Raw genomic sequence first — 104,879 nt, forward strand, 5'->3', positions numbered from 1 at the left:
GAGAAAATATAGGATTTGGTTATTATATTTAGCCTAATTAATAGGAGATAAAATATAGGATTTGGTTATTATATTTAGCCTAATTAATAGGAGATAAATAAATAATTTCTCTTATTTATTTAATACTTTATCACTCAGTATTCAGAATTCTCGGTAATTAAAGAAATACAAAGAATTTCTCAGAGTATTCAGTTCGCTTCCGGTTTTTTTTAATATATATATATATATATTAAAACTATTTATTTATATATTATATAATATAGGACTATTTATTTTATTTATATAATAATTTCTTTTATTAAATAATTTTTCAAATTTAATACACATAATTTTTTTTATCGTTCAATAATTTAAAATATTAAAATTTTGTTTTTAAAACATAACTACTAAAACTATATTAGGTTAAAATTAGTTAAATAAAAAAAAATTAAAAATTGGGTCCGGTTCGGGTCTGGTACCCATCGGTTCCAAACTGATATTTCGGGTAATTTGAGAACCCAATTTTTTCAGGCCAAATTTGGGTCCGGTTCGGTTCGAATCCCCAAAACCTGGAAATTTGTTACGCCTAATTTACGACGATACAATAAATCATGGTCCTTCTTCAATGGTAACATCAGATTTCTCTTCTTATAAAAGACTCTACTATCATTTGAATAAACCCTTTGATCAAGCTCGATTCAGGGTTCGACTTGATGAAAAGCGAGGAAGCTAGGAAGAAAGAAATTGCAGACAAGAGCAAGATCAGGCAGGAAATTCTCTATTGGATATATATACACGATCACAACTAGAATGCTGTCATGGAATATACCAACTTGGTACATTTCCATGGCACCAGTTTTCTCAGAGGTTTGTGCATCTTGAAACCGATCTGTACAGCAGATCGGATACCACCAGCTCCAATTGATATGAACAAGAACGAAAAGAATAAGAAGATATGTTGAAAGATCTTGGAAGCTGCTGACTGAATCAACACATTGAACTTGAAGGCCTTGTTTATGGAATCATGGCGATTAGCCAAAGAATTATTGTTCACTGTCATATATACCAATAATTAATTCGCAATTCTTTTGAATTCGTTATGTATCAGGAAGCCTTTTCTCCTTTCTAATTGTTCCTATTTACATACTAGTTCAACACTCAAGATCTACAGTACCTAGGTTAATTATGGAATTTGTGTATTAATGATTCTACACACAGATAATCATATCAAATTTCAGAGTTGTTAAGAGAGAAAGTGAAATATACAAACGCATATTCAGACATACAATTAAACAAACGGAAGCTAGCTAGGTATTAGTTACGTACCAGGAAGCTGTAAATGGAGCCATATGATTGATATTAAAGTTCACATTAAAAGAGTATTTGATTCCATTCGATGTGATGTTATTCAAGACTTTTTGATTGTGTCTGTTTTTTCTAATGTTTTTGTGGAGTGGACTATGTCATGCGTGACATCCACCCATTTCATTGTAAGTGTAAGTGGTGTCCATGAAGGATTTTTCAAAGGCGAAAACAGTGTTAGGCAAGGGAACCTTATCCTCATACATATTTGTTTTAATTGAAATCTTCAACTGTATCTTTAAGGAGATATTGAAGAGTAAGCCATATATCTATCACTCATTTTTTTTTTTGAGGAATAAATTACCCATATTTGTTTTGCAGATGATCAATTTATTATAGCGCATGCGGATGTGGACTCCATGAATACCATAAAGGAAGTTCTAAATCAATTATCTAGTGTTAGAGGCTATACATCAATGAAGAAATGAGCCTTGTGTTTTATGGTGGTGTTGATGAGGTGACAAAGGAAAACATCTTCGATTTTCTCGGAATTAAAGAAGGTGAACTGCCTGTCCGGTATTTGAGAATTTCTTTTTCTCCAAATAGCTCAGAATCACACATTGTCGAATGCTCATAGAGAAGGTCAAAAACACAATCAATGGTTGGGCTTCAAAAAGATTGTCTTATGCGGGCAGAATTGAACTTATTACGAAGGTTATAATGGCAGCATAAGTTTCTGGGCGCAATAGATGGTTATCCCTAAGAAAGTGTTGAAGGACTTTGATTAGAGACTTCATATGGGGTAGTGAAGGGGGTGGGAAGAAAGAAAGTTAAATGGGAAGATGTATGTAAACCCCAAAAGGAAGGAGGCCTCAGAATTAAAGATTGCACAGAATGGAACAAGGCTTTTACTTATAAACATTTCTGGACAATTGCAAAAAAGTAAGAATCATTGTGGGTTCGTTGGGTCCATTCATGAAAGTGGAAAGAAGCATATGGGCTTGTAGGATTAAAGAGGATATCTCTAGATCTCTAAAGAAGGTGCTGAAATTGAAGAAAAATGCGGGAACGATGTACCAAGTTTGTTTTGGGGATGGTAGAGGCGCACTGTTTTAGTACGATCCGTGGTTTGAGGGAGTTTTCTTTCTCACGAGATATGAAACCGCAAACATAAGAGTAAGAAGAGAATAGATGATGGCTAATGTTCGTACGGTCAAAGAAGGTCAATGTAATGATACTTTAAGGCTACTTCCTGATAGGTAAGAATTCTGGATGCTGTAAATTATATATCCTTTCATAATAGGCAGATGTGCATGAATGAAAGATTGAGACTAACAATAAGTTCAATTCTAGTCTAGCATGAGATTGTATACGTTCTAAATGACAGATTGTAGTGTGTGGTCTTCTAGGATCATTCCTCGACATTAGATTATGCTTTGGCTAGTTTATAGAGGACGAATATGACTGGAGATCGAATTAGCAAGTTCATGACAATACCAAATACAAGTTGTGTTCTTTATAATATTTCTGAATCAATGATTCCTCCTCTATTTGGTGATTTTGCATTCACTAGTGCACTTTGGAGGAAAATTGTAAATAATTTCATATTATAAAGCTTCTTGCTTGATTGGAGTAACATCAAAAGCCTAGTGCTCACAATTAGACTAGATACAACTCTTTTAAATCCAATATCTTGAAATGATTCTATGTATCATGTTTGGATAGAGAAGAATGCTAGGATATTCACAAGAGTATGGAAAGATGAGGATCAAATATGAAGTGATAATGTTTTTGACGGTCTCTCTTATTCATACGTGGAGAAGGGCTCTTATTACCTCATAAAATTTGGAGTTATGCCAAATATAGGGAATCATGTTTGAGGAAGTCGCAAAGGTTTTAATGTTCAAAGGCGAGATGATGTAATTTTATTATGTTTGTCTGTATTCATTTGGTTTAATGGTTGTTTGTATTCATGTTTATTGTTTAAAAAAATTAGGACAAAGGTTTGTTTTGTCATAACTTCAAAACTCTTTGTACCTTTTTTTTTTCTTTTTTGGGATTTAATTAATGGCAATAAGTTATTTTTTTAAAAATAATTAAAAAAAATATATATAAAGACTTGTATTTGATCAGAAGGAGATTAATCTCAGTTTTCGGCTCATCAAATTTTGCTCTCTAGTCTTTAGCTTGGGTATTTGACCCGGATGGTAAGTGGGATGTGAGGTTAGTTCTCGTTAATATAAAAAATATATCATTTAAATTATTGTAAATAAAAATTAAAAGAAACATTATTATTATTATATTAATTTAGAAGTTACTTTAGCTCTTTCTAACCACTTATTTATATATTACAACATCTTCTTCCATGATCTCTTTCCTCTGTAAACAAATATGAAGAACTCAGAAGTGGAGGAGCCTCTTCTAGGTTCAAAAAAAGGAGGATTTCGAACCATTCCTTTCATCATAGGTACTAAATTATTCCTCCTCATTCTCCTAATTTCTCACATATATATATATATATATATATATATATATATATATATATATATATATTAATTGATCTTATATTTAATTTTTACAGCAAATGAAGCATTTGAGAAAGTTGCAAGCTTTGGACTAACAGCAAACATGATAATGTATTTAATGAATGAATATCATATGGATATGGCCACCGGTTCAAATCTCCTCTTCATTTGGTCGTCCTTTTCCAACTTACTTCCCGTCGTCGGAGCCTATTTCGCCGATTCCTTCGTCGGTCGGTTTCGAATGATTGCTTATGGTTCCATTTTCAGCTTCTTGGTAATTATATTTCATCTATCTCTATTTTATTTTTATTAATTATAAATATGGGTATTGCAAAGCTACTTGTCACAAATTTGTGGAATTTTTTCCAAATATTTTTATTTTATAAATTTTCAAGCTAAGTTTAAGAAGAATGAAATTGAGATATTTTATCAATTTAACCAATAAATTCTATTTGAGTTATAAGGTGAGAAGTATAAGAAAAATAAACACATTCTAATTTAAGTTGAAAGTAATAAATAGTATAATGTCTCTCAATCCTAGATATAGTTAGGACGGTGAAAAAAAAAATAACCGAATTATCAATTTCATTTTACCAGTTTATCGGTTCTAATGATTCTGGTTAACCGGTTTTTTAACAGTCAAACGGTTCTATCTACTGTTAACCAGTCCATGACTTAACATCAGTAAAATGCTACCTCCAATTCCCTGTATGTTCAGACTAAACATACCAATAGTCACCAGATTCATATGAGCTACTGAGAGTAAGCAATGATCTTCTTAAGATCGATCTGTCTTAAAGTAGTCAAGGAAGTATATATTATAGCAATCGCGCTTAAAGTACGTAATAATTTTATTAGTTATTTTATAAATATTAGATATATTATAAATAATAGATATATTATAAATATTAAATTTTAAATTACAATTAGTATATAGAATTATTTTTAAAAATTAAAAATTTATATAAATATTAATTTATAAACAAAGATTCTTAAAATATATTATATTATTACATTAATATAATATATTGTAATATATTTTTAAATATATCTAAAAAATATATATTATATTATAATAATATAATATAATATAATATTATATTATATTATATTATATTATTAAATATATTATATTATAATAATAAAATAATATAATATATTATATTATATTATATTATAACAATAATATAATATAAAAGGATAAAGAAAGGTTCAAATAAAAAATTAAATAAAAATTATTTAATAAATTTAATTTTTAATTAAAAAATTTGAACTTTAAACTTTAAATAAGTAAAATGAGAACTAATATCAATACTAGTCGATAAACTCATTTATAAAATAAGAGATAGAACCTGACTTAATAGGAACCGATTAACCCGGTTGAACACTCTAGAAAGAACTCGTCATTGCTGTAGGATTTTAAAAACAAACTAGAAATTTACTATTTTTTTATAAATTATCTCTGATCATATTAATATCTTTTTAACCATTAATAATTTATTTTACTGACTAAATATAAAATTATTTTATTTTATTTATTTATAAATTTTAAATATAAATAAATATTATAGTAATTTAGTAAACTAAAAGTCAAATAACTTTTTTCACAAACCCTCCAATAACAAATATGGAAGTAGTTCTAACAAGATGAGATTACAAAAATCCATAAAATTATTATTTTTGATTTTATAATAAAAATCAGAAAACTTTATATATTTTACTATTTTATTTATTAAATCTTACTTAATTTATTAATTAAAATATTTTGATAATTTATTAATTAAAATATTTTAATAATTTATTATTATACATTAATATATTTTAGGTTTTACCAAAATTTAATTATATATAAATGAGTTTATGAGTTCTATTAAAGAGCTTCCACATAATAATATTATTATTATTATTATTATTTCTAAAGTTATAATAATAAATATTGAATAATGTAAGAAAATGTATTGATAAAATAAATAAAAAAAAATTCACTTAAAGGTACTTCAGTTTTCAGGACCACTAATGAAATAAAACTAAGTCACAAAAAATAAATAAATATTTATTAAAAGTTACCTACATTTCTCAAATAAAGTATGGGCAAATAAAAGTCTAGCGATATAAGTTATTTAAATAACTTATACCCAAAAATATTATATCACCCTCTTTTTTTTTTCCTTTAATTACTTAAAATATTAAAATATTTATATTTTAAATTATTATTTTTTATTTTATCATTATATATTATATAACATTTAAATATTTTTACCGAAAATATATCAACCTAATTCGAACAAGACCACATTAAAAACTAAAATAAAAATAATAACATTCAAACTAACAAATGGCTAATTAGATATTCATATCGTTTGTGATTCAGGGTACACTTCTTTTATGGCTAACGACTATGATACCACAAGCAAAGCCACCTCCGTGTGTCGAAAGTCATTGTTTAGGGCCGACATTCTACCAACTTGTCTTACTATGTTCGTCGTTCCTATTAATGTCGGCTGGGGCCGGGGGAATTCGATCGGCTTCGGTTGCTTACGGTGCGGAACAGCTCGAGGATTCTGACACCTTAAAGCAAGCCGGAGCGATGGAAACGTACCTAGGTTGGTACAACGCGATGACCGCCTTGTCGGTTGTCATCGCTATCACTTTCATAGTTTATATTCAAGAGAAGTTCGGTTGGCGAGTAGGGTTTGGAGTACCAGCAGTTCTTATGCTTGTTTCCGCGATTTCGTTCTTCATGGCTTCGTCACTTTATCGGAATTCAAATACGAGTAAGTCGAGTTTGATGACTGGTTTAGTTCAAGTGGTTGTCGCGGCTTGTCGTAGGAGGAGTGTTGTGTCGACGGTTTCTGATGGGAATAAGGCTAATTCGTTGTATTATCATAGGAAGGAATCGACGATATTGGTTCCAAGTGACAAACTAAGGTGTGTTTTATATTTTCCTTCCTATTTTACCCCTATTTATTTCTTTTTATTCTCCTATAGAACAAGTCATCGTGAGTGTTACTTTTGTCTAGGGTAGTAAATTATTGGTGGGTAGAATTGTCTAAAAATATATAAAAGCTTATAAACAAAAACTCAAACAAATATAGCAACAAAAAAAAAACATGAAATGAATCCATTAAATTTTTAAAAGGCCTATGTCAATTCAATTACTTCTTTAGTAACACATTTCCTCTTAAAAATATCTTAAAGTTGAGATGAATTGTCACATGTACAATTTCTAATAATGTCATTTTTTACTAAAACTCTTTAGGCCTTGTTTATTATATATATAACCATCTTATCAATTCAAAAATAATAATCAATGCATTGAATTTATCATGCAGTTTTTTTAACAAAGCTTGTATAATTGAAGATGCTGAAAATGACCTAACCACAGATGGAAAACCTTCCAATCCATGGAGACTTTGCACAATTGATCAAGTTGAGGATTTAAAGGGACTAATTAAGCTTATCCCAATATGGTCAACAGGAATTCTAATGACAGTCAACTCAAGCCAAAACACATTTCCCATCCTACAAGCTAACTCCATGGACCGCCACATTACACCAACTTTCCAAATCCCAGCAGCCTCATTCACCGTCTTCATGATCCTCTCAACGGTCGCATGGATCATAATCTACGGCCGCATTCTAATCCCGACTGCATCCAAGATCATGGGAAAGCCAGCTAACCTTAGCCCCATCACAAGGATAGGGCTAGGGCTATGCTTTGCTTTCCTCTCAATGGTAGTTCAAGCCTGCGTAGAAACTAATCGACGATCCCTAGCACATGAATTAGGGATCGTCGACGACCCTACATTTGTCGTGCCGATGTCGGCTATGTGGTTGCTGCCTCAAAACATCTTGATGGGAGTGGCAATGGCGTTGAATGTGGTGGGACAGACTGAGTTGTATATGTCTGAGTTGCCGAGGGGCATGTCTAGCTTGTCGAGTTGTCTTTCGGGGATTGGGGGTGGAATCGGAGGACTAGTGGCGGGCTTCATAATGAATGCAATTGATTTGGTTAGCAAGAGAGGAGGGAATGAGAGTTGGATATCTAGTAATATTAATAAGGGACGTTATGATTATTATTGTAGGGTTCTTGTTGGGGTTAGTTTAGTTAATTTGGGTTATTTTATTATTTGTAGTAGGGCGTATGAGAATACTAATGGAAGGGATAGGGTAGAGAAGAGTGAGGAAGAAAATGTGTCAAAGTGTGAAGAAGTTGCTAATTAGTTCGAGAATAATTTTGTTTTTTGGTGTGTTAGCGACCTTATAATATATGTTAGCTAACTTATTAAAGCTTAGTTTGAATTATAAAGTTACATCACCATGCATTATATTCAATTACATCTTGTTTTCATATATCCAATATATACTAAAAAAAAGTAATATCTCCTCCTAGCAAATCAACTATTCCACTTTACAACAAAATAAAATAAGATAAAAGAAAAACAAAAGATAGAAGATACCAGAATCGATAATCACTAATCCATAAGTAGTAAATGGGAAGTTTGGACTGAAATAAATAATGTGCTTGGTTGGTTTGAGGCGATAATATTCCTATATACCGATCATCTTATGATTATTTATTCGTGGAACTGTCCAAAAAAACCGAAAAATCGATAGTTTACCTATTTCATTTTGCTGGTTTATTGGTTAACCGGTTCTAACGGTTCTGAAATCGGTTCGATTTTCAGTTGAACTATTTTTTTAATAGTTTAACTAATAAACCAGTAATAATTTAATATATAAATATATTAGTTATTTTTATAAATATTAGATATATTATAAATAATATTTAATAATATATATATTAATTATTTTTAAATTTTAAATTATAATTTATTTAAAATTATTTTAAAAAAAATCTAATTTATATAGTTAATAGTATAAAAATGAAAAACTTTTAAAATATATTATATTGTTACATCTATAAAGTATTAATATAATATTATTATAATATATTATATTATAATAATAATATAATATAATATATTATAACGATTTTGAAAAAAAATTAATAAGTTTAATACTTAATTTAAAAAATTGAATTATCGGTGCCGACCGGAATCCGTAGAACCAAAACCGATAAAATCGATACAAATATTGGTTGGTTAACCAGTTTAAAAAAGAAGAGATAAATCTGACTTAACCAGACTTAATCGGAACCATTTAACCGGTTGAACAACTTGTGGGCCCTTTTGCCACATTTATGCTTACAAAGGATCCAAGCATATGAATCTTACTATCATCTGCAATCACAATTCTAGTCTTAATTAGTGCCATCTGTATGAGTCAAGCATATGAATCTTACTATCATCTGGAATTCACCCTCTTAACCCTTCTAAAAATTGTTCAAAAAACCATCTATATGCGTCAAGCCATTTCAAATGTCATGTCACACACCAATTAGCAAATGTTTTTTTATCACTTGATTGCTCCCAACATATTGGCACCATCAAGCTTTGCACCTTCTAAACGCTGAATCAAAGCAAAATTCCCCATAATCAAGCAAATCATAAGACTCCGGACTAAATACAATTAATAATATATTCTGAACTTAAACCATGCACATAATTTCTGTTTAAATTATGTTTACAACAACTTCAATTGCATATCAAAATCCCAGAAAGAGAGTCTTGGTTTTTTTTTATGGGATTATTTGAAAAGGTAGGTTTTATGGAATTATTTGGATTGAATTACTAAAATGTCTTTTGATAGAAGAATTAAGTGATTAGATGGTTGAAAAGATGAGTATAGATTTTTTTTTATGAAAAAAACGCATCAAACCAGCTCTTGAAAAAATTAAGCTTGTTTGATGTGGGGTTAATTTGAAAAATATCTAGGTTATGAAATCAAAATCTTGTTTGATGAAGTGTGGGTTTTTTGGGTTAAATTACTAAAATTTTCATTTGTATTTAAGATTTATAAAAAGATAAAATAAAAGGTATTTTAGTTGATGGTCGAAGATTTCATAGTTGAATGTATAGGTGATGAGATCAATATTTTTTTTTTAAAATAACCCAAGATCAAACAAGCTATAGAAAGCAGCAGCAAGTAAGCAAATATGTCAAAATCTAGAATGCAATTTAATATGGTAAGAGAATAATTTTACTATTTATAATCGACATTTTAGATTTAGACCACCAAACTTAATAACTCGTGTAGAAATCCAAACATAACCTTTGTGGAAGGAGCAGGAGAAATAATGGAATTTGCATGATGTAAACTACATGTACTGATCTAAAAGAGATCCAACAGAATGAGCAATGATAGAAGAAAAAGGAAATCTGATTTTTCCAACAGTTTGTCAAACTTACTGTATCACGAAGGTTAACATGACGAAGATAAGCCCGCTGAAGGTTAGCTCCCCTAAAGTTGGCATTATTCAACTTTGCACCCTGAATAAAAGCAAACACAAAAAACCCACCAACAAAGACAAATGTTTTGAAATTATGGGATTGAGAAAACAGATAAAACTATTACTATTGAGGGTACAAGAGAAGTTCTACTTTATTAGGGATATGATATATCACCCAAATCCTAAAGATAATTAGAAAGAAAAGGTCAATCTAAGGAGATAGAAGCATATCAATACTATATTTTAGGAACTGATATTATCTATAAGTCAAGATGAACTCAAACCCCATTATCAACAGATAGTTTGATGCTAACTGCCGTTAGCTGGACCATAGAAGATCTTAGAAGAGAATTATTGTCCAGTTATTTATGCATTTGATGATATCTATCCTAGTCAATTCACTAACCAACTCTTCATCTTCCTTTCTCTTATTCAAAGTAGCATTAATTCCATCTGCTAGTACCTGTTCCAATGAGTATGAAAGTAACTAACGCCACTTGAACAAAGGAAACCATAATCCATTTTCTAACCTTAATAATAAGAAATAAATAAAAGGATAATTGAACAGAAAATCATTTTGACATGCAAACAGACATCCAAAATAAGTGAACGAATTATGCATAATTGCAAATAGAATTTAGAGCAAAGTCCAAATAATTGTAAGGAATACCACTCTATAAGTAGTTCACGGGAAATATGTCATATTCCACGAAGAATAAGAAATGAGGATTATACCAAGGTCATTTTGCATGCCATCTCCTTATCCAGTTATCAAACTTAATGGAACCCAAGGATCAAGCTTATTCTGGTCCAAAACAAATCCTACAATGATATGGAGAGCATTTTCATCTATCATCTAGATGCCTCACTACCAATCAGCATCACATGGCTATATTACATGTATTTTGTTTCCAATCTCTAACATTTTATCTATCTTATTATCTATTGATTATGAACTCATAAAAGACAGTAGAAGTGTGAACTCGGGATCTGTTTAAATTAAAACTGCAGCAAACACTGCAGAATAACCTTGTAGCTTATTGATTATATACAATCCCTAAGGAAATAAACAAGCCTAGATAAACTCAATTGGAGGACAAATGGGGGTAAATATCAACTTCAATTGCTGAACAAACTATGAACAGGTAGTTAACAGAGCAGGAGAACTCATAAATCCATGGATTCAACATGGTATATCTACCATAGGGAAATAGTGCAAGAAAATAATTGGAGGATAATATATATATAAGAAGGGCAATTATTTAGACTGGCAGTGGATTGGCTTACAAGAAGCTGATAATACTCTGCCTCCCTCAAAAGCTCCGCCTATTCAGAATCTTCTAGTGAAGGAATAACACCATCTCAACCAATTCAGAATGTGACGAAAATGTTTCCCATCTCTATCAACAAACACATACCCCTGATAAAAAAAAAAAACCAAGCATTTGAAGCAGATAACAGCTTCCTTATAAGACAAGTCAATACATTCTCTTCCATACAAACTAATGAGAAATAAACAGTCTCTTGACATATTCCAGACCAAAACACAACCACCTATTGTCAGAGACTTCATATTAAAGAATTTACACTTTTAGTTCATTTTCATTTTTATAATCATAAGACTTTTATTCAGCATCATTTAATTGATTTTACTATAGAAAGTGTCATTTATGGCCAAAAAGTTGAAAAAAAAAAAAAACATGGCCAACATGTATTTTAAATACCTTAGCAGATTCCTCAGAGACAGTATGACGGCCACTGAACAAAACCTTACCAATTTTTTAAAATTTGAGTACACTATGTTCTATACCCAAAACATTGATAATTATTCTTCCTCCTATTCTCATAACCATTATGATTATAAACTTTAATTTAAAACGTTTTAATGAAAATTAAATTCGAAACTTAATATATTAAACAAAACTAATAATATATCTTTCATGAAGTTATATCATAGTATCATCCATATACTTCATCAATACCATAATCTCTTGCATACATTCTTAGAAACATACATCTCAAAATGAAGAACACCGGTTGTTTCATAAACCTAAATAAACTATGCATGCATAACAAACTGATAAAACACCATTAGGATCAAACAAAACAAGTCTTAAACCATTCTTAATACAACAAAAACTTCCATCAATCTCAAAAGAAAACACCCACTTTTCCTTAAACCAAATCCCCCAACACATGCACTCGAATTTCATGTTGGGAGAGAATCTCGAAAGCACACATATCATCCACCTTTAGACCATTTTCATGGGCAAAACGTCCCCAACCTCCAGAAAGTGTTGATCTGTTTTTCTTTGGAATATAACTCACTTCCCATGATCTTCCCTCTGCATTTAGTAGAACTATATTTTCTCTTTCACTTGGCAAGTACTGTTCTAAAACAGAGGATTTGGAGAAATTCTGCAATTCCATTCCAAAACAATCAAACAAAAGAAAACCAAATCAATAATTGCTTTCAAAAAAGTTCAAACAAACTCACCATCACGAAAATCTTCTCAACATGGTAACTGGTTAAACGCTTTAAGATATAAGGGAATTTGATTCCAGCTTTCTCCAACATCTCATCATAAAGATGATAATTATCATTATTGTTAGAGCCTTCTGGATGAACTTGTTTCAATGGAATTGCAGGAACTGCTAGTTCTTCACTCAATGACATGGAATCACAGCTTAAAACAACAATAAATCAACTGTTAGAGCATTCTTTCATCTCTGAAATTTCACATGAACTGAAAGAGAGTCAGAATACATACCTTCCCATCAATGGCATTCTTTCCAATCCACTCATATCGAAAATCCTCACTTCAAAGTGTGAGTATGGTTCATTATAAGTGAAAACTGTGAATTCCCCACCTTGAAAACCCGACTCTTTGAAAAATGAATCCCACCCATCTTCTTTAAATGAGAAACCAGCTGAATCTTTCCTTAGTTGAAGTGGGTAAATCTTGCCATTAGGACCTTTCAGGGTCACATATTTGGGTAAGTTTCTTGTATAGTTCTTGGTGAAGTTTGGAGGGATTCTCTGTAATTTATTATTATGTTCTAAGTTAGTGAATCAACACAATGGAGAAATAGAAAGAAAAAAAGAAAACAAGTTAGATAGTTATGTACCATTGTTTCCAAAGATGTTTGGCCAGGTTGAATGATCTTGTAGAAGCTGAATTTTTCATCACTGCCCATTTTTGAAGAGAAAGGAAGATGAAAGAAGAAGATGATCAATTGTAAAGACTAAAGTGTAAAGATTTAGGGTTTTAGAAAGGAGATTGAAACAGGATGATGAAGGAACGTGACACTTGCAGAGAGATTGGCTGAAAATGGAAATATCAGACAGAAATGGTGGGAACAAGAGAAAGGAAGAAGAAAGACAGAAAACGGAAAAAGACAATGTTGGTCTATTCATAATTTTATTTTATAAATATATATTTAATTAAACTAAAAATATTGAGTCGGATTGTGGGTTGACCCGCCCATAAATTTAAAACGGTTAAAAATAAAATAAAAAATGTTATAGGTATGTTTCGAATTTGCAATCTAAAAAAAGTATAACCCTTTAACCAATTAAGCTAATAAGATTTTTATTTTTAATTCAACACCAAATTTGATTAACTCAGAAACATTTTAACAATATACGTATAACTTTTTAATTAAATTAATATTTTAACTAACTAATATATATATATATATATATATATTATAATATAATATAATATGATGCTTAATTTTGAAAAGTGTTCGGATTGCCGAGTCGAGAGTTGTAATTAAATTAGATATATATGAAAGTAAATGGATATTTGGGTCGGATTGTGGGTTCACCCGACTATAAATTTAGAATGGTTAAAAATAAAATAAAATAAAAAATATTATCATATTTTTACCGTAATATTTTTTCACGGTTTTTTATATCATTACCCGTGCAAATGCACATGTTACATGCTAGTTTCATTTAAAATAATTTGAGAGAGAATCGAAAAGAAATGACGTGATATAATCTGATTCGTTAAAAAATTATCTTCTTTTTCTCTCATCACCCTTTATTACTCTCTTCCTCATTTCCTAAACCAAATTTCATCTTCCTATCCCGCTATCCCCACATCTTTTAAATGGCTTGGCATCAATTTAAAAAAATAAAAAATTCTTTCACTCCCTATATTTTTTTTTACCTAAAATTTAGACGATTTCACTTATATAAGATTTTTCTAATTTCTTTTTTACTGAAAATAGTTTTTATACAAAATTAATATTTATATACTATTTTTTTTTTATCTAATACTATACTATTTGAAAAGAAGAAAAATATGACAGGGACAGCTACTAACACAGCATAAAGACAGCAAATTCGGTTAAAATTTCAAGTAAAAAGGGTTTAATTAGTTGAATAAATGTCGAGATAATAAATGTTGAATAAATGATGGTAGTTGGAGTTAAGCTCTCATGATAGAACTGATTCAATAAGTGAAACGCATCACTCTTTGGTTGTACAGTAAATGTCAAATAAAATAATTTGGTTTGTAATTATTAGTTGAATAAAAAAATCAGTTTTTAATTAGGGAAATTTGAGCAAATTACCCTAAAAAGAGGTCTAAATGCATCTGGTGAGGGTGACTAATTTAAATAGCGTTGGTGATCCTCTTTTTTTTTTTTCTGACGAAAATGTCCCTATTGCGTTACGTGACGCAATTTTTTATTTTTCAAAAAAATTTAATTATGAAATTTTTTGGACGAAAATGCCCCCGTTGCGTTACGCAATCGTGTCACGCAACTCCAGTTGCGTCACGCAACCCCAGGTGCGTCACGCAACCGCGAGACGGAAAAAAAAAATTTGAAAAAAAAATTAAAAAAAAAATTCGGTTGCGTCACGCAACTGGAGTTGCGTTACGCAAGGATATAATTGTCATTAAAAAAAGAGGTCATCAGCGCTATTTAAATTAGTCACTCTCACTTCCCTCAATTCAGCATATTTTTAGGGTCACATTCTCAAATTCCTCTTTAATTATATATTAAAATATTATATAATATTAAATAAAATAATATCTAAAATAGAAAAATATATAGAACTTTAGTTTTTACATAGAAACAAACAACAAATTAAAATTATAAACAACAAATAAAATTACAAAAACAAAAACTGCTTAAAACGTGTTGAAACTTATTATGGGTTGTATTTATTCAGCTGCGTTTACGTAATAATTTGATAAAATAATTTTAACTCAAAAATTATAATTAAATATATTTTACATTTAAATGTAATTTTCTCTTTATCTTCATTCAGCATTTAAACTTACAGGGTTAAACTTATAATTAAATAACATTTGTTATGGTAATTCAAGTGGTTGCTAAGTGGCCAAATATACATAAAGTTCACATATATATATATTTGACATCAGACCACTTAATTAAATTGAATGAAGATATATTACTATTCATTAGATTTTAATCATATATATAATATAAACATATATACATCAAATATTACGGGTGTGTAAGACACTATACATGAAAGTGTAAATTGTTGTAAGTAGTTACATTAATATTTGTTATATATATTTCAGTTTTCAATGCATTATAATTGCATTATAAGTCGTATTTTCTGTAAAACTAACATTTAATTATCAATTTGAGGTCTAAAAAAGTGCATTATTATTTTTTTTTTATTTAATAGAGGGGAGATAAAGAAAACTGTCTTTTTCTGCCTCCACTCATTATCTCATTTTAATTGTATGCATGTCAGTCATTTTTTTTATTTACTCTCATCTTGTCAAACAACATATTGTATGCCAGATTTTTTTGTAGTCTTTCAACATCATATCATTAATCCTCTATATATATTAAACAACTTATTGATTTTCCATTGTCATATGTTTTTAGTACATGAGTTTAATTATGCTCTTGTCAACCTTTGAATAGATTATAGGTGTCCCAACTCAATTGAACTCTTTCCTGTTATTTGGTTATTCTTTCTGATTGTGAATAGATTTTATAACAAATGTGATATTTTCACTAACAGTAACAGACAATTTGTAATACACACTTTGAGGAGGAGGAGGAATGGGAGCTGTTTCCATTGATGGAAGCTACGGAATTGAGTAGGCAGTAACAGGAAAGAGCAGTGGATTGAGGAGAGCTTGAAAACCATGCTGGGGGGACTCATTCAAACTTATTCATGGAAGGATTATCGATCTCCTCTTGATGCAACATGATCGTACCGAATGAAAGATAGCGAGCTACGAGTGTTTGGTTTTTAAAGATAGATCAGTTGCTTTAAGATCACTATAATATGGAATGATTCTCATCTTTCTTTGAAGAATCATTTGAACCTGATTCTCATATGTATTAATAATATGCAATTTGAATAATAATTTGTTAACAAATAGAAAAGGATTCAGAATTTGAGAAACTAAATATACTCAGAATACTATGATACCTTAGTTTCCATTCAAAAAACACACACAAAACAATCATCAAAGAACAAAACCATCAACCATATAAATCAATCAATCTTAGTTTACCATAACATAGTGTAACTAATGGAAATGAATCAGATTGTTTCCAACCCTTTCAACAAAAAACGATTTTCAAATGCATAATAAAGAAGATAAACAAACATATGATCAATCAAAACCTCTCAACCATGCGAGCAGTAACAGCTCTAAGCTTAGAAGAAACATTCACAGTAGAAGACCCAAGAATGAGACTACAAAGTGAATGCCTAGCCACCTTCATGTTAGAAACCGATCCAAGCATATGAATCTTCTTATCTGCAATCACAATTCTAGTCTTAGTAGAATTTTCAATCTCAGTCTTTGTCCTCCCACCCTTCCCAATAAGTCTTGCAATTGCCCTAGATATATGTTCCCCACGTAGAGTTTTCACATCCTTTATTTCAAACGAATCCAAATATAATTCATCCATACGCAAAAGAGCCAAGGCATCGATTACATTAAAACCTAGCATGAAAGCACGGACGAAATCAGCACACTTTTGTAAGTTACTGACATCTGGGGTATCGGCCAGTGTCTTCAACACAATCTTTCGAGCTTTCATATTCATACAGACGTCGATATGCATCTGATCGTACACAGGCGTATAGATATCCATCCAGGCATTCTTCATCGGCGTGTAACGATGACGCGGAACTGCAACCTCTCTGAACTGGGTTTTGCCTTCAGATATCTCGTGAGCCTTTAGGGGTTCGAAGATTGGCTTAGATGGAATACATGCACGAACCGAGTTAACCACCTCCATTGAAGTAGTTCCTTCGTTTGATCCCATCACAATGATGAATTAGGGTTTTCAAATAGATGAATTAGATGTAATTAGGTAGGGTTTTCAATTATATCTCAATATAATATTTATATACTATATTTAAGGAAACTTTTTTTTTTAATAAATATTATATTTCTTTCATTTATATATCAATATATATATATATATTTTATTTTATTTTATTTTCTTTGTAAACACTAAAATATACCTCCATTTATAATATTAAATATTAAAATAATAATGTTTAAATAAATAAAATTAGAAAAATTAATTCTGTGATTAAAAACTTTTTTATAATAATTAATTATAATTAATTAATGTGTTAATTTATTAAATTAATTAAGAATTAAAGTCAAAATAAAAAATAAATTATTTGGAATAAATGTACTATTCATTTTATTTTAAAATAATTTTAGAAAAAATTAAATTATTATAAAAATAAATAATTTATTGTGAATTTTGTATCTAACTCACCTAAAATATTTATTTATTTAAATTCTACAAATATACAAATAAATAAAATAAATTGGTAAAATATTTACCATATTTTATTTTGAAATTTTGTATATTTGAAAAAATCAAAAATAAAACAAAAATGATGAAAAAAAATTAATTTCAAATAAATTTTTAAAGTTTTAAAATAAAAATAAATTCATAATCTGCCTAAAATATAATTATAACGAAAAAAACCAGAAACGAAAAAAGATTAGTTAAACATAATTAATTTTAAAATATTATTTACTTGAAGAAAGATTCACAAATTAATTTTTAAAAAAATAAATAAAAGGTGTATATTTATAATTTTTTTAAATAGTTTAAATCAAAAGTATAAACTTGAATTTTAAATAACGCTTATATCACATACTTAATTTAATAGACACATCCCAAAAAATATAACAACTTAACTGTCTAATTTAACGTGAAAAATTAATTATAAAAATGCTAATAATTGTTAATTTTACTCAAATCTTTTATATATTATTTTTAATAAAATAAATATTCAAATTGCATTCCATAACATTAAATTAAAATAATATAAAATCTTTTGCATATATCCATTACAATTGGTACCATACTAATTATATAAATATACGTGTGTAAATTTATAAATGGTAAGAAAATATTAATATATATAAAAAATATATATAAATTATATAAGTTTTATTATTTTATATTTGATTAGTGGTATAAAAAAGTTGTACAAAAATTAAAAATTATTTTATTTTTATATTTATATAAATTATTTTTTATTTTTATTTTAATATTTATCTTTCATTAATTTGAATTATTAATTATATTAAAATTAATAAAAAATAAAAATATATAATTATCAAATAAATGTTTTTTTAATATAAATAATACTATTATATAATTTGAATTATTTTATATATAAATTTTTATAATTTAACTTATATAATTAAATAGATAAAAGTTATTTATATATAAATTAATATTTAATAATTATTTTTAAATTTTATGTATTATTATAAATACTAGTGTGTCCGTGCATTTACACGAGTAATAATATAAAAAATCGTGAAAAAAATATTACAATAAAAATGTGATAGCATTTTTTATTTTATTTTTAACCGTTTTAAGTTTATGAATGGGTCCACAATCTGACTCAAGTATCCATTTACTCTCACATTGGACCTCTAAAACAATTGATAAAGTTGATTCCTCAACTCAATTAGTTTGACCTCTAGAGTCTACTTCTACGAGTAAAAGATAAAATGTAAAAATTACCATTAAAGTAGCTCAGACGAGACTTATTATATCCATATGAATTATATCCCCTATCTCTATAAATATGACAGAATTATTCCATTATTGCTAACTAATAATAGTGAAATCTATAGCAGAGTCAATAGATAATGATTAAAAACTATTAATGAATTACCGCGTTCATCAAATTTGGTGTTAAATTTAAAATATAAAGTATTATTAGCATAGTTGGTTAAAGGTTGTATTTGTTTTTGGTAGGTTTTAAGTTCGAGTCATACCTATAACATTTTTTATTTTATTTTTAATAGTATTAAGTTTATGGGCGGGTTAACCTACAATGACCCAAATATTCATTTATTTTTACATATATATTCAAATTAACCACAACTCAACTTTGACCCGACAAATCTGACACTTTAAAAATTGAACATTATTATTATTATATATATATATATATATTTATTTGTATATAAAAAAATATTAATTATTTGTATAAAATAAATATTAATATTAATAATTTTATATATAACTATTATTTTTTAATTAACAATATTAGTTTTTAAAATAATTATTATATTTAACTATAAGTAAATTTTTCACATTTAATTTTTTATATTTAATAAATATAATTTCTTAATTACGTAGTTAAATAAATATTTAAAAAATTGAAAAATAAAATAAAAATAACAATTTGTATTTATTATTGTTTAAATTATAAAATTAAACATAGTTAATATAAATAAGTTTTTAATTATAATTTTATAATATTATTATTATTATTATATTTTAAAATATAATAAATAAATTAAAATAGTTACTAATATTATACTTTTTTAAGATACAAATTATATCTAAATAATCATGTAGATATAAATAATAATCAACAAAACAACAATTTTAATTTAAACAATTGAATGTATAGCAATGAATCAAAAACAAAATAAACAATTTCAGAAATGACAATATATTCTCAAAAAAGCTAAAATTGCAATAAGAAAAAAGCTTGAATTCGAAATTGTAAAAACAATTGTTTGAATTAAATGTATAACAATGAATAAAAAACATAGGATAATATATTATCCAAATACAAGAACAACAACCATGACAAGAACAACAACCATTTCAAGGAATAACAACAATTCTAAATCATCACTATAAATCCTACTCTTAAAAGAAAGAGACACAAGACAAAAATTAATGAATCCTCATTGATGCTTCAAACAAAGACCAATACCTAAAATCTTTTGCAAAAGGTCACCAAAACAAATATATACAATGATAATCAAACCAGATGCAATAACATTACCATCATTGGATTTGGAGGATATCCATTCCCTTCTACCGAATTGTGACAAACTTGTTGGTACCATGTTTCGCCCAATGTGTCCTCAGATCAATCGGGTTACCAAAACTGTAACCTTCCAAAGCCATTTTCTCTAGAACCTTCTTAAACGCGCCTTGACTCATCTTCCTTCCAGCAATCCTAGCCCCTCTTCTTTTAGTACTCATTGGCAAAGGATAAGTAGATATTGTTGTAGTACAACAAGCCGATTGCCAACCACCACATCCCCATCGATAACACTGCTGCGCAGAACCGGTGCAAGAACAAACTGGTATGGGTATTGCAGAAATATCCATATTAACTCCATTAATAACCAAATCCATACTCTTCTTCACAGGTTTCCCTCGTTGAACAGAAGAACTACCATTCTCTTTTGGAACTGAAGATCCCTTCTTACTCTTCTTAGGCTTTGGAGCTTTTGGAGTTGTATTACTGTTTCTTTTCTTGGACCTTCCAATACCAACAACTTCCTTTCCAATGTTTGCATCTTCCAAACCAACACCAATCCTAGGATCTTTCAATGTCTCAGGTTGTTGCTGTTGCTGCTGCTGCTGATGCTGTATCATTTGCATTGGATGAGTTATGGAAGGTTCAGGAAGTAATGAGAAATTGTGATTGTGATTTCCTGGTAGCATGTTAAGAAATTTCTCTCTTTGACTCATCCAACTATCTCTTACATAATCCATATGTACAGGAGGAGCTTCTGAAACAACACAATCTCTTGGATGAAACCCGCCATTGTTAGCTACCATAACTGTATGTTCACGACCTGTTAAGAAAGGTTTCGAATTTCGCTCACCCACAGACGTAGCTGACATTAACTGCAAACCTAAATGACCTTTAATTGAAGAAGGTTCATAATATCCCCAATTTCGCATGTTCAATCCATCATCATCCATATCTAAGAATCAAAACCACCACAATAAGAATAAGAATAAAAAACAGAGATCATTAAACAATTTCCATCCTTTAAATCTCCAATTAGAACGGATTCGATTGAGGAAAGAACTAGTATAATCATCAAATTGATTTGCTAATCTCATGATTGCAATTAGAAAACCTGCAAACAATGGCGGAAAACGCCCAAAATGACAAAACAGATCTGGACAAATGCAGATATTTAAATTTCGAAAAGTAAACATCCGATCCACCAACTATGCGAGATTTAGCCGCAACCCAGATCCGTATAAACTAGGTTTTCAAAATTTAAGATCCAGATACACGTAAAATGAGGAAAAAAATACAATAAATTCATTGTTTAGGCTCAAGAGATGTCAAAATACAGATAAAAGTAATGAGAATGCAGAAGGAGATGCAGAGTATAGTGATTATATAGAGAGAGAACGAGAAAAGTCCGCATTTGTAAGAGAGAGAGATTGAGATGTAAAGAGAGAGATAGGATGAGAGAGAGAAAAACTTACTTGTGGGTAAACAGCTAGGGTTTTTTTTTTTTTGCCTTTCTGGAGAGAGGAGAGAGAACCCAGATGGAGGAGAGGGTGAGAGAGAAAGACAGAAAGAAGAAAGAGAGAGATTTTGAATACTTTTTCTCTTTCCTCTTTTAGGGTTTTTTATTTTCTTTATTTATCAAATTTTTAAATATAATTCTAATTTTATATTAAATTTCCGAAATGGTGATATTTCATTATTATTATTTATTAATTCTCTTTCCCATGTTTAATGTCTAACAAATTAGGATCTAAAATATTATTTAGTCAATATATTTAAATATGTTAAAAAAACAAAAAAAATAGTTTTATTTTATTTATAGATTAGAGTTTATTTTTTTGAAATAATTAAACCATTTTTATTTGGAATTTGGATTGCTGTCCTAAAAGACTGTTTCACTTGTTGTATATTGAGACAGCAACTCCTCGTTCTTTCATTTGATGTTGGAATTTTAGTAGTTTTATCATAGTAATTAGACATTTTTTTTTAAATAAACAAAAATGTTTGTGATATTATTTTATTGTATTATTTTTGTTTTTTAATTAATTTATTACATTTTAAATGAAATGATATTGAGAGACTTTTTGAAGGCATCTTTTAAGAATTGCATATTATTTTTTAGAACTAAATTTTTTAATTATTCAAATTTGGTTTGGGATTAAAATAGTATATAAGAAAGTATTTCAAAAAATTTAAATAAAAATAAAAATATATTTATTTTAAAAAAAAGATTGTAACTACATAAGTATGGTTTATCAAATATATTTTTATTTTAAATTAACATCTTTTTTCTATATATACTCTTTAAAACTGCTTAATAAAGTTTGAATATTTTAAAAAGTGTGATGGGTGGAAAATATAGAAAAATCAAAATAGTTATTAATTTTTTTTTTTTTTTTACCAATGTGATAAATTAATTATAAAAAATACTATATCAAAGCTTATTTTTGTATGAATAAACCTCAAATTAACTAAACTTTTATAATTGGAACCATATAAAACAATTCAAACTTTTGAGTCTTATTTAATAAAAATAGCATAAGTCTTCTAATAGTATTTGGATTTTGGACCATTAAATAATATAATCACCTTATCTCAATTTATAGTGTTCACAATCTTATTAAAAAAATTTATGGCCCATCCTAAATATATCATAGTCTGAAAATTTGAATCCAAATCCTGCTATATTTTTTTATTTTATTTGAGTAGAAATAGAATAAAATAATTCGTCTCGATAATACGGTTAGATCTGAACCGTCTGCCTGGTTACAGTATTTCATTCAGTTTCTCTTAGACTGGCTGGCTAGAGAGAGAGAGAAAGTCTAATGGAGAAGACGGAAGTGCAAGAAGCTCTTCTTCCCGCCGACAGCTCTAAGAATGGAGCTATTCCGATTCATTATAGGTATTTCGATCATTACTCAACATCTTACATTGATCAGTTGCTCCTTTTGTTCTTTCTGATTACAATTTTTGATGATTGGATTCAATTTATATTCCAGCGAATGAGGCCTGATTTGATTTGAGAATGTGACTAGTTTTGGACTTACATCGAACATGATAATGAACATCGTGTATCTCTGTCATTCGCTACCAATTTATTTATATCAGTCATTGATGCCTACTTTGCCGATTCGTTTGTTCGATCGCTACTGGATGATCGCATATGGCTCCATTTGCAGTTTCCTGGTACGTAACTAACACCTAGCTAGCTTTCCGTTCGTTTAATTGTATGTCTGAATCTGCGTTTGTATATTTCACTTTCTCTCTTGACAACTCTGAAATCTGATATGATTATCTGTGTGTAGAATCATTAATACACAAATTCCATAATTAACCTAGGTACTGTAGATCTTGAGTGTTGAAATAGTGTGTAAATAGGAGCAAAGGCTTCTGATATATAACGAATTCAAAAGAATTGCGAATTAATTATTGGTATATATGACAGTGAACACTAATTCTGTGGCTAATTGCCATGATTCCATAAACAAGGTCTTCAGTTCCATGTGTTGATTCAGTCAGCAGCTACTGTATATCTCAAAGATCTTTCAACTCATCTTCTTATTCTCTTCCGTTCTTGTTCATGTCAATTGGAGCTGGTGGTATCCAGTCTGCTTCAGCTTCAGGTGCAGATCAGCTTCAAGATGCACAATCTTTGGAGAAAACTGGCTCCATGGAAACGTACCAAAGTTAGTTGGTACAATTCCATGACAGCATTCTCAGTTGTGATCATGCTCTTGTCTGCCCTTTCTTTCTTCCTAACAAGTAGAAACCAAAATCGAGCTCAGGGTTTATTCAAATGATAGTGGTGACTTACAAGAAGAGAAATCTGATGTTACCATGGAAGGACAATGATTTGTTGTATTATCACACAACAAACATACTGGAAACAAAACAAAGAATAATCAATAGAGAAAATAATAGAGAGAAATAAATTAATGAGTAGTTAGGTTCTCGTTAAGATCAATAAGTTAGGCAACTCTCCTGCTGACTTTTTAGCTGAATTGATAGGGGAATTGATGAAAACAATCATCATCTGATTTCTTTCTATTAATTAATTACACTACACTATGTTGATAGTTTTGTTCTTTGATGATGATTTTTATGTGATTGTGACAAAATAACAGTTGTTAATATATAGGTTGAATATATCTACTTCTAAAATTAACCCAACAACTAACTAAATATACAATAATGAAGTTGTGGGAGCAAGAAAATGTCTATCTATCTATTATAGTGACAAGAGCAAGAAGAAGAGATCAAGGATCGATCGATCTTCAAATACTAACTAATATATCTATTTCAGAAACTAAGGGGATAATAATTTTGAAATGTTCTTAAATCTCAACAACAAGTCAACTCTACCAATCATTCATTATGTAAGTAAGTAATAAACCACATATACCCAAAACAAACATTTCCCCCTATGCATGAATTATATTCTTACTACTTTACCCCATTTATTTATTTCTATTCCTCCCCCTGCTTCCTCTTCCTCTGGTCCCAACAATCTGCATTACCCCACCCTGGCATATACACTTCCTCATCAAAATCCTCATCTTCTTTTTTCTCCTTTTCCTCCTCCTCCTTACTCCCTTCGTCTGTCAAAAGAAAATATTACATAAATCTCGACTTCATACTCAAATACATAATCAAAATATTCAGTAGAATCATATTCTAAAATGAAGTTATAAAGAAACAACCCGGCATCATATCTTCTTTTTACCATCTTCTACTATTGCTGCTGTAACATTTACTAGACTTTCCCAACAGCATTGTACTTCAAAGTAAGGTAGAGTACCATGAACCAAATCATGAACCGCAATAGGCTCTACTGACTCATTTTTTATGTTGTACCAAACCAATGAAGCTTTTGAAACATAATTCATCCATATCAGTACTTTCTTACCAGTTTTTGAATAAGCAACAGATTTTAAAGTTCGAAGTTGTAAGTCCTCAGTAGGTTCTGTTGACAATGAAATCATTTTCGACCAATGTTCATTATTCCCACCGTGGTCCTCTAACAGCCAAATATCAACGATACCTGATTCGTGGCGGCAAGACAGGGATAAGAATCCCTCAAAACTGTCCAAATTTGTTTGCTTGATCTTTGGTTAAACCCTAGATACTAGCCTAGGTACGTACGTAGTTCGTACGTAGTTACTATTGACTGACTGACTAGAAATCCTAATTAGAAATTCCAACAGAAAATTGATTTGTTAAATTCAATGAACTTTTCCGTGGTGTTTTCTAATGATCGAACGACCGACGATAGAAATATGTATGGACGAAGAAGAGGAAATGAATAAGTCCATTGATATAAAATTTGAATCCCAATTCAATCGATCAAAATCTAGGCCAAACATTGATCAACAATAACTAAAAATATGTAAAAACTTATGCATGTCAGGTGTTTCGTAAAATTTGTGTAGCAGAGAAGAAGGTTGTAAGCCCTCTCAAGTCCACTCACTAAACTCAGTTTGTGAATTTGATTTCATTGTTTGTTATCGCTCTCATTGCATACCTATTTCATAATTTTATCGTTTTATGCCTTTTAATTGGCTGATTGATCGATCTCGATCGATCCTCTGTTGTTATTCATATATCTGACTGACTGACTGGTAGGAATAGGATAGAGACCTAAGTTTAGGTATGATCATGTAAATAAACTGTATTTCAATCTATGTGGCTTAATACAATCTTGCATTGTCTGTTTTTTTTGTAGATGTCTGAGATTTCCTCATTGCCGGATGATATTTTAGGAGAAATTCTTTGCCGATTCAATGTTAAGGATCTGCTATGTTTAAAATGCGTATCTAATCTTTGGAGTGACCTCATCAGTAGCCCGTATTTCGTCAAAATACATGGGAACAGATCGGTCCAAAGGAAGACCAACCTCAACCTTTTCGTGAGTCACGCGCGAACCAACATTTTACACGAGGTGATGGAAGAACAATACTTTTAGGTTGATTTTTATTCCCTCGGCAACGATCTTCACCAAGTAGCAATTGACCACCCACCATTGACCCGCGGTGTATTCTGTAAGAGCCATAACGGTTTAATCTGCATGGCAAGCGATATGAACGATGTTTTGTATGCAATCCCTCTACAAGAAAGTGTATGCAACTGCCTCAGCCGCCGCCACCACCACTACAAAAGAACGAGCTGTCTGAATATTACACAACTGGTGACTTTTATTTTGATTATGATGGGATAAACGACGAATACAAAGTGGTGAAAATGGATATATTGGGAAAGCATCCAATAGATCGCCTCCACTTCGATTATGATATTCATGTTTTTGATTTGAAATCAAATTTGTGGCACCACGTAGAGAGGTGTCCTCATTTGCCAAACTTTAAGGGAAGAACTGCCCTATGTAATCGATCTCTGTTCTGGATGTCAGGAGAATTGGAATATAATGTGGAGAGTTTTATCGTGACACTTGATCTTGTTACTGAGAATTTTCGAGTTGTTTTAAATCCCCAGTACACTGATTCTCGAATCTCGACAGATTTGGACAGTTTTGAGGGATTCTTATCCCTGTCTTGCCACTACGAATCAGGTATCGTTGATATTTGGCTGTTAGAGGACCACAGTGAGAATAATGAACATTGGTCGAAAATGATTTCATTGTCAACAGAACCTATTGAGGACTTACAACTTTGAACTTTAAAACCTGTTGCTTATTCAAAATCTGGTAAGAAAGTATTGATGTGAATGGATTATGTTTCAAAAACTTCATTGGTTTGGTACAACATAGAAAATGAGTCAGTAGAGCCTATTGCGGTTCATGATTTGGTTCATGGTACTCTACCTTACTTTGAAGTACAATGCTGTTGGGAAAGTCTAGTAATGTTACAGCAGCAATAGCAGAAGATGGTAAAAAGAAGATATGATGTCGGGTTGTTTCTTTATAACTAATTTTAGAATATGATTCATACTGAATATTTTGATTATGTGTTTGAGTATGAAGTCGAGATTTATGTAATATTTCTTTTGACAGACGAAGGGAGGGAGTAAGGAGGAGGAGGAAAAGGAGAAAGAAGAAGATGAGGAAGTGTATATGCCAGGGTTGGGTAATGCAGATTGTTGGGGACCAGAGGAAGAGTAGAGAGAGGAATAGAAATAAATAAATGGGGTAAAGTAGTAAGAATATAATTCATGCATAAGGGGGAAATGTTTGTTTTGGGTATATGTGATTTATTACTTACTTACATAATGAATGATTGGTAGAGTTGGCTTGTTGTTGAGATTTAAGAACATTTCAAAATCATCATCCCCTTAGTTTCTGAAATAGATATATTAGTTAGTATTTGAAGATCGATCGATCATTGATCTCTTCTTCTTGCTCTTGTCACTATAGATAGATAGACATTTCCTTGCTCCCACAACTTCATTATTGCATATTTAGTTAGTTGTATTTGTTTTGTTGTTGGGTTCATTTTAGAAGTAGATATATTCAACCTATATATTAACAACTGTTATTTTGTCACAATCACATAAAAATCATCATCAAAGAACAAAACTATCAACATAGTGTAATTAATTAATGGAAAGAAATCAGATGATGATTGCTTCCAACCCTTTTGCCACCTTTGTGTTTACAAAGGATCCAAGCATATAAGCATATGAATCTTACTATCATCTGGAATTCACCCTTCCAAAAATTGTTCAAAAAGCCATCTATATGCGTCAAGCCATTTCAGCCATGGTTTTAAAGTTAATAAATTTATCTATATATTGTCCAATTTCATTAAAAACAAGAGATTAGGTAGAAAGAGTTTTATTTTACTAAGTAAAAAGTCGAAATTATATGGAGAAAAAAGAAAAGGCCATTTAAATGATAAGCAAACTAAAGATAAATAAGAATGATGTATACATTTACAAAATATGATTTTTTCTAATATTCTCCAAAATAATAGTAGTCTCTTTTATAAAATACAGAACTTATAAAGCTTTTTTTATTTGTATAATCACGCTTGATTATACAACCAAGGATTATATCCAACTCGAATTCTCACATCTAACTGTTGAACTAATTTAGGCCAAATGTAAATATTTTCCAATGAATCCCAAAATTCTTAAGACCTTAACTTAAACCATCATCTATCAACAACCAAGTACAACAAAACAATCTTTGAGAATTAGTATAACTAATTTCCAAACTTACACAAACCTCACCTCGGAATCCTGCGAAACAAACAAATGTCATGTCACAAACCAATTAGCAAATGTTTTTTTATCACCTGATTGCTCCCAACATATTGGCACCATCAAGCTTTGCACCTTCTAAACGCTGAATCAAAGCAAAATTCCCCATAATCAAGCAAATCATAAGACTCCAGACTAAATACAATTAATAATATATTCTGAACTTAAACCATGCACATAATTTCTGTTTAAATTAGGTTTACAACAACTTCAATTGCATATCAAAATCCCAGAAAGAGAGTCTTGGGTTTTTTTATGGGATTATTTGAAAAGGTAGGTTTTATGGAATTATTTGGATTGAATGACTAATATGTCCTTTTGATAGAAGAATTAAGTGATTAGATGGTTGAAAAGATGAGTATAGATTTTTTTTTTATGAAAAAAACGCATCAAACCAGCTCTTGAAAAAATTAAGCTTGTTTGATGTGGGGTTAATTTGAAAAATATCTAGGTTATGAAATCAAAATCTTGAAGGAGACAAACAATTGAATTGATTAAAGAGACCCAACCTGAAGATGTGCAGAACGCAAGTCAGCTCCACAGAAGCTACAGTCTATCAAACAGGCATATGCAAAATAAGAGAAGAAATCATGTGAAGCAGCATTCACATAGTTATAGTTCACCAAAAAACAATGACTACATAAAGTTGAATGTACTTCATAGATGGGGGATTGTCATCAAAAAGAAGGGGGAATTGATAAAGAAAATCAAATAGCCTTAATGATAGACCTCACATCAGCCTACCTACACATCTGACAATTGCCTAGTTTGAAAATAAAATAATATGACATAACCATTCAACAAAATTACAAAGTGCATTGTACTGAATGTTTTTCCTTTTGAGATTCAATGTGTTTATGTTGCTAGATAATCCCATAATTTTTTTAAAATTTCTCATATTTGACATTTATATATAAATTACCAATTGTCAAAAAAAGTTTACAATACAAGGTTTTACCTTGCAAATTTGCACTTTGAAGATTTGCTCCAGCTAACAAAGCTCCACGGAGGTTTGCCAAACTCACATCTTCCCTAGGCAAAGACAAAAATAATTAGCACGGGCTTCTTCCTAAATTCAAACAAGATCTAGAATCGATATTAAGAAAGTGTATTTCATAGTTCATAATATTTTGCCCACACCCCCAACCCGGGCCTCAAAAAAAGCAAAAAATAATAGGAAGTTCTTAATCTTATTCCTCGTTTTCTCATTTTCTATATGGAAGCAATATTTAGGAAATTAGAGCATGCCTGACTTACTCACGCAATGTTGCATTATGGAATATAGAACCTTCAGCATCTGCATCCTGTGATTTATAATAAGGAGTGATATTTTACATCATTAAAACTTGTCCCAATAATAACTGAGATTAATCAGAATTTCAGTAATCACTTAAATAAATAAGAAGATTTTAATCGTATGATGATAGAAGTGTAAAAAGGGAGCATATTAGGATCCTTACCATAACTAGCTACAAGCTAAAATCTTATTACTTAGCAGTTCATATAAAGATTTCCAAGGCAAACCATAGCATAGCTTACGCGAAACTTTGCGCATTGAAGGTTTGCCCTGGAGAAGAATACATTCTTGAGACATGAATAACTGAAATCCACACATGACAAATCCTGCATATAAAGCACAAAAAATGAATGAGAGATAATAATAATACTAGTGGAAGAAAGAGATTTTAACACAACAATAAAGCTGTAAGCCAAATATAAAGAAGCTAGACAGTTTCATGAATATGTTGCACACTAATTAACACAAGTTAATTATGCTGCTATGTGATATTGACAATTCTTCCTATTTTATGTTCTTATTTTGTTTGTGAAGCAACAAATGCAAAGTCTTCCCAGAAAGATTAAAATCATCAAGAGCAAATGTCAATATGGAGTTTTCCCAGGTTATTAGCATTAGAAATCTCCAGGAGACAGCAAAGCAAGCATGCAGTTTGGAAAATTACCAGCTTTGAAAGATCAAGGCCAGAAAGATTCAATCCTCGAAATCTGACTCGTTCTGACTGTATGCATTTGATGATATCTATCCTAGTCAATTCACTAACCAACTCTTCATCTTCCTTTCTCTTATTCAAAGTAGCATTAATTCCATCTGCTAGTACCTGTTCCAATGAGTATAAAAGTAACTAACACCACTTGAACAAAGGAAACCATAATCCATTTTCTAACCTTAATAATAAGAAATAAATAAAAGGATAATTGAACAGAAAATCATTTTGACATGCAAACATGTCACGCCCCGAACCAAGGCATGAGGCGTGCAGACACCGCATGTCATTAGCCAAATATAACATGCTAGGCTAAACAAAAAACTTCTTCTAACCATTATTCCTAAAAACTTTCCTTTCATATTACATACCTTCTATACATCCATACTAACACAAAAAGAGAGTAACTCTTTACCGGCTAATCTATACTACTATAGTCTTCTCACTCTTAATTCCCTTGACTAGTCGTTGTTCTTATCTGAAAAGAATCCATTTAAAAAAGATGAGCTAAACAAGCTCAGTAAGAAAATCAACCCTTCTACAGCTGGATCAAGAAGCCAAATATAAGTTAACCAACTATTAAGTAATTAAGATACTCATTAGACAGAAAATAATATACTTTAATAATAACTCTGAGATCAAGATAAAGTCTGTATTATCATAATAATTTAATAAGCCATCTATCAAGACTTTTAAGTCTTGCATAGACGCATTAGCCATCAACCAAGACATAAGCGTCTTGCGTTGACGCGCTATCAATCAAGACATAGGTCTTGCATTGACGCATGGGCCATCAACCAAGACATAAGTGTCTTGCGTTGACGCATATAACCGGTGTAAGCGGAACTCGAGGCACAAATAGTTCATTATTAGACAAACATTACAAAATCAAGTCCAGAATAATAAAAATAGTTCAATCGACATAATTATGTAAAACTTCATTCTCAAGTCCAAATCTATCGTAATCCATCTCATTGTCGAAATAATACACTCAATCTGTTTAGAAACCCATTTCTCATAAACCATTCTTTTATCAAAAACCATTTCAAAATCATCAATCATAAATCCTCGTTTCATCAAAACCCATTTCAGAATCAACTATTATAAACATATCCTTTTATCAAAACAATTTCAGAATCATCTATCTTAAACTATCATTTTATCAAATTCATTATCAAAATACACATGCATTCTTGATCCATACATTTATAAACCCATTTAACAATAAATCTGTAACCCTAAAATCTGTTTGATGAAAACCAACCTCTTATACCCAAAATACTTATACATATATATATTTTAAAAACTAAAACTGTAGAAGAATAGATTTCCTTACCTAATTTCCTATAAACTCTTAATTCTCTTTATTCCCTTCAACCAAACTCAAATCTACAAACCCTGATTCTCTCTCTATGTAACTAAAGAGTAAAAATACAAATGATCTTCAAGTTTAGGACTACATGCATTGAAAGGTTATTAGATAATGACATTTGTCATTTACCTAATATCATAACCCATCTGCCCATTATCTCTCTCATAGAATAGTCCAAGTGTCATTCATGCCTTATTTCACTTATTTTTTCTTTAAAGCAAAACAGGTGTGACCACATGTTAAGCCACTATCATTAAAATATGAAGTCTTTTATTTTTTTAAATCTGGATATTACAAAACAGACATCCAAAATAAGTGAACCAATTATGCATAATTGCAAATAGAATTTAGAGCAAAGTCCAAATAATTGTAAGGAATACCACTCTATAAGTAGTTCACGGGAAATATGTCATATTCCACGAAGAATAAGAAATGAGGATTATATCAAGATCATATTGCATGCCATCTCCTTATCCAGTTATCAAACTTTACGGAACCCAAGGATATCAAGCTTATTCTAGTCCAAAACAAATCCTACAATGATATGGAGAGCATTTTCATCTATCATCTAGATGCCTCACTACCAATCAGCATCACATGGCTATATTACATGTATTTTGTTTCCAATCTGTAACATTTTATCTATCTTATTATCTATTGATTATGAACTCATAGAAGACAGTAGAAGTGTGAACTCGGGATCTGTTTAAATTAGAACTGCAGCAAACACTGCAGAATAACCTTATAGCTTATAGGTTTATAGCTTATTGATTATATACAACCCCTAAGAAAATAAACAATCCTACATAAACTCGCAGTTGCAAAGTAAAAAAAGGGAAATACCAAAGGAAAAATGGGGTAAAAATACCAATTTCAATTGCTTCATAATGCTTCACAAACTCTGAACAGAACTCATAAATCCATGGATTCAACATGGTATATCTACTTACTACAGAAAAATAGTGCAAGAAAATAATTGGAGGATAATATATAAGAAGAACAATTATTTAGACTGGCAGTGGATTGGCTTACAAGAAGCTGATAATACTCTGCCTCCCTCAAAAGCTCCGCATATTCAGAATCTTTTAGTGAAGGAATAACACCATCTCTCAACCAATTCAGAATGTGACGAAAATGTTTTCCATCTCTATCAACAAACACATACCCCTGATAAAAAAAACCAAGCATTTGAAGCAGATAACAGCTGCCTTATAAGACAAGTCAATACATTCTCTTCCATACAAACTAATGAGAAATAAACAGCCTCTTGACATATTCCAGACAAAACACAACCACCTATTGTCAGAGACTTCATATTAAAGAATTTACCTTTTTAGTTCATTTTCATTTATCATCATTTAATTGACCAAAATGAAAAAAAAACATGGCCAATTTTAAACTTATAAACTTCAGTATCAGAAAACAAGACATCTGAAGATTGCAAAAGTATTACTAATAAATACAACAATAAAATTCCCCTGAACATACCTTTGCAGATTCCTCACAGACAGTATGACGGCCACTGAACATAGCAGCAAGCATCAAATCTCGTTCACGCATAGTCAAAGTATCAATTGTGGTGGAAAACTTCTTGCCTCCTTCAAATTATAAACAAAACCCAACGAAAAATAATCACTACAATATTGTGCAATAGAAGCTGGGAATACCATTTGATGCGAACTGAAATAAATTGAAGGTCGATTTCATATTGTTCCATGATTGAAAGTATTAGAGACCTGATAGATGCCTTCAGATATCTCGTGAGCCTTTCTTTAGGGGTTCAGAATATATTATTAATTGTATTTAGTCTGGAGTCTTATGATTTGCTTGATTATGGGGAATTTTTCTTTGATTCAGCGTTTAGAAGGTGCAAAGCTTGATGGTGCCAATATGTTGGGAGTAATCAGGTGATAAAAAAACATTTGCTAATTGGTTTGTGACATGACATTTGAAATGGCTTGACGCATATAGATGGCTTTTTGAACAATTTTTGGAAGGGTTAAGAGGGTGAATTCTAGATGATAGTAAGATTCATATGCTTGACTCATACAGATGACACTAATTAAGACTAGAATTGTGATTGCAGATGATAGTAAGATTCATATGCTTGTATCCTTTGTAAACATAAAGGTGGCAAAAGGGTTGGAAGCAATCATCATCTGATTTCTTTCCATTAATTAATTACACTATGTTGATAGTTTTGTTCTTTGATGATGATTTTTATGTGATTGTGACAAAATAACAGTTGTTAATATATAGGTTGAATATATCTACTTCTAAAATGAACCCAACAACAAAACAAATACAACTAACTAAATATGCAATAATGAAGTTGTGGGAGCAAGGAAATGTCTATCTATCTATTATAGTGACAAGAGCAAGAAGAAGAGATCAATGATCGATCGATCTTCAAATACTAACTAATATATCTATTTCAAAAACTAAGGGGATGATGATTTTGAAATGTTCTTAAATCTCAACAAGCAAGTCAACTCTATCAATCATTCATTATGTAAGCAAGTAATAAACCACATATACCCAAAACAATTATTTCCCCCCTATGCATGAATTATATTCTTACTACTTTACCCCCATTTATTTATATTCCTCCCCCTGCTCTTCCTCTGGTCCCCAATCTCCCTATGCATGTCCCCACCCTGGATATCCCAAACACACTTTCTCATCAAAATCCTCATCTTTCTCCTTCTCCTTCTCCTCCTCCTTACTCCCTTCGTCTTTGTCTTTCAAAAGAAATACTACATAAATCTCGACTTCATACTCAAACACATAATCAAAATATTAAGTATGAATCATATTCTAAAATGAAGTTATAAAGAAACAAACCGGCATCATATCTTCTTCTTACCATCTTCTGTTATTGCTGCTGTAACATTTACTAGACTTTCCCAACAGCATTGTACTTGAAAGTAAGGTAGAGTACCATGAACCAAATCATGAACCGCAATAGGCTCTACTGACTCATATTCTATATTGTACCAAACCAATGAAGCTTTTGAAACATAATCCATCCACATCAGTACTTTCTTACCAGTTTTTGAATAAGCAACATGTTTTAAAGTTCGAAGTTGTAAGTACTCGGTATGTTCTAATGACAATGAAATCATTTTCGACCAATGTTCATTATTCCCACCGTAGTCCTCTAACAGCCAAATATCAACGATACCTGATTCTTCGTAGTGGCAAGACAGGGATAAGAATCCCTCAAAACTGTCCAAATCTGTTTGGATTCGAGAATCAGTGTACTCGGGATTTGAAACAATTCGGAATTTCTCTGTAACAAGATCAAGTGCCACGATAAAACTCTCCACAAAATCTAAGAATTTTCCTGACATCCAGAACAGAGACCCATTACATAGGGCATTTCTTCCCTCAAAGTTTGGCAAATGACGACACCTCTCTACGTGGTGCCACAAATTTGATTTTAAATCATAAGCATGAATATCATAATCGAGGCCGTCTCTTGGATCCTTTCTAAATTTGTCCATTTTCACCACTTTGTATTCGTCGTTTATTCCATTATAACCAAAATAATAGTGAGGAGTGTAATATGTAGGCACCTTTTGTCGTCCTTCTTCTGTGGTGGTGGTGGAGGCGTCTGAGGCAGTTGTTTAGACTCTCTTGTAGAGGGATTGCATACAAAAACATCGTTGATATGGCTTGCCATGCAGATTAAACCGTTATGGCTCCCACAAAATACACCGCGGGTCAATGGTGGGTGGTCAATTGCTACATGGTAAAGATCGTTGCCGAGGGAATAAAAATCAACCTGGAAGTATTGTTCTTGCATCACCTCTTGTAAACGGTTGATTTGCGCGTGCGGTTGAGGTTGGTCTTTCTTTGGACCGATCTGTTCATATGTATTTTGACGAAATCCGGGCTACTGATGAGGTCACTCCAAAGATTAGATACGCATTTTAAACATAGCAGATCCTTAACATTGAATCGGCAAAGAATTTCTCCTAAAATATCATCCGGCAATGAGGAAATCTCAGACATCTACAAAAAAAAACAGACAATGCAAGATTGTATTAAGCCACATAGATTGAAATACAGTTTATTTATATGATCATCCTTAAACTTAGGTCTCAGACATCTTATTCCTATCAGTCAGTCAGATAGAATTAGGTATGCAATGAGAGCAATATGAATAACAATAGAGGATCTATCGAGAGAGATCGATCAATCACCCAATTAAAAGGCATACAAACGATAGAATTATGAAATAGGTATGCAATGAGAGCGATAACAAGAAGAAGAAGAGAATCGATAACAAACAATGAAATCAAATTCACAAACTGAGTTTAGTGAGTGGACTTGAGAGAGCTTACAACCTTCTTCTCTGCTACACAAATTTTACGAAACACCTGACATGCATAAGTTTTTACATATTTTTAGTTATTATTCAATGTTCATTGAAGATCAATCAGTTGAATTGGGATTCAAATTTTATATCAATGAACTTATTCATTTCCTCTTCTTCGTCCATACATATTCCTATCGTCGGTCGTTCGATCATTAGAAAACCACCACGGAAAAGTTCATTGAATTTAACAAATCAATTTTCTGTTGGAAATTCCAATTAGGATTTCTAGTCAGTCAGTCAATAGGAACTACGTACGTACCTAGGCTAGTATATAGGGTTAAACCAAAGATCAAGCAAGCAATCAGATAACATTAATATGATCATCATAACATGAATAAAACGATATGAACATTAATATCTTAACAAACTGCTTGAGTTTGGTTTGGAATTTGATGTTAAAACGATCAAGAAAGAGACCTTACAAATTTCTACAAGTACCTCAATCAAAATAGAAGACAGACAAACTGTAATGTAATGGAAGCAGATGTAGTAGTAGCGTTAGGAGCTCCAACGAACATTTTCTACCCTTGAAGATGACGATGACGGTGGTTACAAAGAGCGGTTTTCACTCTCTTCTCCTTGGGAGCAGTTGTAGTTGATCTCAAGTTGTAGTCATTATATATGTAGTCAAATCTAGTGAGAGATTGAAGATTAGAAGTTGTATCAAAGATAGAGGCAGCTCTTGATTGATCGGATAAATGAGCTCCGGTCGGCGAGGCAGTTTCTTCAAATTTGTGTAGCAGTTCTGGGAGGAGAGAAGAAGTTATAGTTCTGGGAGAGCGCGCGCGCCTTTTTTCATAATTAGTTTTTAATATTTTGATTATTGTTTATCATTTCTTAATTGAATGATTGTTTATAAACAAAACAAGAAAAAAAATATAGCATTTCAAACCCCTTAGTTCAGGTCGTGGCGTCGGGTTGCTAAAATGGGAAATTTGATAACACGACCCTTAAAAGACCCCAATTCTCATATTTAACTTCCAAAAAAACCTTTATGATTTCTAACATTTTTTATAAAAAATTTCCCCTTTTCCCCTTACTAACCTCTTCCCTTTTTTTTCGTTTTCTTTTCCTTCCTTTCCCTCTCATTCACGGGTTGGTCCCCACATTTCCCATTTCCCAAACCCAATCACCTTCTCTTCTTCTCCATTTCCTTTCCACCGCGACCCCACCACCCTCCCTTCCCCCAACTGCCAGCCACCGAACTCCGAGGGAGACCCAACTATCACCGCCGCCACCGCCAACGACACAGCTTCGCTGAGACCCAGCGACGATACCCGAGACCCAACTAAGACCCCGCGACGAGACCAACCGACCAACATCTAAATAGGTACGTTCATTTATATCATTCTCATTTCATTCACGTTGTCCGATGAAATGACTACATATGAAGAATTAACTGAAATCGTTTATGATGCTATTCGTGTGGACAAAGTGAAATATGATTTAGTGTTGAAAGTGAAGTATAATTGTCTTTTTAAAAGAATTTCTCCTGCTGTTATCTGATGTGATAAAGATGTGATGTTCTATGTGCAACATATTTTGACTTCACCCCAAGAGAAAAGCACTCCTCTTTGTGTATCTTTAGTAGAGAAGTCACAACCTTCACACCCAACAGATGAAATCCAAAGAGAGGAGGTTCCTGAATTTGAGCATGATGATTCACTCCCCCAAAATGATATACACAATGCAGAAAATGAAGAACAACAAGTCTCATTTCTTCATCCGAGTGAATTGGCTGCTAGTACCCCCCTTTTGAACCCAGGTCAGCCACTTCCCTTATGAGGAAAACATCCATCCATGTTGAGGAACCAATCTCGGTTGAAACACATGCTCAATTAACCCTTGAAAACGGATTGGAAGTGGGTACGTTTTATGAGAACAAAAAAGAACTTCAATTGAGGGTGCATAGATATGCGATGGCTAATCATTTTGAATTCAAAATCGAAAAGTCAACAAAAGTTCTTTGGTTTGTGAAATGTGTGAATGAGAATTGCAAATGGAGGTTGCGTGCCGTGAAAGGGAAATTTTAAGAGATGTTTGAGATTCGAAAATTATTAAATGAACACACATGCTCAATTTTGGCGAGGTAAGCACCATCATGGGTAATTGCGGAGTGCATCAAACGTAAGTACATGGACCATCACCATGACCACATGCCTAAGAAAATAATGGAAGACATGCAGACAATTTATGGGTTTAAGCTGAAATATAATAAGGCTTGGAGGTCTAGGGAACAAGCCTTAATGGCAGTGCGAGGAACAGTGGAGGAATCATATGGAAAATTGTCATCATACCTGTTCGTGTTGGCGAAGAATAACCCAGGTACCATAACTGACATTCAGACGGATGAGCATGGCCATTTCAGATATATGTTCATGTCCATAGGCTGCTCAATTAGAGGTTTCAGGTATTGTCGTCCAGTATTGTGCGTCGATGCCAGTTTTTTAAACACAAGATTGGAAGTCAATTATTGATTGCGATTGCATTGGATGCGAATGAACAACTATTTCTCGTTGCTTTTGGCGTCGTTGATTCGGAGAATAATAACTCTTGGACATATTTCATGCAACAATTCAGAGTGGCAATTGGATTAGTCCCAGATCTCGTCTTAGGATATTCCAGAAAATATCAAGGAACGAGTTTGTCTAAAACCCCCCATCAAAGTTAAGAAGGGTCGACCAACAACAAAGCGTAGGCCATCACAAGGTGAGCCTCGTAAGGAATAGAGACAGTGCAACTCATGTGGCGGTCGAGGCCATAATAGGGCAACATGCAAAGAAGTGATGTCTGCACCATCTACCTCAAGACAACAAGTGTCACAACCTTCACAACCGTCACAGTTGGCCCAACCTTCACCATTTTCATCTTTGCCACATTCTCTAGACAATATTTCTTTTGGTTAAATTGTATCTTTTTGTTAAATTGTATGTTTTTGTACCAACTGAATCAGTTACTATTCAACATGATGTTTTATATATATATATATGTAGGTGGTGGTTTTGTTCATGTGTTAGTTTTTTAATATATGTCATGTATGTGCAGGTGGAAACATTTGTGCAGGTATTGGGCGTGGGGCGTGGGTCTTGGGCGTGGGGCGTGGGTCTTGGACGAGGGGCGTGAGACTTGGGCGTGGGGCTTGGGCATGGGGTTGGGGCTTGGGCCATGGGCGTGGGGCGTGGGCCTTGGGCGTGAGGCTTAGACGTGAGGCTTGGGCGTGGGGATTGGGTGTGGGGATCAAGTGTGGGGCTTGGGCGTGGTGCTTGGGCGTGGAGCGTGGGCGTGGGGCGTGGGGCGTGGGGCATTGGGCGTGGGGCGTGGGGCTTTACATATTATTACTTGAATAAATTTAAGGTTTTGTTATACTTGGAAAATCTCAGTCATTTAAATCTAACAAAGACAGCAATAATTAACTAATTTTAGAATGAAATTTGAAGCAAACAAATTAACTATTTATATTCAATTTAGATCAGGGGTCTACAATTTGATGGAATAATCTTACTGCCCATTTGTTTCTCCAAAAATTCATATTTTTAGTGATCACATTTGATACAACCAATGAGGTAGTAAGGTATTCCAAATGCATAATAGTAAAACCCCACAGTCCCCACTTTTGGTTGTCTTTGGGACTGTTGGGTGTGGTATTATAGAATATGACATCCTATCCAATTTGATATGTGGAAACCTTTCCTTATCGCCCGTGGTGAACCCCTGTTCAAGCAAGTACGGAACAATTACACACATTGGTTTCAAGAAGTCGTCATATTCATCTTTTGGGAACATATTCTGTTCGTAGTCATATACATATATGCACCAATCTTGTAGATGAATTTTGCACAGGACCCAGTGCTTCTACTTTAGTTTCAAGGGTACATATATCATATCAACAATATTCCAAGGATTACTTCCTTCACCAAATACGTATTCCATGAGATCGTCGAATTTGTAGCCTGCAGGATTCGGGGTAAACATATCATAGCGATTGTTCATCTTCTGAGAGAATTTAGAGTCAGCAATTGAGAAATTTCTTGGATATGTCTTAGGGAACTCTGCAACCCTTCGTTTTATTAGATGACAGATTTCATCTATCTCCTGCGAAAAAAATTATTGATTAAGCAAAATTATTGGGCGTAGAACGTGGGCGTGGGGTTGAGCGTGGGGCTTGGGCGTGAGGCGTGTGGCTTGGGCATGGAGATTGGGCGTGGGGCGTGGGGCTTGGGCGTGGGGCATGGGCCTTGGGCATGGGGTGTGAGGCTTGGGCATGAGGCTTGGGCGTGGGGATTGAGTGTGGGGTGTGGGACTTGGGCGTGCAGCGTGGGCCTTGGGCGTGAGGCTTGGGCGTGGGGATCAAGTGTGGGGCTTGGGCGTGGAGCGTGGGAGTGGGCGTGGGGCGTGGGCCTTGGGCCTTGGGCGTGGGGCGTGGGGCGTGGGCCTTGGGCGTGGGGGTTGGGCATGGGGCGTGGGGCGTGAGGGTTGGGCGTGAGGCGTGGGGGTTGAGCGTGGGGCGTGGGGCTTACAAAAATAAAGAATAAAAATACTTACCGTATCATGTAACCATTCTTGAGGCTTGAGCAATCTGTTGAAAAAAGAACGATCTGCAGAGCAAACCGTCGACTCCTTGAAATCCTCTCCATCACTCTTTAACCATTTCTTCAACTCCTTCATCTTTTCCTCGTCAATTCGTAACAAAGGATTAACCTTAACCGGATCATTTAGTTTAAACTCTTTCCCACCAAGGTTGGTGTAGTCCCCCAATTGTTTCGACTTCTTCTTTCTCCGAAAATTTTTACCAACAAATTGTGATGGAGTCAATTGTTTCACATCATTCACCTCCTTCTCCTTCCCCTTATTCTTCTCCTTCTTCTTCTCCTCAGTCTCCACAATCACCTCCTTCACAATTTCCTTATTCACCTCTCATCTTTCTTCTCCTTTGGAACATGGGGCAAATCTTCTTTCTGCACAATCAAAAAATTAGATTAATCTACATTGTGGAACGTAGGGCGTGTGACTTGGTGCAATACTTTGTCATTCTTAGTCTCCTCCTCCACCTCCTCTTTCTTCTCCTTATTCTTCTCAGCTTCCACCTCCACTTCCTTCTCCTTATTTTCCTCCACCTCCACCTCCTTCTCCTTATTCTCCTCCACCTCCACCTCCTTCTCCTCTACCTCCACCTCCTTCTCCTTATTCTCCTCTACCTCCACCTTCTTCTCCTCCTCCTATACCTCCTCATTATTGTCATGCACATCATCATTCTTCTCTTTATTGTCATGCACATCATCATTCTTCTCCTCATGCACATCATCATTCTTCTCCTCTGGGCCATCAAAACTTAATTTGCGAGACTTTTGGCGTGGGGCGCGAATCATCATTCTGCACAATGAAAAAATTAGAATAATATACATTGTGGAACGTGGGGATTCGCACGTTCTATACCATATCTTGTCATTCTCCTCAGTCTTCTCGTCATTCTCCTCAGTCTCCTCGTCCTCCTCCCCAGTCTCCTCGTCCTCCTCCCCAGTCTCCTCGTCCTCCTCCCCAATCTCCTCGTCATCCTCCTCAGTCTCCTCGTCCTCGTACTCGTCATCCTCCTCATCGTTCTGCAAAATCAAAAATGAAATGAGATTAATTTACATTTTGAGGTCTTGGGCGTGGGGCTTGGGCGTGGGGCGTGGGGCGTGGAGCTAGGGCGTGGGGCATGGGGGTGGGTGTGGGGCTTGGGCGTTGGGAGTGGGGGTTGGGCGTGGGGGTTGGGCGTAGGGCGTGGGGCGTGAGGCTTGGGCGTGTGGGTGTGCAATTATATACTTTTTTTTGAATTCCTCTTCTTGTCCAACTTATCAGCATTCCTCTTCTTGGCCAACTCATCAGCAATCCTCTTCTTGGACAAAATCGCCAGCCTCTCTCGCCTCTCCTTTCTTTCATTCATCTTTCTTGTAATCTCATCATCATCCTCCTTAGTCTTCTTCATCTTCTCGTCATTCTTCCTCTTAGAGTTCATCAACTCATCATTCTTCCTCTTCGTCCTATTCTCATTATCAACATCATCATTCTTCCTCTTCGTCCTATTCTCAACATGTGCAAGATCATTATTCTTCCTCTTTGTCGTCCTCTTCTCAGTATCAATTGCAGCAGTACCTGCCTCTTCTTTTTCTTCTCCTCCACCATTCTTTTGTTCATTTCTTTGCCCCAATAATGTGATTAGAAGTTGTTGATTCTCCTTCATGAGCTTGATTTCACTTTTAATCTCATTCACATCCTTTTTAATCTCATTCACAACATTTGTTAGCACATCAAGTTTGTCAATTATGTCTTGAGACACTCGATTTGGTGCACAAGATGTAGATTTGTCTTCAGTTGGAATAGGAGTCGTCGCAGAAGGGATTGAATGAGAGGAGCTTTCTTGGCTAGTTTCATCATTAACTTCAGGGACCTTGGGACTAATATGTCTACTCTTCTTGATCGGCGGTTTGGGAGTCCTTTCATGTTTTTCTTTTTCTTCAAAAACATCAATATTTCTCTTCCTCGTATCACATCCAAATAATTCATCATAAATGTTATCAATCTTTCATGTTTTTTTTTTTTTAGGTTGTAAGTTCAAAACATACCTATAACATTTTTAATTTTATTTTTAACCGTTTTAAGTTTATGGACGGGTCAACCCACAATCCGACTCAAGTATCTATTTACTCTCGTATATATATTCAAATTAACTACATATTTCGACTCTACAAACCATACATTTTTAAAATTAAGCATCATTATTTATATATATATATATATATATAAAAGTATAATTTTTATTACTTCTTTAAAATTTTATTGTATAGAAACATTCTAGAGCTTATTTGAAAACTCTTAAATTTTTTAAAAAATATTATTTAATTATTTTAAATTAATTTTAATTTTATCAAAATAAAGACATTATTGGAGTCTAAATTTATTTAAAATTTTTACTTGTTTCAAATATTTTATTCAAATATTAATTTAAATAAAATAATTTTCTATTTTAATTATAATTATATATAGATATATATATTTTAAAAATCCGTTCAACTAATTTATAAGTGTTTCTAGAAATGCATAATATTTTAAAATATAGTTTAATTAAATATATATTTATAAAATAAAATTATGAATAGACCAACATTATGTCTTTTTCCATTTTCTGTCTTTCTTCTTCCTTTCTCTTGTTCCCACCATTTCTCTCTGATATTTCCATTTTCAGCCAAGCTCTCTGCAAGTCACGTGCCTTCATCATCCTGTTTCAATCTCCTTTCTAAAACCCTAAATCTTTACACTTTAGTCTTTACAATTGATCATCTTCTTCTTTCATCTTCCTTTCTCTTCAAAAATGGGCAGTGATGAAAAATTCAGCTTCTACAAGTTCATTCAACCTGGCCAAACATCTTTGGAAACAATGGTACATAACTATCTAACTTGTTTTCTTTCTTTCTTTCTGTTTCTCCATTGCGTTGATTCACTAACTTAGAACATAATAATAAATTACAGAGAATCCCCCCAAACTTCACCAAGAACTATACAAGAAACTTACCCAAATATGTGACCTTGAGAGGTCCTAATGGCAAGATTTACCCACTTCAACTAAGGAAAGATTCAGCTGGTTTCTCCTTTAAAGAAGATGGGTGGGATTCATTTTTCAAAGACTCGGGTTTTCAAGGTGGGGAATTCACAGTTTTCACTTATGATGAACCATACTCACACTTTGAAGTGAGGATTTTCGATATGAGTGGATTGGAAAGAATGCCATTGATGGGAAGGTATGTATTCTGACTCTCTTTCAGTTCATGTGAAATTTCAGAGATGAAAGAATGCTCTAACAGTTGATTTATTGTTGTTTTAAGCTGTGATTCCATGTCATTGAGTGAAGAACTAGCAGTTCCTGCAATTCCATTGAAACAAGTTCATCCAGAAGGCTCTAACAATAATGATAATTATCATCTTTATGATGAGATGTTGGAGAAAGCTGGAATCAAATTCCCTTATATCTTAAAGCGTTTAACCAGTTACCATGTTGAGAAGATTTTCGTGATGGTGAGTTTGTTTGAACTTTTTTGAAAGCAATTATTGATTTGGTTTTCTTTTGTTTGATTGTTTTGGAATGGAATTGCAGAATTTCTTATATATATTATCCTCCAATTATTTTCTTGCACTATTTTTCTGTAGTAAGTAGATATACCATGTTGAATCCATGGATTTATGAGTTCTGTTCCGTTAACTATATCTGTTCAGAGTTTGTGAAGCAATTGAAATTGGTATTTTTACCCCATTTGTCCTTTGGTATTTCCCTTTTTTTACTTTGCAACTGCGAGTTTATGTAGGATTGTTTATTTTCTTAGGGGTTGTATATAATCAATAAGCTATAAACCTATAAGCTATAAGGTTATTCTGCAGTGTTTGCTGCTGTTCTAATTTAAACAGATCCCGAGTTTAGACTTCTACTGTCTTTTATGAGTTCATAATCAATAGATAATAAGATAGATAAAATGTTAGAGATTGGAAACAAAATACATGTAATATAGCCATGTGATGCTGATTGGTAGTGAGGCATCTAGATGATAGATGAAAAAGCTCTCCATATCATTGTAGGATTTGTTTTGGACCAGAACTTGATCCTTGGGTTCCGTAAAGTTTGATAACTGGATAAGGAGATGGCATGAAAAATGACCTTGATATAATCCTCATTTCATATTCTTCGTGAAATCTGACATATTTTCCGTGAACTACTTATAGAGTGGTATTCCTTACAATTATTTGGACTTTGCTCTAAATTCTATTTGCAATTATGCGCAATTTGTTCACTTATTTTGGATGTCTGTTTGAATCAAAATGATTTTCTGTTGAATTATGCTTTTATTTCTTTCTTATTATTAAGGTTAGAAAATGGATTATGGTTTCCTTTGTTCAAGTGGCGTTAGTTACTTTCATACTCATTGGAACAGGTACTAGCAGATGGAATTAATGCTACTTTGAATAAGAGAAAGGAAGATGAAGAGTTGGTTAGTGAATTGACTAGGATAGATATCATCAAATGCTGACTAGTCAGATTTCGAGGATTGAATCTTTCTGGCCTTGATCTTTCAAAGCTGGTAATTTTCCAAACTGCATGCTTGCTTTGCTGTCTCCTGGAGATTTCTAATGCTAATAACTTGGGAAAACTCCATATTGACATTTGCTCTTGATGATTTTAATCTTTCTGGGAAGACTTTGCATTTGTTGCTTCACAAACAAAATAAGAACATAAAATAGGAAGAATTGTCAATATCACATAGCAGCATAATTAACTTGTGTTAATTAGTGTGCAACATATTCATCAAACTGTCTAGCTTCTTTATATTTGGCTTACTGCTTTATTGTTGTGTTAAAATCTCTTTCTTCCACTAGTATTATTATCTCTCATTCATCTTTTGTGCTTTATATGCAGGATTTGTCATGTGTGGATTTCAGTTATTCATGTCTCAAGAATGTATTCTTCTCCAGGGCAAACCTTCAATGCGCAAAGTTTCGCGTAAGCTATGCTATGGTTTGCCTTTGAAATCTTTATATGAACTGCTAAGTAATAAGATTTTAGCTTGTAGCTAGTTATGGTAAGGATCCTAATATGCTCCCTTTTTACACTTCTATCATCATACGTTAAAATCTTCTTATTTATTTAAGTGATTACTGAAATTCTGATTAATCTCAGTTATTATTGGGACAAGTTTTAATGATGTAAAATATCACTCCTTATTATAAATCACAGGATGCAGATGCTGAAGGTTCTATATTCCATAATGCAACATTGCGTGAGTAAGTCAGGCATGCTCTAATTTCCTAAATATTGCTTCCATATAGAAAATGAGAAAACGAGGAATAAGATTAGGAACTTCCTATTATTTTTTGCTTTTTTTGAGGCCCGGGTTGGGGGTGTGGGCAAAATATTATGAACTATGAAATACACTTTCTTAATATCGATTCTAGATCTTGTTTGAATTCAGGAAGAAGCCCGTGCTAATTATTTTTGTCTTTGCCTAGGGAAGATGTGAGTTTACAGGGGCAAACCTCCGTGGAGCTTTGTTAGCTGGAGCAAATCTTCAAAGTGCAAATTTGCAAGGTAAAACCTTGTATTGTAAACTCTTTTTTGACAATTGGTAATCTATATATAAATGTCAAATATGAGAAATTTTAAAAAAATTTTGGGATTATCTAGCAACATAAACACATTGAATCTCAAAAGGAAAAACATTCAGTACAATGCACTTTGTAATTTTGTTGAATGGTTATGTCATATTATTTTATTTTCAAACTAGGCAATTGTCAGATGTGTAGGTAGGCTGATGTGAGGTCTATCATTAAGGCTGTTTGATTTTCTTTATCTATTCCCCCCTTCTTTTTTATGACAATCCCCCATCTATGAAGTACATTCAACTTTCTGTAGTCATTGTTTTTTGGTGAACTATAACTATGTGAATGCTGCTTCACATGATTTCTTCTCTTATTTTGCAGATGCCTGTTTGATAGACTGTAGCTTCTGTGGAGCTGACTTGCGTTCTGCACATCTTCAGGTTGGGTCTCTTTAATCAATTCAATTGTTTGTCTCCTTCAAGATAGGGTATTTTATTCCATTTTAGTAACTACAGTAGACCGGTCATCCATAGCAACACAAAAACAAAAGATCAAAGGCATAACCATATGAATATATGACGGATGCCAAATCACAACCTGCTTGATCATCTTGAACATCCAAGTATACCAACCATAATACGCTTGCAAAACACACGAACATCCATCATATATGGAAAATATAGAAAACATTCATGCAAATACCCGCTGGTTTACACACATCTCTTGTAATCTAACCTTGACTGGTTTCCGGGACATGGATCACATGTTTCATTTATTTTGCTATTGTTTTACGAATCTGTCTATTTGATTTTCTTTTCTTTGCACCTATTAATTCTGACAGTGAGAAGTTTTGTGTATAAATCTTTTTACCAATAACTATTCTGACTGGGAATATTTTTTATCAATTTTTTTGTGAAACTTATAGCCTGCCGATCTAAATATTGCCAATTTGGAGGGAGCCAATCTGGAAGGCGCCAATCTAAAGGTACTAACATAAATGCTATGCTGATAGATTAATGGTTGAATGGTAATGAAAGTAGCTGCTGATACTAGGTTTGGGTTCATGCAACTCTTTGTTTCTTCCAATATGGTTTGAATGTAGATCCCGCCGTGTTAATAGTTCGCTTCATAAATAACTGGACAATAATTCTCTTCTAACATCTTCTATGGTCCAGCTAACTGCAGTTAGCATCAAACTATCTGTTGATAATGGGGTTTGAGTTCATCTTGGCTTATAGATAATATCAGTTCCTAAAATATAGTATTGATATGCTTCTATCTCCTTAGATTGACCTTTTCTTTCTAATTATCTTTAGGATTTGGGTGATATATCATATCCCTAATAAAGTAGAACTTCTCTTGTACCCTCAATAATAATAGTTTTATCTGTTTTCTCAATCCCATAATTTCAAAACATTTGTCTTTGTTGGTGGGTTTTTTGTGTTTGCTTTTATTCAGGGTGCAAAGTAGAATAATGCCAACTTTAGGGGAGCTAACCTTCAGCGGGCTTATCTTCGTCATGTTAACCTTCGTGATACAGTAAGTTTGACAAACTGTTGGAAAAATCAGATTTCCTTTTTCTTCTATCATTGCTCATTCTGTTGGATCTCTTTTAGATCAGTACATGTAGTTTACATCATGCAAATTCCATTATTTCTCCTGCTCCTTCCACAAAGGTTATGTTTAGATTTCTACACGAGTTATTAAGTTTGGTGGTCTAAATCTAAAATGTCGATTATAAATAGTAAAATTATTCTCTTACCATATTAAATTGCATTCTAGATTTTGACATATTTGCTTACTTGCTGCTGCTTTCTATAGCTTGTTTGATCTTGGGTTATTTAAAAAAAAAACATTGATCTCATCACCTATACTTTCAACCATGAAATCTTCAACCATCAACTAAAATACCCTTTATTTTATCTTTTTATAAATTTTAAATACAAATGGAAATTTTAGTAATTTAACCCAAAAAATCCACCCTTCATCAAACAAGATTTTGATTTCATAACTTAGATATTTTTCAAATTAACCCCACATCAAACAAGCTTAATTTTTTCAAGAGCTGGTTTGATGCGTTTTTTTCATAAAACAAAATCTATACTCATCTTTTCAACCATCTAATCACTTAATTCTTCTATCAAAAGGACATTTTAGTAATTCAATCCAAATAATTCCATAAAACCTACCTTTTCAAATAATCTCATAAAAAAACTCAAAACTCTCTTTCTGAGATTTTGATATGCAATTGAAGTTGTTGTAAACCTAATTTAAACAGAAATTATGTGCATGGTTTAAGTTCAGAATATATTATTAATTGTATTTAGTCTGGAGTCTTATGATTTGCTTGATTATGGGGAATTTTGCTTTGATTCAGCGTTTAGAAGGTGCAAACTTGATGGTGCCAATATGTTGGGAGCAATTAGGTGATAAAAAAACATTTGTTAATTGGTTTGTGACATGATATTTGAAATGGCTTGACGCATATAGATGACTTTTTGAACAATTTTTGGAAGGGTTAAGAGGGTGAATTCCAGATGATAGTAAGATTAATATGCTTGACTCATACAGATGGCACTAATTAAGACTAGAATTGTGATTGCAGATGATAGTAAGATTCATATGCTTAGATCCTTTATAAACATAAATGTGGTAAAAGGGTTGGAAGCAATCATCATCTGATTTCTTTCCATTAATTAATTACACTATGTTGATAGTTTTGTTCTTTGATGATGATTTTTATGTGATTGTGACAAAATAACAGTTGTTAATATATAGGTTGAATATATCTACTTCTAAAATGAACCCAACAACTAACTAAATATGCAATGAAGTTGTGGGAGCAAGGAAATGTCTATCTATTATAGTGACAAGAGCAAGAAGAAAAGATCAAGGATCGATCGATCTTCAAATACTAACTAATATATCTATTTCAGAAACTAAGGGGATGATGATTTTGAAATGTTCTTAAATCTCAACAAGTCAACTCTACCAATCATTCATTATGTAAATAAGTAATAAACCATATATACCCAAAACAAACATTTCCCCCCTATGCATGAATTATATTCTTACTATTTTACCCCATTTATTTATTTATATTCCTTCCCTGCTCTTCCTCTGGTCCCCAACAATCTGCATTACCCCACCCTTGCATATACACTTCCTCATCAAAATCCTCATCTTCCTCTTTCTTCTTTTCCTCCTCCTCCTTACTCTGTCAAAAGAAATATTACATAAATCTCGACTTTATACTCAAACACATAATCAAAATATTCAGTAGAATCATATTCTAAAATGAAGTTATAAAGAAACAACCCGACATCATATCTTCTCCTTACCATCTTCTGCTATTGCTGTTGTAACATTTACTAGACTTTCCCAACAACATTGTACTTCAAAGTAAGGTAGAGTATCATGAACCAAATCATGAACCGCAATAGGCTCTACTGACTCATTTTCTATGTTGTACCAAACAAATGAAGCTTTTGAAACATAATCCATCCACATCAGTACTTTCTTACCAGTTTTTGAATAAGCAACAGATTTTAAAGTTCGAAGTTGTAAGTCCTCAGTAGGTTCTATTGACAATGAAATCATTTTCGACCAATGTTCATTATTCCCACCGTGGTTCTCTAACAGCCAAATATCAACGATACCTAATTCGTAGCGGCAAGACAGGGATAAGAATCCCTCAAAACTGTCCAAATCTGTCGAGATTCGAGAATCAGTGTACTAAGGATTTGAAATAACTCGGAAATTCTCAGTAACAAGATCAAGTGCCACGATAAAACTCTCCACATTATATTCCAATTCTCCTGACATCCAGAACAGAGATCGATTACATAGGGCAGTTCTTCCCTTAAAGTTTGGCAAATGAGGACACCTCTCTACGTGGTGCCACAAATTTAATTTCAAATCAAAAACGTGAATATCATAATTGAGGCAGAGGCGGTCTATTGGATGCTTTCCAAATATATCCATTTTCACCACTTTGTATTCGTCGTTTATCCCATCATAATCAAAATAAAAGTCACCAGTTGTGTTATATTCAGACAGCTCGTCCTTTTGTAGTGGTGATGGCGGCGGCTGAGGCAGTTGCATACACTTTCATGTAGAGAGATTGCATACAAAAACATCGTTCATATCGCTTGCCATGCAGATTAAACCGTTATGGCTCCCACAGAATACACCGCGGGTCAATGGTGGGTGGTCAATTGCTACTTGGTGAAGATCGTTGCCGAGGGAATAAAAATCAACCTGAAAGTATTGTTCTTCCATCACCTCGTGTAAAATGTTGGTTCGCGCGTGCCTCACGAAAAGGTTGAGGTTGGTCTTCCTTTTGACCAATCTGTTCATATGTATTTTGACGAAATACGGGCTACTGATGAGGTCATTCCAAAGATTAGATACGCATTTTAAACATAGCAGATCCTTAACATTGAATCGGCAAAGAATTTCTCCTAAAATATCATCCGGCAATGAGGAAATCTCAGACATCTACAAAAAAAACAGACAATGCAAGATTGTATTAAGCCACATAGATTGAAATACAGTTTATTTACATGATCATCCCTAAACTTAGGTCTCTATCCTATTCCTACCAGTCAGTCAGATATATGAATAACAACAGAGGATCCATCGAGATCGATCAATCAGCCAATTAAAAGGCATACAAACGATAGAATTATGAAATAGGTATGCAATGAGAGCGATAACAAACAATGAAATCAAATTCACAAACTGAGTTTAGTGAGTGGACTTTAGAGAGCTTACAACCTTCTTCTCTGCTACACAAATTTTACGAAACACCTGACATGCATAAGCTTTTACATATTTTTAGTTATTGTTGATCAATGTTTGGCCTAGGTTTTGATCGATTGAATTGGGATTCAAATTTTATATCAATGGACTTATTCATTTCCTCTTCTTCGTCCATACATATTCCTATCGTCGGTATGGACGAAGAAGAGAGGAAATGAATAAGTCCATTGATATAAAATTTGAATCCCAATTCAATCGATCAAAAACCTAGGCCAAACATTGATCAACAATAACTAAAAATATGTAAAAGCTTATGCATGTCAGGTGTTTCGTAAAATTTGTGTAGCAGAGAAGAAGGTTGTAAGCTCTCTAAAGTCCACTCACTAAACTCAGTTTGTGAATTTTATTTCATTGTTTGTTATCGCTCTCATTGCATACTTATTTCATAATTCTATCGTTTGTATGCTTTTTAATTGGTTGATTGATCGATCTCGATCGATCCTCTGTTGTTATTCATATATCTGACTGACTGGTAGGAATATGATAGAGACCTAAGTTTAGGGATGATCATGTAAATAAACTGTATTTCAATCTATGTGGCTTAATACAATCTTGCATTATCTTTTTTTTTTGTAGATGTCTGATATTTCCTCATTGTCGGATGATATTTTAGGAGAAATTCTTTGCCGATTCAATGTTAAGGATCTGCTATGTTTAAAATGCGTATCTAATCTTTGGAGTGACCTCATCAGTAGCCCGGATTTCGTCAAAATACATATGAACAGATCGGTCCAAAGAAAGACCAACCTCAACCTTTTCGTGAGGCACGCGCAAATCAACCGTTTACAAGAGGTGATGCAAGAACAATACTTTCAGGTTGATTTTTATTCCCTCGGCAACGATCTTCAACATGTAGCAATTGACCACCCACCATTGACCCGCGGTGTATTCTGTGGGAGCCATAACGGTTTAATCTGCATGGCAAGCCATATCAACGATGTTTTTGTATGCAATACCTCTACAAGAGAGTCTAAACAACTGCCTCAGACGCCTCCACCACCACCACAGAAGAAGGACGACAAAAGGTGCCTACATATTACACTCCTCACTATTATTTTGGTTATGATGGAATAAACGACGAATACAAAGTGGTGAAAATGGACAAATTTAGAAAGGATCCAAGAGACGGCCTTGATTATGATATTCATGCTTATGATTTAAAATCAAATTTGTGGCACCACGTAGAGAGGTGTCGTCATTTGCCAAACTTTGAGGGAAGAAATGCCCTATGTAATGGGTCTCTATTCTGGATGTCAGGAAAATTTTTAGATTTTGTGGAGAGTTTTATCGTGGCACTTAATCTTGTTACAGAGAAATTCCGAATTGTTTCAAATCCCGAGTACACTAATTCTCGAATCCAGACAGATTTGGACAGTTTTGAGGGATTCTTATCCCTGTCTTGCCACTACGAAGAATCAGGTATCGTTGATATTTGACTGTTAGAGGACCACAGTGGGAATAATGAACATTGGTCGAAAATGATTTCATTGTCAACAGAAACTGAGGACTTACAACTTCGAACTTTAAAACTTGTTGCTTATTCAAAAACTGGTAAGAAAGTACTGATGTGAATGAATTATGTTTCAAAACTTCATTGGTTTGGTACAACATAGAAAATGAGTCAGTAGAGCCTATTGCAGTTCATGATTTGGTTCATGGTACTCTACCTTACTTTGAACTACAATGTTGTTGGGAAAGTCTAGTAAATGTTACAACAGCAATAGAAGAAGATGGTAAGAAGAATATATGATGTCGGGTTGTTTCTTTATAACTTTATTTTAGAATATGATTCATACTGAATATTTTGATTATGTGTTTGAATATGAAGTCGAGATTTATGTAATATTTCTTTTGACAGACTAATGGAGTAAGGAGGAAAAGGAGAAAGAGGAAGATGAGGATTTTGATGAGGAAGTGTATATGCCAGGGTGGGGTAATGCAGATTGTTGAAATAAATAAATGGGGATAAAGTAGTAAGAATATAATTCATGCATAAGGGGAAGTGTTTGTTTTGGGTATATGTGGTTTATTACTTACTTACATAATGAATGATTGGTAGAGTTAATAACATTTCAAAATCATCCCCTTAGTTTCTGAAATAGATATATTAGTTAGTATTTGAAGATCGATCCTTGATCTCTTATTCTTGCTCTTGTCACTATAACAGATAGATAGACATTTCCTTGCTCCCACAACTTCATTATTGCATATTTAGTTAGTTGTTGGGTTCATTTTAGAAGTAGATATATTCAACCTATATATTAAGAACTGTTATTTTGTCACAATCACATAAAAATCATCATCAAAGAACAAAACTATCAACATAGTGTAATTAATTAATGAAAAAAAATCAGATGATGATTGATTCCAACCCTTTTGCCACCTTTATGTTTACAAAGGATCCAGGCATATGAATCTTACTATCATCTGGAATTCACCCTTCTAAAAATTGTTCAAAAAGCCATCTATATGCGTCAAACCATTTCAGCCATGGTTTTAAAGTTAATAAATTTATCTATATATTGTCAGATTTCATTAAAAACAAGAGATTAGATAGAAAGAGTTTTATTTTACTAAGTAAAAAGTAGAAATTATATGGAGAAAAAAGAAAAGGCCACTTAAATGATAAGCAAACTAAAGATAAATAAGAATGATGTATACATTTACAAAATATGATTTTTTCTATTATTCTCCAAAATAAAAGTAGTCTCTTTTATAAAATACTGAACTTATAACGCTTTTTTATTTGTATAATCACGCTTGATTATACAACCAAGGATTATACCCAACTCGAATTCTCACATCTAACTGTTGAACTAATTTAGGCCAAGTGTAAATATTTTGCAATGAATCCCAAAATTCTTAAGACCTTAACTTAAACCATTATCTATCAACAACCAAGTACAACAAAATAATCTTTGAGAAATAGTATAACTAATTTCCAAACTTACACAAACCTCGCCTCGAAATCCTGCGAAACAAACAAATGTCATGTCACAAACCAATTAGCAAATGTTTTTTTATCACCTGATTGCTCCCAACATATTGGCACCATCAAGCTTTGCACCTTCTAAATGCTGAATCAAAGCAAAATTCCCCATAATCAAGCAAATCATAAGACTCCAGACTAAATACAATTAATAATATATTCTGAACTTAAACCATGCACATAATTTCTGTTTAAATTAGGTTTACAACAACTTTAATTGCATATCAAAATCCCAGAAAGAGAGTCTTGGGTTTTTTTATGGGATTATTTGAAAAGGTAGGTTTTATGAAATTATTTGGATTGAATTACTAATATGTCCTTTTGATAGAAGAATTAAGTGATTAGATGGTTGAAAAGATGAGTATAGATTTTTTTTTTTATGAAAAAAACGCATCAAACCAGCTCTTGAAAAAATTAAGCTTGTTTGATGTGGGATTAATTTGAAAAATATCTAGGTTATGAAATCAAAATCTTGAAGGAGACAAACAATTGAATTGATTAAAGAGACCCAACCTGAAGATGTGCAGAAGGCAAGTCAGCTCCACAGAAGCTACAGTCTATCAAACAGGCATATGCAAAATAAGAGAAGAAATCATGTGAAGTAGCATTCACATAGTTATAGTTCACCAAAAAACAATGACTACAGAAAGTTGAATGTACTTTATAGATGGGGGATTGTCATCAAAAAGAAGGGGGGAATTGATAAAGAAAATCAAATAGCCTTAATGATAGACCTCACATCAGCCTACCTACACATCTGACAATTGCCTAGTTTGAAAATAAAATAATATGACATAACCATTCAACAAAATTACAAAGTGCATTGTACTGAATGTTTTTCCTTTTGAGATTCAATGTGTTTATGTTGCTAGATAATCCCATAATTTTTTTAAAATTTCTCATATTTGACATTTATATATAGATTACCAATTGTCAAAAAAGAGTTTACAATACAAGATTTTACCTTGCAAATTTGCACTTTGAAGATTTGCTCCAGCTAACAAAGCTCCACGGAGGTTTGTCCCTGTAAACTCACATCTTCCCTAGGCAAAGACAAAAATAATTAGCACGGGCTTCTTCCTGAATTCAAACAAGATCTAGAATCGATATTAAGAAAGTGTATTTCATAGTTCATAATATTTTGCCCACACCCCCAACCCGGGCCTCAAAAAAAGCAAAAAATAATAGGAAGTTCCTAATCTTATTCCTCGTTTTCTCATTTTCTATATGGAAGCAATATTTTGGAAATTAGAGCATGCCTGACTTACTCACGCAATGTTGCATTATGGAATATAGAACCTTCAGCATCTGCATCCTGTGATTTATAATAAGGAGTGATATTTTACATCATTAAAACTTGTCCCAATAATAACTGAGATTAATCAGAATTTCAGTAATCACTTAAATAAATAAGAAGATTTTAACGTATGATGATAGAAGTGTAAAAAGGGAGCATATTAGGATCCTTACCATAACTAGCTACAAGCTAAAATCTTATTACTTAGCAGTTCATATAAAGATTTCCAAGGCAAACCATAAAATAGCTTACGCGAAACTTTGCGCATTGAAGGTTTGCCCTGGAGAAGAATACATTCTTGAGACATGAATAACTGAAATCCACACATGACAAATCCTGCACATAAAGCACAAAAAATGAATGAGAGATAATAATAATACTAGTGGAAGAAAGAGATTTGAACACAACAATAAAGCTGTAAGCCAAATATAAAGAAGATAGACAGTTTCATGAATATGTTGCACACTAATTAACACAAGTTAATTATGCTGTTATGTGATATTGACAATTCTTCCTATTTTATGTTCTTATTTTGTTTGTGAAGCAACAAATGCAAAGTCTTCCCAAAAAGATTAAAATCATCAAGAGCAAATGTCAATATGGAGTTTTCCCAAGTTATTAGCATTAGAAATCTTCAGGAGACAGCAAAGCAAGCATGCAGTTTGGAAAATTACCAGCTTTGAAAGATCAAGGCCAGAAAGATTCAATCCTCGAAATCTGACTCGTTCTGACTGTATGCATTTGATGATATCTATCCTAGTCAATTCACTAACCAACTCTTCATCTTCCTTTCTCTTATTCAAAGTAGCATTAATTCCATCTGCTAGTACCTGTTCCAATGAGTATAAAAGTAACTAACACCACTTGAACAAAGGAAACCATAATCCATTTTCTAACCTTAATAATAAGAAATAAATAAAAGGATAATTGAACAGAAAATCATTTTGACATGCAAACATGTCACGCCCCGAACCAAGGCATGAGGCGTGCAGACACCGCATGTCATTAGCCAAATATAACATGCTAGGCTAAACAAAAAACTTCTTCTAACCATTATTCCTAAAAACTTTCCTTTCATATTACATACCTTCTATACATCCATACTAACACAAAAAGAGAGTAACTCTCTACCGGCTAATCTATACTACTATAGTCTTCTCACTCTTAATCCCCTTGACTAGTCGTTGTTCTTATCTGAAAAGAATCCATTTAAAAAAGATGAGCTAAACAAGCTCAGTAAGAAAATCAACCCTTCTACAGCTGGATTAAGAAGCCAAATATAAGTTAACCAACTATTAAGTAATTAAGATACTCATTAGACAGAAAATAATATACTTTAATAATAACTCTGGGATCAAGATAAAGTCTGTATTATCATAATAATTTAATAAGCCATCTATCAAGACTTTTAAGTCTTGCATAGACGCATTAGCCATCAACCAAGACATAAGCGTCTTGCGTTGACGCGCTATCAATCAAGACATAGGTCTTGCATTGACGCATGGGCCATCAACCAAGACATAAGTGTCTTGCGTTGACGCATATAACCGGTGTAAGCGGCACTCGAGGCACAAATAGTTCATTATTAGCCAAACATTACAAAATCAAGTCCAGAATAATAAAAATAGTCCAATCGACATAATTATGTAAAACTTCATTCTCAAGTCCAAATCTATCGTAATCCATTTCATTGTCGAAATAATACACTCAATCTGTTTAGAAACTTATTTCTCATAAACCATTCTTTTATCAAAACCCATTTCAAAATCATCAATCATAAACCCTCGTTTCATCAAAACCCATTTCAGAATCAACTATTATAAACCTATCCTTTTATCAAAACAATTTCAGAATCATCTATCTTAAACTATCATTTTATCAAATTCATTATCAAAATACACATGCATTCTTGATCCATACATTTATAAACCCATTTAACAATAAATCTGTAACCCTAAAATCTGTTTGATGAAAACCAACCTCTTATACCCAAAATACTTATACATATATATATTTTAAAAACTAAAACTGTAGAAGAATAGATTTCCTTACCTAATTTCCTATAAACTCTTAATTCTCTTTATTCCCTTCAACCAAACTCAAATCTACAAACCCTGATTCTCTCTCTATGTAACTAAAGAGTAAAAATACAAATGATCTTCAAGTTTAGGACTACATGCATTGAAAGGTTATTAGATAATGACATTTGTCATTTACCTAATATCATAACCCATCTGCCCATTATCTCTCTCATAGAATAGTCTAAATGTCATTCATGCCTTATTTCAATTATTTTCTTTAAAGCAAAACATGTGTGACCTACATGTTAAGCCACTATCATTAAAATATGAAGTCTTTTATTTTTTTAAATCTGGATATTACAAAACAGACATCCAAAATAAGTGAACCAATTATGCATAATTGCAAATAGAATTTAGAGCAAAGTCCAAATAATTGTAAGGAATACCACTCTATAAGTAGTTCGCGGGAAATATGTCATATTCCACGAAAAATAAGAAATGAGGATTATATCAAGATCATATTGCATGCCATCTCCTTATCCAGTTATCAAACTTTACGGAACCCAAGGATATCAAGCTTATTCTGGTCCAAAACAAATCCTACAATGATATGGAGAGCATTTTCATCTATCATCTAGATGCCTCACTACCAATCAGCATCACATGGCTATATTACATGTATTTTGTTTCCAATCTGTAACATTTTATCTATCTTATTATCTATTGATTATGAACTCATAGAAGACAGTAGAAGTGTGAACTCGGGATCTGTTTAAATTAGAACTGCAGCAAACACTGCAGAATAACCTTATAGCTTATAGGTTTATAGCTTATTGATTATATACAACCCCTAAGAAAATAAACAATCCTACATAAACTCGCAGTTGCAAAGTAAAAAAAGGGAAATACCAAAGGACAAATGGGGTAAAAATACCAATTTCAATTGCTTCACAAACTCTGAACAGAACTCATAAATCCATGGATTCAACATGGTATATCTACTTACTACAGAAAAATAGTGCAAGAAAATAATTGGAGGATAATATATATAAGAAGGGCAATTATTTAGACTGGCAGTGGATTGGCTTACAAGAAGCTGATAATACTCTGCCTCCCTCAAAAGCTCCGCATATTCAGAATCTTCTAGTGAAGGAATAACACCATCTCTCAACCAATTCAGAATGTGACGAAAATGTTTTCCATCTCTATCAACAAACACATACCCCTGATAAAAAAAACCAAGCATTTGAAGCAGATAACAACTGCCTTATAAGACAAGTCAATACATTCTCTTCCATACAAACTAATGAGAAATAAACAGCCTCTTGACATATTCCAGATAAAATACAACCTCCTATTGTCAGAGACTTCATATTAAAGAATTTACCTTTTTAGTTCATTTTCATTTATCATCATTTAATTGACCAAAATGAAAAAAAAAACATGGCCAATTTTAAACTTATAAACTTCAGTATCAGAAAACAAGACATCTGAAGATTGCAAAAATATTACTAATACAACAATAAAATTCCCCAGAACATACCTTTGCAGATTCCTCACAGACAGTATGACGGCCACTGAACATAGCAGCAAGCATCGAATCTCGTTCACGCATAGTCAAAGTATCAATTGTGGTGGAAAACTTCTTGCCTCCTTCAAATTATAAACAAAACCCAACGAAAAATAATCACTACAATAATGTGCAATAGGAGCTGGGAATACCATTTGATGCGAACTGAAATAAATTGAAGGTCGATTTCATATTGTTCCATGATTGAAAGTATTAGAGACCTAATAGATGCCTCAGATATCTCGTGAGCCTTTCTTTAGGGGTTCAAAATATATTATTAATTGTATTTAGTCTGGAGTCTTATGATTTGCTTGATTATGGGGATTTTGTTTTGATTCAGCGTTTAGAAGGTGCAAAGCTTGATGGTGCCAATATGTTGGGAGCAATCAGGTGATAAAAAAACATTTGCTAATTGGTTTGTGACATGACATTTGAAATGGCTTGACGCATATAGATGACTTTTTGAACAATTTTTGGAAGGGTTAAGAGGGTGAATTCTATATGATAGTAAGATTCATATGCTTGACTCATACAGATGACACTAATTAAGACTAGAATTGTGATTGCAGATGATAGTAAGATTCATATGCTTGGATCTTTTGTAAACATAAAGGTGGCAAAAGGGTTGGAAGCAATCATCGTCTGATTTCTTTCCATTAATTAATTATACTATGTTGATAGTTTTGTTCTTTGATGATGATTTTTATATGATTGTGACAAAATAACAGTTGTTAATATATAGGTTGAATATATCTACTTCTAAAATGAACCCAACAACAAAACAAATACAACTAACTAAATATGCAATAATGAAGTTGTGGGAGCAAGGAAATGTCTATCTATCTATTATAGTGACAAGAGCAAGAAAAGAGATCAAGGATCGATCGATCTTCAAATACTAACTAATATATCTATTTCAAAAACTAAGGGGATGATGATTTTGAAATGTTCTTAAATCTCAACAAGCAAGTCAACTCTACCAATCATTCATTATGTAAGCAAGTAATAAACCACATATACCCAAAACAATTATTTCCCCCCTATGCATGAATTATATTCTTACTACTTTACCCCCATTTATTTCTATTCCTCCCCCTGCTCTTCCTCTGGTCCCCAATCTCCCTATGCATGTCCCCATCCTGGATATCCCAAACACACTTCCTCATCAAAATCCTCATCTTTCTCCTTCTCCTCCTCCTCCTCCTTACTCCCTTCGTCTTTGTCTGTCAAAAGAAATACTACATAAATCTCGACTTCATACTCAAACACATAATCAAAATATTCAGTATGAATCATATTCTAAAATGAAGTTATAAAAAAACAACCCGACATCATATCTTCTTCTTACCATCTTCTGTTATTGCTGCTGTAACATTTACTAGACTTTCCCAACAGCATTGTACTTCAAAGTAAGGTAGAGTACCATGAACCAAATCATGAACCGCAATAGGCTCTACTGACTCATTTTCTATATTGTACCAAACCAATGAAGCTTTTGAAACATAATCCATCCACATCAGTACTTTCTTACCAGTTTTTGAATAAGCAACATGTTTTAAAGTTCGAAGTTGTAAGTACTCGGTATCTTCTAATGACAATGAAATCATTTTCGACCAATGTTCATTATTACCACCGTAGTCCTCTAACAGCCAAATATCAACGATACCTGATTCTTCGTAGTGGCAAGACAGGGATAAGAATCCCTCAAAACTGTCCAAATCTGTCTGGATTCGAGAATCAGTGTACTCGGGATTTGAAACAATTCGGAATTTCTCTGTAACAAGATTAAGTGCCACGATAAAACTCTCCACAAAATCTAAAAATTTTCCTGACATCCAGAATAGAGACCCATTACATAGGGCATTTCTTCCCTCAAAGTTTGGCAAATGACGACACCTCTCTACGTGGTGCCACAAATTTGATTTTAAATCATAAGCATGAATATCATAATCGAGGCCGTCTCTTGGATCCTTTCTAAATTTGTCCATTTTCACCACTTTGTATTCGTCGTTTATTCCATCATAACCAAAATAATAGTGAGGAGTGTAATATGTAGGCACCTTTTGTCGTCCTTCTTTTGTGGTGGTGGTGGAGGCGTCTGAGGCAGTTGTTTAGACTCTCTTGTAGAGGGATTGCATACAAAAACATCGTTGATATGGCTTGCCATGCAGATTAAACCGTTATGGCTCCCACAGAATACACCGCGGGTCAATGGTGGGTGGTCAATTGCTACATGGTGAAGATCGTTGCCGAGGGAATAAAAATCAACCTGAAAGTATTGTTCTTGCATCACCTCTTGTAAACGGTTGATTTGCGCGTGCCTCACGAAAAGGTTGAGGTTGGTCTTTCTTTGGACCGATCTGTTCATATGTATTTTGACGAAATCCGGGCTACTGATGAGGTCACTCCAAAGATTAGATACGCATTTTAAACATAGCAGATCCTTAACATTGAATCGGCAAAGAATTTCTCCTAAAATATCATCCGGCAATGAGGAAATCTCAGACATCTACAAAAAAAAAACAGACAATGCAAGATTGTATTAAGCCACATAGATTGAAATACAGTTTATTTACATGATCATCCCTAAACTTAGGTCTCAGACATCTTATTCCTACCAGTCAGTCAGATAGAATTAGGTATGCAATGAGAGCAATATGAATAACAATAGAGGATCTATCGAGAGAGATCGATCAATCACCCAATTAAAAGGCATACAAACGATAGAATTATGAAATATGTATGCAATGAGAGCGATAACAAGAAGAAGAAGAGAATCGATAACAAACAATGAAATCAAATTCACAAACTGAGTTTAGTGAGTGGACTTGAGAGAGCTTACAACCTTCTTCTCTGCTACACAAATTTTACGAAACACCTGACATGCATAAGCTTTTACATATATTTAGTTATTGTTATTGTTCAATGTTCATTGAAGATCAATCAGTTGAATTGGGATTCAAATTTTATATCAATGGACTTATTCATTTCCTCTTCTTCGTCCATACATATTCCTATCGTCGGTCGTTCGATCATTAGAAAACCACCACGGAAAAGTTCATTGAATTTAATAAATCAATTTTCTGTTGGAATTTCCAATTAGGATTTCTAGTCAGTCAGTCAATAGGAACTACGTACGTACCTAGGCTAGTATATAGGGTTTAACCAAAGATCAAGCAAGCAATCATATAACATTAATATGATCATCATAACATGAATAAAACGATATGAACATTAATATCTTAACAAACTGATTGAGTTTGGTTTGGAATTTGATGTTACAACGATCAAGAAAGAGACCTTACAAATTTCTACAAGTACCTCAATCAAAATAGAAGACAGGCAAACTGTAATGTAATGGAAGCAGATGTAGTAGTAGCGTTAGGAGCTCCAATGAACATTTTCTACCCTTGAAGATGACGATGACGGTGGTTACAAAGAGCGGTTTTCACTCTCTTCTCCTTGGGAGCAGTTGTAGTTGATCTCAAGTTGTAGTCATTATATATGTAGTCAAATCTAGTGAGAGATTGAAGATTAGAAGTTGTATCAAAGATAGAGGCATCTCTTGATTGATCGGATAAATGAGCTCCGGCCGGCGAGGCAGTTTCTTCAAATTTGTGTAGCAGTTCTGGGAGGAGAGAAGAAGTTATAGTTCTGGGAGAGCGCGCGCGCCTTTTTTCATAATTAGTTTTTAATATTTTGATTATTGTTTATCATTTCTTAATTGAATGATTGTTTATAAACAAAACAAGAAAAAAAATATAGCATTTCAAACCCCTTAGTTCAGGTCGTGGCGTCGGGTTGCTGAAATGGGAAATTTGATAACACGACCCTTAAAAGACCCCAATTCTCATATTTAACTTCCAAAAAAACCATTTTTGATTTTTAACATTTTTTATAAAAAATTTCCCCTTTTCCCCTTACTAACCTCTTCCCATTTTTTTTCGTTTTCTTTTCCTTCCTTTCCCTCTCATTCACGGGTTGGTCCCCACATTCCCCATTTCCCAAACCCAATCACCTTCTCTTCTTCCCCATTTCCTTTCCACCGCGACCCCACCACCCTCCCTTCCCCCAACTGCCAGCCACCGAACTCCGAGGGAGACCCAACTGTCACCGCCGCCACCGCCAATGACACAGCTCCGCTGAGACCCAGCGACGATACCCGAGACCCAACTAAGACCCCGCGACGAGACCAACCGACCAACATCTAAATAGGTACGTTCATTTATATCATTCTCAAAATGTTACAGTTGAAATGATGAGAAATGCTACGTTTGAAATGCTGTCAAAATGGGTCCCCACGACCCACGCCTAAGCCCAACGCCCCATGCCCACGCCACACGCCCCACGTCCCACGCCCAACCCCCACGTCCAACCCCCACACCCAAGCACCACTCCCCACGCCCAAGGCCCACGCCCAGCCCCACGCCCTACCTCCACGCCCTACCTCCACGCCCTACGCCCAAGACCACGCCCCACGCCCAACCCCCACGCCCAAGCCCCACGATCCATTTATGGTAGATTTTGTTACTACACTAACATTTAAGTTTCTATCAATGCAGATTCCAATTTATATGTTAGCTATTTTGTCCTATATGATGGTGAGTGGCTGAAAGATTATGACGGTGTTAGTTCTTTTGAGTCAAGTTCTTTAGTAGGTGTGCATCTATCCCGAAATACTACATATGAAGAATTAACTGAAATCGTTTATGATGCTATTCGTGTGGATAAAGTGAAATATGATTTAGTGTTGAAAGTGAAGTATAATTGTCTTTTTAAAAGAATTTCTCCTGCTGTTATCCGATGTGATAAAGATGTGATGTTCTATGTGCAACATATTTTGACTTCACCCCAAGAGCAAAGCACTCCTCTTTGTGTATCTTTAGTAGAGAAGTCACAACCTTCACACCCAACGGATGAAATCCAAAGAGAGGAGGTTCCTGAATTTGAGCATGATGATTCACTCCCCCAAAATGATATACACAATGCAGAAAATGAAGAACAACAAGTCGCATTTCTTCATCCGAGTGAATTGGCTGCTAGTACCCCCCTTTTGAACCCAGGCCAGCCACTTCCCTTATGAGGAAAACATCCATCCATGTTGAGGAACCAATCTCGGTTGAAACACATGCTCAATTAACCCTTGAAAACGGATTGGAAGTGGGTACGTTTTATGAGAACAAAAAAGAACTTCAATTGAGGGTGCATAGATATGCGATGGCTAATCATTTTGAATTCAAAATCGAAAAGTCAACAAAAGTTCTTTGGTTTGTGAAATGTGTGAATGAGAATTGCAAATGGAGGTTGCGTGCCGTGAAAGGGAAATTTTAAGAGATGTTTGAGATTCGAAAATTATTAAATGAACACACATGCTCAATTTTGGCGAGGCAAGCACCATCATGGGTAATTGCGGAGTGCATCAAACGTAAGTACATGGACCATCACCATGACCACATGCCTAAGAAAATAATGGAAGACATGCAGACAATTTATGGGTTTAAGTTGAAATATAATAAGGCTTGGAGGTCTAGGGAACAAGCCTTAATGGCAGTGCGAGGAACAGTGGAGGAATCATATGGAAAATTGTCATCATACCTGTTCATGTTGGCGAAGAATAACCCAGGTACCATAACTGACATTCAGACGGATGAGCATGGCCATTTCAGATATATGTTCATGTCCATAGGCTGCTCAATCAGAGGTTTCAGGTATTGTCGTCCAGTATTGTGCGTCGATGCCAGTTTTTTAAACACAAGATTAGAAGTCAATTATTGATTGCGATTGCATTGGATGCGAATGAACAACTATTTCCCGTTGCTTTTGGTGTCGTTGATTCGGAGAATAATAACTCTTGGACATATTTCATGCAACAATTCAAAGTGGCAATTGGATTAGTCTCGGATCTCGTCTTCGTATCTGATAGACACTCAAGTATTGTCAATGCTTTGTCCGCTGTTTTTCCAGAAGCACATCATGCGACATGCACATACCATATCAAAATGAATATTGTGGCCAAATTTAAAACCGATAACTGCCACGATGAGTTTGATATGGCTTCACGCGCATACACAGTGCCAAAGTTTCATCAACATTTTAACAAGATCAAGACCAAGGACTCTCGTATTGTTGCCTATCTTGAAGAGATAGGAATGGAGAGATGGAGTCGTGCATTTTTTCCTGGTTTTCGATACAATTAAATGACAAGCAATTACACTGAGAGCTTTAATAGTCAGTGCATAAATGCTAGGAAATATCTCATATCAACATTGGCTGAGTATTTACGAATAACACTACAAGAATGGTTTCGTGATAGAAGAGAAAAAACTTCTAACCACACAGAACATTTATCTCAATATTATGAAAAGTTCTTACGTGAACAAGCCGAGAAGGCCATATTCTACAACGTTAATCCGCTTAACAAATTCGAGTTTCATGTGAATGACGGTGAACATGATTTTCAAGTTGATCTCCAAACTCGAACTTGTACTTGTAGTCCGCTTAACAAATTCGAGTTTCATGTGAATGATGGTGAACATGATTTTTAAGTTGATCTCCAAACTCGAACTTGTACTTATAGGGTATTTAAATTATCGGGTCTTCCTTGTAAACATTCCCTTGCTGCTGCCCGTTCTCGGAAAACTATTCCATATGAGTACTGCTCAAGGTTAGAGAATGATTGCATTGTTCCCTTTAATTCTAAGATTGAATTTATATAACTTAAATATTTTTTTCAGGTTTTTCACAACTGAAGCGTGGTGCATGGAATATGTATACATGTTATCCAGTTTGCAATGAAGGTTCTTGGGATATTCTAGAAAATATCAAGGAACGAGTTTGTCTAAAACCCCCCGTCAAAGTTAAGAAGGGTTGACCAACAACAAAGCGTAGGCCATCACAAGGTGAGCCTCGTAAGGAATAGAGACGGTGCAACTCATGTGGCGGTCGAGGCCATAATAGGGCAACATGCAAAGAAGTGATGCCTGCACCATCTACCTCAAGACAACAAGTGTCACAACCTTCACAACCGTCACAGTTGGCCCAACCTTCACCATCTTCATCTTTGCCACATTCTCTAGACAATATTTCTTTTGGTTAAATTGTATCTTTTTGTTAAATTGTATGTTTTTGTACCAACTGAATCAGTTACTATTCCACATGATGTTTTATATATATATATATATATATATATATATATATATATATATATATATATATATATATATATGTAGGTGGTGGTTTTGTTCAGGTGTTAGTTTTTTAATATATGTCATGTATGTGCAGGTGGAAACATTTGTGCAGGTATTGGGCATGGGGCGTGGGTCTTGGGCGTGGGGCGTGGGTCTTGGACGAGGGGCGTGAGACTTGGGCGTGGGGCTTGGGCGTGGGGTTGGGGCTTGGGCCATGGGCGTGGGGCGTGGGCCTTGGGCGTGAGGCTTGGGCGTGGGGCGTGAGGCTTGGGCGTGGGGATTGGGTGTGGGGATCAAGTGTGGGGCTTGGGCGTGGTGCTTGGGCGTGGAGCATGGGCGTGGGGCATTGGGCGTGGGGCGTGGGGCTTTACATATTATTACTTGAATAAATTTAAGGTTTTGTTATACTTGGAAAATCTCAGTCATTTAAATCTAACAAAGACAGCAATAATTAACTAATTTTAGAATGAAATTTGAAGCAAACAAATTAACTATTTATATTCAATTTAGATCAGGGGTCTACAATTTGATGGAATAATCTTACTGCCCATTTGTTTCTCCAAAAATTCATATTTTTAGTGACCACATTTGATACAACCAATGAGGTAGTAAGGTATTCCAAATGCATAATAGTAAAACCCCACAGTCCCCACTTTTGGTTGTCTTTGGGACTGTTGGGTGTGGTATTATGGAATATGACATCCTATCCAATTTGATCTGTGGAAACCTTTCCTTATCGCCCGTGGTGAACCCCAGTTCAAGCAAGTACGGCACAATTACACACATTGGTTTCAAGAAGTCGTCATATTCATCTTTTGGGAACATATTCTGTTCGTAGTCATATACATATATGCACCAATCTTGTAGATGAATTTTGCATAGGACCCAGTGCTTCTGCTTTAGGTTCAAGGGTACATATATCATATCAACAATATTCCAAGGATTACTTCCTTCACCAAATACGTATTCCATGAGATCGTCGAATTTGTAGCCTGCAGGATTCGGGGTAAACATATCATAGCGATTGTTCGTCTTCTGAGAGAATTTAGAGTCAGCAATTGAGAAATTTTTTGGATATGTCTTAGGGAACTCCGCAACCCTTCGTTTCATTAGATGACAGATTTCATCTATCTCCTGCGAAAAAAAATTATTGATTAAGCAAAATTATTGGGCGTAGAACGTGGGCGTGGGGTTGAGCGTGGGGCTTGGGCGTGGAGATTGGGCGTGGGGCGTGGGGCTTGGGCGTGGGGCATGGGCCTTGGGCATGGGGTGTGAGGCTTGGGCATGAGGCTTGGGCGTGGGGATTGAGTGTGGGGTGTGGGACTTGGGCGTGGGGCGTGGGCCTTGGGCGTGAGGCTTGGACGTGGGGATCAAGTGTGGGGCTTGGGCGTGGAGCGTGGGCGTGGGGCGTGGGCCTTGGGCCTTGGGCGTGGGGCGTGGGCCTTGGGCGTGGGGGTTGGGCATGGGGCGTGGGGCGTGAGAGTTGGGCGTGAGGCGTGGGGTTGAGCGTGGGGCGTGGGGGTTGGGCGTGGGGCTTACAAAAATAAAGAATAAAAATACTTACCGTATCATGTAACCATTCTTGAGGCTTGAGCAATCTGTTGAAAAAAGAACGATCTGCAGAGCAAACCGTCGACTCCTTGAAATCCTCTCCATCACTCTTTAACCATTTCTTCAACTCCTTCATCTTTTCCTCGTCAATTCGTAACAAAGGATTAACCTTAACCGGATCATTTAGTTTAAACTCTTTCCCACCAGGGTCGGTGTAGTCCCCCAATTGTTTCGACTTCTTCTTTCTCCGAAAACTTTTACCAACAAATTGTGATGGAGTCAATTGTTTCACATCATTCACCTTCTTCTCCTTCCCCTTATTCTTCTCCTTCTTCTTCTCCTCAGTCTCCACAATCACCTCCTTCACAATCTCCTTATCCACCTCTCCTCTTTCTTCTCCTTTGGAACATGAGGCAAATCTTCTTCCTGCACAATCAAAAAATTAGATTAATATACATTGTGGAACGTAGGGCGTGTGACTTGGTGCAATACTTTGTCATTCTTAGTCTCCTCTTCCACCTCCTCTTTCTTCTCCTTATTCTTCTCAGCTTTTACCTCCACCTCCTTCTCCTTATTTTCCTCCACCTCCACCTCCTTCTCCTTATTCTCCTCCACCTCCACCTCCACCTCCACCTCCACCTCCTTCTCCTCTACCTCCACCTCCTTCTCCTTATTCTCCTCTACCTCCACCTTCTTCTCCTCCTCCTCAACCTCCTCATTATTGTCATGCACATCATCATTCTTCTCCTTATTGTCATGCACATCATCATTCTTCTCCTCATGCACATCATCATTCTTCTTCTCTGGGCCATCAAAACTCAATTTGCGAGAGACTTTTGGCGTGGGGCGCGAATCATCATTCTGCACAATGAAAAAATCAGAATAATATACATTGTGGAACGTGGGGATTCGCACGTTCTATACCATATCTTGTCATTCTCCTCAGTCTTCTCGTCATTCTCCTCAGTCTTCTCGTCCTCCTCCTCAGTCTCCTCGTCCTCCTCCCCAGTCTCCTCGTCCTCCTCCCCAATCTCCTCGTCCTCCTCCTCAGTCTCCTCGTCCTCATACTCGTCATCCTCCTCATCGTTCTGCAAAATCAAAAATGAAATGAGATTAATTTACATTTTGAGGTCTTGGGCGTGGGGCTTGGGCGTGGGGCGTGGAACTAGGGCGTGGGGCGTGGGGGGTGGGTGTGGGGCTTGGGCGTTGGGAGTGGGGGTTGGGCGTGGGGCGTGGGGTTGGGCGTGGGGGTTGGGCGTAGGGCGTGGGGCGTGAGGCTTGGGCGTGTGGGTGTGCAATTATATACTTTTATTTTGAATTCTTCTTCTTGTCCAACTTATCAGCATTCCTCTTCTTGGCCAACTCATCAGCAATCCTCTTCTTGGACAAAATCGCCAGCCTCTCTCGCCTCTCCTTTCTTTCATTCCTCTTTCTTGTAATCTCATCATCATCCTCCTTAGTCTTCTTCATCTTCTCGTCATTCTTCCTCTTAGAGTTCATCAACTCATCATTCTTCCTCTTCGTCCTATTCTCATTATCAACATCATCATTCTTCCTCTTCGTCCTATTCTCAACAAGTGCAAGATCATTATTCTTCCTCTTTGTCGTCCTCTTCTCAGTATCAATTGCAGCAGTACCTGCCTCTTCTTTTTCTTCTCCTCCACCATTCTTTTGTTCATTTCTTTGCCCCAATAATGTGATTATAAGTTGTTGATTCTCCTTCATGAGCTTGATTTCACTTTTAATCTCATTCACATCCTTTTTAATCCCATTCACAATATTTGTCAGCACATCAAGTTTGTCAGTTATGTCTTGAGACACTCGATTGGGTGCACAAGATGTAGATTTGTCTTCAGTTGGAATAGGAGTCGTTGCAGAAGGGATTGAATGAGAGGAGCTTTCTTGGCTAGTTTCATCATTAACTTCAGGGACCTTGGGACTAATATGTCTACTCTTCTTGGTCGGCGGTTTGGGAGTCCTTTCATGTTTTTCTTTTTCTTCAAAAACATCAATATTTCTCTTCCTCGTATCACATCCAAATAATTCATCATAAATGTTATCAATCTTTCATGTTATTTTTAGGTTGCAAGTTCAAAACATACCTATAACATTTTTAATTTTATTTTTAACCGTTTTAAGTTTATGGGCGGGTCAACCCACAACCCGACTCAAGTATCCATTTACTCTCATATATATATATTCAAATTAACTACATATTTCGACTCTACAAACCATACATTTTCAAAATTAAGCATTATTATTTATATATATATATATATATATATATATATATATATATATATTAGTATAATTTTTATTATTTCTTTAAAATTTTATTGTATAGAAACATATTCTAAGAGATTATTTGAAAACTCTTAAATTTTAAAAAAAATATTATTCAATTATTATATTATTTTAAATTAATTTTTATTTTTATCAAAATAATGACATTATTGGAGTCTAGATTTATTTAAAATTTTTACTTGTTTCAAATATTTTATTCAAATATTAATTTAAATAAAATAATTTTCTATTTTAATTATAATTATATATATATATATATATTTTAAATTCATTCAACTAATTTATAAGTGTTTCTAGAAATGCATAATATTTTAAAATATAGTTTAATTAAATATATATTTATAAAATAAAATTATGAATAGACCAACATTGTCTTTTTCCGTTTTCTGTCTTTCTTCTTCCTTTCTCTTGTTCCCACCATTTCTCTCTGATATTTCCATTTTCAGCCAATCTCTCTGCAAGTCACGTTCCTTCATCATCCTGTTTCAATCTCCTTTCTAAAACCCTAAATCTTTACACTTTAGTCTTTATAATTGATCATCTTCTTCTTTCATCTTCCTTTCTCTTCAAAATGGGCAGTGATGAAAAATTCAGCTTCTACAAGATCATTCAACCTGGCCAAACATCTTTGGAAACAATGGTACATAACTATCTAACTTGTTTTCTTTTTTTCTTTCTATTTCTCCATTGTGTTGATTCACTAACTTAGAACATAATAATAAATTACAGAGAATCCCTCCAAACTTCACCAAGAACTATACAAGAAACTTACCCAAATATGTGACCCTGAAAGGTCCTAATGGCAAGATTTACCCACTTCAACTAAGGAAAGATTCAGCTGGTTTCTCATTTAAAGAAGATGGGTGGGATTCATTTTTCAAAGACTCGGGTTTTCAAGGTGGGGAATTCACAGTTTTCACTTATGATGAACCATACTCACACTTTGAAGTGAGGATTTTCGATATGAGTGGATTGGAAAGAATGCCATTGATGGGAAGGTATGTATTCTGACTCTCTTTCAGTTCATGTGAAATTTCAGAGATGAAAGAATGCTCTAACAGTTAATTTATTGTTGTTTTAAGCTGTGATTCCATGTCATTGAGTGAAGAACTAGCAGTTCCTGCAATTCCATTGAAACAAGTTCATCCAGAAGGCTCTAACAATAATGATAATTATCATCTTTATGATGAGATGTTGGAGAAAGCTGGAATCAAATTCCCTTATATCTTAAAGCGTTTAACCAGTTACCATGTTGAGAAGATTTTCGTGATGGTGAGTTTGTTTGAACTTTTTTGAAGGCAATTATTGATTTGGTTTTCTTTTGTTTGATTGTTTTGGAATGGAATTGCAGAATTTCTCCAAATCCTCTGTTTTAGAACAGTACTTGCCAAGTGAAAGAGAAAATATAGTTCTACTAAATGCAGAGGGAAGATCATGGGAAGTGAGTTATATTCCAAAGAAGAACAGATCATCACTTTCTGGAGGTTGGGGACGTTTTGCCCATGAAAATGGTCTAAAGGTGGATGATATGTGTGCTTTCCAGATTCTCTCCCAACATGAAATTCGAGTGCATGTGTTGGGGGATTTGGTTTGACGAAAAGTGGGTGTTTTCTTTTGAGATTGATGGAAGTTTTTGTTCTATTAAGAATGATTTAAGACTTATTTTGTTTGATCCTAACTGTGTTTTATCAGTTTGTTATGCATGCATAGTTTATTTAGGTTTATGAAATAATCGGTGTGTTCTTCATTTTGAGATGTATGTTTCTAAGAATGTATGCAAGAGATTATAGTATTGATGAAGTATATGAATGATATTATGATATAACTTCATGAAAGATATATTTTTAGTTTTGTTTAAGAGATTAAGTTTCAAATTTAATTTCCATTAAAACGTTTTAAATTAAAATTTATAATCATAATGGTTATGAGAATAGTAGGAGAAATAATTGTTAATGTTTTGGGTATAGGACATAGGTGTATCAAAAGTTTTTTTTGTAACCAAAAAAATTGTAAAGTTTGATATTGATATCAAAAGTTATCAGTAAGGTAAATATATAAAATTTTAAAACGATTATCAACGAATTATTAACTGATTTTTTTAAAATTTTATATTTTTAATCTTATCAAGTTTTAAAATCAAATCAAAATATAATTAGAAGGTAATATTATTCGGTATGAACGATATAATATCACTGTCGTATTGAAATTTCGGTATACCGTTAATATTCAGTATAATTAATATGTTACTTGTATTATATTGAAATTTCGATACAATATCAATATAATTTTTTGAGGTGGGTATATAGTAATGGATAAAAAATTATAATATATATATTCCCTACAATAGTTCATAAGTAATAAATTATTTGAATATATAAACAAATTAAAGGGTGCTAATGTTTTTTATAACCTTATTATTAATTAAGGTTATTTTGTCTTATATTTGGGTCAAACATGATTGAATGACTCCCATTTTGATGTTGAAATCTCATTTGTTAAGAAATTTAATTGACTTGGGATTGTATTTCAATGGTAAGTTGGCCAATTTAGGTTTAAATTGTGGTTTTGTTATATTATATGATATCTTTAATTTGAATGGTTCATATAATATATAAAATATATTAAGGCTTGACCTAAACAAATAAAGGATGCTTGTCTAGTTTTTAAATAATAAATTCATTAGTAATTATTTTGTAGGTAGTTAAAGTTCAACTATATTTTTGTATAGTATCCCCATATATATATATATATACTCAACTGAATTTTGTATGGCCATATAAATCAATAATTAACTTTTCTAACTATAATATTTTTTAATTTGATTTTCAAGACAACAAAATATACATTTGAATATGAAAAGTTAAATGTGTAAATCGTTTTTTTACACCAAAATATAACTAAACAGTTAACTATTGTTTGAGAAAAAAAGAATATGTTTGGTTTGAGGAACGTTTGTTTGGTTTGATTGGTTCTCTTAGTTTATTTATTCACTATAAAATTCGGCTCGGGTTCAAATTGACAAGTTTGAAATCTCAAGTTAACTGATTAAATGGTACTAACATGAATTTGACATGATTAATGAACCTCACACATTTATTTGGAATTTACTTGAACCCAATAATTGACCCGACTTAGCTCAAACCTAATCTGATTTAACCCATATAATTTAATATCATATTTCTCTATTTTAAATAAAAGTAACATTATCAATAAAGAATCATGAAAATAAATCATAAATCCACTTTAAAAAATGACAAGCATAAAACTCGATTTTAGTTCATGGTCATTTCAGATCAACCCAATTTTGAACCGTTTATTAATTAGATTACTTTTGTCGATCGAATTTTGATCCAAACTAAAAAAATACATGACAACTAACCTAATTTCGATTTGAGTCGTGTTTTTGTGTTGAGTCAGAAATAACCGGCCATAATTTGAAAGTCACCAAACCGATCAACCAAACGTTAGAAAACTGTAAATTATTCAATTTAGAAAGATTAATAGTTATGATTTATAATACAATGAACCTGAAACGTTTACGATGGCTTTCATTTTTTAAATTAGGCCAATTGTCTAACATATATCTTATTAGTATACACATGTTTTAAAAAATATATATTTATTATATAATTACTAAGAATATATTTTATTTTCAAATAAGTTAATTAGGTGGGATGCTTAGGGACTAATTGGCCCGCCATTAAGGCGTCTAGAACAACTCTCTCTCTCTCTCTCTCCGTCAGTTATCATTCACTCTCTCAAATTGGCCGCCGACGCCTCACAATCGAGGGCGAAAGTCATACCCTTTACTCGATTTTGATCATCAATGGCGCTCAATCCCTACGGTGGTTCTTCCTCTATCATTCGTCTTAACATCGGTTAGCTCTTCTTCATCTTCTTCTCTATCAGGTCTCTCATACTTTCGATCATGGAAAAATATGAAATCGACCTTCAATTTATTTCAGTTCGCATCAAATGGTATTCCAAAACCCTACCCTGTCATACCCTTAAACTGATATTGAAGAAATAACATATCCGCTACCTATGTAGAAATGATAATAATAATGTACAGCGTCACCGGTGACAAATCTAGCTAGCTTAGAGTGAGTAAAGATGACTAATTGTTAGCAAATGTTGAAACCCTCTTTCTCTATTTTCATCACTTAATTACATTTATCCGTTTCCTTCAATTTCCCAGCTTCTATTGCACAATATTGTAGTGATTCTTCGTTGGGTTTTGTTTATAATTTGAAGGAGGCAAGAAGTTTTCCACCACAATTGATACTTTGACTATGCGTGAACGAGATTCGATGCTTGCTGCTATGTTCAGTGGCCGTCATACTGTCTGTGAAGAATCTGCAAAGGTATGTTCAGGGGAATTTTATTGTTGTATTTATTAGTAATACTTTTGCAATCTTCAGATGTCTTGTTTTCTGATACTGAAGTTTATAAGTTTAAAATTGGCCATGTTTTTTTTTTCATTTTGGTCAATTAAATGATGTTAAATGAAAATGAACTAAAAAGGTAAATTCTTTAATATGAAGTCTCTGACAATAGGTGGTTGTGTTTTGTCTGGAATATGTCAAGAGGCTGTTTATTTCTCATTAGTTTGTATGGAAGAGAATGTATTGACTTGTCTTATAAGGCAGCTGTTATCTGCTTCAAATTCTTGGTTTTTTTTTTATCAGGGGTATGTGTTTGTTGATAGAGATGGAAAACATTTTCGTCACATTCTGAATTGGTTGAGAGATGGTGTTATTCCTTCACTAGAAGATTCTGAATATGCGGAGCTTTTGAGGGAGGCAGAGTATTATCAGCTTCTTGTAAGCCAATCCACTGCCAGTCTAAATAATTGCCCTTCTTATATATATTATCCTCCAATTATTTTCTTGCACTATTTTTCTGTAGTAAGTAGATATACCATGTTGAATCCATGGATTTATGAGTTCTGTTCCGTTAACTATATCTGTTCAGAGTTTGTGAAGCAATTGAAATTGGTATTTTTACCCCATTTGTCCTTTGGTATTTCCCTTTTTTTACTTTGCAACTGCGAGTTTATGTAGGATTGTTTATTTTCTTAGGGGTTGTATATAATCAATAAGCTATAAGCTATAAGGTTATTCTGCAGTGTTTGCTGCAGTTCTAATTTAAACAGATCCCGAGTTCACACTTCTACTGTCTTCTATGAGTTCATAATCAATAGATAATAAGATAGATAAAATGTTAGAGATTGGAAACAAAATACATGTAATATAGCCATGTGATGCTGATTGGTAGTGAGGCATCTAGATGATAGATGAAAATGCTCTCCATATCATTGTAGGATTTGTTTTGGACCAGAATAAGCTTGATCCTTGGGTTCCATTAAGTTTGATAACTGGATAAGGAGATGGCATGCAAAATGACCTTGATATAATCCTCATTTCTTATTCTTCGTGGAATATGACATATTTCCCGTGAACTACTTATAGAGTGGTATTCCTTACAATTATTTGGACTTTGCTCTAAATTCTATTTGCAATTATGCATAATTCGTTCACTTATTTTGGATGTCTGTTTGCATGTCAAAATGATTTTCTGTTCAATTATCCTTTTATTTATTTCTTATTATTAAGGTTAGAAAATGGATTATGGTTTCCTTTGTTCAAGTGGCGTTAGTTACTTTCATACTCATTGGAACAGGTACTAGCAGATGGAATTAATGCTACTTTGAATAAGAGAAAGGAAGATGAAGAGTTGGTTAGTGAATTGACTAGGATAGATATCATCAAATGCATACAGTCAGAACGAGTCAGATTTCGAGGATTGAATCTTTCCGGCCTCGATCTTTCAAAGCTGGTAATTTTCCAAACTGCATGTTTGCTTTGCTGTCTCCTGGAGATTTCTAATGCTAATAACTTGGGAAAACTCCATATTGACATTTGCTCTTGATGATTTTAATCTTTCTGGGAAGACTTTGCATTTGTTGCTTCACAAACAAAATAAGAACATAAAATAGGAAGAATTGTCAATATCACATAGCAGCATAATTAACTTGTGTTAATTAGTGTGCAACATATTCATGAAACTGTCTAGCTTCTTTATATTTGGCTTACAGCTTTATTGTTGTGTTAAAATCTCTTTCTTCCACTAGTATTATTATCTCTCATTCATTTTTTGTGCTTTATATGCAGGATTTGTCATGTGTGGATTTCAGTTATTCATGTCTCAAGAATGTATTCTTCTCCAGGGCAAACCTTCAATGCGCAAAGTTTCGCGTAAGCTATGCTATGGTTTGCCTTTGAAATCTTTATATGAACTGCTAAGTAATAAGATTTTAGCTTGTAGCTAGTTATGGTAAGGATCCTAATATGCTCCCTTTTTACACTTCTATCATCATACGTTAAAATCTTCTTATTTATTTAAGTGATTACTGAAATTCTAATTAATCTCAGTTATTATTGGGACAAGTTTTAATGATGTAAAATATCACTCCTTATTATAAATCACAGGATGCAGATGCTGAAGGTTCTATATTCCATAATGCAACATTGCGTGAGTAAGTCAGGCATGCTCTAATTTCATAAATATTGCTTCCATATAGAAAATGAGAAAACGAGGAATAAGATTAGGAACTTCCTATTATTTTTTGCTTTTTTTGAGGCCCGGGTTGGGGGTGTGGGCAAAATATTATGAACTATGAAATACACTTTCTTAATATTGATTCTAGATCTTGTTTGCATTCAGGAAGAAGCCCGTGCTAATTATTTTTGTCTTTGCCTAGGGAAGATGTGAGTTTACTGGGGCAAACCTCCGTGGAGCTTTGTTAGCTGGAGCAAATCTTCAAAGTGCAAATTTGCAAGGTAAAACCTTGTATTGTAAACTCTTTTTTGACAATTGGTAATCTATATATAAATGTCAAATATGAGAAATTTTTAAAAAATTATGGGATTATCTAGCAACATAAACACATTGAATCTCAAAAGGAAAAACATTCAGCACAATGCACTTTGTAATTTTGTTGAATGGTTATGTCATATTATTTTATTTTCAAACTAGGCAATTGTCAGATGTGTAGGTAGGCTGATGTGAGGTCTATCATTAAGGCTGTTTGATTTTCTTTATCTATTCCCCCTTCTTTTTGATGACAATCCCCCATCTATGAAGTACATTCAACTTTCTGTAGTCATTGTTTTTTGGTGAACTATAACTATGTGAATGCTGCTTCACATGATTTCTTCTCTTATTTTGCAGATGCCTGTTTGATAGACTGTAGCTTCTGTGGAGCTGACTTGCGTTCTGCACATCTTCAGGTTGGGTCTCTTTAATCAATTCAATTGTTTGTCTCCTTCAAGATAGGGGATTTTATTCCATTTTAGTAACTACAGTAGACCGGTCATCCATAGCAACACAAAAACAAAAGATCAAAGGCATAACCATATGAATATATGACGGATGCCAAATCACAACCTGCTTGATCATCTTGAACATCCAAGTATACCAACCATAATTCGCTTGCAAAACACACGAACCTCCATCATATATGGAAAATATAGAAAACATTCATGCAAATACCCGCTGGTCTACACGACATCTCTTGTAATCTAACCTTGACTGGTTTCCGGGACATGGATCACACATGTTTCATTTATTTTGCTATTGTTTTACGAATCTGTCTGTTTGGTTTTCTTTTCTTTGCACCTATTAATTCTGACAGTGGGAAGTTTTGTGTATAAATCTTTTTACCAATAAATATTCTGACTGTGGGAATATTTATTTTATCAACTTTTTTGTGAAATTTTTAGTCTGCCGATCTAAATAATGCCAATTTGGAGGGAGCCAATCTGGAAGGTGCCAATCTAAAGGTACTAACATAAATGCTATGTTGATAGATTAATGGTTGAATGGTAAATGGAAGTAGATTAATGCTGTTTGAGTTCATCTTGGCTTATAGATAATATGGGTTCCTACATTATAGTTTTGATATGCTTCTATCTCCTTAATATAGGTGTTTGGGTGATATATCATATCCCTAATAAAGAATAACTTCTCTTATACCCTCAATAATAATAATTTACCTGTTTTCTCAATAAATCCCACAATTTCAAAACATTTGTCTTTGTTGGTGGGTTTTTTGTGTTTGCTTTTATTCAGGGTGCAAAGTTGAATAATGCCAACTTTAGGGGAGCTAACCTTCAGCGAGCTTATCTTCGTCATGTTAACCTCCGTGATACAGTAAGTTTGACAAACTGTTGGAAAAATCAATTTCCCTTTTTCTTCTAACATTACTCATTATGTTGGATCTCTTTTAGATCAGTACATGTAGTTTACATCATGCAAATTACATTATTGGATCTCAGGTTATGTTTGGATTTCTACACGAGTTATTAAGTTTGGTGGTCTAAATCTAAAATGTTGATTATAAATAGTAACATTATTCTCTTACCATCATAAATTGCATTTTTAGATTTTGACATATTTGCTTACTTGCTGCTGCTTTCTAGAGCTTGTTTGATCTTGGGTTATTTAAAAAAAACCATTTATAACATCATCTATACTTTCGACCATCAAATAACTTAAGTCATCAACTAAAATACCCTTTATTTTATCTTTTTATAAATTCTAAATACAAATGGACATTTTAGTAATATAACCCAAAAAACCCACTCTTCGCCAAACAATATTTTGATTTCATAACCTAGATTTTTTTTCAAATAACCACACATCAAACAAGCTTAGTTTTTTCAAGAGCTTAAACTCACTTAATTCATCACTCATCTATTCAACCATAAAATCATTTCATTCAATCCAATAATTCCATAAAACCCACTTTTTCAAATAATCCCATACAAAAACCAACATGCTCCAAAGCTCTCTTTCTGGGATTTTGATATGCAATTGAAGTTGTTGTAAACCTAATTTAAACACAAATTATGTGCATGGTTTAAGTTCATAATATATCATTAAATTGTATTTAGTTTGGAGTCTTATAATTTGATTGATTTTGGAGAATTTTGCTTTGTTCCAGCATTTAGAAGGTGCAAAGCTTGATGGTGCCAATATGTTGGGAGCAATCAGGTGATCAGTGATGATGAAGGTTACAGACAATTGCGGTGAAATTATTGGCTTGCAGCAACATATTATTACTTTGTTATTCTCATTGTGATAAAAAAAACATTTGCTAATTGATTTGTGACATGACATTTGTTTGTTTCGGAGGATTCCGAGGTTTGTGTAAGTTTGGAAATTAGTTATACTATTTCTCAAAGATTGTTTTGTTGATAGATAGATGATGGTTTAAGTTAAGGTCTTAAGAATTTTCGGATTCATTGCAAAATATTTACATTTGGCCTAAATTAGTTCAATGGTTGGATGTGAGAAATCGATTTGGGTATAATCCACAGTAGTTTCGTGTCGTGATTTCCAATTGTACAAATAAAAAAGCGTTAGAAGGTTCAGTATTTTATAAAATAGAGTACTATTATTTGAATTATAAAATAGAGTACTATTATTTGAAGATTATTAAAAAAATCATCATTCATATTTTTCTTTTGTTTGTTTATCATTTTAGTGCCTTTTTTTTTCTCCTTATAATTTCTACTTTTTACTTAGTAAAATAAAATTCTTTCTATCTAATCTCTTGGTTTTAATAAAATTAGACAATATATATATAGATAAATGTATTAACTTTAAAACATTGGCGGACAACTTTCTAAAAGAAAAAAAAATTGTTAGGTAAAATTTATTTTCTAAAATTTGGTATTTAAAATTTTAAATTCGTTAGAAGTATTTAAATAGTTAAAGTCTGAAATCTCAGTTGATCCCAATAAATATCCTGAATTTGAGAATTTGGTCAAAAATAAATTAATCAAACATAAAGATTTGGTTGCAAAATTTTTTTAAAAAAAATCATAATTTATTTACAACTAAGAGATATCTATTAACTAATCTCTATATTACTCCCTAGAATATAAATAATAACAGTAAATTTGTTTTCTTCTTAAAATAAAAAACTTAATTAAATCAAATTATATGCAAACTGGCCATTTTTTTCAAACTAATAACCAATCAATAAATGAAAATTTTGATTGTATATTTCAATATATAAAATTGATAATCTAATCGAAAATATAACAAAAACTAAAGTCAAATCTTATGTAGTCTGCTAAATTTGCATTTTTAGAGAAATAAAAAAATTTATGTCTAAAATATAATAAGAATAATTTTAGAACATTTTAACTGAAAATCAAGTTTATTTGAATGTATTTGTCCCGAATTTATATGGTTTCGCTTTTGTTCGTGATTGCTATTTTCTGAAATGATTATTTTTTTAAATTTATTATTTTATAGTATGATATTTTTTTATTTTTACATCAAAATTCGTTATTTTATTTTAGTTTCAACTTCGTTACCCTGTCACTAAACAAGTTTTTATTGTCTCAAAAATATTATTTTGTTAAATTTATTGCATGAGTTTAATTTTTATATTAATAATTTAATTTAATTTTATTAATAAAAGGTTATATCATTATCTTGAAGGAAAAAAAAATGGTTCAGATTTAGTGATTATACAGTAGAAATCTAGAGTGAGAAAACTAGATGCCTCAAATGGCGATGAACAACGGCGATAAACGGTCGTCGACTCGCCGTCGCCGTCGCCGTGCTGCCGCAGAATACACCATGACTGATTCAGTCAATAGACGAAACAATCTCAGCCAAAGTTCGTCTTCAATATCCGAATTCAAAAGGCGAAAACTCAAACCGAATTGTAAGCTAAGCATGATAACGACATTGTTAATTATTTGGAAATTATCCCTCAAAAGGAATACATGAACTGCAATTCTAATTCACACGTTCTTTCCAGACAAAGAATAAAGGGTTATTATTATTCCTATTTTTGTAAGAATCTTTCAGCTTTATCTTTACTTAGACTCTCAGTTTTTAATTCGACAATGGCTTCCATCAAAGTGTTAAAGTTTCCAAAAGCTCATACCCAGAAGTAATTCTTACTGATTAAATGCTTCTACTTAAATATCTTCAAGAGTAAGATTCATGAACTGCTCTTTCACTTTATTAAATATGGGCACCAGGTGTTTGTGTTAATGCTTCAAAGAAGTTTCCATTGATCTCCTTCATTTACATACTTGTTTTCCTCTTCATTGCTGCTTTCTCAATGGCGAATATCATTTTGACAGTTCTTATCTTACTACTTTCCATCTGTTTCTCTGAACAGCATCAATCATCAAATGCAAAGATTTTATTAAAAATCAAATTTCTTCTCAACTACCCATCTGTTTTAAGTAGCTGGAACACGAAAACGGATTTCTGCAACATTGAACCAACTCAATCCTTAACTGTTACTTGCTATGAAGAAAGCATAACCCAGATTCATATCATTGGGAATGAAGGAAATCCTCCATTACCACTTAATTTCTCTATTGATTCCTTTGTAAGGACTCTTTCCAAACTTCAAACTATTAAAGTCCTCACGCTGGTTTCTCTAGGTTTATGGGGTCCTCTTCCTCGAAAAATTGCGAGGCTGTCATCTCTCGAAATTCTGAATATGAGTTCGAATTTCCTATATGATTCCATTCCGAATGAAATTTCTTATTTGACAAATATGCAGACACTCATCCTCGACAGGAACATGTTCTCGGGTCATCTTGTGGATTCGGTTGGTTCGATGTCTGCTCTGTCTGTTTTGAGCATAAGAAACAATTCCTTGAATGGTACTTTACCGGAATCATTAGGAAGATTGGAGAATCTTCGAGTTATTTCTCTTGCTCATAACCAGTTATCTGGTGAAGTGCCGGATCTTGGAAGTTTGGTGAATCTGCAGGTTCTAGATTTGGATGGGAATTTCTTCGGGCCTCAATTTCCTAATCTGTGTGACAAACTGGTTACACTTGTTTTAAGGAATAACAAGTTTGGATCTGGAATTCCGAAAGAGTTGACGTCTTGTTATCAGCTCGAGAAACTAGATGTTTCTTTGAATAGATTGGTTGGTCCGTTTCCATTGCCTCTATTATCGTTACCATCGATCAAGAAGCTTGACATTTCTGGCAACAGATTGACCGGAATGCTCTATGAGAATTTATCTTGCAATTCTGAACTTGAATTTGTGAATTTCTCGTCCAATCTTCTTACTGGAGGTTTGCCTAGCTGTTTTCAATCTCTATTCAAGGATGGAATAGGTCTTTATTCAAACAATTGTTTATCCACTGGAGATTTAAGCCAGCTTCCGTTATCTTTCTGCCAAATCGAAGCTTTGGCAGTGGGACCTGATCGTAATAAATCTAAGCATCCTAGTAGAGGTGTTCTTGCGATGAGCATTGTTCTTGGGATCGTTGGTGGAATTATTCTTGTTGGTTTTGTATTTTTATTCGCTAGAAAGGTTAGTTTGAAGATGCCAAGGGGGAATTTCCTTCAAAGATCAAGTCTTGAGAATGCATCATCAACTGGGTACTCCTCAAAAGTTCTTGCTGATACAAGTAATCTCTCTCTCTCTCTCTTTCTCTCTTAAGCTATCTTGTATGCCAGTTCTGCAAATTTGTTTGTGTATTGAGCATGGATTGTTTCAGTTCTTGAAAATCTAATGTTTAGCTAGAGTTAATTGGTTAGAATGGTACAATTGAAATTTTGGGTATTCATGTGTTTTTATGTCAATTTTTGAGTTCTTAATTTTGATGTAATACCTATTTGGAAGCACTTTATTTTTGTTTTAGTATATGGATCTAGATCCAGATACAAAAACGTTTGAAAACTAAACATAGTGAGACACAAATTCGAAAAATTATTTATGTTTTTGGATTCGAATACATAAACATATTTATAAAGTGTTTCCTATTGGGTATAATAAGAATATCATAATTTGTAAAGAGGGGATATCTTTGTTGTGATTGAAGGATATATTTCTCAAGCAATGAAGATAGGAGCTCTTTGTCTTCCAGCTTATCGGACCTTTTCATTGGAGGAGCTCGAGTTAGCAACCAACAATTTTGACACATCGAATTTTGTTGGCGAAGGTTCTCATGGTCAGGTAAGCGAATCAATCTAAAAAAAATCTATGGAAAGTTAAAGTTTTGGATGACTTTTGTGTACAAAATGTAAGGCTAAGTCCTGTGTCGGGAGAAATCATTGAATTATAATTCTTAAGAGATTTATTTAAATATTTTCCCAATTTCATTACTATTTTTATTCTTCATTTTAATTATCTATAAGACTTATCTAACAATATATAAACCCATTTCCAGTTAATTAACAAATAGTTATAGAAGATGACCTTGGCTTGAATCGTGGAAGATTATATTGGAAATTGTACCTAAACAAATTATACAAATTCACATGAGAATTCTAGTTCTAATTTCAATTCATCTTTTTAAGTCTTTAAACAAACAACAAAATTGGAATTGGACCCTAAATTCCAATTCTAATCCCCATAGCCTAATGGTTTTTCGATTTGAACTCAGATATACAGAGGGCAGCTGAAAGATGGTTCGGTTGTGGCTATAAGATGTGTGAAAACGAAAAGACGGCAAGGAACTCAAAGCTTTATGCATCATATTGATTTGATCTGGAAACTTAGACATAAGCATTTGGTTAGTGCTCTTGGACATTGCTTTGAGTGTTACTTGGATGATGCAACTGTTAGCAGGATGTTTATCATTTTTGAATATGTACCTAATGGAACACTCAGGAGTTGGGTTTCTGGTAAGCCACTAACAAAATAGTTATTTTTTCCACTATTTTCAGCTTCTCATTTTGCGATATTTGTTGGGCAGAGGGTTGTTACCAGAGAAAACTAACTTGGTCACAGCGAATAGCAGCTGTAACAGGGGTGGCAAAGGGTATCCAGTTTCTACATACAGGGATCGTTCCTGGAGTCTTTACAAATAATTTGAAAATAACCGATATTTTAATGGATCAGAACCTTGTTGCAAAAATTAGCGGTTACAACTTGGCTCTTTTATCGGGAAGCTTAATAAGGGTACGTATATTAATGACTGAAAATTCCTTATAGAATGTTTTATTTGATGGACTGACATTTTTGGTATGTTTATGTAGCAGGATGGTATTGAAGTTCCTTCTGGTGCGCGGAATGAATTAAAACCGAGGTATTGTGTATATAGTGATTAAGGTTTGTTGTCATGGGTTTTAATTAATATGTAAAGTTTTAAGGATATCCTAATTCATGTTTGATTAGCATGTAATCCCTTTTTTATTTTCTTTGATTCTATCTATACTCTGTTTTGAAGGGAAAGAAGAGAGGAGAAATCCGATATGTATGGCTTTGGAGTCATTCTATTAGAAGTTCTGCTTGGAAGGCCAATCAATTCGAAGCGTGAAATAGATGTCGCAAAATATCAAGTTAGTTGCAATTTTATAATACACTGCATCTTCCTTGGCATTAGTAAAGTGGATGTTGTTTTATGCACCTATAAAAATGCAATATTTTCATAAAATTCATTATGCAACACAAAGGGTTCTTATTGGATTTGAATTTTGTTGAAATTAAACCCAGTTTTTTTTTTGTCAAGTTTGAGTTTTACATGCCAACTCAAAGGGTTTTTATGATTTAAATTTTGTTGAAATTAAGCCCCGTGTTTTTCTTGTCAAGTTTGAGTTTTACATGCCAACACAAAGGGTTCTTATTGGATTTAAGTTTTGTTGAAATTAAGCCCCATTTTTTTTTGTCAAGTTTGAGTTTTACATGCCAACACAAAGGGTTTTTATTGGATTTAAATTTTGTTGAAATTAAGCCCGTGTTTTTCTTATCAAGTTTGAGTTTTACATGCCAACACAAAGGATTCTTATTGGATTTAAATTTTGTTGACATTAAGCCCCATGTTTTTATGTCAAGTTTGAATTTTACATGCCAACACAAAGGGTTTTTATTGGTTTAAATTTTGTTGAAATTAAGCCCCGTGTTTTTTTTTGTCAAGTTTGAGTTTTACATGTCAACACAAAGGGTTCCCCATAAATAACTCTTGTTTTCATGTAATATATATAATTTTTTGAAAGGTCAACATTTGTATCATTAAGAGGAGGAATGAACATGAAATGAGTTCACAAAGTACATCTGAAGGGGAGAAAGAAAAGAAAATTAAGTCAAAAACAAAAAGAGACATCAGATCCCAAAAAACTCAAATAAATCTCATCATGTGCAGAGTTAAGGCAAAAACTTCATTCTTTCGCTTCTAAACCGTTTTCCTTCTAACTGAGCATAATCTAGTGAATACTGAGGATATTCATGTTTTTTTTAAACCGAGGTTATTCCCCAAAGGAGGCTAACACAACATCCCAACACCATGACCCCCTAAATATGATTTTTGGCTCGTTTCACCTTTCTCTTCTTGGTTATCTAAGTAGTGGAATTCTAACACCATTCTTCACAATTAAATCTGAAATTCTTAGTGTTTAATGGTGGTCAGCTTTTTTCTTTTACATGAACATTGTGCAATATATTCATCCTTCTCTTAAAGGTTCAATTTGAATTTGAATAATTTATTTGTTTTTGAATATGGGTCTAACTCGTGACCTCCTGCTTAAACAACTCAACTGCAATGGACATGACTATATGCATTTTTTACTTGTCCATTTTTCGTTTCTCATAAAAAAGAAGAAACTTTTGGCAAAATGTAACCCACCACCAGGAGTTCAATTGGAATAAACCTTGTTTAAAAAGATACATGGCTTCAATTTTAAGCTTGAGTTAATCCTAACAAAAGCTAATTGAAGCATTTTTTTTTGTTTTGTTTGATTGAATGAATGCAGTTGCAAATATGCATTAGTGCTGAAGGTGTAGCTAGAAGGAGCATAGTTGATCCAGCAATTCAGTACATACATTCAGAAGAATCATTGAAGACAGTTATGGAAATTTGCATCAGATGCTTGCACAAGAACACTTCTGAAAGGCCTTTGATTGATGATGTCCTTTGGAACTTGCAGTTTGCTGCTCAGGTACACGATGCACAGAGCAATGACGGTTCTCCTATATCCTCTTTCAACCCGACACTCGTTAGACAGTAAGAGCAACACGAAAAACATAAAATTTCCTTCTTAATTGACGAAATACTATGGGATTTTGCCTTCTTGACAATGAATGAAATTTGATATTTTATTTTTGAAAGTAGGTTTTAGCCACTTTTAGGCTAATACTCTCAAATTTGCAGCTATGAATCTTATGTAGTATGAATGGTTTTGCTTGTGTTTATACAAAATGATGCATACTTTTGTTGAATGTTTATGAACTTTTAGGGTTAATATTTAAGCTCTGATTTTAATTTACCCAGTGGATTGGAGGTCATTTCTATCATATTTGTATGATTTCTGATTTCTTTTTCATATTTGCTTGCATTTATTTCTAATTATTTTATTTAGTCTAAGTTGATATTCTTTTTTAAAATATGATACTAAATCTTGTGAAAGGTTTAAAACTTGTGATTAAGTTTTGTTACTTAGGAGTAAAATAATTAAGGTATATTTTAAAATATTATTTTATTTTAATTAGTTTTTTATTTATGATTTTTTGATTCATTTATAATCTAAATTAATATTCCAATTACTTTTTATTTATAATTTTTTTATTCATTTATAATCTAAATGAATATTTCAATTACTTTTTATTTATGATTGTTTGATTCGTTTATAATTTAAATTAATATTCTAATTACTTTTTATTTATAATTTTTTTGATTCATTTATAATCATTGCATGATTTTAAAAAGAAAAAGTAATTAATGGGAAATTAAAAAATAAATAGATACATACTTGTTTAAAGGTGCGTTATTTTGTAATATTTTATAAATTTTATTTACTTTCTGTATTCATAGTTTTAAACAATTTTATTATTTTAAAATTAAGTATTAATTAATATTAGAGAAATAATTAAAAGTGAGAATTTGAGAAGGAATTACTCCTAATTTAAAAAAATAAGAAATTTATCTCTTCTCTTTTCTGTATTTTTTCTCTCCCAAATTCACTCCTCTATTGCTGCTTTTAATATTAATATTATTGTTCAAAGTTTAAAAGTATATCCATTTATTCTTCTTTATCTTTTTAATTTATTTAAATTAAGAAAAAAATAAAAAGTCAAATGGAATAATAAAAACAATTATATTAAATCAAAGTTTTGAATTGATGTTGAGGTGGTGGACACCTCTCTTTCTTAATTTTTATTTCAAAATTTGAACTCATAAATGTAGCCACTATAACAGCTATAAAGCATAATAATAAATAAGCTCTCAAACTATTTCTCAATCTTTATTTAAATCCTTATACTTATGTTTTTATTTAAACCTCAAAATTGCAATTCTAACTTACTAATTAAAAATAAAATAAACAACTTATATTACAAAAGACTAACAAATATTAAAAACAATTCATTAATAATTTAAAATACTATTAACTAAAGATGACAGTAATAATTCTGCATCATTCTATTTCAGTTATTTTTTTACTACCATTCTCATCTAATTCGATCTCGAGAAATTTCTGTATGACACTGTTATACAATATTCTTTAAAAAAAAAATTGAAAAAATTATATGAACAATTTTTTAAATATTATTTATATGGTAATATATAAAAAATTATATTATTATAAAAACACTTAAAATTTTATAAAATATGAAAAATAAATAAATATATGGGTGATATTATATATTAATTGTGTTTATTAGTGTTCATGATAGAATCGTTATGAGATCGGGACGGAGAACATAAATACAATCTCCGCCACATTTTCGATCAACTACCGATCAAATCAGAGAAAAAATGACCTCAGGACAATTTCAGATTGAAAACCGCGAGACAGATTATAATTGTCATCACTAATATTAACGGTTAAATAGACCCGTACTATATAAAACTTTGAGAGATTAAATAAAAAAGTAAAACTTGAAGAGAGTTATATAAAATTAGAAAATAGTATAAGGTCTTAATTTTATGTTGTATTTTCAAAATAATAAGATAACTAGAACCGCCTTTATCTTCGTCAATCGTCACTCTCTCCAACAAAATCCATCACAATTCACACCAGAGGAGAGAGAAGAAGAAGAGAGAGAGAGAAAGAAGGATAGAAACTATGGAGAATGAAAGTCCGCCAGCCGCCAATGCTGTAAAAAGCACTTTGACGCATGGAGGAAGGTATATTCAGCATAATCTGCTTGGAAACCTCTTTGAAGTTCCTGCAAAGTATGTACCTCCGATTCAGCCAATCGGCCGAGGCGCCTATGGTGTCGTTTGGTAATTTCCTTAATCCTTCGTTTAGATTTCATCGAAATGTTCGTTCTATTCTTCTCGCTTTTGTTTTAGGAATATAGAACTGTTTTATTCGACTTGAATAATCTCATTGCACATTGTAGCAACATTATCAAATTCTAAATCTGTTCCACAAATGATTACTAGAATATGACTTATATTTACAGTACAACTAATTGTCAGATTTGATTGATGAAGTACTTTCACCATTCTTACTCTTTTGATCTTCATATTCACTTCAATTTTGATCTCATGTGATGATAGTATGAACTTAGAAGCCTAAATTTTAGTTAGATGTTGATCTAGCTCATGATTTAGTCTGGCGTAGTTTTCAAGGTTTAATGATTCTTGTTCGGATAAGCTTCTTAGAACCTGAGATGAATTCTATTTGTCAGTTCTTACTCTTTTGAACTTCATATTCACGTCAATTTTGATCTCATATGATGGTTTTATGAACTAAGAAGCCTAAATTTTAGTTAGATGTTGCTGTAGCTCATGATTTAGTCTGACGTAGTTTTCAAGGTTTAATGCTTCTTTTGTTCGGATAAGCTTCTTAGAACCTGAGATGAATTCTATTTGTCAGTTCTTACTCTTTTGAACTTCATATTCACTTCAATTTTGATCTCATATGATGGTAGTATGAACTAAGAAGCCTAAATTTTAGCTAGATGTTTCAGTAGCTCATGATTTAGTCTGACATTGTTTTCAAGGTTTAATGCTTCTAATTCGGATAAGCTTCTTAACTGTTGTTAATGCAATATTAGTTTGTTTCTTCTGTTTTACAGTTCTGCTAGAAATTCAGAGACTAAGGAAGAGGTTGCAATCAAGAAAATTGGAAATGCTTTTGAAAACAGGATAGATGCTAAAAGGACCTTACGTGAAATCAAACTTCTTTGCCATATGGACCATGAGAATGTATTACTGAATCTTGATATAGTAGTTATTCATTTGAACTAATCTTTGTTTTATGAAATTCATGTTTAACTGTATATTCTTCCTGTATGGCAGATTATCAAGATTAAAGATATCATAAGGCCGCCGGAGAAGGAGAGTTTCAATGATGTTTATATTGTTTATGAACTGATGGATACTGATCTTCATCAGATAATAAATTCTACACAGGTTCTCACGGAGGATCATTGCCAGGTAACCATAATTATGTTCACTCTTCTCTCTTGTTATTGTTGCAATTGATGATTATCTAGTTATGTTATTTCTATTATCTAGATCACCATTTACTCATGATTATTCAGCATTCATGAAACAATAGTGTATATATTGACAATTGGTCCTCATTAATACTACTTGAGGGCTGGTATCGTTTGACACCTCTATAAAGAATAATTGGTTGAATGCGGCTCTGCTCAGTTTTAGGGTTCTTACTCATATATTTGTTTCTCCTCCTGGTTAATTTCAAATCCTACATTGGCAATTGTTCTCCTCAGTAGATTAATCACAAATAAATGGGTTTTCTACTTCTGAAGGCTCTCACAGTCCCTCCCCAGAAGATGAAGAAAAAGATTAACTCCATTTTTTCTGGTTCATCCTGAACTTGAATGAAGCTAGTGGCTTAGCAGCTGAGTACCTTTCTATAGATATTCAATTATCCAACTAAGTAAGTTGATGCAAACCCTCAATTGGGTTTGTAGAACATTTGAGAAGATGGGAAGGACTTAGTCTAGGTTTGGATAGGCATGATTGGAATTTAATTACAATTCAATTCTTTTTCTTAATACAATCATGGAATTGAAATTCCGAAGTAGTAAGGGAGAATTTGATAAAAAAAAAATAGCATACACATTTCAATCCCGTTGAAATTCCAAATCCTTATTTTAAGTCATCAAACAAACAATAAATTTGGAATTGAACCCTCAATTCCAATTCTATCATGACTAAACATATCCTTAGAGAACTACTACACTTTATTTTTCAAAATTTATCTTACTTACAATAGTCATATCTATTTGCATGCTAATAATATATTCTTAAAAATCTTCTTGCATGTGTCTGACACATGACATCTTATAAGTTGGTTGTTTTCTTGGGAGTGGACTCTCAGCGTTCAGATACTTTCTTTCTTGGCTGCTTCTCAGCGTATCATAAGTCTACAAGCATCAAGTTGAATTTTGAGAATCTTATGTGTTTTATAAGTCCTTTGAAACCTATCATTTATGCAATATTCAAAATATCTAATTGCTGCAATAACACTGCATTTGTGTTTGCAGTATTTCCTGTACCAGATATTACGAGGTCTAAAGTACATACACTCAGCCAATGTATTGCATCGAGATCTGAAACCAAGCAACCTGCTTCTTAGTTCAAATTGTGACCTAAGGATATGTGATTTTGGGCTTGCAAGAACCACCTCGGAGTCTGACTATATGACAGAATATGTTGTAACTCGTTGGTATAGGGCCCCTGAGTTGTTGCTTAACTGCTCAGAATATACTGCAGCTATTGACATTTGGTCTGTTGGTTGCATTTTAATGGAGATTCTCAACAGGGAACCTCTGTTTCCTGGTAAAGATTATGTTCAGCAATTAGTACTCATCATACAGGTACTTTTTCCAGTATTTTCATGGGCTTGTTTGATGTGGAATATTTTGATTTATTCAATACCTTGTTTGATGTAGGGTTATTTCAATAACCAAGTGGTTATTTTCAAATAACCTTGTTTGAATTAGTTTTTTTAAGAAGGTGGGTGGGGATGTAAGATATAGGTCATTTGGTAAGAGATTATTTTGGTTGATTATTTGAATGATGCACGTTACACCACACCACGATTTTGAATCAGAAGAGAGATTTTAAGAAATGACTGGTCTTTTCATTTTATTAATAACCGAGGATGATAAGTAAATTGTTGATTAGATAATTGGTTATTTGAAGGCCTTGATTGAAGTGGCTATAGGGAATAAATCCTGGTTTTAGAAAAATATGGCCAGAAAAAAGATAGTGAGTTATAAAACAAAGGCAAGATAAATCACCATTTTATCATTCATCACTTCTTTCTCATATCATGAATTGAAAATCCTAAAATACACTTATATTATTTATAACATTTAAAAATATAATTAGGGATCAAACAAATTCCATATCCGGTTCATTTCTGCCTTTTAACTTGCTTGAAACAAGAATTAACCCCATTCTTTTTTATTCTGATCTACCTGTGAACAGTTATTAGGTTCACCAGAAGAAGAAGATCTTGGATTTCTAAGAAGTGAGAATGCTAAGAAGTATGTCAAACAACTTCCTAAATTCCCAAAATGGACATTTGCAGAGAAATTCCCCGATTTATCCCCAGAAGCCATGGATCTTGTCGATAAGATGTTGGTTTTCGACCCATCAAAACGAATAACTGGTAAAAGCCCAAGCATTATTCTTTAACTGTTTCACTTTCCAAATTTGTACCATTTTAACTGATTGATTACACCTGCAGTTGAAGAAGCACTGAATCATCCTTACTTGTCAAGTCTTCACGAGATCAATGAAGAACCAACTTGTCTGTCTCCTTTTAATTTTGATTTCGAACAGGCATCTTTGAGTGAAGATGACATAAAGGATCTCATATGGGAATCATCACTTCAGTTCAATCCAAATGAGAAACTAACAGGGTAACCGTTCTGAACTTGCATGCATTTTCCTATTTTCTCACTTAAAACGAGTGTCTTTTATTCGTGAATAGGATGTACAACATGGGAGGTTGTACACATTAAGTATATTTGTTGTATCGGTTAATATATATATACGCCTTTCAAGAAATGAAACGCGAAAAGGAGGATTTTTATATATTTATCATTATTCTGGTTTGGGATCTTCTTGTATTCTCATTACTTGGTGGTTAATAAGTTTGTATTTAGTAAGTCAATCATGTTCATTGCATTAATGGTTGAAGCCATTGGTGTATGATATGAAGTTTTCAAAAAGCAGTTAGTTTGCTTGTTTAATGCAAAAAGCTGCCAGTTTTTTTTTTTTATCAAGATATGGAGAATTTTAAGATTTGTGTTATAATTCAAATTTATTCATCTTTTACTTGTTCATCTCTTCTTAGAAGTATAAATGTTTGTAGTTGTTCGTTTATCCATAGAAGATTAGTTTAAGTGGTTAGTCTATGCTCAATTGGAAGGTTGAAAATCTTAAGTTTGATTCCCTCTTATAAGTATTTGCTATAGAAGTTATTTGAAAACTAGGTTTATTCTCTAGATCAAGTTATGACCCCAATTGTAAACTACCTACATGACCTCCACTTCAAAATTTGTTAGGAGGAATCGAAATTGAAACTTTTTTTTCCGTTTTTTGTGACCTGGGTTTATTCTCGGGATGACTAACATGATCCCCACAGTTAGAGCCTCCGGTTAATTAGAAAGTTTGTAGTGAAATCTATAGTGGTTTATTAGGTAAGATTTTTTGTCATTTGAGTTATACCATGTCATATGATTTCTACTTCAAACAAAACATTGTTAAGGGAGAATTGAAATTGAAACTTTTATATTTTTGTGACTCGGGTTTATTCTTGGGGTGGCTATTATGATTCTCACATCTATGAATCGAATTTGGAATCTATAGTTTATTATGTAAGATATTTTTGTCTTTTGAGCTATACTATGGTTATTTTCAAAATATTTGTGTCATCTAAACACAATTGAAGCATTGGCAAATCTAGTATGGAAGCTCAACATTGAAAGAGATTCATAAAGTTGTTTAAATAAACCCATTTGAAAATACCTTTGAGAGATGAATCTTTGAAAGTATTTTATTGGATGCAGATTAAATGGGATTTCTCAAAAAAAAAAAAAAAGAAAGTTAATTACATATAAATTTATTTACATTTTCTTATTTAATTTCTTAATTATATCTACTTTTAAGAGTTTTATAATAATATAAAAATAAATAAATAATTAGATGAGATCTATGGTTACCCATCAATAAAATGGTATGGAAGTAATATTTTGTGAAATCTTTTAATATTCCTATTAATTAATTAATTTTTATTTATAGTTAACCTAAAGATATGAATTTATCAATTCTACCGCCAAGTTAAGTTAAATTATTATATGTTTTATTTTATTTTTTAATAGTTTTAAGAGAAAAAAATTATATATATATATATATATATATATATATATTAAATTTAAGAAACTAAAACCACTTGTGGAATTTTTGTATGGTACAGATATATTATTAGTAGTCATTTTATGATATCATAATATTTTTTTCATTAGACTATATATATTATACATCATTTTACCATAATTGTAAGAATAATAGAGGGAATTGTTTTTCTAATAATTTAGGATGATTACAAATAATATGACATCTAACCACCAATCCAACATCTCTATTTTTTTTAATAAGCTTTATATTTGGTCATTTTGAGTGGGCAAGTGACTTAAAAAATTTATCAAAAGAAAAAAAATTCTAATATAGTGGAATTTATTAAAAATAAACATTTAATGATTAAATTATAAATATTTTAATAAATAAATAACAAGTATAGTAAAATGAGAAGTGACTAGATATACTTCTTAGGTTCAATCAAGGGTCGGCCTTAGTATACCAAACATTAGCCATTTTTTTTAGTTCTTTATAATATATTTTTAAAAATAATATAAAAATATATAGTTAGTTAAATAAAGAATTTAAACTTTTTAGATAAATTTATTATTTAATATTATTTAATTAAATATATGCATCCTTGTCACATGATGGGAAATTTTCTAGTCAAATCAAATTAAATCAAATTCTTATTCATTAATAAGGCTAATTCTAGTCACCTTTCACTACTTCTCTTTTTGGAATCTGAGTGGCCAATTCTATTATGAGATGATTATTTGGAAAATGATAGTTTGTTTATATATAAAATAAGGGGAGATGGAATTTCAAGAGGCGATGTGAAAGGGAAATGAAATGAAATAAGCTAATTTGATTAGTTAAAAATACAAAATAATTTTGATATTTTCTCATAATATTTGGTTGTTAATTTGATAGGAACACTCAAATTAAATAATACTAATCATATTTTGAAAGGATACTGATTAGTATGACTGTATGACTCAACCATGTTGCAAAGAGTGCCGGCCAGCGTTCCCTTGGGTGGTCCCATCAACCATTTAGATTTTTTTTTAACAAATCTTAGTTATTTAAATAATTAAAATTCAAAAAAAAAAAATCTAATGAATTAAACAAAATACTTAAATGTTTTCTGTTTTAAATTATTATTTTTTATTTTTATCAGTGTATATTAATACATTTTTAGATATTTTTGTCAAGAATATTATTTTTAAATAACACATTCAAAAATAATTAACACCCTTGCGTTGCAAAGATAAATAAAATTCACATTTACAAAATTGAAATAGACAATACTCACATATTTGTCTCTTCCTCTTTAACCTCTTATCCTCATTTTTCGGTCAACCAAAAGTATTATGTAATTCTTTTTCTCATTAGTTCACCGATCTCTTTCTCTTCGACCTCTTACCATCATTTCTCGGTCAACCAAAAGAATCATTTAACTTTTTTATCATTAGTTCACCGATCTCTTCCTCTTCGACCTCTTCACTTTATTCCTCGGTCAACCAAAAGTATCATTTCTTACTTCATATTATTAATTTCATAACCTCCCAACTATCTTCATAGTACTAACATCTTTTACCCTCATTTTTGGCAAGCCTACAATCTCATCATATCACTAACATATTTACCTTAACTTCTTTGGTAGACCAACAATCTCATTAATATATTTAACCACAAATATTTTTTGTTTTTCAATGAATCTCTCATTACTAATTTACATCTTATCCCTCAACAAACTAACCACAAATATTAATCAACTTTTTGCATGCCTCTTATCACTCGGCAAACCAACTATCAATCTCAATTGATCTATAATCTTGTGACCTCATGATCCTTTGTTACCGACCTCTCCATCCCAATTAAAATGAAACCGGTCTTTTATCCATCGACAAACCACATCCCAATTAAAATGAAACTAGTCTCTTATCCATCGACAAACCACATCCCGTTCATACTTTCACAAGCCTCGTATCCTTGGCAAACTAATGTTATCGGTCTCTTATCTCTTGATAAACAAACCACCAATATCACACTTTCATACGCTTCTTATATCCCTCAACAAATCATATCTCAATTCCAATGTTACCAACCTTTTATCCCTCGGCAAACCAAACACTAATCTCAATCGACCTCTCTAATCTCGTGACCTCACAACCCTTTGTTACTGACCCTTTTATCCCTTGATAAACTAACCACCAATTTCAATCACACTTTCACACACTTTTTATCCCTCGACAAACCAACCACCAAATCTCAATCGACCTCTTATCCATCAGCAAACCACATCCCAATGTTATTGGACTTTTATATCCCTCGACAAACCATATCTCTATCAAACTTTCACAAATCTCTTATCCACCAATGTTATCAGCCTCTTATTCCTCGAAAAACTAACCAAAAATCTAAATTACACTTTCACACGTCTCTTATCTCTCGGAAAATCAACCATCAATCTAGTCATTCACACTTTCACACGCTTTAGTAAACCAAACAACCAAATCTCATCTCAATCACACTTTCCCACGCTTTTATCCCTCGACACACCAACTACCAAATCTCAATCGACCTCTTATCCATCGGAAAATCACATTCCAATCCTAATGTTACTAGACTCTTATATCCCTCGATAAACTATATCCTAATCACACTTTCACAAGTCTTTTATCCTTGACAAACTAATGTTATCGGCATTTTATCCCTCGACAAACCAACCACAAATCTCAATCACAATTTCACAAGGCTCTTATTCTTTGGAAAACCAACCACCAATCTCAATCACACTTTCACACGCTTCTTGTCCTTTTAGTAAATCAAACCCAAAATCTCATCCATCACATTTTCACACGCCTCTTATCCCTCGACAAACCAACCATCAAATTTCAATCGAGCTCTTAACCATCGGCAAACCACATCCCAATCCCAATATTACTGACATCTTATATCCATTGACAAATCATATCCAATCACACTTTCACAAGTCTATTATCCTTGGCAAACCAATGTTTATTGGCCTCTTATCCCTCGATAAACCAACCACAAATATCAATCACACTTTTGCATGCCTCTTATCTCTCGGAAAACTAACCACCAATCTCAATCACACTTTCACATGCCTATTATCCATCGGAAAACCAACCACGAAATCTCAATCGACCTCTTATCCATCGACAAACTAAATCATAATCCCAATGTTACTGACCTCTTATATCCATCGACAAGTTATATCCCAATCACACTTTTACAAGTCTTATCATTGGCAAACCAAAGTTACCGACCTCTTATCCCTTGACAAATCAACCACCAATCTCAATCACACTTTCACACGCTTCTTATTCCTTAGTAAACCAAACCACAAATCTCAATTGACCACTCATATATCGATAAATCACAACCTAATATCAATCGACCTCTCTAATCTTGTGACTTCACGATCCTTTGTTACCAACTCTCTTAACCATCGACAAACCAATCATTAATATAAATCGACCTCTTATCTATCGACAAACCACATCACAATATGAATGTTACCAGCCTCTTATTCCTCATCAAATTAACCACCAATATCAATCAACCTCACGATCAAATGTTACTGGCCTCTTATCTCTCGAAAAAATCACATCTCAATCCCACTTTTACAAGCCTTTTTTATCCATTGACAAACTAGATAATGATCATTTGTTATCAATCTCATCTTTCGGCAAACTAACCACTAATAACCATCAATATCTCATTTGTTATAGGTCTTATCCACCCATATAATTTACATTTGCAAGGATTTGAACTATATGTCGAGTGTGCAAGTTGAACATTTAAAATTAATGAGTTTTATTTATAATTTTATGCATGTATGTTTATAATTTGTAAATTAATAAAATTTCGATTTTTCTTTATAAAATTCACATATAACATTTATTTTTTATTAATAAATTAAAACTATTTTTTCAATGTATAAAAAATATTATTTATCATTTTTGTTAAATATAAAATATAGACAAATAATTAAAAAGATTAATTTATTTTTAATTCTTTTTTAGTATAAAAAAATATAATTTACTATTTTGTGTCAAATATAAAACGTAGACAATAATAAAACAAATTAATTTATTTTTATTTAAATATATTACAAATTAAGTTTTAAATATTATATATATATATAATATAATTTTAAAAATAGTCCTACAAAAGTGAGGACGGACTAATTTGAAAACGGAACTCAATATATGAATTATTATTCCTTTCTTTATGAGATGAATAGTATGAAGAGTCAGAAGACGATATTTTGATTCAGACGATTATATGCACATCGAGAAATCATATAATCATCTTAGTTGTGAAAGAAGTTAGACTACGTAGTAGTCCAACTTTATTGATTCTATCCAATTAAGAAGTTTAAAAAATTGAATTATTTTTATAACATATTTTTGAAAGTGAAATTTATCTTTTGTTTTTTCTTTATAGATTATAAAAATAATTAATACAATTAGAATTATGAATTATATTAATATAATTAAATAAAATTTTTATTCTTAAATGGTTAATGTTTGATTTATTAACCAAAGGAGAAATATAAAATAGAATAAAAAAATATAATGTCATAAAATGATATATATATATATATATATATATATATATAATATAATTATATAAATTATAAAAATAAGTAATACAATTAGAATTATTAATATATATATATATATATATATTAAAAAAATTAATTAAAGAATAATTATTATTTTAATATAATTAAATTAAAATTTTAAACAAATAAAAAAAGAATAAAAAAGCCTTATCCATTTTCTTTTACAAACTGATCCGGCATGATCTATATAGATCATACCGGCTGTATACATTTTCTCTCGCATCAAGATCCAAATTAATCAAGATCCAAATTAATCATATGTTTCGATTCCGGAATTCTTTTGATTTAAACATTAATATTTAGGGTTTAAAATTAATGGATTAAAATTTATATATATATAAACTCGTTTTCAATCAGCACTTATATGCCTCACTTTGCTAATTTATCATAACTTAATTAATTATAAATAATAATTCTCTGTTAATAATTTATAAAATAAAAAAATACAATAAATTTTAGTTTAGAATGATATTTTAGATTTAATTCCTCTAATAAGCTGCCTATCCCTGCCTGTCCTTGTTACAAATTAGTTAGAAAAAAATTAATGGTGGAATGGTTAAATTGAGCTCCTTAGATCAATTTAGTTTTCTAACATTATAATTAAAACTTTATAATTTGGTTCTACTATTAAAAATATAAAAAAATTGTAAGGGGATCCTTATTATTAAAGATTTAAAAATTAAAGTTGTGTATTAACGATTTAAAACGTCGTTAACTTATTATTTACATGACATTTATGAATAAAAAATTAATGTTACTAATTTAGTTATCAAATTTTAACAAATTAAAGAATTTGACAACAGTTCGGTAGTTAAATTAGTGATATAAATATCCATTTACTCTCACATATATATCCAAATTAACCACAACTCTCGACCCGTCAATACATCATATTATATATATATATATATTACTAAATTAGCTGAATTTTGTTAATTAAATTAGTGATATGAATATTTTGTTTATTTATTTATAAATTTTACATAAATAATAAGTTATTGGTTGGAAAACTGTTACAATAAAATCTTATTTTATAAAACTAACAATAAAAAAACTTTAAAGGGTGAGTAAAAAAAAAATTCAATTTATCCAAATTAGGAACCAAAAAATTTGACAATCTTACATAATAATAAATTAGTTGAAGTAGATTTTGCATTATTTTTAGAAAGTTTATATATATATACTCTATTTTGTGCATTTTCATATATCAATTGCATATTACAATCTTTTTTTTCATAACTTTAAGATCTTGATACATTTCCGTCAAAGATTTATGTATTGTTTTTTCTTTGTCAAAGTAATATTATATTAGTGACTTTAAAGTATTATTACAGATGACAAAAAGTAATTATTTGAAAATAAAAATAAAATTAATTGTTTTTAACTATTTGAAACTCTAGCCTATATGTTTAAAAAATAAAAAAGTGGTCAAATAGTTATTTTTAGATATGTTGGTTAAAAAACAAAAATTATAATAATTTTAAAATATTAATATTATAATCTAAAATATAAATATGTTTTCTCTATAATATAATATAATATAATATAATATAATATAATATAATATAATATAATATAATATAATATATATATAATATATATATATATAATTATATCAAATAAAGTTAAAAGTCCCACTTATAATTTCTAAGTTGAGATGAGTTTAAGAGAAAAGCCTATAATATTTGGTTAATTTTCTAAAAATATATATATATATATATAAAATGTGAGGTGCCATTTATTATTATAATTTTAAACGATTTTTTATATTAAAATTAATAAAAATCGTTTAAACACAACAACAAAGCATGACATAAAAAATAAATTATTCAATAAGTTATCGAATTCGTAGATTTTCGAGAAAAACGATTAACTCTCTGACCGTCTCTATCAACTTCAGAAACGGATCTCAGAAAACATCATAATAATAGTATTATAAATGATGTCCATCGGACGACTGAGATCATTAAAAATTCAACGATTTCTCTCCAACCAGATATTCCATCAAAAAATAATTGTGATGGTAACCCAGTTATGTAGGCCTCTATATCAGTCACATCTATCCAAACTTACTAGCAACTAACTAAAGACTTGGATATCACCTAATGAATCTCTATAATACTCCACAAAAGACTAAATACATTTGTCACCCCTCGACAATGCAAAAGTAAGTGAGTCGCGGATTCAATTTTCTCGTGACATATACGAACGAGTATACGACAACAACTAACCATAATAAAACATTTTTCATGCATATATCATCCGTAAGAATTTCACCGTGAATAACGCTCCATCCAATTAACGAGATATTGGATGAAATCTTGATTCATAACAAAAATTATATGGAATCATCTTACGAACAAATTGTAGCAATGCCCCATGCACATGAAACTATACATGTCTTGTCAATGCATACCGTTTTGTTTAGACGTGGACACTTACTTTTTTTTGGGGGGAGGGAACGACTTAGCGTCATTTCATTAAAAATTCCCAAAAACGGGGAAAAAAATCCCACGAGTTTAAGAGATCATTCTAGACAGGCTTAGAATGATTTTGAAGTCGTAACATTCTGAATAAAATCTAAAAAGCTAAAAATGTAAATGAATTATCTGTTTACAATGTTTTCAATTCTAGTGAGTTTAAAAAACGGTAAACTCTAGTTCCTACAGATATTCCAGTTCTACTCCGTGCTTGGAATTTCTCTCCACGTTCTCGCGAGGGCGCTGCAATCCGATACAATATCTTTCCATAACTCGTCAACGCTCCTGCGGGTTCTGCCATATACCCTTGCATTCCGTTCTTGCCAAATGTTATACACCATTACACCAAAGTCGCACTTGAACACGCTTGTTGCAAATCTATTTCTCTTGGCTTTGAGTAGTGCTGCTTCTTTGATTTCATTCCATTCGCTCGGGAAACTAATCAACTCCAAACTTTTATAGAATCTGTCTCAAAGCTCCGAAGCAATACAGAAGCTCCCGAATAGGTGATCTATGGTTTCTTCATTTCCTATACATAGAAGATAGCTCGCGTCCGGGATGCTCATATACTTACTGATACGATCACGAGTGTTGAGTCTTTCCCAGAAGGCGAGTCATATGATGAACTGGTGTCGAGGGATAATTTTCGTTGACCATAGAAGAGGAGCCCATTCTACTTTCTACGCTTTTTCCCGGATTACCTCCCATATTTTCTTCAATGCTAGATTCCCATTGTCCTCAGCTTTCCATTCATGAATATCCGGTATGTCGTGTAGTTGTATATGATCAAGTATCCTCTTTCCTTCTAGAATTCTTCTCAAGAACAAGTTCTAATTCCCATCTTTGATGTCTTTGATTTTTCGCTTTTGCGCAGTCCCTTCTGATACGGGTATTTTGAAACTCCTCATTGTCGATGATAGGCTGGTTTTCGAACCAAGGGTCGTGCCATAATAGAGTGCATTTCCCGTCCCCTAGTCGGATGTCATAAAGATCTGCAATATCGCTTCTTAGTTTAAGAATCTTTTTCAAAGATCAGCTCATACATTCGTGAATTTTGCAAGTCCAGGTGCTGGTTTCGTGTTTCATAAACCTCGTATGCACCCATTTGATCCATAGTGACTCCTGATTACGCTCTAAATCCCACAGATGCTTGAAGGTTAGAGCCTTGTTCCACTCGATACAGTTCTTCAAGTTGATGCCTCCCGCGTCCTTCGGTTTGCAGAGAGCGGTCCATTTGACTTTCTTTCTTCCTCTTCCACTACTACCCCATATAAAGTTTATCATCAGCATGTCGAATTCCTTCATTACCTTCTTCGAAATAACTATTTGTTGCGCCCAGTAGCCAACTATGTCCATAACCACAGTTTTGATAAGTTCGATCCTCCCTACATAAGAAAGTTTTTTCGCTGCCCAGCCAGATATCGTGTTTTTTACTTTTTCAATCAGCGGCTTGCAGTGTGAGATCTCGATTTGCTTCGCAGTTAACGTAATTCCTAAGTACCTTATGGGAAAGTTGTCTTCCTTGATGCTCATGATGTTGAATATGTCCTGCTTTGTTTCGTCCTTCACGCCTCCATAAAATGCCACACTTTTGCTTTCATTAATAGTTAAACATGTTACCTCAGAAAAGAATGTTAATGCAACCCTAATAGTTTTAATGGAATCAACGTCTGCGTGCGCTAGAATTAACAAATCGTCAGCAAAGCATAAATGTGTTACCTCCTCTACCTCACAGAATGGGTGAAAGATGTATGGACGATTTTTTCGGAACATCGCGAAGATGCTCTCAAAGATCGTCATGATAACTACGAAAAGGTAAGAAGAGAGGGGTCCCCTTGCCTTACCCCGTTTTCACTCTTGAAATAGCGTCTGTGGACTCCGTTGACGCTAACAACAAAGTAGGATGATGAAACGCATTGCATAATCTAATCAATAAAAATTATAGGAAAAGCAAAAACAATCAGAATGTCTCGAATGACTTCCCATCTAACAGAGTCGAAAACTTTCTTGATATCTATTTTGAATGTCACTCTCGGGGATATTTTCTTTTTCCCGTAGCCTTTTAATAGACTCTACATGAGAAGAATATTATGAGAGATTGTCCTACTGGAGATGAATGCAGATTGATTAAGATTTATTATTTTTCCTATTACATTTTTAAAACGTTTAGAAATGATTTTTGAAATTATTTTATAAATCACATTGCAGCAGGAAATTGGTCTGAAATCTTGTACTTTCTCAGATACCGTAGTTTTCGGGATCAAGGCTAGAACCGCTGTATTTCATTGTTTTAACATCTTCCTATTTTTGAAAAACTCCAGAACCCCATTAGTAACATCTTTACCCACAACCGACCAATTGTCTTTGAAGAAGTGTGCATTAAACCCATCAGGACCCGGACTTTTATTCCCATCAATACTAAACAGAGCTTCTTTAACCTCAACCTTCGTGACCACCCTTATCAACTCACGACTATCTTCTGCAGAGATTTTTCAGGTGACTTTGATGCTGCTTTCTTGTACCCATAAACTGCTTATAAAAATCGATAGCTAGATCTTGTACACCCTTTTGACCCTGAACATATTCACCATCATCATTCTTCATCATGTACACATTGTTTCTCATGTTTCTAGCCTTGCATTTTCTATAGAAGAAAGTTGTGTTTTTGTCACCCAACGAGAGTCAGCTCTGTCTTGATTTCTGTCTAACAAAATTCTCTTCAAGTAGACTCAGCTTCCTGAAGTTTTCAAGCGAATACCTTTCTTTTTCATTGAGTTGTTCATCACTATCATCTCTTAATAACTTTTTCTGAACCTCTTCCAGTTCTTCTCTAGCAGCTAGAACTCTATTGGAGATATTGTTGAACTTCTTCTTGTCAAAGTTTTGGAGATGATTCTTCAAGAGCTTAAGCTTCTCAGAAACCCTGTACATGTTGGAACCTCTAACATCTGTAGACCATACGCTTTCGAGAATACCCTTGAATTTATCATTATCCATCCAGAAATTGAAAAGTTTAAAGGGTCTTTTGAACCTTTATTCCTTTTTCCAGAACAATTTAATCGGACAGTGATCAGATATACCCGAATTCAGAACATGAAGTTGACTTCTCGGAAATTGTTAATCCAGTTCTCATTTACCAGACATCTATCAATTCTACTTTTTCTAATTTGCTCATTCCCTCTCGTAGAAGACCAAGTGAAGAAGTTTCCAGAATTGGTAGGCTCGATACAACCCATATCTCTGATGTAGTCATTAAAGTCAATCATATCTCTGATGCAAGACGTGGACACTTACTTGCGTCCTACCAAAAGTAAAACTCTATTATCAGACAAAATCTCTATAATGTTTAATATCATTCTATATCTAATTCGGTTAGCATAGCCACTAGACCGATGATCAAAATGTCCTTAACGGTGACATATTTACATATAACGATAAAAACAATATTTTCTAACAAAGACAAGGATTCCGCCGTGAATAACATATCTATATTTGTCGCCGTAAATTTTTATTTTTTTACGGTACAAATGTGACATTACCCCTTATTTTTTTTAAATGTACTATTTTTCAATTTTTTATCCAAAATTTTATCGTTATATATTTAAGCTCATCCTAATTTTTTTTCAAGCACACACCATTTTCGATTCCTGGGTTCGTCCCTATTGACAGCTGATAAATGTATGAAAAAAATTTGCATGATGGTTAGTCGTTACAGAATATATTGCAAAGAGGTGGAGACGACACCTCACTTTCTTTTACATTACAAATGAGTGACTTTGATTTAGAGCCTATTTTGAAACATGATTGACATTGAGTGGGTGATGCCTGAGTCAATTATCGGTTGTTGAGATATTTGAATAAAAACCGCGAGCTTAGTTGAATTTAGTCGATGAATCTCTATTCCAATTATTTTATAGTGTACTATTTGACTCGATTTCGAACAGTAAGACTTTCAGTGATCGCGGTAGACCGATGCGTTTACTCTACAACGCTATTACTATAACAATATAAGATATCTCTTATGAAAAAACGGTGGAGGCAATTGATAAACTCGTTGATTTTCTTAAGGATCTCCGAGCTTGTTAACGCTAAATGTTCTTTTGTTAGTAAACATTTTTTATTTATGTTTTTATTCTTGTTTCTAAATGATTAATCTCATTAAAT

General features: G+C 32.7%; 16 protein-coding genes, 1 long non-coding RNA gene and 1 pseudogene across 19 annotated transcripts; 9 read left to right on the plus strand and 9 right to left on the minus strand.

The window, feature by feature from the left end:
• Positions 1-6,300: 6,300 nt before the first annotated feature.
• On the plus strand, positions 6,301-8,030 carry LOC124943047 (protein NRT1/ PTR FAMILY 1.2-like). Its single transcript, XM_047483614.1, has 2 exons — positions 6,301-6,734; positions 7,139-8,030. The coding sequence occupies exons 1-2, from the start codon at positions 6,301-6,303 to the stop codon at positions 8,028-8,030; spliced, it is 1,326 nt and encodes a 441-aa protein (XP_047339570.1).
• A 4,092-nt stretch (positions 8,031-12,122) lies between these two features.
• Positions 12,123-12,991, minus strand: LOC124941956 (B3 domain-containing protein Os01g0723500-like). The gene is made up of 3 exons (XM_047482349.1): positions 12,930-12,991; positions 12,656-12,845; positions 12,123-12,576 (listed from the first exon to the last, which is right to left on the minus strand). The coding sequence occupies exons 1-3, from the start codon at positions 12,962-12,964 to the stop codon at positions 12,334-12,336; spliced, it is 468 nt and encodes a 155-aa protein (XP_047338305.1). The 5' UTR covers positions 12,965-12,991; the 3' UTR covers positions 12,123-12,333.
• Positions 12,992-16,788: 3,797 nt separating this feature from the next.
• Positions 16,789-17,448, minus strand: LOC124941954 (RNA-binding protein PNO1-like). The gene has a single exon (XM_047482346.1). The coding sequence runs from the start codon at positions 17,443-17,445 to the stop codon at positions 16,789-16,791; it is 657 nt and encodes a 218-aa protein (XP_047338302.1). The 5' UTR covers positions 17,446-17,448.
• A 2,691-nt stretch (positions 17,449-20,139) lies between these two features.
• LOC124941953 (protein BASIC PENTACYSTEINE2-like) lies at positions 20,140-21,974 on the minus strand. Its single transcript, XM_047482345.1, has 2 exons — positions 21,928-21,974; positions 20,140-21,407 (listed from the first exon to the last, which is right to left on the minus strand). The coding sequence occupies exon 2, from the start codon at positions 21,403-21,405 to the stop codon at positions 20,503-20,505; it is 903 nt and encodes a 300-aa protein (XP_047338301.1). The 5' UTR covers positions 21,406-21,407; positions 21,928-21,974; the 3' UTR covers positions 20,140-20,502.
• Positions 21,975-23,220: 1,246 nt separating this feature from the next.
• On the plus strand, positions 23,221-27,621 carry LOC124941958. The gene is made up of 4 exons (XR_007099650.1): positions 23,221-23,354; positions 23,452-23,638; positions 26,175-27,014; positions 27,456-27,621. It is a non-coding gene; the product is annotated as an uncharacterized LOC124941958 (long non-coding RNA).
• A 1,008-nt stretch (positions 27,622-28,629) lies between these two features.
• LOC124943049 (FH protein interacting protein FIP2-like) lies at positions 28,630-33,603 on the minus strand. Its single transcript, XM_047483615.1, has 9 exons — positions 33,527-33,603; positions 33,071-33,205; positions 30,625-30,780; positions 30,203-30,286; positions 29,921-29,967; positions 29,622-29,695; positions 29,173-29,216; positions 28,699-28,748; positions 28,630-28,642 (listed from the first exon to the last, which is right to left on the minus strand). Exons 1-9 carry the CDS (start codon positions 33,596-33,598, stop codon positions 28,630-28,632), a joined length of 675 nt encoding a protein of 224 aa, XP_047339571.1. The 5' UTR covers positions 33,599-33,603.
• A 1,075-nt stretch (positions 33,604-34,678) lies between these two features.
• Positions 34,679-35,544, minus strand: LOC124943050 (F-box protein At5g62510-like). Its single transcript, XM_047483616.1, has 2 exons — positions 34,905-35,544; positions 34,679-34,809 (listed from the first exon to the last, which is right to left on the minus strand). Exons 1-2 carry the CDS (start codon positions 35,542-35,544, stop codon positions 34,679-34,681), a joined length of 771 nt encoding a protein of 256 aa, XP_047339572.1.
• Positions 35,545-40,274: 4,730 nt separating this feature from the next.
• LOC124943051 (DNA ligase 1-like) lies at positions 40,275-43,674 on the minus strand. Its single transcript, XM_047483617.1, has 6 exons — positions 43,565-43,674; positions 42,277-42,940; positions 41,847-42,019; positions 41,645-41,792; positions 40,965-41,312; positions 40,275-40,514 (listed from the first exon to the last, which is right to left on the minus strand). The coding sequence occupies exons 1-6, from the start codon at positions 43,672-43,674 to the stop codon at positions 40,275-40,277; spliced, it is 1,683 nt and encodes a 560-aa protein (XP_047339573.1).
• Positions 43,639-44,358, plus strand: LOC124941957 (B3 domain-containing protein Os11g0197600-like). The gene is made up of 2 exons (XM_047482350.1): positions 43,639-43,839; positions 43,929-44,358. The coding sequence occupies exons 1-2, from the start codon at positions 43,771-43,773 to the stop codon at positions 44,208-44,210; spliced, it is 351 nt and encodes a 116-aa protein (XP_047338306.1). The 5' UTR covers positions 43,639-43,770; the 3' UTR covers positions 44,211-44,358.
• LOC124943052 lies at positions 44,292-59,651 on the plus strand (annotated as a pseudogene).
• LOC124941955 (FH protein interacting protein FIP2-like) lies at positions 55,263-59,352 on the minus strand. 2 transcript variants are annotated; one of them, XM_047482347.1, is made up of 6 exons: positions 59,216-59,352; positions 58,763-58,897; positions 56,326-56,481; positions 55,904-55,987; positions 55,623-55,669; positions 55,263-55,392 (listed from the first exon to the last, which is right to left on the minus strand). In XM_047482347.1, the coding sequence occupies exons 1-6, from the start codon at positions 59,285-59,287 to the stop codon at positions 55,278-55,280; spliced, it is 609 nt and encodes a 202-aa protein (XP_047338303.1). In that variant the 5' UTR covers positions 59,288-59,352; the 3' UTR covers positions 55,263-55,277. The 2 variants fall into 2 exon arrangements, with proteins under 2 accessions (XP_047338303.1, XP_047338304.1); XM_047482348.1 differs by having other exon boundaries at positions 55,337-55,397.
• A 713-nt stretch (positions 59,652-60,364) lies between the features above and the next one.
• On the minus strand, positions 60,365-61,230 carry LOC124943053 (F-box protein At5g62510-like). The gene is made up of 2 exons (XM_047483619.1): positions 60,591-61,230; positions 60,365-60,495 (listed from the first exon to the last, which is right to left on the minus strand). Exons 1-2 carry the CDS (start codon positions 61,228-61,230, stop codon positions 60,365-60,367), a joined length of 771 nt encoding a protein of 256 aa, XP_047339575.1.
• Positions 61,231-64,711: 3,481 nt separating this feature from the next.
• On the plus strand, positions 64,712-65,439 carry LOC124943054. Its single transcript, XM_047483620.1, has 2 exons — positions 64,712-64,845; positions 64,929-65,439. The coding sequence occupies exons 1-2, from the start codon at positions 64,712-64,714 to the stop codon at positions 65,437-65,439; spliced, it is 645 nt and encodes a 214-aa protein (XP_047339576.1).
• Positions 65,440-66,996: 1,557 nt separating this feature from the next.
• LOC124943055 (DNA ligase 1-like) lies at positions 66,997-70,760 on the minus strand. The gene is made up of 5 exons (XM_047483621.1): positions 70,653-70,760; positions 69,376-70,044; positions 68,882-69,068; positions 67,994-68,406; positions 66,997-67,563 (listed from the first exon to the last, which is right to left on the minus strand). The coding sequence occupies exons 1-5, from the start codon at positions 70,758-70,760 to the stop codon at positions 66,997-66,999; spliced, it is 1,944 nt and encodes a 647-aa protein (XP_047339577.1).
• Positions 70,761-70,855: 95 nt separating this feature from the next.
• LOC124943056 (B3 domain-containing protein Os11g0197600-like) lies at positions 70,856-72,032 on the plus strand. The gene is made up of 4 exons (XM_047483622.1): positions 70,856-70,924; positions 71,014-71,282; positions 71,367-71,556; positions 71,636-72,032. The coding sequence occupies exons 1-4, from the start codon at positions 70,856-70,858 to the stop codon at positions 71,876-71,878; spliced, it is 771 nt and encodes a 256-aa protein (XP_047339578.1). The 3' UTR covers positions 71,879-72,032.
• Positions 72,033-73,989: 1,957 nt separating this feature from the next.
• On the plus strand, positions 73,990-79,544 carry LOC124941952 (FH protein interacting protein FIP2). Its single transcript, XM_047482344.1, has 11 exons — positions 73,990-74,162; positions 74,539-74,648; positions 74,973-75,107; positions 75,967-76,122; positions 76,458-76,541; positions 76,776-76,822; positions 77,053-77,126; positions 77,518-77,576; positions 78,069-78,128; positions 78,418-78,498; positions 79,292-79,544. Exons 1-11 carry the CDS (start codon positions 74,111-74,113, stop codon positions 79,343-79,345), a joined length of 912 nt encoding a protein of 303 aa, XP_047338300.1. The 5' UTR covers positions 73,990-74,110; the 3' UTR covers positions 79,346-79,544.
• A 1,510-nt stretch (positions 79,545-81,054) lies between these two features.
• Positions 81,055-86,500, plus strand: LOC124942087 (probable inactive leucine-rich repeat receptor-like protein kinase At3g03770). Of its 2 annotated transcripts, none has more exons than XM_047482502.1 (7): positions 81,055-82,754; positions 83,169-83,302; positions 83,733-83,973; positions 84,045-84,250; positions 84,328-84,377; positions 84,519-84,630; positions 86,038-86,500. In XM_047482502.1, exons 1-7 carry the CDS (start codon positions 81,437-81,439, stop codon positions 86,290-86,292), a joined length of 2,316 nt encoding a protein of 771 aa, XP_047338458.1. In that variant the 5' UTR covers positions 81,055-81,436; the 3' UTR covers positions 86,293-86,500. The 2 variants fall into 2 exon arrangements, with proteins under 2 accessions (XP_047338458.1, XP_047338459.1); XM_047482503.1 differs by having other exon boundaries at positions 84,331-84,377.
• Positions 86,501-88,273: 1,773 nt separating this feature from the next.
• Positions 88,274-92,492, plus strand: LOC124941461 (mitogen-activated protein kinase homolog NTF6-like). Its single transcript, XM_047481794.1, has 6 exons — positions 88,274-88,508; positions 89,309-89,438; positions 89,532-89,669; positions 90,749-91,081; positions 91,698-91,881; positions 91,960-92,492. The coding sequence occupies exons 1-6, from the start codon at positions 88,348-88,350 to the stop codon at positions 92,136-92,138; spliced, it is 1,125 nt and encodes a 374-aa protein (XP_047337750.1). The 5' UTR covers positions 88,274-88,347; the 3' UTR covers positions 92,139-92,492.
• The last annotated feature ends 12,387 nt before the right edge of the window (positions 92,493-104,879 follow it).

This window comes from Impatiens glandulifera, chromosome 6, assembly GCF_907164915.1.
Source record: "Impatiens glandulifera chromosome 6, dImpGla2.1, whole genome shotgun sequence".
In the NCBI taxonomy this organism is placed as follows: Eukaryota; Viridiplantae; Streptophyta; class Magnoliopsida; order Ericales; family Balsaminaceae; genus Impatiens; species Impatiens glandulifera.

Excerpts from the sequence above, each read along its gene's own strand:
- LOC124941954 (XM_047482346.1), bottom strand. The coding sequence starts at position 17,445 with ATGGGATCAAACGAAGGAACTACTTCAATGGAGGTGGTTAACTCGGTT.
- LOC124941956 (XM_047482349.1), bottom strand. The coding sequence starts at position 12,964 with ATGAGTGGATTGGAAAGAATGCCATTGATGGGAAG. Across the intron at positions 12,846-12,929 it reads AGAATGCCATTGATGGGAAG|CTGTGATTCCATGTCATTGA; the intron begins GTATGTATTCTG and ends TGTTGTTTTAAG. Across the intron at positions 12,577-12,655 it reads TTGAGAAGATTTTCGTGATG|AATTTCTCCAAATCCTCTGT; the intron begins GTGAGTTTGTTT and ends ATGGAATTGCAG.
- LOC124941955 (XM_047482347.1), bottom strand. The coding sequence starts at position 59,287 with ATGCGTGAACGAGATTCGATGCTTGCTGCTATGTTCAGTGGCCGTCAT. Across the intron at positions 55,670-55,903 it reads TTCAATGCGCAAAGTTTCGC|GATGCAGATGCTGAAGGTTC; the intron begins GTAAGCTATTTT and ends TATAAATCACAG. Across the intron at positions 55,393-55,622 it reads CATAATGCAACATTGCGTGA|ATGTGAGTTTACAGGGACAA; the intron begins GTAAGTCAGGCA and ends TGCCTAGGGAAG.
- LOC124941461 (XM_047481794.1), top strand. The coding sequence starts at position 88,348 with ATGGAGAATGAAAGTCCGCCAGCCGCCAATGCTGTAAAAAGCACTTTG. Across the intron at positions 89,439-89,531 it reads GCCATATGGACCATGAGAAT|ATTATCAAGATTAAAGATAT; the intron begins GTATTACTGAAT and ends CCTGTATGGCAG. Across the intron at positions 89,670-90,748 it reads TCACGGAGGATCATTGCCAG|TATTTCCTGTACCAGATATT; the intron begins GTAACCATAATT and ends TTGTGTTTGCAG.
- LOC124943055 (XM_047483621.1), bottom strand. The coding sequence starts at position 70,760 with ATGAAGGAACGTGACTTGCAGAGAGATTGGCTGAAAATGGAAATATCA. Across the intron at positions 69,069-69,375 it reads AGGAGAGGCGAGAGAGGCTG|AACGATGAGGAGGATGACGA; the intron begins GCGATTTTGTCC and ends TTGATTTTGCAG. Across the intron at positions 68,407-68,881 it reads TAGAACGTGCGAATCCCCAC|GAAGAAGATTTGCCTCATGT; the intron begins GTTCCACAATGT and ends TTGATTGTGCAG.
- LOC124943050 (XM_047483616.1), bottom strand. The coding sequence starts at position 35,544 with ATGGACAAATTTAGAAAGGATCCAAGAGACGGCCTCGATTATGATATT. Across the intron at positions 34,810-34,904 it reads AGCAGCAATAACAGAAGATG|TCGAGATTTATGTAGTATTT; the intron begins GTAAGAAGAAGA and ends TTGAGTATGAAG.
- LOC124941952 (XM_047482344.1), top strand. The coding sequence starts at position 74,111 with ATGGCGCTCAATCCCTACGGTGGTTCTTCCTCTATCATTCGTCTTAAC. Across the intron at positions 75,108-75,966 it reads CAGAGTATTATCAGCTTCTT|GTACTAGCAGATGGAATTAA; the intron begins GTAAGCCAATCC and ends TCATTGGAACAG. Across the intron at positions 76,823-77,052 it reads CATAATGCAACATTGCGTGA|ATGTGAGTTTACTGGGGCAA; the intron begins GTAAGTCAGGCA and ends TGCCTAGGGAAG.
- LOC124943051 (XM_047483617.1), bottom strand. The coding sequence starts at position 43,674 with ATGAAGGCACGTGACTTGCAGAGAGCTTGGCTGAAAATGGAAATATCA. Across the intron at positions 42,941-43,564 it reads AAAATGGAAAAAGACATAAT|GAAGAGAAATATTGATGTTT; the intron begins GTTGGTCTATTC and ends ATGTGATACGAG. Across the intron at positions 41,313-41,644 it reads TGCATGACAATAATGAGGAG|GAGGTGATTGTGGAGACTGA; the intron begins GTATAGGAGGAG and ends GAAATTGTGAAG.
- LOC124943047 (XM_047483614.1), top strand. The coding sequence starts at position 6,301 with ATGTCGGCTGGGGCCGGGGGAATTCGATCGGCTTCGGTTGCTTACGGT. Across the intron at positions 6,735-7,138 it reads GTTCCAAGTGACAAACTAAG|TTTTTTTAACAAAGCTTGTA; the intron begins GTGTGTTTTATA and ends TTTATCATGCAG.
- LOC124943056 (XM_047483622.1), top strand. The coding sequence starts at position 70,856 with ATGGGCAGTGATGAAAAATTCAGCTTCTACAAGATCATTCAACCTGGC. Across the intron at positions 71,283-71,366 it reads AGAATGCCATTGATGGGAAG|CTGTGATTCCATGTCATTGA; the intron begins GTATGTATTCTG and ends TGTTGTTTTAAG. Across the intron at positions 71,557-71,635 it reads TTGAGAAGATTTTCGTGATG|AATTTCTCCAAATCCTCTGT; the intron begins GTGAGTTTGTTT and ends ATGGAATTGCAG.
- LOC124943054 (XM_047483620.1), top strand. The coding sequence starts at position 64,712 with ATGGAAGACATGCAGACAATTTATGGGTTTAAGTTGAAATATAATAAG. Across the intron at positions 64,846-64,928 it reads TTGTCATCATACCTGTTCAT|GCTGCTCAATCAGAGGTTTC; the intron begins GTTGGCGAAGAA and ends TCATGTCCATAG.
- LOC124941957 (XM_047482350.1), top strand. The coding sequence starts at position 43,771 with ATGGGCAGTGATGAAAAATTCAGCTTCTACAAGTTCATTCAACCTGGC. Across the intron at positions 43,840-43,928 it reads AAACATCTTTGGAAACAATG|AGAATCCCCCCAAACTTCAC; the intron begins GTACATAACTAT and ends AATAAATTACAG.
- LOC124943049 (XM_047483615.1), bottom strand. The coding sequence starts at position 33,598 with ATGCGTGAACGAGATTTGATGCTTGCTGCTATGTTCAGTGGCCGTCAT. Across the intron at positions 29,968-30,202 it reads TTCAATGCGCAAAGTTTCGC|GATGCAGATGCTGAAGGTTC; the intron begins GTAAGCTATGCT and ends TATAAATCACAG. Across the intron at positions 29,696-29,920 it reads CATAATGCAACATTGCGTGA|GGAAGATGTGAGTTTGGCAA; the intron begins GTAAGTCAGGCA and ends GTCTTTGCCTAG.
- LOC124941953 (XM_047482345.1), bottom strand. The coding sequence starts at position 21,405 with ATGGATGATGATGGATTGAACATGCGAAATTGGGGATATTATGAACCT.
- LOC124942087 (XM_047482502.1), top strand. The coding sequence starts at position 81,437 with ATGGCGAATATCATTTTGACAGTTCTTATCTTACTACTTTCCATCTGT. Across the intron at positions 82,755-83,168 it reads AAAAGTTCTTGCTGATACAA|GATATATTTCTCAAGCAATG; the intron begins GTAATCTCTCTC and ends TTGTGATTGAAG. Across the intron at positions 83,974-84,044 it reads ACTCAGGAGTTGGGTTTCTG|AGGGTTGTTACCAGAGAAAA; the intron begins GTAAGCCACTAA and ends TTTGTTGGGCAG.
- LOC124943053 (XM_047483619.1), bottom strand. The coding sequence starts at position 61,230 with ATGGACAAATTTAGAAAGGATCCAAGAGACGGCCTCGATTATGATATT. Across the intron at positions 60,496-60,590 it reads AGCAGCAATAACAGAAGATG|TCGAGATTTATGTAGTATTT; the intron begins GTAAGAAGAAGA and ends TTGAGTATGAAG.